The following is a 144,179-nucleotide window of genomic DNA, read 5'->3' as shown; positions in this document are numbered from 1 at the left end:
TGTTGATAATGTCATACTTGGAAAAGAACCAGTCGAACAAAAGACGGTTTAGGGTGGGCAAGAAGAAACACTTGCTTTAGCAAACATTTAAGAAGAAGAAAAACATTTATTCGAGCTGGGGGTGGGGAATATTCTTCAAAAAAATATGTGCACTACTAAGAGTCCTTAGAACAGATGGTTCAGCTCCCAGGTTGGGCTGCTTCCCTGTTATTGTAACAGAACTCACAGAAGTATAGGTAACTTAAACAATGTTTTAATTTACTGCAACCATCTCACTGATTTGCAACAGGTCTTTTGGCGGGCAGGAGAAGAGAGATGCTATACCAGATGCTGAGTATTAGCCACCAAACATATTTTACAGATTATTCAGTTATATGGTTAGATTATGATCAAGTTTGGATGCAATCACCTGCCTTGTTTGTGCAGTTAACATCCACTCAGGCAGGGATTGTGAGCTAGAAAATGAAGAAGGTTAGAAGGCAGATGAGCTCATGTTGAGGCTGGAGTTGGAAGATTCTTGAAAGATTCAGGGCAGACAAGAGGAAGTCCTTCTTCACACAGCGCATAGTTAAACTATGGAGCTCCTTCTCACAGGAGGCAGTGATGGCTACAAGCTTGGATGGCTTTAGAAGAGGATTAGACAATTTCATGGAGGAGGATAATGCTAACAATGGTTACTAGCCATGATGGCTATGCTCTGCCTCCACAGCAATGCTTCTGAGTCTCAGCTGCTGGAAACTGCAGGAGGGGAGAGTATTTTCTCCGGTGGCTGGCCAAATGCCTGTGGGAAACCAGCAGGCAGAACCCAAGCACAAGATCTGCTCTCCCCTCCTGCAGTTTCCAGCAATTGGTATTCAAAAGCTCACCAGCGGTATAGCTGGAGGGCAACAACAGCCACCCAGCAGCTCTTCCTACTATGATAAGGCAGCGTGGAAGGCAACAGAGTCTTTGGTTCAAAACCTCCCCTGGGTACCTTACAGCTGCAATAAATCTATTTCATACAGGGGCACCATCACCTAGGGACTGGGCCATTGTGGCCCCCCTGAATACTTTTGGGATCGGGCCAAGCCCGCACAATGTCCAAAAGTGGCAGAGGAGCCTAAGCGCAGAGCCAAGCAAAGCCCCAGGCTGGCTCCTACTCCTCCTTCTGCCACAGAAGGGAAGGAGACAGGAAACAGCCCCATGCCAGTGGTGGTGGCAGGAGGAGGAAGAGCCACAGCCATGTAGGCCCTGCCCCCTGCTTCTCCCAAGTCCTGAAGTCATGTGCACAATATCAGGACACCGCGCATACGACGTCACACACCTCGCACCACCAGCCCTCCATTTTTCTTTGAAAGCTGGTGCCTCTGCTTTCATATTATTATTATTTGCATAGAAATGTTTTTATAAAAATTGTGTCTCCTGTGCTCCAAATATTGTCATTTCCAATGTTTCTAGCAGGGTACAGCTAAGCTGATGTTTGATGCTACCATTTGGTTCTGATCCAGCCGGTCCCTTGATGAATGTGTGGCTGGTTCGTCCAGAAGCATGGAGCCACTTAACTGCCATCCCATCTTTCCTCTTCCCAGTGCCTCACTACAAGCGTATTTTTAAAGGTAAGGCTTGTGGAAATCCACTTCTAAATGCAAAGTGGGGCAGCAGCACAAGAATGTTAGTAAACAGTTGGTAAAATGTTAGTAACATGACCCATGTCTTATGGATCTTCTGTGTCCATAAGCAGTAGTAACATGACCCATGTCTTATGGATCTTCTGTGTCCATAAGCAGTAGTGTAGTTGCAAATTCAGAAGTGCTACACCTACATCTAAGATTATACAACCTTCCAAGATTATACATTAATCTTATAAATATACAATAATAATAATTATTGCATTCTTGAAAGATTCAGGGCAGACATTTGCATTGCAACAATCAATGCAAATATCCAGCTAGATCCACTGTTGGTTTGTTGTTGTTGTTGTTTGCACATATGTGGGCAAATGATTTGGTGTGCTCCAATATCTTATTTTGTGGTTACTTATGGTGAGGTTTCCTAAGAGTTCCATTGAACGTAACAGAACTTGCACATCATTATATTGAAAATGATGTACCTGGTGTTTCCAGTGTCCCTAAATGATTAGCTTTGGAGCATACAGACCACCTCTTCCTCAATGTTCTTCCTGTGGGCCATCTTCAGAGTGAACCTGGCTGCCAATCCTCTGTGGTTGACTCACCGCCTTTCAATCTGTTTGGATCCAGTCTGAAGGCTTCTCTATGGCTAGAAAGCTCCCCTTTCATGCTGGTTGGGCAGCTCTGGGATGCTGGAGACTGGAATCCTGCAGGAGAAATAATAACAGACTTTTGATTCCGTATTACTCCACTGTTCATAAGTCCCGCTTCCCTAAAACTGGTGCCCTCCAAATGTTTCAGACCACAGATCCCATCAGCCCCAGACAGCCCTGCTGACTGGAAGACACCATCTGGAGGGGAGGTTGGTCTCAAAACATTAGAGCACAGTGTATTAAACTTAAAAGAAGGACTGACTCTCAGTGGTGAAGCATCTGCTGATGGGAACTGCAGTCTAAAACATCTGGAGTGCACCAGGTTGGGGAAGGCTGTCATAAGTGATCAGGGAAATCAAGCAATAGATTAAGTGAATTCATCAGTAAATAAAAGCAGTTCACTGAATGATTGTAGGTAATTAGTTCCATATGAATCATTCACTTCTAGAGTTTCCAACTTTTGAACTTCCCCTACAGCCATACCACAAACTATTATTTGCTCTAGAGCAATTAAACTCTGTGGCATGAAAACAAACTTCAATATTACTTGCTAATTGCTGGAGATCAAGCTGCATTATTTCTGGTCTGTTACTTTCAGTACAAGCGCTTTTAAAAAAGCTCTTTGCTATTACTATTACTACAACTACTACTACTACTAGAAATAATAATATATTTTTACTTCAGCAGAAGAATATTCCATGGTCAAATGAATATTTAAAGTGGTGTTATAGACTGGGGGGACCCCCCCCCCATCCCTAGAAATTAATAAATGGTAGGATTTTGATGATTTGGGATGTGAAGGGAGAAATACAAATTGCAGAGGAATTCCTGGGCTAGCCTATGCAAAGCAACCTGGGCAAGATAGGGCCATTAAGAAACAACACAAGGCTATTGAGGGTCATTGGCAATGCAAGAGAACTGCCCTCTCCCCTGCCCTGAGATGTGAACAGAGACTTGGGGTTTGTCTCCTTGATCCTTGCCCATCCTGGCTAATAAAAGCAAGCCGGGAAGGGCTGGGCAATGGGCTCTGCGGGGTGGTGAATGCTTCCCTCTGTGAGGGAACATTCCCAGATCCGCTGAAAGAGGCGGTCATTAAACCGCTTCTTAAAAAACCATCTTTAGACCCGGCCAGTATTGCCAACTATCGCCCAGTCTCAAATCTTCCATTCTTGGGCAAAGTGATTGAGCGCGTGGTTGCAGAACAACTCCAGGAACGCCTGGAGGATGTGGACCATTTGGATCCCTTCCAATTGGGATTCAGGCCCTCATCATGGGACTGAAACTGCCTTGGTCGCGCTGGTTGATGATCTCCGGCGAGCTAGGGACAAAGGTGAGAGTTGTTTCCTAGTTCTGCTGGATCTCTCAGCGGCCTTTGATACAATTGACCATAACATCCTTCTGGACCGTCTAGAGGGGCTGGGAGCTGGGGGCACTGTTATACAGTGGTTTCGCTCCTTCCTCCTGGGCCGTGTTCAGAAAGTGGTGGGGGGGATGAGTGTTCAGACCCCTGGGCCCTCACTTGTGGGGTGCCTCAGGGTTCCGTCCTCTCCCCCATGCTTTTTAACATCTATATGAAGCCACTGGGAGAGATCATCAGGGGGTTTGGACTGGGTGTCCATCAATATGCAGATGATACCCAGCTCTACCTCTCTTTCAAATCAGAACCAGTGAAGGCGGTGAAGGTCCTGTGTGAGTGCCTGGAGGCGGTTGGAGGATGGATGGCGGCTAATGGATTGAAGTTGAATCCTGGCAAGACAGAAGTACTGTTTTGGGGGGACATGGGGTGGGCTGGTGTGGAGGATTCCCTGGTCCTGAATAGGGTAACGGTGCTCCTGAAGGACCAGGTGTGCAGCCTGGGAGTCATTTTGGACTCACAGCTGTCCATGGAGGCGCAGGTCAATTCTGTACCCAGGGCAGCTGTCTACCAACTGCATCTGGTATGCAGGCTGAGACCCTACCTGCCCGCGGACTGTCTCACCAGAGTGGTGCATGCTCTAGTTATCTCCCGCTTAGACTACTGCAATGTGCTCTACGTGGGGCTATCTTTGAAGGTGACTCGGAAACTACAACTAATCCAGAATGCAGCAGCTAGACTGGTGACTGGGGGCGGCCGCCAAGACCACATAACACCGGTCTTTAAAGACCTACATTGGCTCCCAGTACGTCTCCAAGCACAATTCAAAGTGCTGGTGTTGACCTTTAAAGCCCTAAACGGCCTTGGCCCAGCATACCTGAAGAAGCGTCTCCACCCCCACACATGATAAAAATATCATCTAATGTTTGAGAAAGTTAAAGGAGTGTGAGAAGTGACAGTTTAATAAACAAAACCACCCTCTGGTGGAAAATAAAGTGTTGTCATCAATACCTCTTTTTCATTGTCTTACAACAGGGACATTCTTAGGACCAAAGTGGCTTCAAAAAAAGACAGAGCTCTACCCTTGAATTTCAGCCCTGCTGATATAGGTTTTATCAGTTAAAATTTGATCCCACTGACTGAGCCCTCTCTGCCAATAAGAACCTTTTTAAAAGTTTGCATTTTTTATTGTTTTACTGAGAAAGAAAAAGAGCCTCAAGCAATCAGCTGCAATTCATCTGGAAAAAGCTCTTTTCGATTTACAAATCGTTTAAAGCTTCCAGTGACACTACTTCAAAAAGACAGCTGAAACTTTAAGTGCAAAAATCCTGTAAATTAAGTTAGATACACTAGGCCCAATTCCGATCTCAGTTGATACAGACATGGGTCAGTTCCACTCCAGCAGCTGGCATTAAATCAATAGTGTAGGTCAGTGTGAGACCTGTTATGTTAATAAAATGTCATGAATGCAGGACATGGTTCTGTAGTGCCAAATTTTAATAGCATTTCTTGGCAACTTGGTGAAACTGGAGACGTCTGATGTCTCAGCAGAGACACTGTAATGGTTTTAAGTGCTGTGCATATCTGATATCTTCAAGAGATACTGTGTCTGCCAAAGATATTCTTCTGACATAGTGTGCTACTCTGTGTAGATCTAATTACTGCAGATATAGTATATTGGAAGCCAGGAAACAATAGTACAGAATGAGTAGCCTGGGGGTTCCCAAGAAATATTTAGCTACTTTTTTATTTTATTCTTTACATACTATCCATACTGGGAATCATGTGCAGCAATTATATGAATATTTAACTAGTCCTTAATTATTGCACTATGTTCAGTTGTTTCTTGGCCATATTACTCCACACAAAAATTCAGATTATTTTTATCGCTGTTGCCTTTGTTTGTTATCAGGAATGTGGGAACTGGAGCTTCAAGAGAGTGTTGGAAACTCTCAGACAGCAACATCCAGCTAGCCTCTACATTAGTCTCCCCTAACTGGATTCCCCGACCATGTGTTTTGGACTACAACTCCCATCATTCCTAGCCAGAATGCTTAGAGAGCGCAATAGGTTGGGGAACGCTGCACTACATGGAACTGTAGTTCTGAGGTATGTTGGAGTGAAGCCATGACAGTGAAATAGGACTACACTTGCAGTGCAGACATGCTAGTGAGTTTTTTAGTGCATTACTCAAATGGATTTATAAGTAAAGTTTGCTGCATTTGTCCTCATTGACTTAAATTTGCTCTGAAGGCATGTTGAGAACCTCTTTGGATGTTGGTTTTCATTTTTCAGGATCTTGCAATGAAAGCATGGACACATATGCATACTTGTCAGCATTGAATGTGATGCACATATCTTGCATAGCAAAATGTCATTAGCTGGCAAATAATACAGGGTTTGCCAACAAGCTACCTACCCTGCGGCTGTTGTTGGACTACAACTCTGAACAACATAGACCATTTGCCACCCTTTTCCCTGCTGAGTTCTACATAGCGAAAGCTGAGAACCTCTACCCTTTTCTTTCTGAAGTCATGCAGTCACCAGTCTTGCATTGTCCATGTATCGTAACTACAAGATCTAGGAACAATGGGTTGTATATAACCAATGCTTTTTTCTGGGGGAAGCAGGGAGACACATACCCCTAAACATTTTGTGAATCTAAGTTTAGCCTCATTGAGGGACAGTATTTTAATATGAGTAAGAAAATGAGAGTACCCCCTAAAAAATTTTTTTAGGGGGGGAGCACTGTATACAGTATAACCAACTTCTACTCATTGAGATTAATGTGCCTAAGCTAATGGTATCTATTAATTTTGATGTGTGCCTACTCTCTCTCAGTAGGACTAGCATTGGATACATCCCAGAAAGAACAGCACAGTTTAGGAGGAAGCAAATACACACAAGCATTCATCATGGTGGCACATGTCACAAATGTTTGGAAGTCACAACTACCATTGCAGCTGTTATGTTTGGTACCTAGATGAAGGCTCTAGTATGGTGCTTTGTAAAGCATCTTAGATGAGCTAGACTCTGCAAAAGGCTATAATTTTTGTCATTAGCACAATCCTCTCTTTGTTCCTGTTCCTAATGAAGCAGAGGTCACTAATATGGTGACAACCGATGTTTTGGACTACAGCTTCCATCATCCTTGTCCATAGGCCATGTTGGCTGGGGCTGATGGGAATTGGAGTCCAAGAACATCTGGTGGGCAATACATTGTCTATTCCTGTGATAAAAGTGATGCTTTAAACACGTGATTTTCTTGATTGAAGCTTCTTTCATTTTGGTCAACGACAATGGAAATTACTGAATTCAACAGTAACCCATTCCATTCTGTTTGTGTTTTAAGCATTTAATAGGACATGAAGTGATCTACTATGTTCCAAAAAGTAAAGCCTCTTTTATTAGAGGCCGAGATGATATTTAATGGAGACAAAATACATGTAGAAAACAAATCCCTTTACCGCCTTTGCCTCTTTTTATTCCCCCTCCCCTTCCTGTGTAAAAAAGGGGGGAACTCTGAAGGGGAAAAAAAAACCTGTAATAACATTTGTTTCCAATATTTTATGTGGAAAACTTTGCATGTAACATAAAAATCTTCTGGCAGGAGAGACCACTTGTGGGAAAGTGATTTGATTATAATTTGATATTTGAGCTGAATCCTACCCAGTGAAGCCACTGAAAAAGGAGCGTAAGCGGCTCTGGCCTGGCTGGAGTTCCTCCTGACACCTGCTGATGAACCTTCTCAGCTTCTGCTAGCAGCCACAACAGGTGGCCCTTCCAGATCTGGTCTCTGACGCTCCTGTGGAGAAAACGCTGCATGACATTTGTACCATTCCTCCACAACTTGCACCTTTTATGTAAGAGGAAAAGAATTGCAGAACTGCTCCCCCACCACCACCACACTTTTAATACATAAGAATCTAAGATGAGCCCTGTTGGATCAGGCCAAAGGGGGCCTATCTTTTCCAACATCCTGTCCTCACAGTGGTCAGCTAGATGCTCCAAAGGGAAAGCCTCAAGCAGCACCTGAGCGCAAGAGCACTCTCCTCTCCTGAGGTTTCCAGCAACTGTTATTCAGAAGCTTTGCTGTCTCCAACCATGGAGGCAGAGCAGAACCATCATGGCTAATATGCATTGTTGTTGTTGTTGTTGTTTAGTCGTTCAGTCGTGACCAACTCTTCGTGACCCCATGGACCAGAGCACGCCAGGCACTTCTGTCTTCCACTGCCACCCGCAGTTTGGTAAGATTCATAACCCTCTTCTCCATGAACACCTGGGTCATACATTCCTCCAGGGAATGAAAATGGAAACACCTGTCACTCTCACATTCAAATAGGTGCATAATAAGTTTTCTTGATTGCCTTCCTGGAGAAGGCTTTCAAGGTCATCTGAGGAAGCTCTACTCCATCAGCCTTTTCAATAAGAGGTAAGGCTAACATCAGTAAGGTGGGGAAAAGCTTTTTTGTTAGTCATGCTCCATCTATGGGCTGAAGGCACAAGGCAAAAACATTTTTCAAAATCCCAAACATATTCATATGTTGTGTATTTTTATCTGTTGCTTTTTAGCAAATTGCTGTTTTATTACTTAGCTTAACAAACATGTGCATACATATGTACATGTAGTTCCTATATTTATTTAATACTTCCAGTCACAGAAAATAAACAAAGCAGCTACTCTTAAAGAATACAATTCATTTGAGAACCTTTGCCAACCTGGTGCCCTCAAGATGTTTTGGATTCCAACTCCGACCAGCCTGTCAGCTCAGCAGAAGCTGCAGTAGTGCAAAACACCTGGAGGGCACCATGTTGGCAAACACTGCGTTCAACCAATACAAACAATGAATATGTAAGCCGCTGAGAGGTGCTAAAGGAGTATTATTTCCTGAAGGTTCAATGGGTCTTGATGTGGTGGCTCCCAGCAGGCATGTCTTCCCTTCTAAGCATCAGAGATCGATTGAAAAGTTCAGAAGAGAGCAACCAAAACAAACAAGGGGATGAGGAGACTCCCCTGTGAGGAAAGGTTGCAGCGTTTTGGCCTTGTGAGATTAGAAAAAAGCAAGTAAGAGGTGACAAGATGTAGGCAGCAATGCATCTTCCACCAGTTGCTGGAAGATGCAGGAGGGGTGGGGGCTCTTGCACTCAAATCCTGCTTGTGGTTTTCCCAAAAGATGCATCTAGTTGGCCACTGTGCAAACAGGGTTCCAGACTAGATGGGCTGTGAAGCAGCACCCCACACTCTCCCAGAGGGCTGCAGGTAAGTTTAGGAGGTACACAGTGGGTTAACTTAGGGAGCTCAGTGGAAATGATGGGAGGGCTGCTGCAGTCACACCCAGCATCTCCCACATGAGGCAGTTGCTTCAGTCTGCCTAATGGTAGGGGCAGCCCTGGCAGAAGACAGCATTGTCTATATGTCCATTTTGTTGTAAGAAAAACAAAGAGCCTTCAGCCCCCATAATCTGTCCCTGTTCCTACAAGTTTTGTCCTAAGTCCCTTGCAGTGAGCAGAACTGTCCTTTAGCAGTTCTGACTGAGAAAAGGGAGTAATGCCCTCCCCACCCCCCTCAAGTTGGCTGACTGCTCCTGTAGACACTCATCTACTCCTAGTCTAAACAAAACCGCAGTAGCTGAACTTGGCTTGGAAGCCGTGTGTCTGATACCAATAATATTCAATAGATGGAATAATGATTCATCTCAAGAGCCAGGATAAAAAAAAAACCTTCCATATCTGAGCATTCCTGAATGTTGGGCAGGATGGACATTCTATCCAGTGATATGCCAATGATATGGAGTCAAGTTTCGACTTAACTTAGTCACTGCTGTGTGATACGATTGCAATGGATACAGTCCAGGCTTCCTGTTGTACTGTGCGCTCTGTAAGTTATGACATGCACACAGATCTTTCCATTAGGATTGATCTGGGATTAGAAATGAAACATTTGGTTCAGCTTTAGACTGAAACATTGAAAGCTACGCCTGCCAAATCTGCAAGTCAGACATCCTAGGCAGAAATATATGAAAGATAAGGAGATCTGATTGCTCAAGAGCTTACACATTTCACAGTGGGCAGGAGCATACACAATACAAACATTGTACATAGTAGCTGTATTCAGTTGTGAGATGCTGACGTCTCGACGAGAAACCTGTTGCAGCTTTTCAGAAGTGTTTTAAAATAAGTGTTTTTAAAGATTTAGCAAATCCAAATGTTGCTAAGTCATAGCTGCAAATCCAAATCCTAGATTTCTTTTGATGTTTCAGTATTTGTTGTTCTGGAAAAAAGAAAGCAAAACAAATTTAAATATATATTACACAACTCTTTTCCCACTACAGTAATACCTCGGGTTACAGCTGCTTCAGGTTGCGTTTTTTCAGTTTGTGGACCGCCGAAACCTGGAAGTACTGGAACGGGTTACTTCCAGGTTTCGGCAGTCGTGCATGCACAGCAGCGCTAAATCACGCTTTGTGCATGCGCAGAAGTGCCGAATTGCGTGCACAGACACAGGTTGTGAATGCTGCGGGTTGGGAACGTGCATCCCACATGGGTCACGTCCGCAACCCAATCGTCCACTGTAATTTTCCAGCCACCAGTAAACAATGTCTCCCCCTCCTTCCAATTCAAACATGTATAAAGCAGTCTGAACTTTGGAGAAATAGTAGCTCAGTGGTAGCTTTTGAAGACCCCTGATTCAATTGCAAGCATCTTTGCTTAAAGGGCGGTGTTTGCTTATGCCACTGGATAGCCACTAACAGTCACAGATGTATAAGCAATATTGAGCCAAACGTACAAGTTACAGTATTGGCTCTGTGATCTAGCTGGGATGTAATGGTTTAGGTGGCCCCTGAGGTACCCTGAACCTAAATTGTTAATGGCTTTGTATACAAGGACCTTGAACCTGGCTTAGACAGCCAATGCAGGTGCCCTAACAATTGTGTTACATGCTGTTGTCCATAGCTGCCCCCCCATCAGCAATCTGATTGCCACATTCTGCACCAGCTGCAGCTTCTGAACTGGACCCAAGGGCTGACCTTGTGATCTTCACCTTTCTATATTCAAGGCAAGAATATATTTCTAGTTCAGTGACATCTAAAATCTGAATGCACAAGTTAGAGTTCAAATGTTTCTTGAGTTCTACTCTGCTCCTCCTGAATATTCAAGGCAATTATGGGAAGTTGGGTGGCCACAAAATAGTCCTCGGGCCACACTCAAGCTTTCTCTTGGTCCTCCATCACAACCACAATCATCCAATTAATCACCATTGTTCTTTTGGACCAAGAAACAAAAAGAGAGAGATAGATCCACCCTCCCTTAGTTTGCCTGGCAGGGCTTCATATCCTTGTTTTCCAAGATTGGGGGGAGGGTTAGGGCGTATTTTGGAGACAGCTAAAAGGGATGTCAGATGATATTGGAGTCTTGCATCAGTTCCTGAAGTATTTGTGTGCCTGATTAATTATTGCTTATTTATAAACCCTGGGGATGGTGCTTTTTTCTGATTGGAGTAGAGGAGAAAGTCCTATAAGGTTTGCCAAAAATATATCAACTTTTCCCCATCAAAACTCTCCTTTAGAAAAGAAGAAGAAGAAAAAGCTCCAAGAATTGAAAGCTGTACTTCAGGAAGTTAGCATCTTTATCACTTATTCAAAACAGAGTTTGTGTACATTCCTCTCCTTGCGGAAGCAATGAGGAAGCCACAACATCCTCTTCCAGGAAGGCCTTGCTACTCCTTTTGATATAACCGCTTAGCAACTAAGCCATGTTCAAAGCCTTGTTATATTAACATTAAAAGCCTCAACAATCTGGAATCAGATTATGTGAAGGATCATTCCCCCACACCCAATATAGGCCCATTAAACAAAACGTATCAAAATTCAAAGAGTAACCATTAAAAACCCAATTAAAACCATTCAGTTTAATTATTTCAACAAGAGGGATGAGCTTGATCCAGTGACACCAGCTTTTCAAAGTCTAAAAGTCATTTACACACCCAGTGCCACCACCTGGTGCCCATTTGCCTCTTAGCAACACCCCCCTCCCCAAAGGTAATCCTACTGCCACTTTCGGAACCATTGCATTAAATGATTAAGATTGTTGGAAGACGCCTTCCTGGTTGTGTCATTGCCTGGAAATTGTTGTCCAACAGCAATGTGGAAATAGGCCTTGCCTGTTTTTGCCCCTACCCTCTGGAATGCTCCCACTCCCACCCCACCCCCACCCCCATTTATCGGGAAACTGACTTTGGGTGTCTGTTAAAAACCTAACACTTTGAACAGACATTTCCTTCTTTAAAAAAGCAAACAATTTTTATTTCTCTCTATATTTGTTGCATTTATATCCTACTTTTACTCCAAGGAGTTCATGGTGGCATGCATAGTTCTCCCCTTCCTCATTCAACCCAGCAACAACCCATGAAGTAGGTTGGGCTGAGAGGCAGTGACTGGCCCAAGGCTGCACCCAGTGAGCTTTAAGGCTGAGTGGCGATTTTGAACTCTGGTCTCCCAGATCCTAGTCAAACACTCTAACCCTGGCTCTAAAAAATTGAAGAGGGAAATTTGTTTTGAAGATTGCAATACAATAACAAAACAAATAGTTGCAGATCTCTCACACAGTCAGAATACAACCCAGGATTGTATTCTTTGGTATCCTAATATCTGTGAATACACAGATTCAGTGCCATAGGATGGGGGGGGGGCACAGGGTGGTTGCCCTGGGTGCAAAATTGTTAGGGGTTGCAAAATTTCAACACTCGGTGCTGCCTCAATGCAGCTGTGTACTTTCCTTGCTGGGCTCCATTGAAAACAGCTTCTGCATAACTATATAAAATAAATAATAGACACCACCAGCAGGCTTCATAGACGGACTTTGCTTGATCCAGATCTTGAGATTTCAAGACCCAAACCTGAGAACCTGAGCTGCATTCACAGTCCTCCTCCTCTTCTTTCACTCACCATCCACTTGGAGATTCAAGCTCTCACCCTGCCACCTGGAAGAGACCAGGCATACCTGTAGACTTCAGGTCAACCCTTGAGGTCTGGCAACCCAATCACCACAGTTATGGTCATTCCTAGAATAGGATAGCCTGGCTTCAGTAATCTGTGCCAATCCACTAAATCACTCTAGCATAATATTGTGGTCAATGGGATCAAAGGATGTCAAGGAGAATCAGCAGGGCCACCCTTCCATTGTCACACTCACAACAAAGGGTGCATGACTAACAGAGTCAGCATGACTAACAAAGCAGGCCCAAGACATTTTGCTGCTTGAGGCAAAGGATGAGATGGTGTCTCCCATTCCTGCATTGCAGAGGGCTGGACCAAATGACTCTTACAGTTCCTTCCAACTCTACAATTCTATGATTCCATGTTCAGAAGGTGACTGGACTGAGTGCTGACTCAAACTTAAATAGTGACAACTGGATAGCAGCATTCCCTCAGCCCTGAGGGCTACTAGCCAGTTTAAGGGGTGTGGGGCATGGCCACTACAGCTGTCGAGTGAAGGAGAACAGCCAAGGAGGTTGTGCTGCTGCCACCCCACAGCAACTGCCACCTGAAGTAGTTGCCTCTCTCTGCCCAATGGTTGCCCTGGCCTTTGTGATCAAGGCTGCTTTTGTGTCAAAACCAGGCCTTCAACAAGGTTAAAACAGGTCTCGCTTCATTTTCTTCCTGTTCTAACAATATTTTTTTCGGGTGGAGAACCTCATGTTTGAAACTGGATCAAAGAATCTCAAAGGTGTCACTACAAGTGTTTTGAGACTTGTGAAAACAGCATAATTTCCATGTCTTGACTTTAATCTTATTAGTGTTTTCCACTTGATGGAGCCAGATAATAGCTAACATCGATGGTCCATGGGTGTCCCAGCAACTGCAGAAAAGATCCTTGATTCACTCCCCCCCCCCCCACTTTAATTATTTTGGAAAAGGAGTAGCCAATACTTTTCTGTATCCATGGTGATAAAAACAAGTTTTGCCACTATAGCACAGGTGCTGCTGCTGGTGATTCTTTTTCCTCAAGGGCCAGATGGAAGGGAGCAGGCATCATCAGCCTTGCGTGTTTCGCCTCCCTGCTTTGGAACAAACAGACTGCCTTGCAGGATCATGGTTGATCTGGGCCAGTAAACTCTCCTCAGTAGTGGCCAGCTAGAAGCCTCTTCTGAGAAGTTAATGAGCAGAGTAGGAAGGTGGCACAGACATCCCATTGGGTTCTCCCAACACAGCCAAATTGCTTCTCGCCCACAAGAGGCCTGGCATTCTCTTTGCTAGCCTTTGACAACCTTGTGCCCTCTCTAGATATTTTGGACTGCAACTCCCATAAGCCCTAGCATCATATGGTCTGGAGCTTTTGTAGTCCTGTAATCTGCTGGCTGGAGCTTTTGTAGTTCAAAACATCTGGACAGTGTCAGGTTGGTGGACAGTGCTGTATGCATTTGGCCTGCTTTTTTATGTCAGTCAATGAGAATTGACTGCAATGTGTGCTTTAAAGTCTAAATTAAGGTTGGAGGCAGTCTTTGCTGCTGGAAGGATTTCCTTTTACAGTGCAAAGGATTTAAAAAACAATTCATTCTCAGATGAGTTCTGCACACAACGCTGATTAGGATGCAACAAGCCCAATGCAGTGATTTATGCAGAGATGTGGCTGCAGGCCTTTTCTGAGGGTGGGAAATAAACTTCTAATCAAACCCAACGAGGCATGGCAGAACGACCTGACCTCACTTGGAGGTGAGATTGCAGCAGTGAATCACGCAGAGATGCAGTAGCCAGCCTCCTCTGTGGGCAAGGGTTTTCTGGCACACGGGAACCTTTAATATTTAACTGATTCATTTTTCACAGCTCACAGCATGCCACATTTTTATGACTCGTTCTGTAGAGCCTCCTGCTCTTTCTCACACATTTTTCCCTACCCTGTTTTGCTGTGATAGATTCACAAATTTAAAATAAAGGAAAAAAGGATAGAGGATAGGTTTTTTTTAATGCAGTCAGCAATGCGCCCAGCTGCTGACCTTAAGACCATGGGTAGACAACCTAAGGCCTGGGGGCTGGATGCGGCCCAATCGCCTTCTCAATCCAGCCCGCGGACGGTCCAGGGATCAACGTGTTTTTACATGGGTAGAGTATGTCCTTTTATTTAAAATGCATCTCTGGGTCATTTGTGGGGCACAGGAATTTGTTCATTTTCCCCCTTCAAAATATAGTCTGTCCCCCCACAAGGTCTGAGGGACAGTGGCTGAAAAAATTTGCTGACCCCTGTTTAAGACTGATCTTGTCCTGCTGTTTTAAAGAACATAAGAGGAACTCTCCTGCATCAGACCCAGAGACCATCTAATTGAGGTCTCTTTCCCAAAGTGGCCAATCAGAGGCCTTTGGGAAGCTCATAGACTACAGGCCTTTCCTGGGGTCACTTTTCATACCAACTTCGGCATAGAGGGAAGACCCATACCAAAATAGCCTGGGAACTGTAGTTCAAGGGTGCTGGGAATTGTAGTTTAAGGATGCTAGAAATTGGATCTTGTTGAAGAGGAACTAAAGTTCCCAGCATTCCTTTGTCGGATTTATGTGCTTTAAATGAATGGAGTGAACCAGGCTTGGGCAAACCTAACAATTTTGCTTTTTCACTGCTCTACATTTTCCCCATTCTTTAGTCCTGTCCTCCACATTTCCACATCAGTCCTCATGAAAATTCACCAGCCCCTTAGTGCATCCCCACCCCCACAACACAGTGTACACTTTTTAATGCATTTGCCTAAATTATTTGCCTCATGTATACAGTGGTACCTCGGGTTACATACGCTTCAGGTTACAGACTTCGCTAACCCAGAAATATTACCTCGGGTTAAGAACTTTGCTTCAGGATGAGAACAGAAATTGCGCGGTGGCAGTGGGAGGCCCCATTAGCTAAAGTGGTGCTTCAGATTAAGAACAGTTTCAGGTTAAGAACGGACCTCCAGAACGAATTAAGTTCTTAACCCGAGGTACCACTGTACTCTCTTTGCATGCAGCGCCCCCTATCATTAAGCATTTGTGCATGTTATTTTCACTAATGTATTTTCATGCACGCTTAATACCATGGCATTTGCATTTTTGTATATGTTATTTGGCTGGGGAACCGCATTGCAAAATCTGGAAAAGCACAGATTCCAAAAGATACTCACCATTAAGTTGTTACAGTAAGTGCCACAATTTTTAACAACAAAAAGGAGGTGCCAGTACTCCATACACTTGAGTACCCACTAAAAAAAGCACTGCCTATTCTAAACCAGGACGTTGCCTAAATACACCTTCTTCCCCTCCCCTCTTTCCCACTTGAGTCTTTTCTTCTTCTTTTATAAATTTGCATTAAATATCAATATGGGGGGCGGGGAGAAGAGAAAGATGGCAGCCCATCTTCAGGCATACTTGGGGGGAAAGCAGTTATCTGGACCCATTCCAGTCTAGTTTCAGGGCTGAAACATAGGCCTGAAACCACCTTGGTTGCCCTGGTTGATGACCAGTGCTGCCATCTTGAATAAAATATTGCACAGGGGGGCGCAGACAAGGACAGTGATGTTGGAGGGAGGGTGGGGAGGATAAAAGGGACAGCAGAAAGGAGAGTTGAAAGTAAATGGCAAAGCTCTGGACAATGTATGTCTGAAGTGGCTGAAATTGCAAATGTAGGAGGCATTTAATTAAGTGGAGTCCTAGTTTAATTTTTAAAATTATAGGCAACCAGGAGCTCTGTGAACCCTCCCCGCAGAGCAAGCGGTTTGCATTCTCTATGCCTCTGCCTCTGCTCCAATCACAAGAGTTGTAAGAAACTATGTTGGAGGTCTTTGGCCAATTCCAGCTCTCTTGTCACCCAGCAACCCTCTTACAAGTTCTTTTACAGGGCTTGCTGGGAAATGAAGTACAAATGTGGGGTGGGGGGCAGGAAGGTAGCAATGCCCAACAACTGGGTTGGGGAACCTGGCCCCCTCCAATATTTTAATGGAGGGGGGCTGAAGAGACCTGGGCCTCTAGGAGTTGGTGCCTATATTGAGGGCATAGGAGAGAGATGGAGGGAGTGTGACAAAGTTTGTTCTCTTTCATCTCTCCGTAGCTTTTGGTACCTTTGGCCACATTATCTTTCTGGAGCAGCTAGGGAAAGTGGGCGCTGGGGGCACCAGATTACAATTGCTCCACTCCTGCCTTTGTGGTTGTTTCCAGAAAGTAGTTTATGCCTTGGGACCATGGGGGAGGGGGGGAGGTGTTGTTCAGTGCCATGGGAATTTCATTGAAGATCTTGCCTTACTGCCTGTGGGCTGAATTAGATATCTCTCAAGTGCATTCCAGCAGCATGGTTTCATGATGCTAAGAACAGCATAAAATATCCAACACGAGCTACGCAAGTGCTACAGCATCTGGAAAGGAATGGGTGGAAATAGCCAGCAGACCATATTATTCCAACTCAAATATTCATTTGCTCTTTGCCCTGGGTTGTAGTTCCAACCTCATATCTGGATGGGGAAAGCAAAGAGAAGAACAGAAGATAATAAGCAATATTTGGCTAGAGCAATTCAAAGTGGCCCTCTCATGGATAATCAATATGGTTTCATTTGTATCTGCTTCATTTGGCTCCTCCCAGCTGTATTAGTAGTACAGTGGTACCTCTGGATGCGAACGGGATCCATTCCAGAGCCTCGTTTGCATCCAGAAGCGAACACAACCCGCGTCTGCGCGTGCACAGGTCGTGATTTGCCGCTTCCACGCATGCACGTGACATCATTTTGACTATCTGCACATGCTTGAGTGGCGAAACTCGGAAGTAACGCACTCTAGTACTTCTGGGTCGCCGCAGCACACAACCCGAAAATACTTATCCTGAAGCTAGTTCAACCTGAGGTATGGTGGTGATAGTAGTAGTAGTAGTAGATTTATATTTAATTATATCCCATCTTTTCCCGAGACCAAGACTCAAGGTAGCTTACACAAATTCACAAAGGTGACTTTTTCATCTTCTTCCTAACTACCTCTGGAAACACCAGTGGGCCATCCTAAATATTGTTACATGGAGTGCTATTTTTCTCGAGAAAGAGGTGCTGGAACTCACCATGAACACCTCATTTGTTCTCTTATAATGGCAATGGTGCCAACTGAGTTCCTGTGAGTTCTGGCTGGGGGGCAAAGCCTCATTACATAGAATCATAGAATCATAGAGTTGGAAGGGACCTAAGAATCATTTAATCCAACCCCTGCAATGCAGGACTATGTCCTATATGGGGATTGAACCTGCAACCTTGATGTTATCAGCACCATGCTCTAACCAACTGAACTATCCAGGCTGCCACCCCAATCAGTGAGCAGTAGGTTCCAGGGTTCAGTTTCCTTGGAAGGAAGGTCAATGGAGACCGCAGTATCGTTTTATGTACACATATATACAACCTGAGCATAGGATGGAAGGGTTCACAGCACCAGCCCCCTAAGTCACAGTTTGGATGCAGCACAAAGCAAGCAGGTCTCTGTGTATCCTTCTTCCAGCTTGCTTCCAGCTCAGCTCACCCTCATCATGCTGGCCGCTGTTCTCCTACCTAGCAGCTAGGTGAGTGTGGGGCAGGGGGAGGCCCATTTGTTCTATGCTAGTACAATCTTACCTTGGTTTTCAAACAGCTTAATTCTCAAACGTTTTGGCTCCCAAATGCCGCAAACCTGGAAGTGACTGTCCCAGTTTGTGAACTATTTTTGAAAGCTGAATGTCCTATGGGGCTTCCATGGCTTCTGATTGGCTGCAGGAGCTTCCTGCAGCCATTCAGAAGTCGTGGTTTGGTTTTTGAACGTTTTGGAAGTTGAATGGGCTTCCGGAACAGATTCCGTTCGACTTCCAAGGTACGACTGTTTTTAGTTATGCTAATTGTGGTGCTTAAGAAGTTAGCCAAAGTCATTGCTTAGACAGAGGGACTGGATTGGCAAGCTTGCTCTCTCATACATTCAACCCCCACAAATACAGGATCCGAAGAATTGGAAGGGCTTCGGGGCAGCATCTAGACTGAGCCCCCAAACCCACCTCATCTATTGGTCAATAAATATTCTTGGTATAATATTAGGGCTACTATTGCTTTATTGCTTTTCTGCATATTTGCATAATGCATTTAGAAATTAAAAGAATCTGATGCCACCATTTGTGACTGCAGTTACATACACCCCCAGTTTCTTTTTCAAGGAGGAATTGCTGATAACCGTCAGTCCAGACTGAAGCACTGAAGAACATCCAAGCCATACTGAAGCCAATTCTCCATCCAGTCAGTTCATAACTCTTCACTGGATATCATTTTAATATTCGGGGTGGGGCTGGGAATTGATCTCTTACATATTGAAGCAAGTTCTTTTTCAATTTTAATGAGTTTTGATTTTATACACTGTGTGTGGAATTTGACCCAACACAGCACTTCAAAGCTGAAAAAGAATCAAGGGCAAGGATTTAGCACATAAATATGGGGCTTCATCCAATGTGTGACTGGTTGTTTCCAACCAGCCTGCTGTGCAGAAGGAGGGGGAAATGAGCCATTAACACCAAGGCATTTATATAGACAGTCTTCACAAACATGCTATCTCTGGTGATCTTGCTTAGAAAGGTGAAAAGGTTTAAATGGTGGGGGATCCAATTCACGTCAGTCCCAGCAAACATGCTCAGTGGCCAGGGCTAAGGGGAGTAGTTCAGAATCATATGCAGAGCCAAAAGTTAGCCAGCTGTAGATTAGGCTAATATGAAACCTGGGACCACCACATCTTTAATTATAGGCAACGGCCATTTTGCACACGTTCAAAGCACGCACAACCGTGCACACATGAACCACTGCAAACCTGGAAGTGGCAGGAAAAGGGGGCATAACAGGGTATAATGGGGTGGGCTTATACATGCTCCACCATTGCGCATGATGATGCAGAACACAATCCCCATGCAAATTGGGATTGCCTGCATTTGAGCAACACCCTTACATGTAATAGCTGAGTAATTCCCATAATGGGTGCTTTAAAAATATATATGAAAGGTTTCGAGGGCAATTGGGTTGGGGAAGGACTACATAACTCGATGGTAGTGCACACACTATGCACCCAGGAATTGCAGTTAGGGCTGGAAATACCTCCTGCCTGAAACCCTGGAGAGACACTGCTTTAGAGTTCAGAGGTCAGCAGTCAACATGATGTGACATGAAGGCTGGCAACATTAACGCCACCATGTGGGAATCCCTTGCAGATGAGCCCAGTGCCTGGAGACAGGCAGTCAGATTGTGTATCCACATCAGTCTCCAGAGGAGGAATGACCACTGGGAGGAGGAAAGAGTGAAGTAACGCCATGGTGCATGAGCAGAAACGTCCACCTGCAGCAGCCTTCATCTTCCCCAGCTGCAACAAAACATGCAATCCCCAGATCCAGTCTCTACAGCCACAGCAGGTGATGTAACCTTCCAACAATTTGATTTCACCCCAGAAGGTGCACCCCTCCATCGTCTCCTGAGACAGAAGGATGCCAACCAAGTATTTAAAAAATATTCTGTTTTTCTGCACACAGGCATGCCAGTCTACATCCCTCTCTCCCTGGTGGGATATCAACAGTTGTATGCATTCCAGTGAACTGAAGTCCTGAAATTCGACACAGACCCAGCCCAAGAGATACTGAATTGATACTGGAATAACAAAAAATGCCCCCCTCCAACATCTTAAATATTAGCAAACTAAAACTTATACCATAAGAAGTTTGTTAGTCATTAAGGTGTCACCAGACCCTTTGCTGTTTTGGCTGAATGACAGCAACCCCTCTGGAAAGAATTACTAGAAAAATCTGGGAATGGAGACATGTGCTTCTCTCTGCTTTCAAAACAGGAGACTCGACGTGCAATCCCAAATGGCTAATCTACTCCTACACTAGCTAGGATTCTGGCATGTGATACGCACATAGCCCCCACCCCCTCCCCAAATAGCCACCCGTGATTATTACACAAGTCTAGAAAGTCTAGAAAGAGTTTCCTAACCCTCTTCTTGTAAACAGGAGTCTCAGACCGTACCCCAAAATAGCCCAGATACGTCCAAGACTGCCAGAAAGCTGGCACATATATAGTCGAAGACACATGGATTGGAAGAAAAATATGAAAATGGGGCATTTTGCATAAAAGAGTCAAAACCTGGGGAGCGAAGTTTACATCGCAGCCAAGCCTAGCATTCCAGCATCAGAGCAAGCCAAGTTGCATGTGGAACGGAATGTCAGGCTGTCAGAGCTACTTCTGCCCACTGCTTGGGCCAATCTCAGATTTGGAGAAGAGAACATGTCTAGTACCAGCTCATATAAGATATACAGATACACAGAATCTATCATGGTTCACTGTGAATCAGATTTTAATTCTTTTGTATCCAGTGGCCATTTAAAATAGATGCAGGTCCCTCCATCCGGGGGCTTCAGCAGCACAGGATTTTATCTTAAGGTCAACGTAGGGTGGTGGTGGTGATGATTAGCAGTGGTAGTATCAGTTGCAGTAGCAGCAGTAGTGTTTTATTTTATTCCTAGCACAGCTTCAAACCTGTACCATTTTAAATGGCTATATTGTAAAATTAGGTGAGTGACAGGGAATAAACTTGGGATTTTTGTTTGTGCAGGTTTCTTTTGGCACAGCTTTAAGAGGGCAGGAGCAAAGTACTATGCAGCACCCTTTCCTGGGTGAAGCTCCCACATTAGCTGCCTGGAATTGAATGCACTGGGAACACTGAATAACACTGAATGCATGAATAGAAATGCCCCCCCCCCCGGCAGACATCCCTTGGGTCTAAGCCCCCAATGTCTCTCTGTTCGATTGCACCCGGGAAAAGGGTTGCCATTGCATGCATGCGAGAGCCCCTGACACATGTCTGAGTGTGTAAGGGTAATGGTCCAGAGGATGTGCTGTTGCAGAGGGCGGGGCTAACCAGCCTGGTTCCACTATCCATTTACTGAAAAGGTGATGAGCTTAAAGTCTGGACAATGTTGCAGCTTCCTCCAGGGCTGTTAATCAAGGCTGCAAATCTAAATACAGTACACGTAACTGGGAGTCTCATTAAATTCATAGGGACTTATTTATGAATAAACATGCATAGGATTGCACTATTGATTGGTTAACTTACTAGATTACTTGGGTTATAAACATTTAATCAACTAGAAGTGCTCCCTATTAACAGAACAACTGGTATTGGGGGGGGGGGGAGACCAGAACCATCATCACCATCAGTAAATGACAAGCACCATCCTAAAAGAGATATTTCCCCTTCTTTCTTGCTGTGTCTAAGACAGCACATACAGTGGTACCTCGGGTTAAGAACTTAATTCGTTCCGGAGGTCCGTTCTTAACCTGAAACTGTTCTTAATCTGAAGCACCACTTTAGCTAATGGGGCCTCCTGCTGCCACCGTGCCACCGCAGCACGATTTCTGTTCTCATCCTGAAGCAAAGTTTTTAACCTGAAACACTATTTCTGGGTTAGCGGAGTCTGTAACCTGAAGCGTATGTAACCTGAAGCGTATGTAACCCGAGGTGCCACTGTACATGTATCACTCTTTTTGCTTCAGAACAATTGTTTTAATCCATTAGAAAACTATCAATTATTTTTTAAAATGAATTAATCAGCTAAAATTTCATACAACTTTATGACTTTAGATTTATTTAATTGGGTGCAAGCCATAAAACCAACAGATCTCAGCATCTTAACCAAAGCAACAATTGCAAGAATTTTGTGCCTGAAAAGCTATACTATAGAAATGATGGAGATTCGCTTAAGCTTGGATGCAAAGTTTCTGGGTTGCTATCAATAACAACGTGATGGTCTAAACCTCCTTTTCTGTTCTCTCCTGCCTTCTAAATGTGACCATTGGTTGCATATACTTCATTATGTTAACTTCTGAAATGCTATGTTAAAGTTTATGTACTCTGGGATTGTAAAATATTAAAGCTTTAAAAGGGTGTGTGTAAGGAAAGCAGCTGGGGGAAATGATGGAGACGTTGTTTCCATTATCATGAGGGGTGGAACATTGAGGGTAGACCATCCACCCAATCACAGTCTGGAAGATTCCAAGTTGGGGAGGTGGTTGTTGCTGGTGATGCAGGGAGTGGCAGCTCTCTTCTGGGAATCTGAGCGGCAGCATTTTAACTTGAGCCAGGGTTCAGTTTCCAGAATCTGGTTTTCAAAGCCAGGACAGCCTCTGGGCACAGGAATTAATTAATAATGAAGGGACCCCTTCAAAGCATGCACAGAGAGAATCGTTCCTATCTAAGAGACAGAAGAGCATTCAAGAGAACAGGGCGGAACTCCTAGGAATCTATTTTAGAAGGAATGCTGGCACATCTCAATGCAGGTGAATCTTAGATGAATTTCACAAGTATCTAAAAACAAAGAAATGCTCCTCCACTTAGGTGTTGATGAACGCTGGTAAGTATAGGCATATATCTGAGTTTCCAGGGGGGGGGCGGGGCCAAGATGGCGACGAAGTAAGACGCGCTTGCCGGAGCTCCCCTTTCAGTTCATGCTGTAAGTTACTTTGCTCCTATTTTTCTCGAGAAGTTGGCACGATAATGGTTTGATGTTAACGCCAGGAACTCACTCTGTGGAAGCTTGCAATCTCAGCGCTATAAATCTCTTTAATGAGCTTCACTAACAACCTGATTAGCCGTAACTAGGGCAGCTTCCCTGGCCTTCCACCAGCTTTTGCTTGGCCTTTGAAGGACTCTTAGATAACCGAGCCGCTCTAGGGGTCCAGCATGACGAACCTAAAACGTGGCCGTACCTCTTCTGTGGAAGACCTTTCCTTTAATGCCTCGGAACCTATGTCTAAGATCTCGAAACCTACTGGGCTGGATTTACCACCTAAGACCGTAGAGCCTTCTATTTCATCGTTAGAAGAGTTTTTCTGCAATCTCGTGCCCCCTTCGCCTGTTGCCTTTAAGCAGTTAGATTGCCTACATGACCCTGCAATGACTTCAAACAACCTTTCAAACATTTCCAAGCAGGTTGACTGTCCGTATGACCTCGCAACGTCTGCAAATACTCCCTTGCCAGGAGACAAACCGCTGCTGGATATAACCTCAAGCCCAGTCGGCCTCTCTCCTCACTCCGACTCTCACTGTAAATCTTTATGCGATATAGTACATTCAGTGGAGCTGAGGACTTTGCAGAAATATTGCATGCACTTGGCTGACGAAATAAAGGTGCTATCAGCCTCCGTCAATAGGTTAGAGGGAAAACTAAATGCTCTCACCAAAACCCCTACCCCGATTTTGATTCCGCCATCAAATCACCAGGGACCTGATAATCATCAGGCACAGAGCCCAAGTAGGGGGCAGCAGCTAGTAAACCTCCAACTCACCCCTAACAATATATGCTTGAACATCGTTCACTCCCGCTTCCCCTACCATGCCTGGAGAAATTGTAAAGCTGCTGTGATCTCACTGCGAATGTTGACCAGGTCCTACTTGGCCCAGGGCGATCTCCTATCACTAGAATGGCTGCCAGAGACTCCAAAATTTAAGCGCTTGGTGCTCAAGTTCGATTCTCCCAGGCTTCCTACACTTTTGAGCAAACTTCAAAATCGCCTCAACTGGTATGGAATCTTCCCACAAAGATGCTTCTTTAACAACTGTAGGGGCATTATTGGGAAAATCCCAGACTCAGCAAATTTGGTTAGCCGACCTACAAGGAGGATTGAGGATCACGCCCGGAATTCGCAGCAACGGTCCCTCCCTATGAACCCCTCCCCACGATCTACTAGACGACCATCCCACCGGCAAGAAGGGACTGCCTTAAGGGGTAGAGCTTTGACGGATCCAGCTTTGGCCCCGCCAACCTCCCTACTGGCGGCCAAGGGGGAAGGGAGACCAGGAACAGAGGAACAAAATGATAGAGTGCACATGCAACAAAACCAACAAAACCAGAGCCTAGTGCATCAGCAGAAAAACAAAGCTCCTATTGAGACTCAACTTCATTCGAACGACAGAGAGGACTCTTTCTCCATAGAAGAACATGCCTTAATAAATCGGTTCTGGTCACTACAGACGTCAGCCCAAAGGGAAATCTTGGTTAGACTGGACACCCTGAGAAGCAGACTGACCAAAAAGGTGGCCCATGTTGAGACTACGGAAGGCTCATACACACGGCCTATATCCCCCAAGTGCCTAGTGGACAAGAGGACGGCGGGAGGCGCCTTTAAATGTGTAGATTCAGAAGACCAATCGCAGCCCCCGCTGGTGTATGGTAAGGCAAAACTAAAACAGACTGTCACATCTCCGAGTACCTGGTTCAACTATCTTAAACTCTCCCCAAATGAAATAGCTACTCCCCCAAGCCCATACCACCCCCTTAAGTCCCCGGGAGCTATGGATAATCACTCCCCTATGCAGCAGATGCCTATTGACAAACTTAATGGGAGTGTTTTTTTAGATGTAAAGGGGTCACTGGACTCTGTGGACCCAACAAATCTACACCATGGAGGGACAGAGAATTAAAGCTGCTGTCCTGGAACATTGCAGGATGGCGCGCCAAGAAAAACAATCAACAATTTGCGATGTTTCTTAAGCGATTTGATATCATCCTCCTGCAGGAGACCTGGTACAGCGACCCCATTTTGTTCAATGGGTATTCTTGCCACTCCCTACTTGCTACTCCATCTGTGAGGGGAGGTAGGCCTAGTGGAGGTTTAGCTAGTCTCATCTCCACAGAGCTTGAACATTCCTTAAAAGCCCTCCCAAACTGCAATTCACTAGCCACGGCAGTCCTACTCAAAATCAAGAGAGATGCACTGGTAGTGGTCAATGTCTACCTGCCCCCCTGCCAAAAAAAATCTATAGTGAAAGCTAACTGGGCAGAGTTAGAGGCATTCTTAGAGTCCATAGAAACTTCCTACCCTTCTACACCGATCATAATCGGGGGGGATTTCAACGCCCGTATGGGAACTGATGATGACAACCTTTACAGCCAATATAATCAGATGCAGGACCCTGAAAGCCCAACCGAAGAATGCGTCTCACGACTTTCCAAAGATAATAAATGTAATTTCTCGGGGCTATGCCTAGCCCAGGTCGCAAAAAGAAGGGAGCTGATGATATTAAACGGTAGTAGGGAAGAGGACTACCCAGGGGAGTATACCTATCTTTCAAAGATGGGAGGAAGTGTGATAGACTATATTCTGATATCAAGATTCGCCTATAATTCTGTATCGACGTTTCAAGTGGGACATAACACCGAAAGCGACCACCTCCCACTAACTTTAGCGCTCAATGGCCCATCGTTTAACAAACCCACGGCTAACCTTTACTACACCCCCATCGTTAACCTGGGATCATTGGCCCCCAGAAGCATTAAATGGTCCCCCATGCTTAATACAGAGTTAACTCACCTCCTCCATTCGGAAGACGTGAAGACCATCTACTCAGCCATTGTATTAGCCAATACCGGGGCAAAGGCCATGGACTCGTTCAACGAGCTATTAGCAAGACTAAAGACCTTCCTAACAACTGAGATACTTAACTCTGTTACAAAGCGGGCAAAGGATCAAGAGAGTTGGTTTGATTCGGAGTGTAGACAAGCAAGGAAACGTCTGAGATCAACCTATCGGAATTACAGAAACACCGGAGCACCCTCGCTATTTACGGCCTACATCTACTTAAGACGAAATTACAAACAGCTATTAAAGGTAAAAAAACAAAAAGCCGAGAGAATGGCCTGGTGTAGACTAGTGAAGGCCTCGAATGACAAAGACTCAACCTCCTTCTGGCGTACCATTAGGGGGATCCTGGGCCAAGAACAGATTGGTCCCACATGCACTGTAGAACCCCAGGAGTGGATGAAATATTTCCAAACCCTCTTCTATGATGACAAAGCTCAGCACAACGATCCAAGTGCCTACTCTGAGAATTTACCATATTGGCCTCCTGTCTCCATAGAGGAGGTGGGGAAACTAATTGCCCAACTGAAAAACAACAAAGCCCCGGGCATAGACTACATTCCAGCAGAGCTCCTGAAGAACAATACCAGTTGGTGGGCTCCCATAATGGCGTCAATATTTACATACATTGATTCAACAGGCATAATCCCTGGTTGCTGGACAGAGGCAGTAATCATCCCAATCTATAAAAAGGGTCCTATGGCAGATCCAGCGAGCTACAGACCCATCAGCCTCCTCCCCATTCCCAGCAAATTGTACGCCAAACACCTCCACATTAAACTAATCGACTGGATGGAAACTGAGGCAGTTCTGGCAGAGGAGCAAGCCGGCTTCAGACAGGGCAGAACAACAATAGACCATTGCTTCGTACTAGCACATCTCATTGACAAATATGTCAACAAAACACGTGGGATTCTATACGCAGCATTTATTGACCTAAAGGCGGCCTTTGACTCGATTTCACGAATCAAACTCTGGGCGAAACTCAATGCTACCAACATTGACAAAAGATTACTATTCCTGATAAAAAGCCTATACAAAGACTCCAAGTTATATGTAAGAGCCTCAGTAAATGGGCAACTAATTGGCCCTGTACCAGCCACCAAAGGAGTCAAGCAGGGTTGCATTCTAGCCCCAGCCTTATTTAACTTATATATCAATGACATGGTCAAACACCTAACATCCCCAGAGTTCCATGCCCCCAAACTGGCCGAAAAATCAATTTCAGTGCTCCTCTATGCGGACGATGCGGTTCTCTTATCACGAACTAAAGTAGGCCTCAAAAGGCTACTAAGAGAATTCTCAGCTTACTGCAGGAGAGATCAATTGGTAGTTAATCACCAAAAAACTAAAGTCATGGTCTTCGCTAGGAGACACAGACATCACAGATGGGAGATGGACAATCAGCCAATAGAACAGGTCAAAATTTTCAAATACCTCGGAGTAGTTTTCCAGTCAACAGGGGCCTGGGAGGCCCACCATAAATATGCTAGGGAAAAAGCATCTTAGAGCGTCAAAATACTGTCTCGCTTTTACTTTACGAAGGGGGGCAGACATATCCCAGCAGCTTTGGATGTCTTTCAAGCAAAACCCTTGGCACAACTACTCTACGGGGCCCAAATCTGGACAGGAAATCATTGCCGCACACTCGAAACGGTCCAGTCTAAATTCCTAAGACAGATTCTAGCCGTTCCATCATGCGTACCAAATGCGGCCCTACGGCTGGAGACCGGCCTCCTCTCCGTCGAGACCCGGACCTGGATAAGAACATTCAACTATTGGCTTCGTTTAAATTTAAACCCATCCGGACTATTACCTCTAGTAGCACGAGACGCTCATAGAAGTCGGTGGTCCAAAGCAGTGCATCAAAAACTACTTACATGTGGCCTACAAGCACAGCATCTCCTGAAAGTGGGTCTCCCCAAGGCAAAAACCATTATCGAACAGCGCTTGAAGGATATTGAGCAGCAGAATAATCTGGCCTACATTAAGAAATTTAGTGCCTGGTACGCTTATCTGCCCCCCTCCCATTTTGATTTTCGGGCACCTTATTTGTCTACCTTAACCATTCCAAAACTTAGGCGGGCCTTTACACTGGCCAGACTAAATATGTTACCGTCAGCTGTTCTCGAAGGTAGATATCAAAAAATCCCATTTGAGAATCGGCTCTGCCCCTGTGGAGCTGGCTACGTAGAGACGGCGTCACACGTTCTCTTGTCTTGCTCCCTATATAAAGATCTCAGGGACGAGACCATCACGCCGCTCCTATCGGCCATCCCCGGCCGCTCCTGCGAAGCCAAATTGTGCTCACTTCTAGCCGATCAGAACAGCTTGACAACAGAGAAGGTTGCCAATTTTATCGAGAGAGCAATGAGATTGAGAGCTGGTATCTGAATGATATCAGCGTGGTCACCCGGATTCCTCGCCTGGGTTTTTATGATTATTATCATTATGTTTTATTACTATTATTTTATTACTATTATTTTATTACTGCCAAGTTTTAAGTACTGAGATTATTAATTTACCTAGGGTTTTAATAGGTCACAAGATTTTAATTATATTTGTAATGTATTTCTGTTGGTGTTTGTCCTTTGATGCTATGGCCTGTTGGCTATGCAAATAAAGTTTATTCTGTTCTGTTCTGTTCTGAGTTTCCAGACATTCACAACATTTTATGTATTACATTACATCTATATCCCATCTTTCTTCCAGGAGATCACCCAGTGAGTTTCATGGCTGAGTGGGCACCAGATGCCAATTCTATGTGGTCTAAGTCCCAAGGCCAATGTACCACACAATGGTTCTTACTAAGAAGCGGGAACAATTCCTGTGAACCCTCAAAACAGGCTAGCAGGCATATATTTGGTAACCACATGTTTTTAGTAAGAACACAAGAAGAGCTGTGCTGGATCAGGCCAATGACCCATGCAGCCCAGCATCCTGTTCTCACAGTGGCCAAACAGATGCCACCATGGGAAGCCTACAAACAGGATTCAAGGACGAGAGCACTCTCCTGTCCTGTGGTTTCCAGCAACTGGTAATCAGAAGGATGCTATATTATTATTATTATTATTATTATTATTATTATTATTATTATTATTTTATTTATTTATTCATACATACATACATACCCCACCCATCTGGCTGGGTTTCCCAGCCACTCTGGGCAATTTCCAACCGAATATTAAAAACAATACAGCATCAAACATTAAAAACTTCCCTAAACAGGGCCGCCTTCAGTTGTCCTTTAATAGTAAAATAGTTGCTTATTGCCTTGACATCTGCTGGGAGGGTGTTCCACAGGGCAGGCGCCACTATTGAGAAGGCCCTCTGCCTGGTTCCCTGTAACCTCACTTCTTGCAGTGAGGGAACTGCCAGAAGGCCCTCGGTGCTGGACCTCAGTGTCCAGGCTGGATGATGGGGGTGGAGATGCTCCTTCAGGTATACAGGACAGAGGCTGTCTAGGGCTTTAAAGGTCAGCACCAACACTTTGAATTGTGCTCAGAAACGTACTGGGAGCCAATGAAGATATTTTCAAGACCGGTGGTCTCGGCAGCCTCTCCCAGTCACCAGTCTAGCTGCCGCATTCTGGATCAATTGCAGTTTCCGAGTCACCTTCAAAGGTATCCCCATGTAGAGTGCATTGCAGTAGTCCAAGCAGGAGATAACTAGAGCATGCACCACTTTCGCAAGACAGTCTGCGGGCAGGTAGGGTCTCAGCCTGCGTACCAGATGGAGCTGGTAAACAGCTGCCCCAGACACAGAATAAACCTGTGCCTCCATGGACAGCTGTGAATCCAAAATTATTCCCAGGCTGCACACCTGGTCCTTCAGGGGCACATTTACCCCATGCAGGACCAGGGAGTCCTCCACACCTGCCTGCCGCCTGTCCCCCCAAAACAGTACTTCTGTCTTGTCAGGATTCATTCTCAATCCATTAGCCGCCATCCATCCTCCAACTGCCTCCAGACACTCACACAGGACCTTCACCACCTTCACTGGTTCTGATTTAAAAGAGAGGTAGAGCTGAGTATCATCCGCATATTGATGAACACCCAACCCAAACCCAGCTGATCACTGACCAGCGTGACCAAGGCAGTTTCAGTCCCGTGGTGAGGCCTGAATCCTGATTGGAAGGGATCCAAATGGTCTGCATCCTCCAGGCATGCTTGGAGTTGTAAAGCAACCACCTGCTCAATCACCTTGCCCAAGAATGGAAGATTTGAGACTGGGCGATAGTTGGCCATATTGGCCGGGTCTAAAGATGTTTTTTTTAAGAAGCGGTTTAATGACCGCCTCTTTCAGCGGGTCTGGGAAGGCTCCCTCACAGAGAGAAGCATTCACCACCCCGCAGAGCCCATCGCCCAGCCCTTCCCAGCTTGCTTTTATCAGCCAGGATGGACAAGGATCAAGAAGACAGGTGGTTGGTTTCACTCGTCCAAGCAGCCTGTCCACATCCTCGGAGGTAACAGATTGAAATTGCTACCATATAACATGACTAGACAGGACTCCAGAACTCTCCCACCCTGGCCCTGCTCCCATGGTGGAGTCTACCTCCTTCTGAATCTGAGAAACTTTATCTGCAAAAAAACCTTTGCAAAAGCATTGCAGGAGATCTTGGGGTCCCTACCAGGCCCCGGTGATGAAGGTGGTTCCAATAGATTGCGAACCACCTGAAAGAGTCTCCAGCTGATGTTTTCTGCAGATGCAATAGAGGCAGTGAAGAAGGTCCTCTTCACCGTCACCATCACCACTTGGTAGGCTCGACATTGAGCTCTAACCCATATCTGGTCCAATTCAGAATGAGTTATCTGCCACCAGCGCTCTAGCAATCTCAGCGATTGTTTCATCACTCTCAGCTCCGGGGAAAACCACGGGGCTGTCTGGGCTCCATGCAGTCGGAGAGGACACTTCGGAGCCAGACAGTCAATAGCTCTGGTTAACTCCGTATTCCAATGGGTCACCAGGGAATCAGCTAAAAGGCCATCAACAGGGGATAAAACATCCTCTACCATTTGGATCCACTAAGTGGCAGGGGCAGACCATCCAAATCGGTCCCACCTCCCTGCAGAGGGGAAGGGTTGTGGAGTTTGTTTCACTTTTACTTAATGTCAGATCACCAACATCCATAGAGGTGAACACCAGGTCCAAGGTATGTCCGCGGCTGTGAATTGGACCAAACTTATTCAGGGACAGTCCCATGGAGGCCATTCTTTCCACGAAGTCCCGAGCAGCCTCTTGTAAGGTTGTGTCGGCATGGATGTTAAAATCCCCTAGGACAACCAAACTAGGTGTCTCCAGGAGAACATCCGCCATGACCTGAAGCAGTTCGGGCAGGGAATCCTTGGTGCAGTGGGGAGGTCGGTACACCAAAAGGAATCCTGAACTGCCCCTATTGCCCAACTTCCAGAATATGCACTCAGAGAACTGGGTCTTCCCAGTAGGACGCCTGATGCAAGCTAGTGACTTCCTAAAAATCACTGCAACACCCCCCCACACCCACATGACCTGGGTTGCTGTGCGTAAGAGAAACCTGGTGGACAAGCAGTGGCAAGGACAGGCCGATCTGCTTCATCCAACCAAGTCTCTGTCACACATGCCAGGTCAAGTCCTCCATCCACAATCAAGTCGTGGATGATAGCTGTCTTGTGAATCATTGACCTGGCATTGCACAGCAGCACCTTCAGGTCATTTGGGTATCCCTTGCTGATTCCAGTATCCTTCCGGTCAGGACCAGACCCAGAGGTAGGGATAGTCCTCAGACAACAACTAAGCCTGCCTCCTCGGTAATGACATGGTCTGGTCTTAGCGTAGCTCCTCCTCCTGTCTGTGATCACTGAGATCAGGTGTCCCAGTGCTTCTGCCCTGTGGAACCTGCCCCAGCCGTTCTGTTGGCTGAGGCCCACTCCCAAGCAGCCCTGACCCTTTCGCCTTAAAAAGCAAAATGCAAACTATACAATAGCCTAACAACACAGCAAAAAACAATTATACTAAAATATTACTAATCCCCACCCCAACTCAGCATTCCTACCCCAAACAAAAATAAAATAAAAATATATAAATAAAAACCACCATTCACAGTACAATAAGTAAAAACACTTTTAAGACATTTAAAAATATGTACTACTTCTGACTGAGGAGGCTAAGCATAGGCATCATGGCTAGTAGCCAAGGACAGCTTTTACCACCATGAATTTGCCCAGTCCTCTTTTAAAGCCATCCAAGTTGGTGGCCATTCCCGCTTCCTATAGTGAGCGACTGTGAGTGCTGTAGTTTTATGTCTTTTGGATACAGTGTGACTCTTGGAAGGACCATGGGGTAGATGCTCTTCCCAGTCTAGCATATGTTCTTGCTGCAACTACATCTGCCATTCTCACTCAAGGCAGGTAGTACCAATTCATTTCCCTTAATATTTGCTAGGGATAGCCAACCCGGTGCCATCCAAATGTTGCTGGTCTCCAACTCCAATCAGCCCCAGGCAACATGACCCCTAGTCAGGAGCTCAGGAGTGATGGAAACTGTAAATCCAACAGCTTCCAAAGCGGACCATGTTGACTACTCCTGGCATCTGCCCTTTCCTTTTCTTTGAACAAAAACTTTAATTGAGATTCCCCCCTTGATATTTCCTAAATCATTGAACTCAACAGATGGCATCTGAAGGGCTGGAGATAATTATATTTAGAGCTGCATGGAAAATAAGTGTCTTGTAAGTTTACTGCTGAGATCATTTAGACAAAGTAAGAATTATCACATTCATTTTATTGTTCCTATCACCCTTTTATAGATTAAAGAAACTGAATCAGTTGGGAATGAAGAAATTTGACTCAGGAAAAAGAAAGACAGCAGAATATCAGAACATAAATCTGGACCACCCAGCCATTCATGTTCTGCTCCAGAATTTGCCCCAAATTGCTCTTCATCTAATGCTAAGAAACTTTGATGGTCACATAAGTATTTTCCCTCCCCACTTTATTTGGATTAAAATGACAATAATGGCTCTTTCTTTTCTTCATGGATCAAGTTGAAACAACCAGTTACTTTTGTGCATAAGTGTGGGGGCGGGTACTGTCAGCATTTTTAAAATATTAAAATATCATCATCATTGCTTTGGCAAGGGAGGGAACCGTCCCCTCCTCCTCCCCCCTCTCAAAGCTAAAAGCTTGTATTTGAAAGTCTGATTTCCTTCAGACCAAATAAAAAACAAAGGTGAAGCCAAACTCTTACAAGGTTCTGTAACAAAATGAAAAGTTGAAAGACCATCTCTCCTTAGGAATCGTACATCTGGCCAGTCATACATGTGTTGGTGTGAGGCTGGTCACTGGGATTTCCAACCAGCAGGCTTTAATTCAGCTGGCTGGGGCTGATGGGAGATGTAGTCCAAAACATCTGCAGAGTGTCAGGTGTTTGCTTTGAAGTGAGACACTGTGATCCTCCATCAGCTCTTCTGACACCACTGAGGCTGGAACTGTACATCACTGATCAACTCCAGATATTTGGCCTAGATAGAAAAATGATATAGATGGATAGATAGATGATAGATAGATAGATGTTAGAGAGATAGATGATAGATAGATGATAGATGTTAGAGAGATAGATGTTAGAGAGATGATAGATAGATGATAGATGATAGATAGAGATAGATGATAGATAGATGATAGATAGATAGATAGATAGATAGATAGATAGATAGATAGATAGATGATAGATAGATGATAGATAGATAGATAGATAGATAGATGATAGATAGATAGATAGATGATAGATGATAGATATAGATAGATAGATAGATAGATAGAGATAGATAGATAGATAGATAGATAGATAGATAGATAGATAGATAGATGATATAGATAGATAGATAGATAGATAGATAGATAGATAGATAGATAGATGATAGATGATAGATAGATGATAGATAGATAGATATAGATATAGATAGATAGATGATAGATGATAGATGATAGATAGATAGATAGATAGATAGATAGATAGATAGATAGATATAGATAGATAGATAGATGATAGATAGATAGATAGATGATAGATAGATATTGCAGCAAAGGCGAGGAGGATTTGCAGGGGGAAAACATTGGGTGAGAAGAGAAGGGGTCAACCATTTCCCTGTTCCCAGACTCCCCCCCCCCTCAAGGAACCAGGCAAAATATAAGAAGAGTTGCACTGGTTCAGACCAAAGGGCTATTTGGTTTTCACAGTGGTAAATCAGATGGCTTTCCATCCCAGAAGCTGGACATGAACACAACAGCTTCTCCTACTCCTGATCCTCCAGCAGCTGATATTCAGAAACACCTTGCCTCTTAAACTGAAGGTAATGCTCTCATGACCAATAGGCATTTATAGCCTTATCTTTTATTAAGAACATAAGAATAGACTGCTGAATCAGACCCATCAGAGACCCATCTAGTCCAGCATCCTGTTGTCACAGTGGCCAACCAGATGCCTGTGGAAAGCTCCAAAGCAGGACTCAAGCACAAGTGCATTCTTCTCTCCTCCTGCAACTGGTTTTCAAAAGGATACCACCTTTAACTTTTTAGGTAGAAACCAGTCACCAGGGTGAATAGCCATTGATAGCCTTATTCTCCATGAATTTACCTAATCCTCTGTTAGTGGTCATTACTGCCTCCTGTGGGAATGAATTCTGCTGTTTAACTGTGCAATGCATGAAGGAATTGTTTCTTTTATCTGTACTGAATCTTCCAGCAGTTGGCTTCAGGATGTCCATGAGTTTCTCCATGCCATGAATAATTTTGTGTACTTCTGTGATGAGCCTGTGACATGGATGTCAGCCGCAGCTAGGATTTCAGTAGCCCAGCAATGGAAAACCTTGAAAAGTTTACATATGTCTATATAGTATAAGAACTTCTGGATTTTGGCTATTGCTGGAAAAAATTCACACAAAGTGTGTATTTCCAAGGGGATGGAAGATTCAGAATGCGGGAGAGTATGGGGCAGACATGTTTTGTTGCAGCTGGGGCAAATGAAGGCATCCAGGTTTGCTATTACAGACGCATCATGATGTTTCTTCCCTCTGCGTCCCTTCCAGCATTTTTCCTTTGGTCATGACTGTGGATACACGACCTGATTTTCTGTCTCCAGGCACTGTGGTTGTCCACAAGGGATTCACACACTGTGGGGTGTCATGTTTGCAGACATCTTTATAAGTAGTTGGTCTGCCAACAGGCCCATAGAGAAGATGTCTTGCCATCTTCCACTTGGCAGACATGACCAAGCCAGTGTAGACATCACTGAGAAAGAAGTGTGAACATGCCGGGAATGTGGGCTTGGAAGAGTACATCTTTGTTTAAGACTCTGTCCTGCCACGTGACTCCCAAAATATTCCTGATGCAGCACACATAAAAGGCATTCAGGTGTTGCTCCTGGTGGGCACAAGTTGCTGATGACTCACTTCCTTAAAGCAGCATGCTCAGCAAACAAGCCTGGTAGACCTTCATCTTGGTATTGGTCGTTAGCATCACATTCTCCCATACCCTTTTGGAGAGGAAAGCCATTGTCAATATGCTTGTCCAGCTCAGTGTCAATGGAGATGTTGCTGGTTATGGTGGAGCCCAGGTAGACAGGATTGTCTACCAGCTCAAGCATGTGGTCACCAGTGTTGGCAACGTCCTGTAATACTCTACTGTGACAATTTTGATTTGTTAGTAACAGCAATAAAGGATTAAAAAAACCCCAACAACTTGAAACTCAGACTCCAATGGAAGGTGGTGAGCATGAATCTTCCCTCCTCTAACCTACTATTTTTCACCCTGTAAACTGCCTCCTCTTGATGCTGCTTTGCAGTGGAGAAGAAGTGGTCAGATGCTTAGAAATCTAACATGTAGTTTTGGAGTCAGACTGACTTTCTAGCAGGGATAAGGAACATCTGGTCTAACTTTGGGAAACCCATGCCCACTCTTCCTGAGCATGACATCATGTATGACATCATATATGATGGTCAGGCACAGAAAAGTTGAAGACATGGCTAAACGAGGAATTGGGTATGCACCTGAAGTGTGTCCTTGATTCTTCCTCTGCAGCCAAAAGGTGCTTTTAAAGCAGGGTGCCTTTTTCTATCACATTGCAGAACAACAGGAAAAGCTATAAAATTCAAAAATTGCTGTATTGGCTGCAAACAGGGCTTCTGAACATACTTAACATGCACTTCTGATTCTTTCTTTGCAGCAGTACTGGCCCAAGACATCATGCTGCCTGAGGCAAAGGACACAATGGCATTTCCCACATCCCATCTACAAAAACTGACCAGGCTGAAAGTTGATTTCAACATCATTGCACCTGAAGGCAGGAGACTGACTTAGTGGGTGCAGGGCAGCCATGGTATGGATACACACAGCTTTGCTCACTCACTGCCCTTCATCATTTGCCGCCTGAAGCAGCTGCCTCCCTTTGTCTCATGGTAGGGCCAGCCTTGCCTTGCAGCCACATTTCAAGCTGCACCTGAAACAGAAGACTGCTCCTTTGTATTCAAGTCTGGCTGCAATAGCAACAACAACAACCCAAAGACCTCCTTTTGCAGGTCTTAAGATCAAGCAGTGCCTTCAACGGAAGAAAGGAATAATCAGGAATGTACTCTAAGTATGCTCACAACATTTTCCTTTGAAAGAATGTTGATGTCAGCTAATTGACAAGTGGGTGGAGCCATTCTCCTATTAAAGCCAGGGGTCCCCAAACTAAGGCCCACGGGCCGAATAAGGCCCGAGGGACTCATTTATCTGGCCCGCGGTGATCCCCGCCGCCCACTGCCGCCACCCGCTCTTACCGGTGCTGTGCTGCACGGCTGCCCACTTCTGGGTCGGAGGAGCACCAGAAGTAGCTTGTGCACATGCACAAGCGTTATTTCCGGTGCACATCCAGGTCGGAGGAGGCCCATGCACATTTGCACAAGATATTTCTGGTGCTCCTCCAACCCGGAAGTGCGCCAGAAAACAGCGTGTGCGCATGCGTATGGGCACACGCTCCCCCGCCCTCTGGCCCGCCACATGATCGGCGCTGGAGGCACCGGCCCGAGGCATGGTAAGTTTGCTGACCCCTGTATTAAAGCTGTCTGGTGGGAAGTCAAAATCTGGTCTGCCACCCGAATGCCACCCAGATGCTACCCTGCTGTTACTATAGAGCTTCATCACTGAAGAAGTGGACACCAGTATAGGAGTAGCGAGGTTTTTCAGTTTTGGTTGTGGGAGCCAGTGTGCTGTAGTGGTCAGAGCTTCAGACTCAAACCTGGGAAATGAGGGTTCAAATCCCACACAACAATGAACTGGGTGGCCATGGGTGGCTAGTCACTGCCCCTCAGCCTAACCTACCGCTCCCCTATACCCCCCCCCACAAAAACCCCAAGCACTCCCCACTCCTCCCAAAAAAAAGTCAAGGAAGAAGAACCACCTAGAAAAAACTAAGTATGCCTTTTTATACAAATTTTTATATCAATCAGAAACAGGACATAGGGGGGTTCACATTTTCATTTTCTATCATATGGCCAGACCTACATAATGTGGACTATGAATTAACCACAATCCATCTGGCAGGGAGAAAAATTAGCAACTAGGGACCCCTGCTGTACCAGCGATACTCTACACAGGGAAAATTGACGCACTTCCAACATTTGTTTGCCAAAACATGTTATGTTCTCACTTTTGTTTTGACGCCATGGCTGCTTTCATTTCTACTCTAATCTTAACGCCAAGGTCTCCGTGACCCTTATCAAAAGCAGCAAATATGTACACAAAGTTCCAAGCAGCTTCTACAGGAAACGCAGCCATGGCCTAGTCATCCATTTTGATCTATCATGGCTTCTCTTCTGTGTGCATAAAATATCATAAGTGCTGGGTATGATACTTGTTTGTTGTTGTTGTTGTTGCTGCTATATTTTTTCATTTCCTGCACTTCACATTAAGGACACAGGGTGGGTATACTCTCCAACTGTCCCAATTTTCCAGGGACAGTCCCAGAATTACAGAAGCCACCCCAGTTTCTGATTTGATCCTGGAATATCCTGGTTTTCCTTTTTCCTCCCCTCCTTCCATATCTCGGAGAACAATTACAAGTGGGGTGTGTGTGTGTCCAAGTGTGTGTAGGTGCAAGAATGGAGTCCTGTTTATCCTGAAAATAAAATACTGTAAATTCCAGTGTATTAGGCGAGTGGGCGTATAAGATGACCCCCAACTTTTGCTGTTCAGTTTTAGAGTTTTAGAGTTTGAGCACCTCCAGGGGCAGAGTGCGCACCCCACCGCTGCCCCTGCTGTCGCAGCCGCAGCCCGAGGCGAGGCGTTTGGCGGGCAGGCGGGTGAGTGCAGCGCTCAGAAGGACTTTCCGTGTCCCCTTCTGTGGGGAGGGAGGAGGAGCGATGGCAGAAGGGGCAGAGCGTGCACCCCTCCGCTGCTTCTGCTGTCACAGCAGCAGCAGCCTGAGGCGAGGCGTTTGGCGGGCAGGTGAGTGCTGTGCTCAGATGGACTTTCCACGTCCCCTTCTGCCCCTGTGATGGCAGAAGGGGCGCCTCTGCTCCCGGCTCCCTCTCCTCCTTCCCAATGCGTATACCCGGCGTATAAGATGACCCCCGACTTTTGGGGTGATTTTCCAGGGATAAAAAGTCATCTTACACGCCGGAACATATGGTACCTGTACCAAATGAAGGAAATGGTGAAGTTGGCATATGAAGCCTTTCTTATAATTTTGAAGGGAAAAGTCAACAATCTACTTTATATTATTTACTGTATTATTCGCCCAATAGGACACACTTTTTCCCCTCCAAAAATGAAGGGGAAATGTGTGTGCGTCCTATGGGGCGAATGCAGGCTTTTGCTGAAGCCTGGAGAGCGAGAGGGGTCTCCAGGCTTTGTGCAGCTCTCTGCAAGGTGCGGGAGCTTGGCGCTGGGCCCCCACCGCTTGCGGAGAGTTGCCTGCATGCCAAAGCCTGGGCGCGCTGAGCTCAGCACACCCAGGCTTCAAGCTTCGCGCAGCTCTCCGCAAGCCGTGGGAGCCCGGCGCCAGGCTCCCACGGCTTGCGGAGTGTTGCCTGTTCTGGGGGCTGGGGTTGGGGAAAACTCAGGCTTCCCCCGCCCCAGCCCCACACCTGGGGGGGAAATAAATTTTTTCCCTTTATCCCCCCCCCAAAAAAAACTAGGTGCGCCTTATGGGACGGTGCATCCTATAGGGCGAAAAATATGGTAGTTCCATGGAGTTTACGCCCAGGTAACTGGGTAAAGACTGGGCAGCCTATCTTTGAAATTTTATTTCATTCTTTTATCAGTGGAAGGTGTTGGATCCCTTCCCTCACACGTTTTCTCTTTACAACAATCCTGTGAGGTAGGTTTGGTGGAGAGGTAGCAATTGGCTCAAGATGACAGATGTAGCAGAAGAAGCTTCCTTATGTAGCATAGAATGTCCCTATTTTCATCAGACAAATGTTGGAGGGTATGGGGGAGTTACAGCATTAAAACACAATATTAACAACAATTTAAAACAACTTACAACCATAAAAATAAGGCAGGTCCTAAAAACATATACCCCAAGTGTGAAATGCCAGGGTAAAGAGTTATGTCTTCAGCATTCTCCAGAAACTGTACAATCAGGGCTTTTTCAGGCAGAACTCACATGAACTCAGTTCCTGCTCCTCTCCAAGAGAAAAAGGTAAGTGTTCGTGGTGAGGTCTGGCACCTCTTTTTCTATTAAAAAAAAATAATAAAAAATAGCACTGTTTACAATGCACCAGATGCACCTCTATAGAGAGGGGGTACCACAACTTAGGGGCTGCCATCAAAAAGGCCCTCTCCTGGGCTTCAGCCTGGGGGTCATTTTGGACTAACAGCTGTCTATGGAGCCAAAGGTTAATACTGTGTCCAGGACAGCTGTCTACCAGCTCCATCTGGTACTGGGCTGAGACTCCACCTGTCTGCACACTGGTACATGCACTGCAATGCCCTCTACATGAAGCTACATTTGAAGGTGATTCAAAAACTACAACTAATCTAGAATGTGACAGCTAGACTGGTGACTGGGAGAGGCTGCTGGGACCTAAAGCATCTACATTTGCTCCCAATATGTTTTCAAGCACAATTCAAAGTGCTGGTGCTGACCTTTGAACCCCTGTATACCTGAAGGAGCGTCTCCACCCCTATCGTTCAGCCTGGATGCTGGGGTCCAGCTCTGAGGGCCTTCTGGCAGTTCCCTCATTGTGGAAAGTGAAGTTATGGGGAACCAGGCAGAGGGATTTCTTGGTAGTGGTGCCCACCTTGTGTAATGCCTTTCCGTCAGATGTCAAGGAGATGAAGAACTACACAACATTTAGAAGACATCTGAAGGCAGCCTTGTACAGGGAAGCTTTTAATGGTTAATGTTTTATGGTGCTTTTATATTTTGTTGGAAGTCGCCCAGAGTGGCTGGGGCAACCCAGTCAGATGGGCTGCATATAGAGATAATTATCAAAATCATAATCACCTGAACTCCCACAAAGATCCACATTAATTGCTCTTTCTCACTAGAATCTCATACACTGCCTCTGAATTGCTAAGCCTTCTTTAGTTAGTTTTCCTCTAAAACAATCTCAGGTAGAAATGTTAATTTTAAAATGTATACTGAGATTATTATGACTTTAGCATTGTAGATTTAAAACTTATTATGTTGTCTTGTAAGAAAGTGGGGAACTTCAGTGCCTATGGGATGGCGGGGGCACGGTGCATTAATTCAAAGTATTGAACTAATTCAATTCAAAGTGCTGGTGCTGACCTTTAAAGCCCTAAACGACCTCAGCCCAGTATACCTGTAGGAGCGTCTCCACCCCCATTGTTCAGCCCAGACACTAAGGTCCAGCTCCGAGGGCCTTCTGGCGGTTCCCTTGCTGTGAGAAGTGAGGTTGCAGGGAACCAGGCAGAGGGCCTTCTTGGTAGTGGCACCCGCCCTGTGGAACGCTCCCCCCATCAGATGTCAAGGAAATAAACAACTATCTGACTTTTAGAAGACATCTGTTTAGGGAAGTTTTTAATGTTTGATGTTTTATCGTGTTTTTAATGTTCTGTTGGGAGCCACTCAGAGTGGCTGGAGAAACCCAACCAGATGGGCGGGGTATAAGTATAATGTTGTTGTTGATGATGATGATGATGACGTGAAATAAGAGGTAATGAACTTTTTTATTTAAAAAAATTGCCGATGGTACTAAATAGGTAAAGACCGGAAATAATTCAGAGGTCAGCACAGAGAGTCAAAATTATGTCAACAAATGTGAGAAATTGGTAGAAATGACAAGGATGAAATTTAATGAGACTTTGAGAGTGTGGGTTACATTATGTGCTGAGCTATCAGGGAAGCTTTGGATGTTTCTCTAGTGAATATCCCTTCAGGATGTCCGTCCACCCAGCTGTGTGGTGAGAATCATGGAAAACTGAAGATACGCCTATCTCTGTGCACTAGCAACAAGTGGACCCTGAAGGATTTGATGAACAAGGAGTGCTCAGGGCTGGAGACTCACATCTGAAATCCCACCAGTTGGGGAATAGAGTTGATCATTCAGTTACCATGCAACATAGGAAAATGGGAACCAAGAGGGAGGGTGTGTCTGCCTGGAGGACAATCTACAACGTGCTGTTTGGATGCACAGACGGACCGCAGCAAACTTCTCCTGCAGCCAAGAAAGCATAACAAAGAATTATTCCTTCCTGAAGCAGTGATTAATTAGGGGAAATATCTAAAAAGAAAGGAAACAATGCATCACTCTAGGCCATGAACGCCAAGGAAACAGAGCTATTTGCCATCCCTTCCGTTCCAATTTAGGGAAATACACTTGACCCTTCAGAGTACTTTAATGGCACCCTCAATTTATTACCCAACTGCTGGAATGACTATTGCACAGAGTCACAGGGCTTGGTCATACTTGACGGTTTTATAGGGCTACTTGCATCATACGAAGAGAAGCAGTGGTTCTTTCATATTTTCCACTGGGGGGTGGGTGGCGGCGGAGGGAACAATAGAAAGCTTGCAACACCAAATGCAAGAAATGGATGAGTTGGGTCATGTTGATGCCTCCATTCAAATGTTGTGCCATATCACAATGCACTTTGTGACCCCCTTTTAGATGTGGGCATCCCTATAGGTTGCTCCACAAAGCACTTTTTCAGAGAATCATTGGAGAACAACTTGGGTTTTATATGAGCTTTTTATTTAAAAAGGGGCATGGATCAACCCACTCACTCATGAGGCTCCAGCTCCACAATGTATATCAGCAGTAGTTCTAGAAAAAGTATTGTTGTGTGTTTGGGAGATTAGTCTGGGACCTTCCTGAGTCCTCCCAAGTTTTGGGGTCCTGTGCCCAGTGAGTGTTAGAATCTAATAGAGAAGGAGGTTGCTGAACTGCTCAGAAAATTTTCTTTGTAAGATAATGGCATTAGCAGGCCACTTAAAGGTCCTCCTCAGTATCCCAAAAGAATGAGTTGGGTTGCAAGAGCTACAACTAAGTGATGGTGCCCTCTGGGCTATTGGGTGGGCCTTCTGTGTGGTGAGTTCCCGACCCCCCCCCCCCCGGTGGAAATATTAAGCTTAATGGGCTAAAAAAAGTCCACAACTTTATTGGTTACAGGTGAAGAGTGGTATTGGCTTAGGCATTGGTCCTAACCGACTATATCCAACTCCAGCCTATATGCTTGAAGTCCGGAAAGGGTTAACTACCAGTAGGGGGAGTCCTGCTGATGCACATCAACTAGGAACTCCCCGGGGTCACTGCTAGGGGGCGTGCCTTGGGCCCTAACCTCCTTAGGCTTTGGACAGGGCCACGCCCCCCAGAATCCATTAACGAACTACCCTTCGATATGTGGGGCAGGTGATGGTGCTACCTCCCCTCTTCCATCTACAGAAAAATACCAATGCCTAACCACCAATACACAGAAAGTTGTGATGATTTGCTATGAGGTAGGCAAAAACCAAGTGGCTGGTGCCAATTTGCCAAGTGGAAAAATTCCTACCAGGCCCCTCAACTGCGATCAACGAAGGTCCATAGCAAGGTCAAGGAGTGAAAACTTTACAGGGCGGGAGGGTGGGAAAAAACAGGAGCAGCTGGTGGGCATCAAAGAGGGAGATCCCTTGCCGTGTCCTGCCTTAAATTGGCCGGCCAGGGGATGACGTGGCCGGGATTCCCACCCCCCGCCAATCGTGCGGTGCTGGCTCTGCCTGTTGCACATGTGGAGGGGCCGTGAAGCCCGCAACCCCTTAGGCGGAAGTGGCTTTCTCCCCCTCACCTAGCTGCTAGGTAGGAGAGCAAGAGTCTGAGCAGCGTGTGAGAGCTGGAAGCTGTCTAGATGCTAGAGACACGGGGGCCTGCTTGCTCTGGACTGGATCCTAAGCTGTGACTAAGGGAAAAGCAAGATCTGTTGAGGTGTTAATGCTGTGAGCCTCCCCCTCCCCCATCTTATGCTCAGGTTGTATATATGTGTGAATAAAATCTAAAGACTCTGTAGTCTCTGTGGCCTCAATTCCAAGGAAACTGAACCCTGGGTCGGTGTCTGGAATGGTTTTCTCACCTCTCAGAGACTGAATGGTTTTCTCACCTCTCAGAGATTGGAATGGCATGTAAGAAAGACGCCTGATGGCCCACTGGTGTTTCCAGAGGTTGATGAAGAAGCACCCCACCAATCAAGTTTAAAAATAAAAATATCTAAAAGTTGAAATAATCAGAATATTTTAAATTGAAATGCTCACTGAAGTCACATGGATGAGTGGCACATTCTAGTGATGCAACTGGCAACCTGACTAGGTGTTAGGCATGGCTTCTGTGAACTGACCAATCGCTACAGCTGCCATATGTTCGAATTCTACGGATATTACTGGAATTTCAAAAGCAGAATTGACATCCCATGTGAATTTCCAATAGGCAGAAATATGAAATATGGCAACCCCACCATTCGCATTGTAGGTAGCTTGGTTCTGGAAGCTTCTCATAGTTTCCCACAATTTTCTCCTGAGAGCACACACCTGCAGGGCCAGTCTAGAAACGACCGGAAGTTTCCCACAAGCTATTTATACCATAAAAAGCCCTCTCAGGCCTCGGTCAATGATATAGTTCAGTTTATTCAAGTTCACAATTCAGATCAGTGTGGGTTTGTAGCTAATGTTTGTTGTAAACCACTGTTCTATTTAAATACAGTGGTACCTCTGGTTGCAAACAGGATCCGTTCCGGAGGCCTGTTCACAACATGAAAAGAGTGCAACCCACAGTGGCGCGTCTGTGCATGCACAGGTTGCGATTTGCCACTTCTGCGCATGTGCATGATGTCATTTTGCGCTTCTGCACATGCGCGAGTAGCGAAACCCGGAAGTAACCCTTTCCAGTACTTCCGGGTTGCCACGGGACGTATCCTGAAAGAACGTTGTAGCGATATTGCGGAGTGGGGAGTGGGGTCCGGAGGGAGCACACTTCCCCACCAGCAGGCAGCCGCGTCTGCCTGCACACGTGACCTTGAGGTGCAGGGAAACCCCCCCCCCAGACAAGCCACGGCTGTCTGGTACATCGTTTCCTATGTCTGACCTTTTGCGGTCTCAGCAGTCAGCAGTGTCCTGTCTGTAACCTTTTGTCCCTGAGACCTTTTGTCTCCTTCGTCATACACTGTGCAAGGGGAAAGTGATGCTGTGGAAACAGGTGCCAAAATAGCTTTGTACCACCCCACGATCTCGGGACGGAAAATGTGTAAAGGTCACAGCCCAAAGTGTATTTGCCTGGCTTGCATATTTGTCTGAATAAAAGGAGGCTCCACAGGAATGGCAGTAGCTCGCTCGCTTCAGCCCACCTGTGTGCAGCTCACATGATGATCAACACCTGTCTTGGGCCTTCACTTCAAACGTAACATGAAGCGGACGTAACATGAGGTATGACTGTATGGTGTAGTTTGCTGGCTTAATTTAACTTCCTAGTTTTAAAATGACTGAAGATTTTGACAGATTTTTCTGAGCACTTTGGGTCAAAAGAAAGTAACTTAAAACAACTGTTGTTGGGACATTTCATTCTGAAACAGAGGATGGTGACAGGTGAGTGCCCCCCCCCCCCAGCATAAGATCCTGGCTATGCCCATGGTGGATGGGGAGAAACCATGTGGTGAAACAAGGGGGACAAAAAATTTTCCCCATTGCTCCACCACAGCATTTCTCACCCCCATTTCATGACATCTTCCTTTCTCTTCTTTTCTGCACCTCTATCAAACCACTAGGGACGCGGGTGGCGCTGTGGGTTAAACCACAGAGCCTAGAACTTGCCAATCAGAAGGTCGGCGGTTTGAATCCCTGCGACGGGGTGAGCTCCCGTTACTCGGTCCCTGCTCCTGCCAACCTAGCAGTTCAAAAGCACATCAAAGTACAAGTAGATAAATAGGAACTGCTCCAGCGGGAAGGTAAATGGCGTTTCCGTGTGCTGCTCTGGTTCGCCAGAAGCGGCTTAGTCATGCTGGCCACATGACCAGGAAGCTGTACGCCGGCTCCCTCAGCCAATAAAGCAAGATGAGCGCCGCAACCCCAGAGTCGGCCACGACTGGACCTAATGGTCAGGGGTCCCTTTACCTTTACTATCAAACCACTAACCCACAGAATTGTGCTACTTGTGCAGCTGCCTCGTGATGGGCTGGCTCCTAGCTTTGCAAAAGAGCAGCTGCAGTCTCCAACCAATGAGCGATGGTGCAAAGGCCACTCAGCAGAATGGAAAGGGGAGGAGTGTTATTGTGGGGTGGGGGGAGGAAAGAGGGAAAAGGAGAGGGGGGGGTGAGATGAGTATTCTCCCACCACAACATTACCTTTTCTCCATATAAAGGCACATTTGCAGTCAGTCCAAAACACTCAGAGAGGGTGCAAAGCAAGACTGGAGAGGGGCGGCCTGAGCCCCAACGAAAAGACTCGGAGGGCTGTATTTGGTCCCCGAGTCTGATATTCCCCATCCATACTCTAACCCAGCACCCTTAACAAACTACAATTCCCATGATGCTTGGTGGGGAACATTGTCTGGTTGACCTCAGGAGGCAAAATGTCTTGGGCTGACCCAGACCTCTACAACAAATATTTTATCTTATTGGCACAATGACATTTTCGCGCAGGTGGAAAAATTAACCTACAGACTCAAAGCACTAAGGCAGGGGTCAGCAACCTTTTTCAGCCGTGGACCGGTCCACTGTCCCTCAGACCATGTGGTGGGCCGGACTATATTTTGGAAAAAATAATGAACAAATTCCTATGCCCCACAAATAACCCAGAGATGCATTTTAAATAAAAGGACACATTCTACTCATGTAAAAACATGGGCCGGATTTAGAAGGCGATTTTGCCGCATCCAGCCCATGGGCCTTAGGTTGCCTACCCCTGCACTAAGGAGTCCTGACACTTTTCAGGGCACGTTGTATACCTTGATCACACATGCCATCCAAGAAGAAAAAACCTTTGCTCCTCAATCCACTTGTTGCAGTTTCTGGCTAAGCACCTTGGGCTGATGCTTAGGAAGAACCCAAACCTTTAATGAGCTTTGTTGTTTTATGATTTTAAACCTAGTTATATACTTTGATGAATTTTTCATCCATGGCTGATGTTATAGCTATCTATATTTTGAAACAATAAAAAATCTGTTAAAGAACAACATTTCAGCATATGGGAGCATGCTTTAAATCGCACTAACATTTATACCACTAGAAGCATGTACGTGGGGGGACAGATGTGAGGGGGGGGATTGGTGGCAGGCAGTGAAAAGGACACACCCACTATCAACCACTCTCTGCCTTCCCACTCCATCTCTGCACCAACCTTTGATCAAGCTTTTGCCCAGAGATGGCATCCAGGGCTGTTTCTTTTCCCCCTTTGCATCTTCTTACTCGTGTCAATTTAAAGGTGTTAATATAATCACTACTGTAAGCAATATGACTTTTGACCTCCCAGCCCTCTTAAAGTAGGGGGAAAGGGATCCCAGCCAAGAGCCTCTTACTAGTACAAACACTCAAGCCCTTTTTACTAGTCAGGTAAAGGGCTAAATTATGTTGCTAATTAATTTTATATTTCCTCTGGCTACCCCCCAAAAAATCTGGAGCTGCTCAACATTCCCCGAATGAGACCTTTTTGCCAAGAATTCAGGTATGCTATTAAAGAACAAGGCCAGCAAAATAGCTGAGCTCATGCTTCCTGTGAAGCACATACACACACAAACACACAACACAACACAACACAACACAACAAACACACACACACACAAGGATGAGAAAGAGGGCAGGAAGCAAATAAATAAATTGTCATATCAAATTCAAAACAGACACATATTTGAGATTAAGCAGGGGGAGCAAAAGTCTATGTCCATAGCAACCTAACAGAAGGGATTCAACAAAGGGAAAAATAATATATTTGCCAGTATAAGCATCGGCTGCGGGGGGAGAGACCAAGAGAAAGATAAAATGTTAGTGAAGACAGCTAAAGAAGTGAGTACCTCTCATTAGTCTCTCCAGAAGAAAAAGAAAGGGGGGGGGGAACACGTTGTTTTAGAGAATAGAAACAAAGATATAATTGTGGTGGTTTTGTGTGTCTAAGCAAGCAATTGCTGCCATAGTTTTGTCCTTTGCAAATACCAAAGCAGCAGCTCACATGTGATTTTCATTTATTTCCCATGATTAAAAACAAGTGAAAAGGCCAGAGAGTCTCAAACAGATCTGTGAGTACGAAGCTGTCATGTTTTGGACTGAGTGGAAAACACAATGGAAGGAGCAGGGTGGGGGTGGCAGAATTAGACATATGCATAGTCCTCAGTTTGGGCCAGAGCTCCACTTATATTCAGTGGTGGTGGTGGGCTTGTTTGTTTTGGAATACATGAAGGCAGGATAAATGAAAGTGCCCCTGAGCCGCTACAGGCTGCAGAGTCAATATTTAATTTCATTTCTGTCATGACTTTCCTCACCACTGCATTTTATCCTTAAGCAGGGCTGGCCCAAGACATTTTGGCACCTGAGGCATCCCACGGGGGCATCTGGTTGGCAACTGTGATTCCAGGATCCTGGACTAGATGGGCCATATTGGCCTGATCCAGCCAGACTCTTCTTATGTTCCTAAGCAGATTCTCTACCTATGAACTTTCGCTATCCCTGCTTTTCCCCCAAGGAGCTTGGTTGGGGGGGGGGGGTATAAACAGCTCTCCATCCATGGATTTTAACCTCAAACCCACCCTATGAGATAATTTAGGCTGAGATATAGCAACTGCCTAAGGTGTGTTTCATAGCTGATCAGGGATTTGAATCTCAATTTTCCCATCTTAGTCCCTCATGCTACATACCCTCTGACAGTCCCAGAACTACAGAAGCTGCCCCAGTTTCTGATCTGATCCCGTAATGTCCCAGTTTTCCTTTTTCCTCCCCTCCCCATCTCGGAGTACAATTAAAAGTTGTGTGGCTGTTTGTGTAGGTTCAAGAACGGAGATCTGTGTATCCTGAAAATAAAATACCAACCCCAAATGAAGGAAATGATGATACTGGCATATGAAGTCCTCCCTATGATTTTGAAGGAAAAGGTCACCAATCCAGTGCATTCTTCAATTGTGTTGCTTCAACAGCCAGCCATTTCTTAGGAAACGCAGTGTTGATTCCTTTATTGTAAATAGAGCCTTACGCTGTCTACTCATAAGTAAGTCCCACAGCATTCAATGGAGCTTACTCTCAGATAATTGGGTAAAGACTGGGCAGCCTTACACTGCAACCCAGATCATTTTTACTCAGATGTAAGCCCCGCTGAGTTAATAGAATTTACTCTCGATATGTTCCTGTGCATTTTGAGTTTCCATTATCCTGCCATTTTCCCTTACAGGGACTCAAGCCAGCTTACAGCTAAAATTTAATTTCATTCTGTTTATCTGTGGAAGGTGTTGTACACGATCCCTTCCCTCACACATTTTTTCTTTGCAACAATCCTGTGAGGTAGGTTCAGTGGAGAGGTGGTAATTGGCTCAAGGTGACCAAGGTAGGATGTGTATATGATGTCTACGGACTTGGCTACATTTGTAAAGATAAAGGGCTTTATATGTGTTAAAGCATTATGACACCAGATGGCGCTATTGAGTTCCATTTTTGCCAGCGGAACTTCCCTTTATGAATTTCATAATGCATTTAAGTGAATCGCTTCTTTGATGTGTCGAGATCCAGTCTCTCTGTTTGGCAAGATCAAATATGGGAGAGGCTTCCTGCGGTAGAACAGGATATTCCTTTTTTCATTGGAGAAATGTTGGAGGGTATGATGCTATACCTCTCTATATGAGGTATGATGCTAGCTTAAAGGTAAAGGTACCCCTGCCCGTACGGGCCAGTCGTGTCCAACTCTAGGGTTGTGCGCCCATCTCATTTAAGAGGCCGGGGGCCAGCGCTGTCTGGAGACACTTCCGGGTCACGTGGCCAGCGTGACAAACTGCATCTGGCGAGCCAGCGCAGCACACGGAAACGCCGTTTACGTTCCCGCTAGTAAGCGGTCCCTATTTATCTACTTGCACCCGGGGGTGCTTTCGAACAGCTAGGTTGGCAGGCGCTGGGACCGAGCAACAGGAGCACACCCCGCCGCGGGGATTCGAACCGCCAACCTGACGATCGGCAAGTCCTAGGCTCTGAGGTTTTACCCACAGCGCCACCCGCGTCCCATCATGATGCTAGCTTACCTCTCTTTAATTTCAGCTGACAGGCAGAGGGAAATCCCTGAAGCATTTCCATTGTCTGTAAAGGACATTCCCATCCCTAACTGACTGTGCAAAAGTTTGAGCAGGTTGCTGAATGATACATAGCTTGGTTGGTCTACGGAGGGGGAAAAACCCACTTGGCCCTGCTGTGAATATTATCTATTCCATCCCTCAGTTGCAAGGAAGATTGTTTTCCACTGCTCTAGCAGCAGACAGAGAAATTAACCTTGCATTTTTCTGACTGTTGGAGTGAAGTGTGCCCCTGGTATTATTCTAGAAAAGAAATGTGCCTCTTGCATAAAAAAAACAAACCTGGGGAATTCTGCAATGCACTCTTCATGCTGTGCCTGGAAGCATTTACAGTTTGCCAGCCGAAGACAAAAATTAACCCACAGATTAACATGTTAAATTTCACTTTATGGTCCCCCAAGAAATGGAACCAAATGTGCTAGTGCATAGCACATTTGCATTGATTTCCTGTCCCATGATCTGTTACATTGCAATGTACGTCTGGGGTTGGAGGCAAATACATTCCAGTGCCAAAACTGTACGGAATGTGCAAAGAGGTCAAGCCTGGGAATTTGTATGTTTCACAGCTATTTTGGAATTACGGGAAAGGAACTTGGCTCTTTGTGGCATGAAGTCAAGCACAGCGGTCACACAGGTGTAATAAACCAACAGGGCTCAGTGGCATTCAGCCTTGCAGTCACAATCCTACATTATTAGAAGTTTTTTTGGGGGGATGTCTAAATAATTGAAACGAACTGCTGAGAGATGAACTGGTATTGGGGAAGGAAAGGTGGGGAAAGAGGCGAAGTCAAATAACATTCTTCCAATCCTTTTAATATTGAACTATGCAAAGGCTTAGGGGTGCGGGTGGCGCTGTGGGTTAAACCACAGAGCCTAGGACTTGCTGATCAGAAGGTTGGCGGTTCGAATCCTTGCCACGGGGTTAGCTCCCATTGCTCGGTCCCAGCTCCTGCCAACCTAGCAGATCGAAAGCATGTCAAAGTGCAAGTAGATAAATAGGTACCACTCCAGCGGGAAGGTAAATGGCATTTCCCTGTGCTGCTCTGGTTTGCCAGAAGTGGCTTAGTCATACTGGCCATATGACCCGGAAGCTGTACGCCGGCTCCCTTGGCCAATAAAGCGAGATGAGTGCCACAACCCCAGAGTCGGTCATGACTGGACCTAATGGTCAAGGGTACCTTTACCTTTCTGCAAAGGCTTAGAATCATAGAACTATAGAATTGAAAAGGATCCGAAGGGTAATCTAGTCCAAGCTCCCTCAATGCAAGAATCACAGCTAAGGAACTCCATCAGATGGTCATCTAAGCTCTGTTTCAAAACCTCCAATAAAGGAGAGTCCACCACCTTCTGAGGGAGTCTGTGCCACTGTCAGAAAGTTCTTCCTAACGCTTAATAGGAATCTCCTATTCTTGTAACTTGAAGCCACTGGTTTGGGTCCTACCCTCTGGAGCAGTAGAAAACAAGCTGGCTCTACTGTCCATGTGACAGCCCACCAAATATTTTAAGATGGCTTTTCTATCATCCCTCTTCTCCGTGTTTCCAGACCCACCCTCCTCTGCACACATTCCAGTTTGCCAATATCCTTCTTAAATTGTTGAGCCTCATAATCCAGCTATGCAAGAGGATTGACCCACATGAGCAGATTTCAATAAGATTCAGGTTCCTCTCAGAATTGGTGAACAATTCTGAAATTGACGACAATAGTAGTAAATATTGTATTGCAAAGATGATGTTGGCCACAAATTAGTAAACAAGTGTTATCAGTTAAAATAATAATTGCACCTTGGGAAAGAAGAAAGAAAACACGCCATCTAAATGCAATATGCAAAAATTCTCCAACTTATTGGTGAGCCACACCTAATTGATGTGTTCCCCAATATTACCAGTGCACTTAAGCTTTACAGTGGTACCTCTGGTTACGAACTTAATTCCTTCTGGAGGTCCATTCTCAACCCAAAACCATTCTTAACCTGAGGTGCACTTTCACTAATAGGGCCTCCCGCTGCTGCCGCACCACCAGCACGCGATTTCCATTCTTATCCTGGGGCAAAGTTCTCAACCCAAGGTCCTGCTTCCAGGTTAGCGGAGTTTGTAACCCAAAGTATTTGTAACTCGAAGAGTTTGTAACCCGAGGTACCACTGTACTTGACAATGCCTGTCTTGAGCTGTGAAGCAGAAAGGAAGTTCCAATGCTATCCTTTATAAAGAACAAAAATTTAGGTCACCAATAACAGGAAGAGCGCTGAGCGTCCAACATGGCTTCCACTTGAGTGCAGGAAGCTCCTGCAGTCAATTGGAAACTGCACCTTGGTTTTCAAACAGTTTTGGGAGTCAAATGTACTCCCAGAACGGATTAAGTTTGACAACCAAGGTACCACTGTAATCCCTTGCTATACATCAAAGGGTGTGTCTAGCAGTATCATGAATCAGAAGGAAGGGGGTATTGGTCAGTGGGCTTTATAATATTTGGCAAGTTCTCTGTCACATTGTGAATTTTTGCACCTGGAAGATAGCACACCTCCCAGGACATATTGTTACTTTCGCACTTTGCTGCCTCTATCCCCCTCAACAGAGAGTCACCTACCACCACCATATGTCTCTTCCTCCTCTGGGGTGTTTCAGAAATTGTTCTGTACACTGCACCTTCTACAACTACTTTGGTCTGTTCTGAGGTCTGCAACTGCTGCTCTTGCTCCTCTGACCCAGTACTGGTGTCTGAATTGAGACACCAGTTCTAGGCCAGAGAATAGGAATTGATTTTGCAGCTCTAGTGACGTAGCATGGCTCTTGACAGTCCTGCTTCTGTGTATCATGTCCCTCCAGGGGTTTGTTTCCTGCATTGGGTGATCTTCCTCCCACCTGTGTTAATGTTGCAAGACAGTCCACTGTGCTCCATCAAGAAATTCCTCATCTTCTCTGATAACATGAATTGTGGATGGGTGGGTCTCGAGTTGCTGTATGTTCTCTTCCAGCAAGGCTACCAGCTTGCACTTGCTGCAGGTGTAGTTTCATGAATTCTCAGGCAGGAAGACAAGCATGGCACAGAGGCATCAAAGGAACAATAACTTTCTAAATGCCCTGACTATAAGCTGGTTCACAGATAATGCTACACTCAAACTGCCGTCAATAGCCAAGATTTGTTCCTGGGTTTATAGCTCTTGGTTTGCCTGGAAGAGACAAACCACAAGCCCAGGTTTTGACAACACCATGGCTTTGCATATAGCAGAGCAGAAGCGGAAGGACCAGGGGAAAGGTGCAGCAGCTGTGATCTTGTCTCGAGGAACCCTCATGCTTGCTGGCACCAAGCCACGGTTTGGCTTAGCATTACAGTATGATCACATCTTGCATGTATTTATCTTGTGCAATTTCAACCATACGTGGTTGAAGGCCAGCTGACTGAAGTTCCACAAGTTAAATCCAAGCAAGGCTGAGAGTTGAAAAGCACTTTTTGTGCTTTGTGTGTGTGCCAGGTCTACTTTTGTGCCAGGTCTGCTTGGGGTTGCCTTGTGCATAAAGAGCTTTAAGGCTCTCTGCTTTGCTGGGTGGGTGGCAAGTTCTGCTCAGCAAGCTGCTCTAGGATGCTTTCGTGAGATCTCATGGGGCCATACCAGCTCCTGTGAGACCTGCATTGGGCATCCCTAGGCTACCAGAGCTAGTGCACTGGGCCTTACTTGCTGCATGAGGCCCACTCAGCTCACCAGCTCAGGATGCTTTCTCTCTCTCCCCAACAAATGTTCCAGTTTGTTCACTGGGGGGAATGGCTGAGCTTCTTCATACAGCCATGTGCTAGGTAAAGGTAAAGGGACCCCTGACCATTAGGTCCAGTCGCGGCTGACTCTGGGGTTGTGGTGCTCATCTCACTTTATTGGCCAAGGGAGCCAGCGTACAGCTTCTGGGTCATGTGGCCAGCATGACTAAGCTGCTTCTGGCGAACCAGAGCAGCACACGGAAACGCTGTTTACCTTCCCGCCTATTTATCTATTTGTACTTTGACGTGCTTTCGAACTGCTAGGTTGGCAGGAGCAGGGACCGAGCAACGGAGCTCACCCCGTCACGGTGATTCGAACCACTGACCTTCTGATCAGCAAGTCCTAGGCTCTGTGGTTTAACCCACAGCGCCACCCGCGTCCTTATAGCCATGTGCTAAATACCCATTATTCAAGAACCTGAAGTCCCTATCAGCTGTATGTCTTCAAAGACACAGAGTCCTTGCTGAATTAGGCTAGACATTTGCCCAAAGTCCCAACAGTAGCGGGGAGGGTTTCGTAAACAGCACAGGGATGATTTCACACAGTCCAAAGGCATAGAGGGGCACAGATCTCTGGAGGAATGGAGTGCAAGCCTCCACAGATACATTCTTCAGCTCAGATGCCCCTTGCCTTTTCACCCCCATGTGTGGGAACCCTGACACCTCTACCCCAGTCAGGGAGATGGAGAAAGGCTTCTCATGTAGCACTGCTGAGCTTTTTGTCTGCTCCAGAACCCCAGTTGGCAATACGCAATGCTGCAATGAGATAGGCTGCCCCTTCCCCCATTTCCAGACCCAGTTTATGATGACATGTGCAAAGTGTAGGATAACCAGCCTAATATAACCAACATACTTAGAATCACAGAATTGCATTTCAGGGGGTTGGACTTGGGGTTCCTTCCAACTCTACAATTCTATGCTTAAGTCTAATTAATGCACGAAGGGGTTAATACTGGAGAGTAAGGTGTCCTGCCAGGCATAGCTAGGTCACTTCCCCTTACCTTGGGAGGAAATAGTCTTTGTCCCGCCACCTCCACCCCCCACTCCCAGTCTACCTGTGAATTCAGCATGTGAAGAAGTGTGAGCTGGTTGCTCCAGTTCAGCCGCATGGCTTTCATCTGCCTCTTTGCTGGAAAGTGGTGGTGCCCCTTAGTTCTTTCTCCTGAATCCCCAACCAAATTCTTCTGTTGAAGAAGAAAGATGTGTGTCATGTACCTTGCTCTCCTCCTTTATAACTACCCTGCCAATCTCCCTCAGTGGAAGGCAGTGCCTGGCTGAAATGGGATACACAACTACCATATTTTTCACTCCATAAGGCGTACCGGACCATAAGGCGCACCTAGTTTTTAGGGGGGGGGGGAATAAAGAAAAAAAATCTTATTTCCCCCTCCCAGCCCCAAAGAGCCCCCAGCGTCAAAGAGCAAAGAAGCAAAGACAGTAAGTGGGATGGATCCCGCTCGCTGTCTTGGCTTCCTTTTTAGCCTGAGCTTCCCCCAACCCCAGCCTCCAGAACAGGTCGGGGAGCGGCGGCAAGGTTGCGCGCAGCCTTGCCTCTGCTCCCGGACCTGACGGGGGAAGCCTGGGGGCCCCAGGGACCACACATTCGCTCCATAAGACATTTCCCCTTAGTTTTTAAGAGGAAAAAAGTGTCTTATGGAGCAAAAAATATGGTATATATGGAATGGGGGCATGTTTGTATCATTTTGTCCTTTGCCTCTAGCAGTGAAATATCTTGGACCAGCCTTGCCCTGGGTCCTCCTCTGTCTAGGACTCCCCCAGCTGAGAGCTGACATGGAGCTAGACAATCACACACATGAAAGAATGTGTGTTAGTGCAATTTCCCCATATCTTTTGGAACAGAGAGGGACCATGTGGTTAGAGAGAATAAAGTGCACATAACTACCCAGCATCATGACACATGCTGTGTGTGTACACTCCAGCCTCCAGCCTCCACACAGCCTAATGTCTGAACTGGGTTTCTTTTTCCTAAACAGCTATATGTTTGAAACATGTAAGCTTTAATTGCTTCAAGACTCTACTGATTACAGTCTTTTTTTTTCTTTTTTTTTAAAAGAAAGGAATCACATGTATTAAAAATTTAATGCCACTGTGAGTTTCAGTGTGTGAATTTCTCTTGCTGTAGAGACCAGCTCAAAAATCCTGCTGCCTTTGGGCGTTGCGTGAGTTTGTGCCACCCTATAACTTAATATTACTGCTGTAAATATGAGGGAAATGAAACCCGTATGCTCTCCCTGCGGTAAAACAGTCCCCATCTAGTTAAGTTAAGCTCCTGATTTTCATAAACCACTTTTTTTCTTGTTAAAGTAATACCACATTTAAGTTTAGGGTTTGTTTTTAAGTAGAATAAAGAGTTAAGGTAATCTTTACCTTAGGGCCTCCAGATACAAAACAGTTACAAATTTGGAAAATGAAAAGGTTGAAACAGGTAAGCATTGCTGTTGATATTCATTATGAATATATTTTGTTTTGAAGATGAATATACTTTGTTTTGAAGATGAAACACCATAGCCCATAATACAGTATCACATAGCCCAGCCCATAAGGACGGTCCTGCTTAATCAAACCAAAGGCTCAGTCAGCCCAGCATTTTCCTGTCTCCAAAAGGAAGCCTAAAAGCTGGGCACATTCAATGCCCCTAGAAACTGGGTAGCCAAAGGTATACTGCCCCTGAATATTGAGGCTCCATTTAGTTGTTATGGCTTACAGTGGCAGAGAGCCTATACTGCATTTTTTAATTTTCTTGTTTATTTAGAGCATTTGTACCCTGCTCTGTAGAAAGGCTTACACACAATCAGTGCTTTTTTTTCTTAAAAAAAAAAACTGTTTGGGGTACTCTCATTTTGACTCAATAAAATCACCATTTTATAGTTCAAATCAGGGAAAATAAATACAGTAAATGGACAAAAGTATAAAGATTCACAAAATGTTTAGAGGTATGCGTACCCCTGTGTTCCCCCCAGAAAAAAGCACTGCACACAATCAAAACAAAATCAGTCCCCTACCTATATACTTATGATCTAAACACACACACACACACACACACACACACACACAAGGAATATGTACAGGGAGGGAAGAGGAAAACAAAAACAAAAACTTGGGCACAAATTTCTAAAATGTTGTTTCTATATTGATCAGCTGGCATAGTTCTTGGGCAGGAAGTGCTGGATGGAACTGTGCCTCCAGCGAAGATGATGAAGGGAGCCTTCTTCTTCCTGTCTCTCCCACTGAGGCAGACCAATGGAATGGCTGCTCCCAGTTGATGGCTGGGACAAGGGGAGGGGTGGTCTGATGGAGCTAATTGAGTCAACTCTGCTCCCCAGCTCTCCCACATGAATTTGTATAAGTTGGTTTCTGTCTCCTACTGTATATAGTGGTACCTCGGGTTACAGACGCTTCAGGTTACAGACTCCGCTAACCCAGAAATAGTACTTAAGAACTTTGCTTCAGGATGAGAACAGAAATCGTGCTTCAGTGGCGTGGCAGCAGCGGGAGGCCCCATTAGCTAAAGTGGTGCTTCAAGTTAAGAAAGCGTGTTCTCCTTCATGGAGAGCACGTGTTGCGGTGGGGGCTAGCAAGACACCCACTGTTGCTGGGCGGGGAAGGAGTTGGCCACCATTACTATTGAGCTTACTGTTGCTGGGGAGATTTAAATGTTGCCTTTTCGTGATTGACAGCCATAGCTTTTAAATACCCTGTGCACAGCTTTGAGCTTTCTCTTTTCGCTGTGCACATCGGATCACACGCCCTCCCTCCCTATTTTCAAGTTGTTCGCTTGACCTTGCTATGCCTGTCATGGGATCGTCTGCTCTTGAGGCAGGGGCCCAGTAGGAATTTTGTCCATTTAGCTGATTGGTTGGTGCCATTTGGTTTTTGCCTACTGCGTAGCAAATCGTCACAACTTGTAAGGTTGCGATTAGGCATTGGTTTTGGAATTGGTTGGTGGAGGGGTATGGATTGGCTGTGCCTACCCCTCTAATGCTGCTGCTGCAAGGGTTTTCTGTTAAAGGAACCCCGGAGCTCGCCATGCTTTTGTCCGAACCCTGTCAAGGGGCTAGTGCCACGCAAGAGCCCCTGGGAGCATTTGGGGATAAGTGAGGCATGGTTCCCAGTCCCGTCTCTCTCCCCTTTCTGACTTTGCGGGCATGCAAATGTCAGTCTGTCCCCATGCGGGGTCAGATAGTCACAACCAATGCCTAAGCAACCACTCACGTCACTTATAATTTTAATAAAGTTGTGGCCAAAATTATGCCAAAAACCTTAAAACTAAAATCTTGTGTCAACTGTGTTTTATTGGGGGGGGGGGTGTTGGGGACCTCGACACGCAACAGTTTCAGGTTAAGAACGGACTTCCGGAACAAATTAAGTTCTTAACCCGAGTTACCACTGTATACAGAAATGTTGGTTGGTTGTTTTTATTCCTTTGGCAATTTGTCTGCCAAATCCACACACACACCCCAGTCTCTTTGGCTTGCTTTTTATCAAACATACTTTTAGCAAGGCTTGCATTTTATTTTTTTTAAGGCTTCTTGCCTTTTATAGCTTCCTTGACACTGCTATTTAACCTTGCTGGCATCCACTTGGACATGTTCACCATATTTCTATTTTATGGTATGCATTTTTAGCCTTCTCCTCCTTCATGAATTTGTCCAATCCTCATTGAAAGCCAGCAAAGCTGGTGACCATCACTGCCTCCTGTGGGAGGGAGTTCCATAGTTTAACCATGGACTGAATGAATAAGTACTTCATTTTGCCTGTCCTGAATCTTCCAACATTGATCTTCATTGGATGTCCATAAGTTGAGGTGCTATGAGAGAAGGGGGAGAAGGGGGACTTTATACAGTGGTACCTCAGGTTAAGTACTTAATTCGTTCCGGAGGTCTGTTCTTAACCTGAAACTGTTCTTAACCTGAAGCACCACTTTAGCTAATGAGGCTTCCTGCTGCTGCCGCGCCGCCGAAGCACGATTTCTGTTCTCATCCTGAAGCAAAGTTTTTAACGCGAGGTAATATTTCTGAGTTAGCGGAGTCTGTAACCTGAAGCGTATGTAACCTGAAGCATATGTAACCCGAGGTACCACTGTACACTTTCTCCTTGTCATGCATAATTTTATAAACTTATTTTCATGTGGTCTCTTGTTCACCAAACTACGTTACAACAGGGCAAGGGAAACGAGATTTATGTGAAGAGTTTTAGATACTTAAGGTGTGGGAATCCCCCATCGATACATGAATGATGATGATATACTGTTTCACCATCTAATTTATTTTGGGTTATGTCATATTGAGACATTACATAAAGGACACTGTGCCACAAATAAGGTCTCTGAATGTTCAAACTCCCCCCCCCCCCAAAAAAAAAGGGTCAGCGTGTCAAAGATCTTAGTGCAGCAACCCAGCTCCTCGCCCAAGGTGGGTATGTAGGGGGAAGGGTGGTTGAAGGGGGAGCACAAACACAGGAAAGGCATCCTACTGAGAGATGGTTTTGAACCAGAGCTTGCATCATTAGTCTACCTCATTACCCTGTCTTTACTGCCAAAGGCAAAACAGGTGCAAGTTTGCCAAACGGGAAGAAATTGCAGCCTTGTTATGGGAATCCATACTTCAGGGAAATCTTTTTTTAAAAAATCCCTCCTAACATATTGAAAAACTGCCTAGTTATGCAGACAGGAAAAGCATAAGAATTCAGAATTCAATATGGTATGTTGTTAACCACTGACACTGTCTGGGGGTCAACCCCTTTTCAGCAGCATTTGCTCTCCCCTCCCCAGCACTGACACATGGAATGTGTGGCCTAGCCTTGAAATCTGCCAGAAAAGCCTCTGGTCCACTGGGCCAGTCGTGTCCCATGATCCTCGTTATGACTTCGCAATAGATTCTGACTGCGCTGTGGTGATCAAAGATGACTTGGCAGAGACTGTATACAGTATATGTTCACATGCCTGCGTTATTCACTCATGAAGTGGGGTGGGGTGGGGGGGTGAAAGGAGTCATTTTTACATCAAGAGAGGGATGTGAGTGAGGGGAATTAAGCAATCCACACACATTCCTAGGGATAGGGGAGAAATCTGATTCAGTTCATCATTTAAGGACAACCTGTTTATTTTGCACTTGCTGAAAAAAGACGAAAAACCAAAACACAACCATTCTTTGAAATTTGCACTTCACTGAATTTTGCAAAGCAGTTTTTCAGCGAAGTCATATGTGCAAAAATGCATTTAATGGGGCAAAGGATTTGTAAAGTGCATATGTTATTGAAAACAATATACTAGGAGAAACAGTGTTGCCCAAAAAAAAAGGCAAAATGGCAGACCAAAACTTGTTTTATTTTATTTATTTGGAGCCAAAGCAGTTCTAAAAGCAACTTACATACAATCAAAACATGATACTTAATACCCACAGGTATACAATATAAAATAAAACATGACACACAAGAGAAAAGTGACAGGGAGGTAAGAGGAACATCATAATCAAATCCAAGCACTGATTTCTAAACAGTTATTCCTACAATGCCCATCTGGCACAGCTGAGTGCCAAGAGGTCCCGGGTACAGATGGGCCTCCAGCAGTGGTAGACCTTGAGGTCTCAAATTTCAACAGTACCCCTTCCATCTCTTGCCTTCCATTCTACAACATAATTGTGGCACCCCCTTGGCTCCACGCCCAGTGCAACCAAACTGGCCGCACTCCCTTAAATCTACCTCCAACAAAGCTGACAGAGCGAGCCTCCTGCTTTCTATCTCTCCCACTGAGGCAGCCTGATGGAAAGGCTGCCCCCAGGTGGCAGTTTAGGGGAGAGGAGGTCTGATGGAGCTGGCCTGTCAGAGAGGAGCTGATGGAGTGAGCCCTGCTTCCCAGCTCTGCCCCTAGGAGATAGTTTATTTGATACATTTATTTCATAAAACTCAATACACTACTTGACTGCAAAAATTTCAAAGCAGTTTACAAAAAGACAAAGCAATTGAATCAAGGGGAAATTACAGCACATTACAACACACAATAAACACACACACACACAATAAACACACAATAAACACACACACAATTAACAAACACACACAAGAAACACACACAAGAAACACACAATAAAAAGTTACAATACTAAAATGAATTCACACCAGCATTTCTAAGCATCTACGTAGGCTTGCCTAAACAAGGATGTTTTTAGCAGGTGTTAAGAATACAACATCAGAGCCTGCTGGATATCAAGTTTCCAAAGGTGCTGAGTTACTAAATGATTGAGTTAAGGGCTTTGTATACTAATAGTAACACCTTGAACCAGCATGGCTGTGAGTCCTAGAAGACCCGCTCCCTGCTTTGCAAGCCTTTTCCCACGTTGTCTGGGAGGCTGCTGAACAGACTCTTGCGCTCAGGTATTGTTTAGCAGGGGGTTGTTGGGGTTGTTAATGCTGTTATTTATGTTTTTTGTATTTTATTTTAGATGTTATTATTTATGTGGAAACTGTTTCAATTTGACTGTTTATTTTTATTTTTTCATTGTTTATGACTAGTTTTGTTATACTTTTAATTATGCATTTTTTCCCCAAGTAGTAAGCTGCCTTGAGCATGGTTTTAAACTGTGGAAGGGCAGCATACAAACCTGTATGTGTGTATCTTGGCACTGTAGCAGATTGGCAACCAGTGCAGATCTCTGAGCACTGAGTGTTATATGCTAACAAGGCATATAGATGAGTTATTTTGTCATTTTTTACCTTTATAGATTTACCCTTGTTCTGAACTAATAATTGCTCACTGTCTACACAAGGTATTGCTGCATGTATGCGTTCTCTTCACATTATATTTACCTTATATGGAAATAGATGTTGACTGGAATCTTGTTTTATTTAATTTTGTTAGCTCAGTGATGAAGCCCCCCTGGGGGAGGAAATGTGATGTATACTGGAACTATGTCCGAATGTTTACCAACTGTTGATTATGGGTGGATTCTTCTTCTATCAAGATTCAAATATATGTATGTTCATTAAGAAAAAGATCGCGCCTGTTATTTTCATGGTTGTTTAGATTTCTAACTGTATAATGGTTACACTGCATTTCGCTATTTTATCACCACCCTCCTTGTTGTGTTGACAGGGCCTCCTGTCAGCAATCATGTTGCAGCATTCTGCACTAAGTGCAGCTTCCGGCTCAAGTGCGAGGGAATCCAGGTGGAAATTGCTGAAATGCTCAGCAACTTTTGTGTCTGGATTTTCACTTTTTGAAATATTGCAATCATACCTTAGGGAACAGGCTGGTTGTGGGGTCTCAATATGCAACAACCACCACAAGACAAATAATAAAAATAAAAGAAAAGAAAGAAAGCAAATGACAAAATTAAACGTCATCAGTTGAAACAGCAGAGTGAAAATTTCATTTCCAATGTGCAGCACCCCCCACCACCACCACCACTCAAGGCTCATCCACACTACCACTTGTCCCATGTTTTCTTCTGTTTATCCCACCATTTTCCCCCAGGAAAACCACTAAATCGGAACAAACATCTTTTAGGTTTTCTGTGGTCTGGCATTTGTTCCAATTCAGTGTTAAACAGTGGGTTTTCCCAGTGGAAATAGCAGGGCAAAAGGAAAACCTCTTGGACCAGTGAATAGAAAGCACTGGATAAGCAGAAGTGTGGACAAACCCTTATATTGCAAATTATTAAAGCATCTAAGAGAAACAAACTAAGGCTTGGCACAGGCCCCCAGCTCCTCCTCTTTTGGTGGATCTTTCTTGTCAGTGGAGAAGGGGGGGAGGTATGGATCTGGCTTTTCTTCTTCTTCCTCTTCCTCTTCGTATTCCTCTTCCTCTTCGTATTCCTCTTCCTCTTCATATTCATCTTCGTATTCATCTTCGTATTCGTCTTCGTCTTTGTATTCGTCTTCATATTCGTCTTCGTCTTCGTATTCGTCTTCCTCTTCTATCCCTTCAGAAACAAACAAACAAACAAAATTTCATTAAAAGTAAAAGTCTCTTTCAGAGGCTAAGAAACTCTGTCGCCTGTTTGGTTCTTTGAAAACTGGGCCAGATTGATTTCTCTGGAAATGCCACTATGTGATCAAGTAGCATTTGCTAATCCAGTATGCTGGGTGTTGGCTTGGAATCAGGCCATTTCTATAATGACATCTTGATTCTCTCCACCGGAGACGCAGAATGCCCCGAATTTGATATGATTCTAGCACCAGGTTAAACCTCTCTCTTCTCCCAGGCGTTTGGTGAATGAAATGTAAGCTATTCAGAGTCTGCAGATTTGCTGAAATGCTGCTGTTGTCTGTAATAGTTTTATAATTGATTGATAACATCATATCTACATCTGTATAGGAGCTGCCCTATACATGTGACTGCAATTCATTTTAAAGTGTTTTTAATATTGAAATTTTTAAGTTGTAGTAACACACCTTGGGACTTTATGGTGGGTGCAAAGGTAAGAAATTAAATTAATAGTATTAATTTGTTTATATTAATTAATATTACTATTAATATTATATACTAATATAATAATATTATATAACTAATATACTAATATTACTACTGGTGGTCTCTATCTGAGACCAGGCAGCCCTTCTTACAAGAGCCATTTCCTTTCTGAATAAGCCTGGCATGTCAGATTAAAGAACAGTGATGCTTGATTCCATATGAAATATCTCTGTGCATTTCACACCACCAACCTCACAGCTAATTGCCAGGCTACTATTATTACAGTCTAATTACCCAGATTTGGGCACACACTGCGAGACTTCCTTTATTCCCTCCAAGCTTTGCCCATTCGGCTTGCTGGCACCCCATTTTCCAACACCGGTTCATTCATCATCTTTTGGCACTTGTGAACCTCTCGCATGACTTCCCTTGGCAAGATAGCAGTTCTCTTTTTGCGGCCAATTTTGTTACAGTGCCAGCACCTCAATGGCACATTATCCCTCAACCCTTTGCCATTGCCAATTACCTGGGGTTTTCAACCAAGTTTAGGAACTCCTCTAACCAATCTAAAACATTAGCTGCACAGTCAGGCTGTCCCACATTCCCATTTGCAGTAGAAAAGGATGTGTACTTACCCCCCAAGACTTCCTGCAAGAAAGCTTCTCCTCTTCCTTTTCTGGTCTCAGCAAGAAATGTTTCTATCTCTTTGGTGAATTCTATGGCTTTCTGCAGTTTCTTTGGGCGCGGCACCTTCCAGGTGGCCTCCATATCACTCTGCCCTTCCTTTGCCAGTGCATCCTCTGTTTCCTTTTTGCCCTCCTGGTATGCTATTTCTGCAAGAGTCTTCAAGTCCTCAGCAAAGTCTGGAGGGATCACTAGTTTCTTCTTCCTGTTACTCCTGAAATGGGCCCTGGCTAGCTCAGCACGGTGCCCTGGTCTAAATTGCCGACTTAAGGCTTTCACCAGATCAGGATAGCTCTGCCTTTTCTCTGATGGGAGATGCTGCAGGATTTCCTGAGCTGACCCACTAAGACTGGCTGCTAGGAGTTCCCCCTTTTGTTTTTCATCCCAGCCATTTACTTGGGAGATTGTTTCAAACTCTGAAAGATAAGCTTCCAAAGGAGTCTTGCCATCATACATAGAGAGCTTCTTGAATTCATCAGCTACACCTGCCTGCCCCTTAGGGGGGGTCTTCTTGCGCACACTTGCTGGTTGCTGGTTTCTCACCAAGTCACTTGCTCCACGGGTGTGTTGGCACTCTTCCTTCGCAATTTGCAGTTTCATTTCCAGTGCCTGTAATTCTTTATAAATATCTTCATTTTCATATCTGTTGGCTACTTCCAAGTCAGCCAAAGCATTTTGGGTTCTGGATATTGCCTTAAACGCCTTATGGTCCAGGTTGATCAGTTTGTCATCTACTTCCTCAATTCTCTTCCTGGAGTCCTCTGCCTGGGCTTTTAGGTCACTTTTCACCACCTGCAGCTGTTTATCCATGAAGTCTTTGATACCCTGATAAGAGGCATCCACTTTCTCTTCAATACTGTTTTTAAGCTGCCTCAGCATTTGTTGCTGGTCTTCCATTTGCTGCTGCTTCTGCTGGAATAGCAACTTCATTTGATCCTGGAGTGTTGCTATTTCTCCCTCCATTTCGACTCAGGCGCAACTCACTCACAGTGGTTCCTGCAGGATAAAAACCAGTGCTGCACACCAGCCCAGTCTCCCAGCAGTGAGAGAGTACAGGGGTTCCAGGCACTTGTCCGGAGTTCAGTTTCCTTGGAATGATGGTCGGCAGAGAACGCGGTGTCTTTAGGCTATATGGTTTTATTTACACATATAAACAACATGAGCATAGGATAGAATGGCTCACAACATTAACAGCCCTAAAGATCCTGCTTCTCCTATAGTTATGGACTGAGCATAAAGCAAGTATGTCTCTGTCTTTAGTTTGCTTCCAGCTCAGCTCTCTCTACCTCTCTCTCTCTCTGTCTGTCTCTCACACACGCACTGGCTTTTGCTCTCCTATCCAGCAGCTAGAAAAGGGATGGAGGAAAGGCCCACCCAGTGGCCTTGAAGTTACCATTGCCTAATTGTAGCAACCTAGCTAATATTTTTGAGATGCTGCTGAGGACATTTAATCCACCAGCCAAGGTCGCTGTTTTGCAAAGAAGATTGTCTGATTAGTTCAGCAACCACCTCCCTTAATGACAACATCAACATCTCTTAGAACCAGATATCCATCTGCTGGCAACACCGGAGGCATTGGGTAGCTTAGATGCTGCATCACCTGAGTACCAAGGTTGAGCGTGGGAGGGTGGATAAACGGGACTTTCCAAAGGGCAGAAAAGCTAACCTTGTAAAAATAATAACTTTCCACTTTGCCTTATTGTTTCTTTTTGGACAGTGCTGGAAAAGAAGTGAACAATTGATCTTCTGGGGGCCCCTTTTAATTTTAGTGGAACTTATGGAAGAGAATTATTCAGTGGATTGGGTCTTCTGTTCCTTAATGCAGAATGGCTCAGTATTCAAATCTAGAGTCCCATGCTCTGCCAGTGAAAAAAACAGTTGGGTGATCAAAGGGCAGGGGGAGGTGGGAGATCTTGTTCATCATGGCAAGGAACAAAAAATTAAAGTTACAAAAACAAATAAACTTCAAAGCTGCAGGTGATGTCAAGTGCCTCTTTTCAATAAATGCACATTTATGGTCAAATATATTTGTAAAAGGGAAATAAAGGGAACACCCTAATAATGTAGACTATGAAAAGCTGTAAATGCCCTCATGTTATTAAAGAAACTATTTGACATCATGGGAGACTATTTTGAGTATTTTTCTCACCCTGAGGAGCTCAACAGATGTCTGGGTTAAAACAGGAGGCATGTTCCAATGTTGCCCTGCAAAAAAGATTCACTTTTAGAAAGGGGAAAAGTAGGAATGGCTTATTCTTATGGGATGCCCCCCCAATGTCTTTGTATGACTCACTGTTCTAGGTTCTTTCTCAAAATTAAATGGAGACCTGATCAGAGCAGTGACTCATACCAAGATACATCAGACACACTCCTCTGAGGGCAACTCATTCTCCCTTATCACTGCCATAGGAGGCAACTCTTAGGGGCCGAGGGGTCATCGGCCCTCCCAATAAAACATTTAAGCATGACACACACACACACCCCGCAAGGTGATGGGGATTGCCATTCAAATGGTGTGCGTGCACAACATTATGTACTCAATTATATGAGGCGAACCTTACCTGGGCATCCCGAATATTTTATTCAAGTTGGCATCCCTGATCACTGCATTGGGATTGATCAAAGGAATACATTCCACTCCATGAATATATTTGACATAATTTATCCTGTCCCACCAAGTTAGGCAGTGAGGAGAGAACTGTGAGTCATTCAGAGAGATAGCAGGCAGTAGTTGGTGGCAGACAGGAGTCATTATCCATAGAATCATAGAACTGTTGAGTTGGAAGGGACCACAAGGGTCATCTAGTCTAACTCCTGCAATGCAGAAATCACAGCACTTCCAGGAGCAGCTGAGGGTGCCCTGCATCTCACCATGAAAGGAAGTGACTCATGTTCTTTGAAAGGATTACGGATGAAGACAAGCATTCCCAACAGAGAGGAAGATATTGTTGTATGGACAGTTGGTTTCCTTAGTCCCATCATCAGTTCTAGCCATGCAGTTAGCACAGGCATAGGCAAACTCGGCCCTCCATATGCTTTGGGACTACAACTCCCATGATCCCTAGCTAACAGGACCAGTGGTCAGGTTTGCCTATGCCTGGGTTAACACCTTTGCCAGTTAAGAGTGCTGACCCTTTTGTGTGGTGAAGGAGATGGTGAATGCAGCTACACTTACCACCTGAAACAACATGTGGTATGCCACATGGGGAAATGTCCACACAATGGCCAAAGGATTATGATTCCGATTCTCTCAAAAAAGAGGGAAAGAGAGATATCAGATGACTCGGGTCACCACCTCTCCCACCTCTCTGATTGCAAAGGAAAGAGCAGATTGAGTGGCTGTTCCGTTAACACAGCACTTAGCATCTTAAATCATGGTTTCACTTTGTGATCTTAGTAGAGTTGTACTGGTCTGGGTTCCCCGGGGTTGAAGGTCCACTACTATTTCTACAACAAGGTCCATGTTTCCAAAATCCTTGAACTGCCCAGTCATCAAGGAAGTTTTAGCCACTGATAGGTCTTCTCAGCCTTGGTACTGATGGGGGTCAATCAGAGCAAAATGAAGTAAGGCACCACCACGGAGGATTGGCTCCTAATGTCCCTTTAGAGAAGGCACATGGAAAGAGCACTGGGAAGTTGTTGTTTTGTGTGCTCCAAAGCTAAGCATCTTGGGACACTGAAAACACAAGGTGCTTCTATTTCAGGAGTAAGCTGTGCAAGATAATAATAATAATAATAATAATAATAATAATAATAATAATAATAATAATTTTATTTATACCCCGCCCTCCCCAGCCAGAGCTGGGCTCAGGGCGGCTAACAACAATAAAAACAATCCAACATTCTAAAAACTTTTCACCATAAAATCAATCAGAAACAAATTGATGGCAACCAGCAAGCAGGACCCTGTGCAGATTGCCAGAGGAGGGGGTCAGGCTGCGCCCTGACCAAAGGCCTGGTGGAACAGCTCTGTCTTACAGGCCCTGCGGAAAGATGTCAAGTCCCGCAGGGCCCTAGTCTCTTGTGACAGAGCGTTCCACCAGATTGGTGCCACAGCCGAGAAAGCTCTGGCTCCAGTTGAGGCCAGCCTAACCTCTCTGAGGCCTGGGACCTTCAGGATGGGACCTTCAGTTCCCCTGGGAATATCCCAGTGCCAAGGGACAAATTGATGATATCACCCAGGGGGACACGCTCTGGACACGCTCTAATCAGCCAAGACGGGCACGGGTCAAGAGGACAGGTGGTGGGCTTTCCAGCTCGGAGGAGTCTGTCCACATCGGCTGGGGATATCTGGTCAAAGTGGTCCAATACTGGACCCGAGGACAGTCGAGGGGCCTCCAGTTCCCTTATTGTGTCCAAATTGGCAGGGAGGTCATGGCGGAGCAACAGGACCTTCTCCGCAAAAAAGCTCGCAAATGCCTCACAGCTGTGTGTCGAATTGTTATTTAAATTTGGCTGTCCTTCAAGGGACGTTAAAGACCTAATTATACTAAATAATTGCGCCGGGCGAGAGCTAGCGGATGCAATGGAGGCCGAGAAGTAGGACTTCTTAGCGGCCTTCACTGCCATCTCATAGGTTTTCATAAAAACCCTATAAGATGTTCTTGAGGCTCCGTCACGGGCACCCCGCCATACTCGCTCTAGCCGTCTGAGGTCCCGCTTCATTTTCCGAAGCTCCTCGGTAAACCAGGGAGCCCGGTTTCTGCGGGGTCGCAGAGGGCGCTTAGGTGCGATCTCATCGATGGCTGCTAGGAGCTGGGTATTCCAGCCCTCAACAAGCTCAGTCAATGAGTCGCCAGGGGGAGCAAGGTCCCGCAAGGCCTGACGGAATCTATCAGGGTCCATCAGCCTCTGCGGGCGAGCCCAAATCGGCTCGCCACCTAAGCAGGGTGGGGGTGGAACGTCAATCCTGGCTTTCAGAGCGTAGTGATCGGACCATGGCACCTTCACTGAGGGAAACATGATCACATCTATACCAACACCAAAGATCAAATCCAGCGTGTGGCCTGCTTGATGTGTGGGGCCCGAAACAAACTGGGAGAGCCCTAGTGTCGCCATGGAAGACACCAGGTCCAGAGCCTGTGAGGAGGGAGCGGCATCAGCATGGATGTTGAAGTCCCCCAATACCAATAGGTTAGGGAACTCCAAGGCCCAGCCGGCCACAGCCTCCAGCAGGCCTGACAGGGTGGCTGCTGGTGCGCTAGGTGGCCGGTACACCAGCCAGACAGCCAAGCTAACCTCGGAGCCCCACACTAGGCCAACGCATTCAATGCCGGGGATCGATGGCGATGGTAGAGAGCCCTGAAAGAACAATCTTCCCGGATTAATAGTGCCACCCCTCCCCCCCGGCCCACAGTCCGTGACTGGTGGAGGACGGAGAAACCTGGGGGCGCCATCTCTCGTAGGGTAACAGTATCCCCTTCGCGCACCCAGGTCTCCGTCACACAAGCCAGGTCGACCCCCTGCGAGATGAAGAAATCTCGCAGGGTGGCGGTTTTGTTGCCTATAGACCTGGCATTGCACAACACCAGTGACGGAGGTGAGTTATCCTTGCTCACCCTACCCTCGTCCCTTGGGATGGGGCGCAGATTGGAAGGGGTACGAGCATATCCGTATCTCGATCCCCTTCGCCTATGACATCTGCCCCCATCGCCATACCTCCCTCGCCCCACCACGGTAGCAATCCCAAGCCTCATACCAACCTCCATTTACAAGTAGAAAGCAAACAAAACAAAAAACAATTGTACAAAACAAAACCAGTCCCCACCCCACTCAATATTCAACCCCAAAACAAAATAAAACGGAGCAAAATAAACATACATCCATAAAAACCACCGTACATGGTGGTACAACAAAATAAAAAGTAAAAACCCCTTTAAAATACTTTAAAATATATAAAACATTTTTTAACATTTGCTGCAGCAGCACCAGCCTGAGGGGGGAGCGGCCTTCCCAACTCACAGTGCAGCAGCAGCAGCAATGTCCCTGTGCCTCCTGAGGCCTCTTAAGCTCTGGCGATGGTGAGTCAGTCTGGGCCCCGCCCCCTGGGCCAGGTGGAATCAGCCTGAGGGGATACTGCAGCACTCCAAATGGTTTGCCCATGTACAGTCATACCTCGGGTTACAGATGCTTCAGGTTGTGCGATTTTGGGTTGCACACTGTTCCAAACCCGGAAGTACCAGAGTTGGTTACTTCTGGGTTTTGGTGCTTGCGCATGTGCAGAAGTGCTAAATCGAGCTTTGTGCATGCGCAGAGGCACCGAATCACGACCCGCACGTGCGCACACATGGTGCTGTGGGTTGCGAACATGCTTCCCACATGGATCACGTTCGCAACCCGAGCGTCCACTGTATTTGCACAGAGAATAGTAGCTCTAGCTGAAAAGCAACACATGGAGATCTGAACTACTCATTGCAATGCACCTATTATTATTATTATTAATAATAATAATAATAATTACAAGATTATTGAGTTAACTTAGAAGGTTGAATAGAGATCTCAGGTGGCACAATGGGTCAGTATGTCTGGCTGTCAACCAAAAGGTTGGTGGTTCAAGCCCACCCAGGGAAAGCTGAGGACAGGATTCCTGCATTCAGGGCTGGTGACTCTCAGGGTCCCTTCGAGCTCTACAATTCTATTATTCTATGAATAATCTTAGAAGGCTTGAGGAGGCATGGCTGTGACAATCATGAAAGGACCCTGCACTTCTGAGTTTGTAACCATGATTAAGGCCACAAATGCTAGCTAGTGCTAACCATTGGTATTGTTTGTTTCTGAACCAGACCATTTGTGGCATTGCTAGTGCAGTACAGTGGTACCTCGGGTTAAGAACTTAATTCGTTCTGGAGGTCTGTTCTTAACCTGAAACTGTTCTTAACCTGAAGCACCACTTTAGCTAATGGGGCCTCCTGCTGCTGCTGCTGCGCTGCACGATTTCTGTTCTCATCCTGAAGCAAAGTTCTTAACCCGAGGTACTATTTCTGGGTTAGTGGAGTCTGTAACCTGATGCATATGTAACCTGAAGCGTATGTAACCCAAGGTACCACTGTACATCCTTCACTATAACCACACAAATGGGCAGTGTGTATATTATACCAGCAATGCCCATGGCAATAGTCATTGGATCACAGCAACTATCCAAACCAATGGATTCAAATTCCAAAAAAGGAGCTTCTGATTAAACATTAGGAAGAACTTTCTTACAGTAAGAGCTGTTTGACAGTGGAATGGTCTCCCTCGGAAGGTGGTGGACTCTCCTTCATTGGAAGTTTTTAAACAGAAATTGGATGCTCATCTGTCAGAGCTGTGATTCCTGCATTGCAGGGGTTGGACTAGATGACCCTTGGGTTCCTTCCAGCTCTACAATTCTATGATTCTAAGTATTTTAGCAGAGGTTGGATGGCCATCTCTAAGGGATTATTGAGCTGTGATTCCTGCATTGCAGGGGGTTGGACTAGATGACCCTTGGTGTTCCTTTCAACTCTACAATTCTATGGTTCTGTGTGAAGCTGTCCTGATCCTGTGGTATGTGTTTTTTTCTCATTAAGAGAGATGCAAGTGGACTTTGCCAGTTTCCTCCTCTGCTCATAGTTCAGTTTGAAAATAAAGAACAATGATTTGTGACTTCGAATGATTTGCAAGGTGACCTTATGGAAAATCTTAGAGAAAGGCCTTCAGAATCTTTCTTTCTTTCTTTTTTCTTTCTGGCTGGAAAAGCCTATTCACAATCAACACATACTTACAGCATGCCAAAGGGCTTGGCGTTCACTTTGTGCATATCCAGATTGACACGACAGACTTTCCTCCAACTCGTAAGCAAACCAGGTCATCTATGGAGTTCAGTCATTTGCTTAGCAATATATATTATGCAGAAGAAAGCTGCCAAAAATTTGTCTAAAAGTAGGAATGTACTTTTCAGCTTTTGGGGCAAGGGGCAGAGCAGGGGAATCCACGTGAGAGGGTGGATCAAATGCTGGTCAGCAGTTTTTGACCTTCAACCTTCACTTTGCTTTATCCTGAGCCAAAGGCAGTCAATACACGCAAGCAGGATTGCATGATAGGCTGCTTGCCTGATGGCTGAAATTGTCTGAATCACAGCCTCCCATTGCTAAAAAAGCAAATGTTATTTTAAGAGAAGGCTGCAGATCTGCCCTAGAACAGGAAAGTGCAGTGAAAGATACCACAGCATCACTTTGCTCTGTCAAGAGCAGGATCTTGGCTGGTGAATGTCAGACCCCAGTGGGGTCTAGAGCTGCCTGGCCACATGATTTTGGTGCTTCTGCCTTCTAAGAAAAGCCTGGAACACAAGGCATGTTCAGGCGTTTGAGCCTGAATGCATGAACTATGTATCTGTCAGGGCTGGCCCACTCATAAGGCAAGGTGAGTCAACCGCCTCAGGTAGCAGGACCTACAGGGGCAGCAAATGCCGATCTAGACCTTTATTCTCTCCCCCCCCCCCTTACTCCTCATATAGAGCTTCACTCACCCCTTCTTCCCTGGTGGGGAGGGGGTACCATTTTGTGGGTGATCTCAGGTGCCAAAATGTCTTGGGCCAGCCCCGGTACGCATGGATGGAGAGCAAGGGTATGCACACAAGCAGGCAACCATGTCCCAAATCACACTGTATGCTCAGGCCCCAACCACCCCCAGGTTGAGTGGGAAATGCCTGTAGGTTTGCTTAAATCTGAGTAGAATTCTGCACATGATCAGGAGCCCTGACAAAGCAGTGGAAGACATTTCACTAGCATTCAAGCAAATGTGAGTAGAAGCCTCCTGTGAGTCTTCTCTGCTCCACACAGAGGTGGTTCATGAGATGTATAACGGGCATATGTGAGGACATGGGGGTGGGCCTTGAATACGTGCCCCCACCCCCACCCCATCCACACTTTGAGCATTTGCACATTCAGGTGAATTTCTGAACGGGCCTACAGTGCTCTACAGAGTTGTGGTGGAGGGTTGTTCTTAGGAGAATCCTGCCTCTGATCCCATTGGTCAGTTTTTGCAGGAATATAGCAGACTGCCTTGTAGAGTCAGCCCATTGGTCCATCTAGCCCAGTATTGTCTTCAATGGGTAGCAGTAACTCTTCAGGATTTCAGGCAGGGGTCAGATGCCAAGAATTGAACTTGGGAGCGTTTGCATGCAAAGAAGATTCTATGCTGCTGAGCTACAGGCCTTCCCCATGCATAGGGAGCTGCCTTTTATTGGATCAGATCAGGCCATGGTCCAGTGTTGCCTAGACTGCCTGGGAGCAGCTTTTCAGGGTTTCAAGCAGCATTCCCTCCTAGCCCTACCTCAAGATGCCAGGGACTGTACCAGATACCTTCTGCATGCAGAGGAAATGCTTTGCCACTGTGCATCCCTGTAGGAAATTGCACAAGAGACCTGAAGATGGCTGAGGACCTTGTCAGGTCAATGACAGTTTTCCTCTGTTGTTCCTGGCATGCAGACTAGCTCTGATCCTGACTAGTGGCTTGACCCTCAGGCCAACTCTGACCCACACTCATAGAAGTCAACATCTAGGGGCTGAGGTCCCTTCTGGGCCCCCCCAAAATAAAATTTGAGCCCCCCCCCAGTTGATGAGCATTGTCATTCAAATGGTGTGCATGCACCACGTCTTATGATTGATTGTCCACCCCCACAATATTTTATTCAAGTTGGCAGCCCTGCCCCCACTTCTCCCTTGCAATTCTCTTCAGTTCTCAAGGACTTCCAGCTTCATCCTTGGATTGCTCCACTGCATGCTTTCTGCCTGCTTCTCCTGGTAGTGTGGGGTAGTGGTTAGAATGCCAAACCAGGACCTAGGAGACCACAGTGAAAATCCCCATTAAGCTCACCAGGTGACTTGGGGCCAATTAATGCCCCTCATGCCTAAGCAATGGTCTCTTCTTCCTCAGTCATGACCAAGGACTATTGCTTCATGGTAGGTGAGATGGTTATAGGAGTGCCACATTCCCTCATAACAAGCATAGCACATGGACACAGAGGGTGATTATTAAGGCTGAACTTTCCTCACCATTTACCCAGCAATGTTATGAAATGATACCCTGGCTTAGCAGATCCCCTGAGAGGTCTCAGGACGTTGTTGTTGTTGTTGCTGTTGTTGTTGTTGTTTTAAAAAAGTTATAATGTGGATTTTGAGCACTTATTAAAATGTAGACGCAAGCAAACTTGGAAGCTATAAAGTAAAAATAAGTGCAAAAGTAAAACTGATAAAATTTAAACATGAAATGTATCAAAAAATCAAGTCATGATATGAGAATCAGACCTCTTAAAAACAGAAAGAGCTAGAAAACAGAATTGACTCAGAAGTGTCCATAGGAAGCAAGGCATGATCTCCAGGAGTCTCAAGTTTGCGCCAAACTAAAAGTGATTAAGGAAATTATGACATATTTTCCTTTTTCAAAAAACAGCTTTAGAGCCCCCCAGTTTGGATCAGGTTTATAGCATAGGGGAGGGGGGTTAACACTTTTGCTCTGGCACTGATTCCTCTCTATCAGCAACTACACCATCATCAGCAATTTGTTATTGGCCACTAAGGTGGAAACGTACTCATGTCTCTAGGTTTGGCCCTAACCAATAAGTAACTACATTAAATTAATGTTTTAGATCCACATTCTATGGAAGGGCCACTGAGATGAAGTCTTCTCTAGAACCCACATGATCCCAAATTTGATTTATCATTCAGTCATATTAATTTTGATTTCAGCAACAAGCAAGCAGGATCCAAATGCTATAAATCATGGAGAGAGAAGTTATACCAGCATTTATCTGCTAAATAAAATACCAAGATTAATAAATCACATGTTGTTGTTTTAATTTCTGGGAGGGGGGAAGGGGACTGCTTCTAATACAAAACGCAATTCCACTGGGACTGTCCCTGCCAAATCAAATATGTGTATGAAGCTGGGAAATATTCTGCCTGCCAGACCCCCAGTCCAAAAGAGCTTTATAGAAGTAGAAATACGAAGGAGGAGGAAGAACAGTTGCCCTCTCTCCCCAGCTCCCCAAACTAGGGGATGTTAGGCATCAGAAAACAAGATGTTCTCTGCCCAATGATCTTCACCACAAAAATGAGAAATAACAGTATTGAATAATGAGAACTGACTTGATGTATTCCACAGAGAGCAGAGGGGGGGAAAGTCAATGAGCTCAATGTCCTGCACTTGCAGAGAAGTTACCGTGCACTCTGCACTAGCTCAGTGGACCAACTGCTTTAGAAAGTCAAAACCCACATCTGGACCAGTTGCCAGCATTTTTCATGCAAAAAGCAGAATGGGGATTGGTTGTCACAATTTAATTCTCCCCTCTCCAAGGATTTGATTTCTTTTAAGTAAAATATATGTTATTATTTAATAACAGCAGCAGCAACTGAGAAGGGAACCAAAGGCCATCTGCCCCCTTTGCAGCATTAACTGGAATTGATATGTTATGTCGGAGGTGCATATTATAGTGGCGGAAATATATATGCACCAAGTATGGTATGTATCAGAGGATTGCCAAAGCATGTGCCATCAGGACGCAACATCATCCAAGCTGGAAGTCAGGCCATTCGTTATTCAGTCTAGAAATCCCCAACATTACTTTCTCATGCATGCACTCTTGGGTTGGGGCAATTGGTTAAAATGTTTTGAAATGTTTTAAACTGTACTACTTTTGGTTCCTTTGTTTTGTTTTTGTCAGGTTGATGTTGGTTAAATGTTTAGTTGGGGTTGGTGGTTATTTTAATTTGTGTATACAGTGGTACCTCGGATTAAGTACGTAATTCGTTCTGGAGGTCCGTACTTAACCTGAAACTGTTCTTAACCTGAAGCACCACTTTAGCTAATGGGGCCTCCTGCTGCTGCCGCGCTGCTGGAGCACGATTTCTGTTCTCATCCTGAAGCAAAGTTCTTAACCTGAAGCTCTATTTCTGGGTTAGCAGAGTCTGTAACCTGAAGCATATGTAACCTGAAGCGTATGTAACCCGAGGTACCACTGTAACTGTAAACTGTTTATTATTGTTATCGTTGTTGTTGGTTTCTATTGATTTATTGGTTGGTTTGTTGCTCATATAGGATATTTTGTTTTTTAATGTTTGATGCTTTGTTGTGTTTTTATATACAGTCGTAGCTTGGAAGTTGAATGGAATCCGTTCCGGAAGTCTGTTCAACTTCCAAAACGTTCGGAAACCATAGCGCGGCTTCCGATTGGCTGCAGGAAGCTCCTGCAGCCAATTGGAAGCTGCAGAAGTCCCATCGGTCGTTCGGGTTCCAAAGAACGTTCGCAAACCAGAACACTCACTTCCGGGTTTGCGCGTTAGGGAGCCAAAATGTCTAAGTACCAAGGCGTTCAGGATCCAAGGTATGACTGTATGTTGTAAGCCGCCCAGAGTGGCTGGGGAAACCCAGCAAGATGGACAGGATATAATTTTTAAAATAATATTATTATTATGTTCACTCATGGGACACTATTGAAAAATGCAGTGCATGTGTGTGAACCAAGTAGGAGCCAGATGACATGTTCAGCTTATTGTCTACTAAGATTCCTAGATCCTCTGAAAAATGTTGAGCTCTGGCCTACATGCTTGTTGTTTCCTTCTTAGGGTTTCTAGGTGACAAGGACCCAGAGTCAAAGGGGAATCTTCAGCTTGACTTGAGAGTGTCTGCTGTTCGTTCCATCACCACTCTGTCCATCAGGCTCTTCTTTGATGAATTAGGTATAGCCAAGCTCTTTCTTGACCTGACAGGGCTTCATCCCAGTCCTATCAGACTTCACTCCTTAGTTCCTGGGCTTCACCTCCTCAGCTTCAAGGCCTCACCCACAACACACCATCACAGTAGCTACAGCACAGGGTGGGTCTAGGTGTCTGAGGTATATTTTATACGTAGTTACAAGATGTTTTGTTTGTTTGTTTGTTTGTTTGTTTGTTTTGGCTGTTTACAGTTGGCTCTGGACAGATTAAAATGAAAGCACATCTAAGTACACTTTGATCTTTCTGGGTCGGATCATGTTGGCCATGATTCCAAAGCAAAAGAACAGTTGCCTGTTTGGATTCAAACCAGGAGTCTGACTCACCTGGGGTAATTCATCCAGGTACAGATCCAAAGCTAGCATTACAAGAAGGGAAGAAAGGGAGATGCCATACTAATAAAGGGTTGGTTGTGGTAGAACACCAAGGTGTTTTAAATGTGTTGCAGGAGAGCATAGCAGGTGGGGGAGTTAATTGGTTTGTGTGTTTTTGTGTTCTTGTTTTTATTAAGTGTTTTGTGTTTTAATTTGTATTTTTCTGTTATGAACCACCCTGAGATCTATGGATGAAGGGTGGTATACAAATTTAATTTAACAAGAAGAAGAAGAAGAATAGAGCAGTGAGAAGGCCAGAAAACATGCTCAGCCTTTCGACATTACTTTATGGCTGTGCACTGGAAGGAAAAGTCAGCTGGGATGAGAAAGCTGCCTTCCTTAGAAGCTTTTCTCCCATTCCTGATCTTCTCATTCAATAATCTCTGAAAAGTCTCCAAAGATCCCTCGGGGTTTCCTGAACAGTGTGAAAGTTAACCTGGCGCCCTCCAGATGTTTTGGAATGCAGCTGCTATCACACTCAGCTGGCACCGATAAATACAATGTAGCATTATCTTTATCAGGAATGCAGTGGTACCTCAGGTTACAGACGCTTCAGGTTACAGACTCCGCTAACCCAGAAATAATACCTCAGGTTAAGAATTTTGCTTCAGGATGAGAACAGAAATTGCACGGCAGCAGCGGGAGGCCCCATTAGCTAAAGTGGTACCTCAGGTTAAGAAAAGTTTCAGGTTAAGAACGGACCTCCAGAAAAAATTAAGTTCTTAACCCGAGGTACCACTGTACTCCAGAACTCTTGATGAGGCTGGACGCTGAACAATATGGGATGAGACATAGTGTTGTATCTCCAAAAGGTTGGCATATTGCACTTTTAAAAATAAAAAATAAAAATGATAACTGACTATTCTGTGAAGGGCAGGCTATTTATGTTTGCATAAATAAATTAAATTAAATGCCCTGATTTTTCCTACTCTAGGCCACATCCACACTGTGCATTTAAAGTGCTACGATAACTTTCAACAGCCATGGCTTCCCCCAAAGGATTCTGGGAAATGAGAGTTTACTAAGAGAGCTCTTTTCCTCCTTCAGAGCTACAGTTTGCAGAGTTGCCTGTGAAGAGTGATTGACTGCTAAACCACTCTGTAGCTCTGTGAGGGGAACACAGGACTCTTAGTACCCTTAACAAACTACATTTCCCAGCATTCTTTGAGAAGAGCCATGACAGTTTAAAGTGGTATCAGAGTGCTTTAAATGTATGATATGAATGTGGCCTTACTCAGCATCCAGCCTGATGAAGTGTTTGGGGTCCTCAGAAGCTTGCTCACAACTTTGTAACACTTTGGTCCGTCCTAATAAAGGTGTTTAAAAAACAAATAAATACACCCAGCTGCTGCTACCCTTGACTGCAACTAGAGATGGCTTTGATAGTGCAATGAATCAAATAGTAGCCCCACACACACATGCACCCTACAGGCCCACACACCTTTCCACATGGCTGCTCTCTCACCCACACAGATTAGTCAAAAGACGCCGGCCCTTGCCAAGCCTAACAGATTAGAACAAATCTGACATTTTTAGGCTAAACCATTTAGAAGATATGACAGGCCAGAAAACATTCAATGCAAGAAGAGGGAAATGCTCAGAAGGTGAGATCATTTCTGTCTCCTCAAAGACTCCTCTGATTTGCCTCAAACTTTCTATCGGGTAGAATTGGTACTGTTCAGGCCACATTTAAAAACACAGGCATACAACCATTGTCAAGCTGACAAATGGAGATAGATCTCAGATGTAGCTGCAGAGACACAATTCTCTCTTGTTTTATATTATAAACCAAAATAGGCAATACAGTGGTGCCTCGCAAGACAAAAAGAATCCGTTCCGTGAGTCTCTTCGTCTAGCGGTTTTTTCGTCTTGCGAAGCAAGCCCATTAGCGGATTAGCGCTATTAGCGGTTTAGCGGCTATTAGCGGCTATTAAAGGCTTAAGGGATTAGCGGATTAGCTGCTAAAAGGCTATTAGCAGCTTAGTGCCTTAGAAAAAGGGGGTGAGGAGTGGGGGAAAAAACCCAGGAATCGCAAGACATTTTCGTCTTGCAAAGCAAGCCCATAGCAAATTTGTTTTGCGAAGCACCTCCAAAACGGAAAACCCTTTCATCTAGCGGGTTTTCCATCTTGCGAGGCATTCGTCTTGCGGGGCACCACTGTACTGAGTTACAAAGCCCCCCCCCCCCAGCCTTTCCATCAGTTTTGGGTTTTGCTGCACTTTTGCCCACTGGGTGGAACCTAATGATCTCCCTATCACCTTTATCTTCAAAGCACACCTTGAGAAAGAGAAAAATCTAGAACTGCCCATTAGTCTTTATGGGATCCAACCAGTGATGCAAGTTGCGAAAGATTTCCTGTTTACCAAATTTATGAACTAAAACTCCACAGCTTTATCACATGCCCCTGGAGTGAAATTAATGCCCCGCTGCTTTCCCAGGAAAAACCACCCTTGAACGCTCAATTGGAGCAAACAGAAATCTGTGTTTTCCCCAGAGTGCCCAATTTATCTTGAAATAGTGGGTTTTCCATTGGGAAGGAGCTACACAAGGAGGAAACCACTCAGATCAGTGCCTAGGAAGCATGGGTTAAGCAGGCACAGTGCAAGCTGAAATGTGGGCGAGCCCTCAGTTACTGTTGTATTTATTTCAACCAGGGGAGAGGAGTGGAACTTGTGAGATTTTTTGCCCCGTGTGCCAGAATAACATGGCAGTAAAATTTGTATGGTATAGTTTACATATATGCATTGTTTCATAATCTGTATCTATGTTTGCCTTATCATACTCTCAACCTAACTTTTGGGATGCTTTAAAACTGTTTTTAATAGGTTTATTATTATTATTAGTAGTAGTAGTAGTAGTAGTAGTATTTGTTATGTTGTGGGTTGACATAGCAGACGACACAGCGATTTCTCCAAAGCAGCTCTTTATTTTGTAACCTGGAACAGAACTAACTGAGGAGCTCAGTCAGCCTGCTTATATAGAGCTACAGAACAATTGTAACTGTTGCAACATTCTAAAACTATCCAATCACTGTGTCACTTTTCGATCCTTCATTTGCATAACTATCTACAGTATCCCCCTGCTGGCCCAGGGTGAGAACTTCAGTACATAACACCCCTCCCCACCGAGATAAGGCGTTAGTTACAATCGTAATGGTTTCCTTATATACAGCACTACACGTAATGGTTCAATTAGGCACAAAAGCATATCAGTTACATTTCCCATACTTAGACCAACAGTGATACATGTCCAACAACATAGTCCTTTAAATAAGTTGGGTGCTTGGAAACTGCCAGACCACCGGGGACTGGTAGCCAAGTCCGGGGGGCCACACAATTCTTGCTGAGGCTGTGGTGCGACCCTAGGTGGCGTTGAAACCAAACCCCCTGGATCCGCTGCTGTGGGTGGAGCCTCCGCAAGTGGAGTGGTCTGAGCCTGTGGTAAGTCTGGCAGACCCTCTGAAGCGGCTTGGTTCGGCTCCATGCTGGCAGTTTGCGTGGGAGGTGTAGGTGGAGCCTCGCCATCTGTAAGTGTCTCTTCTGGAGCCACGAGCGCAGTTGGAGGCACCACGTTAGTGTCCAAGTCCCCAACCCTGCGCCTAAGCTGGTCTATGTCCTGGCGCCACAAGCGTCCGTCTTCGAGTGCCACCTGGTACGAGCGAGGTCCAGTGACTCCCACTACTGTGGCTGGCACCCAAGGAATGTCCCCCACATAGTTCCGGGCAAAGACCTGGTTTCCTGGAACAAATGACCGTGGCGCGTTGGCACAGCCTGGGGGTTCAGCCACGGCAAAGTCTGGGTGTAGCCGGTCAAGCGGTGACCTGAGGCAGTGGCCCATAAGCAGGACTCCGCCCTGTGGCCACATGAGGGGTGATGTTTTTGCACGAACAAGTATTCAGCGACCCGCTCGTGCCAGTCTCCCCGGTCCAGGCGCGCCAGTGCCTCTTTTGCCGAGCGCACCATTCTTTCCGCTTGCCCGTTCCTGGATGGATGAAATGGTGCCGTCAGGGCATGGCGGATGCCCAGTCCCAAAAGATACCGCTCAAAAGTGCCTGACATGAACTGTGGTCCGTTGTCGGAGACAAGGACATCAGGACACCCATGCGTCGCAAACAGGCCTCGCAGCACCCAGATGACGGCCTCGGTAGTGGTGGAGGGCATCAGGGCCACCTCCAGCCATTTGGAATAGGCATCTACCACTACCATAAAGGTCCGGCCGTGAAAAGGGGCCAGCCAGATCAATGTGCACCCTCAACCAGGGTGTCTTTGGCATCTCCCAGGAGTGTCCCTTAGCTGCCGGTAGTGCAGGCCTTGATTCTTGGCACGCTTGACAGGCGGACACCCAGGCAGTGATGGCATCGTCCATGTTAGGCCACCAGACATAACACCGAGCCAACGCCTTCATTTTGACAATTCCCGGGTGGCCAACATGCAGAGCCTCCAGGACGCGTTGACGGAGTCTTTGGTGAATCACGACGCGGTCTCCCCACAGCAGACAGCCGCGATGAGTCGAGAGTTCATGTTGTCTGGTTGCGAAGGGCTGGAACTCCGATGCAAAAGGCCCTTGTGGCCACACCCTCCACACCCAGTTGAGCACACGGCTGGTGGTGCGATCCTGGGCAGATGCGGAGCCCACAGTGGCAGTCGATACAGTCGCTGCCGGAAGATCCTCAATCAAGAGGAGCGATGAAGCTGGAGCCGGGTCTTCCACAAAGGCTCCACCCCCATCGTTCTGCCCGGACGCTGAGGTCCAGTGCCGAGGGCCTTCTGGCGGTTCCCTCATTGCGAGAAGCAAAGCTACAGGGAACCAGGCAGAACGCCCTCCCATCAGATGTCAAAGTGATCAATAACTACCTGACATTCAGAAGACATCTTAAGGCAGCCCTGTTCAGGGAAGTTTTTAATGTGTGATATTTTAGTGTATTTTTGGTTTCTGTGGAAGCTGCCCAGAGTGGCTGGGGAAACCCAGCCAGATGGGCGGGGTACAAATTATTATTATTATTAGGCTGCTAGTGATATCTCAACATTCACGATAGCCACTAACTTAGGTGGTTTTAAAAGAGGCTTAGAACATTAATGGCAAGGGCCAAAGCTCAGTGTTAAGCACTACTGTGTATTCAGGTTCAGTCTCCAGCATTTCCAGGTAGGCTACTGAATGTCCCCTGCTTGAAACTCTGGAGAGCTGCTGCCAATCAGTGTAGACAATACTGAGCTAGATGGAGCAAAGGTCTAGCTCAGTATAAGGCAGGTTCCTATATTCCTAGTCATGATAGCTATATGGAACTGCTAGGATCAGAAACTGTCACTTTATATCAGTTGCTGGGCAGCAACAGCAGAAAAGTGATATGGCCTTCAAGGGCTGCTGATGAGTTTTCCAGAGGAATCTTCTGGCCCATTTGGGAAGTGGACTGGTTGCATCTTTTGACTGATCCAGCAAGGCTCTTTGTAGAGCTTGCTTCCAAATAAGTATTTTGGAATGAAATTCTGAACCACTTGTCAAACCAATTCCAAAGTGGGCCAGACTGAAACAGTATAACCTGCTCAGATCTCCAGTTGTCATGTTTTGACCTAACACATCCAAAAGATGCCTAGTATAAAATGGGAAGTGAAATTGTTCCACAGAGCTTAAGATCTATTTTGATGCAGCACATTGATTCCAAACCTTTCATAAGGGTACCCCACAAAAAGATTTTCTTCTTCAAGATGTGTCACTCTTACAGCTGTGTTCCATTGTCCTCACAGTTAGTAGCTGCCAACTCATTGCTGTTTGGAGGAATAGTAACTAGGAAGGGGTCCTAGACTGGGAGCAAATAACCAATAAGAATATGTGACCTGCTGGTCATGCATAGAAAAGGTGGGCTGGGGGCAGGAATCAGTAACCTCTGTTTGGGGGGAGGGGGAATGTTATAAGGTGCATGCAGAAAAGCAGGAAACACCTAATGGGTCCTTCCCGCGCATCTTGATAAGAAGCAAGAACTGTCCAAATGCTCTCTTCAAATCCAGTGAAGACCACCACTGTTACTCAAGCTCCCATTGCCTTCAACAGCTGGTGGATGAAAATATTCACATTAATTTTACAGTGAGTGCACAAAGATCAAACTAAGATAGTGAGAATGAGGAAGCTGCTTCTGTATTTTAATTGGCAGAGCCAAAGAAATAATTTTTAGAATATTCAGTTCAAAGTATGCATATCCTTGTAAACAAGAAACCACATCTTCCCAATGCCAGAAATGTAAGCATTTATTTAGCAGCTGCTTACTATCTCTCCCCCACACCCCGCATTTTTTGGAAGATGGACATTCATAACCCTTACAATGAACAATGAATAATATTCTGCAGAGCAGTAAGATATCAGATAACTGGACGGAGGCCAACATTACTCTTATACCTAAAGAGGGCCAATATTTTACCTTAGTAAAAAAATGCCATCTGATCTCATTATTGAATAACTATAAGGTATTTACAATGGTTTTGTCAGAAAGATTTAAAAAAATTCTACAGTACTTTCTTCATTATGGCCACAGTGGATTGTTACCTAAAAAAAAGTTAAGTGACAATGTCAGAAATGTGTTAAATATCTTGGAATATTTGAACTGTGACAATGAGAAGTGTGCTGCACTGATTTCTCTTGATGCAGAAAAAAGGTTTTGACAAATATGAACTGGGTATTTTTCTTGAGAGTTTCACAAGAAATGAATTTGGATATAATACTTTTAAAAGGATAAAATCACCACAGACAGCTCATATAATTGTTAATGGAGAACTAACAAAACCCTGTGGGATACAGAAGGGACCAGGCAAGGGTATCCGTTGTCCCCATTGCTTTTCATCTTGGCTCTGGAAGTTTGGCTTAGAGAATTAAGAGGATAAAGATAAAAGAGGAAGATTATAAGTTACAGGCATTCCCTGATGATCTCATCAGGGAATAGTGCCCACCTAGGCTCCTCCGCCAATTGTGCACCACTAGGACTGGTAGAATCTAAATATTTGAGATCAGCCCTACAAGTGCCTAAACATGTCTCCAATGCTACCTTGAAACTGGATTCACAAGAATTGAGGCCAGAGTGTGGCTTGCCACACTTAATTACTGGCTGAGACTATCCTCCTTCCCACATGGCCTTGCTCCCCTAACTATTAAGGTTGATTTCCAAACAACATGGCAACAGGCAGTGATAAACATAACAACTCTAGGCCTCACCCCACAGATTCTACTCAACATGGGGTATGAACAAGCTAAAAAAATAATTAAACAGTGTGTGGAAGAGACAGAACGCCAAGCAGATCTAGCCAGGACCCTGAAAATCCTAATTAGTGAAACCAGGAGATACCTCATCTCCCAAATGCCATATATTCCAAAACAGTGAATGGCTTTCACTATGGCCCATTGCCAGGTCCTCCCTTCAGCTATCCAGAAGGCCATTTTAGGAAGACACCGTAGGAGGAGAGGAAATGCCCGTGTGGCTCTGGGCAATGGGAAACAACGGAACATGCACATTTCACTGCCAATACTGTACAGACATACGAGCTAAGTTCATCCTGCCTATACTACACAAATTCCCAGCACGTACAGAACAACTCTGTATCTCCCTACTACTCCAAGGTGTCACATTCTCAGTTGCTAGATTTTGCAGTGCCATGATGGGCATCTGTTGAAGAATGGTTTGTGGCACAAACCATGCCTAAACTGAAGACCCATAATGCAAGACCTGTGCTGCTTCATGTTTCCTCCCTTACAGTCGCCTTTAACTGCTTGTCTTTTGTTTCTATTTGTTTTAAGTTTATGCGAGTTACAGTCACTTTTAACTATTAGCTTTTATCCCTTTCTTCTTTAAGTCTTATGTGCTTTATTTTATTCACATGTTTTTATCTTATGCTGGTCTGCGACCGTAATAAAGTTTGATGATGATTTCATGATATTCATTTACAGGGGGTGGAGACTCTTACGAATAAATTAAATGAATTTGGCATGCTAGCAGGTTTTAAGGGTAATTATCAGAAGATGAAAATGACATTTTCAAAATGACAACAGAAGATCAAAAGCCCTTAACAGAGAAAACTGGATTTCAAACTGAAAAGAAAGTAGAGTATTTAGGTATCTCCATGACAAATATGAATTGTATGTTGTTTCAAACGTAAGGTTGCCAGAAAACCTAACTTTTGAACAACACACTTTATTCCTTTCCACAATGTGTTAATCCTATAGAACACAGTGTATGTTTCACATTTTTATTTATTGTTTCCATGCACATAATGGTTGCCAATACCTTTGTCTGAGGAGGTGCCTATGTCTTTAACACCTGCAGGGGCAGAAGAACCTGCTCAATCTTAGGGGAAGGAAATGCTTTTGCAAGCAAAGGGTACCTGGCTCATCTCATTTTCAGTGGGGACTGAAAAAGATTCCTGCCTGAAAAGGTGCAGAGTTGCTGCTAGACCATGTAGACATGTTAGATGGAACGATGGTCTGACTCAGTAAAAGGCAATTTCCTATGCTCCCAATGCCAGATAAGCATATTGAAATTTACGGCACCATACGTTAATCTTGCTACAAATATAGAAGTTTTTCTAAATCAATTATTTCTTCCAAATATTTCAAACAGGCTTAAAAACAGTCAGCCAGTATAACTCAGGTCCATGACTTAAGCTTGCAAGGATCAAGCTTGCTAAGAAAAATGTTTTATCAGATGAATTTCTGCCTAATGGGTATCCAAGGCTAAAGGCAGGGACAGCTGTTCTTAGGAAAAGAAAAGCTGCCAACCCTATGAAGCTTTTTAACACCAGTGCGGTATAGTGGCTAGAGTGTCAGACCATACCAGGGTTCTAGTCCCCATTTAGCCATGAAGCTCACTGCGATTTTAAAGTTAATTTCCGCATTGCACAGGGTTGGACTAGATGACTGTGCTGCCATAGGTCAGTGTGTCTGGCTGTTAACCAGAAGGTTGGTGGTTCGAGGCCACCCAGGGATGCCTGTGGACGGGCATACCCTCCAACATTTCTCATATGAAAATGTCCCTGTTTTCATCCGAGGAATGTTGGAGAGTATGCTACTTTAAACAGTCATGGCTTCTCTCAAAAAACTGGGAGCTACAGTTTGTCAAGGGTGCTAAGAGCTGAGAGGAGATCCCTAATTCCCTCACAGAGCAATGGTCCTCAGAGTGGTTTAAACTGTCACAGGAAACTCTGGAAATTGCAGCTCTGTGAGGGGAATAGGAGGCATCTGCACAGCTCTCAGCAGTCTTAACAAAATGCAGCTCAGTTGATTTAAATTAGTTTGATACTTCTTTAAATGTACCGTGGGAATGTGGCCTGAGTCATTTATGTGGAACACATTACAGGATGGTAGCTCTGTGAACTCCACAAAAGTATTCTTCAAAGCTTCCACATGGCACTTTATCTTGCTTTAATGTGAACTGTGATCGTGTTGCTTGCCTGCCTATGTGAAGGACAGTGAGGAGATGTATGTCTGTGTGAGAGAGAAAGTTGCACCTGTAGCTCTTATCACCTGTGCCTATTGCTCACTCCCCAGAATTGTCCATATTATCCCTGTTTAATGGCTCAAACAAGGATTTACATTCTAAGGAACTTTTGACTTTCTTTACTGATTGCTTCAATGCGAACAGTAGTATAGCATTGCAAACTTTAGTACAATCTATTCCTTGCAAACACACTGTAAGAACAATTGGAACACTGCGGTTTTAGAAAAGATTACCCATATCCTAGGTTTGCTGCAGGGTAAATAGCAGTCATAATATTTTTGTATGTTATGGTGGGAGATGGGGATGATGATGATTAATTGAATTTGTTAATTGCTTTCTTTTTCCCAGGGAAAACCAAAGTGACGTAAAGCCAAACAGACAGACAGACAATCCCCCACCATAGAAACATTAAAACCAAAAAGAAAAAGAAATACATCAAAAACATCCACTTCTAAAAGGTCATAGATAGTTAAAGACCAAAGGCCCAGTTACAGAGGAAAGTGTTTGCCTGACACCCAAATATATGTAATGAAGGCACCAGGCAAGCAGCCTTGGGGAGAGCACTCCACAAATGGGCAGCTGCTGCAGAAGGCCCGTTCTCATGTTGCCACCCTTCAGACCTCTTGTGGAGGAGGCACACAAAGAAGGATGATTGCGGGGTCCAGGTAAGTACATACTGTATGCGGAAAGGCAGTCCTTGAGGTATTGCAGTCCTGAGCCATGTGGGGCTTTATAGGTCAAAACCAGCACTTTGAACTAGGCCTGGAAATTAATTGGCAGCCAATTAAGTCAGATCAGGATTTGAGTTATATGCTCAAACTGTCTTACATTAATAGGGAACCTGGCCACTGAATTCTGCACCAGATGAAGTTTCCAAACTATCTTCAGAGGCAGCCCATGTCTAATGCATTTGCAAACAGGAACATTTGTTGAAAACTGGTAATTTGATCTGCATGATTTTCTCCCTGTCTTCTGTCAAGGTCCAGCTTTTATTCCTGTACCTTGTACTTATTTTTGCCTCTCTTTGATGTGTGGTTCTCTTATATATGGTGCTAATGTTCCTGCTCTCCTGTTTTGTTCCAGGGGAGGATCAGTGCTTTATGTTGACTTTACTGTATATCTCTTATTTGTTCTCTATACAACTGAAAATCCAAGAAAAGCTATTTGTGCCTTTGGCTTCTGGGCATAGCCCCCATGGGAGCTGCACTGCCTGGAAAGGCAGCGCCATTCCTCATGCTAGGAAAAAGTCCTGCAACCCCCTTTTCACCTTATTTACTTCCATGTTGCCCAATTTTGTCATCTTTTCTGATGAATAGCACTATATATATAAATAAGATAAAATGAGGCATTTTAAAACTATTAAAAGTGCCAAAATATGCAAACAGGAAGAAAATACCAACAGCAGACAGTTTAGATTAAAAGTGGGTTTGTCTTTAATGAAACCTGGAGGAAGAAGGCCGCATCCAAACAGCTGGTTGTCTCTTGGAAGTCCTGTGGCAGAAGGCATGCAGTTAATGGGAGTTCAGGGCACAGCAAAGATTTGTGCTTTTCATTTTGGTGGGAAACCAAGCATTCTTTCTGTGGCTACAAAAGAAAACCAAGCCTTCCTGCTGTGATTAGGGCAAATGTCAGTCCTTCAAGACTCTGTTTATGAAGACAAGCCAATTGCATTTGAAAAGAACTCCATGTCTTTCTTGGGAACTAATCAATAAGATATTCTACCAACATATGGAGCTTAACAGTGTTTATAGGGATGACAAAGTTGTCAAAACCTGGTTAATATGAAACCACAACAAGTAGATTTGCAAGGGGGGGTGGAGCAAAGGAAAAGCAGTATTGGTGGTCAAAAGCCTCCAACATGCTAACTTTTGTTCCAGGGAGACACGGCCCTAGGAATATACGGTAAGTTCTGAACAGGCTCAAGCCTTTTACAGGCCCAGGTCCTTGCAGACCCCAGACCCATATAGTGGTACCCCGCAAGACGAATGCCTCGGAAGACGAAAAACCCGCTAGACGGAAGGGTTTTTCATTTTCTTAGGTGCTTCGCAAGACGGATTTTTCTAAGGGCTTGCTTCGCTAGACGAAACAGCCCTGCCTCTCCTGTCATGGCGACGGTCACTGCACGCACGCACGCTCGCTTCCCCGCTCCTCCGGCTCCCTCCCACCTTCCTGCTGATGGCTCCTCCGGCTCCCTCCCACCTTCCGGTCGACCTTCCGACCGTCCGGCTGCCTTGCACCGCTGCCCACCCCCCTCGCGCGCTCCCCTCAGGAGCCGTTGCCGCCAGCAGCCAGCGCTGCAGCTGGAGTCGCGCTCCTGAGCCCCGCCGCCCTCCAGCAGCCGCATCGCGCGGTGTCCACAAGGAGTCCAAGGACCGGCTGCGGCAGCTGCCCTGCTTCTCCCCACCCCTCCCCACCGTGGTGCTTCGCAAGACGAAAAAACTCGCTCTACGAAAAACTTGCAGAACGAATTAATTTCGTCTTGCGAGGCACCACTATATACTGCTTCCACAGTGACAAACTCACTTAGTGAAGGGGGGAGCGGGATGTGATCGAGAAAGGTGTTTTTTAACCTTGGTGACTTCCTGCCTATGATACCTGAGACGCCAAGGATTTTTCATGTGTCACAGAGTATAATGTAGCTCTGCATCAAGGAGTTTTGACTTAGGGGTTCCTATGACAACTTATTCCCTGTACTAGGGATAGATTAAAGCTTAAGGTTATTGGAAAGGCTGATGTGTTTTAAAGCAATGGAGGATAAAGCTTGGAGGTTTCAGTTTTGAAAAGCACAATACTTCAATGCCTTCTACATGCACTGCATCAGGAAGATTTTGGGCATCACATGGCAGGACAGAGTCTCAAGCAAAGATGCACCCTCCCATGCCCACATTGCCAGCATGTTCACACTCCTGCCTCAGCGATGTCTATGGTCATGTCCACAGAATGGAAGATGGCAGGATCCCTAAGGATATGCTCTACAGCAGGGGCCAGCAACCTTTGCATCCGTGGGCCGGTCCACCGTCCCTCAGACCACTTGGTGGGCCGGACTATATTTTGGGAAGAAAAGGAACGAATTCCTATGACCCACAAATAACCCAGAGATGCATTTTAAATAAAAGCACACATTCTACTCATGTAAAATAATAATAATAATAATAATAATAATAATAATAATAATAATAATAATTTATTATTTGTACCCCGCCCATCTGGCTGGGTTTCCCGAGCCACTCTGGGCGGCTTCCATAGAAACAAAAAATACAGTAAAAGAAACAAAAAATACAGTAAAAAAACACCAGGCAGGCCCCACAAATAACCCAGAGATGCACTCTGCTTGAGTGCCTGAGGGCCCCGTTCCTGCCACTCATCACCAGGCCCAGGGCGGGGCCTGACAGGCTTCACAAGGACAGTTGCCACCGCTGCTGCTGCTGCTGCCCAGGAGGACTCCCCTGCTTGAGTGCCTGATGGCCTCATTCCTGCCACTCACCACTCAGAACAGCACAGAGTTCTTTTAAAAATGTTTTTAAAATTTCTTTTTTCCATTAAAAAATTTTTTTGGGGGTGTGGGGGGGTGAGATGGATGTTTATTTGGGTTTAGTAATTTGTTTAATTTTGGTATGTTTGTAATTTTTACTGTTTTTGGTTTGTATGGTTTTATTGTGTTGGGGGGGGTGTTTTTATATAGGTTTTATTTTGTTCTTAAGGGGAGGGGTCAGGGCTGCCTGGGAGTGAGTTCCAGCCAAAAAAATGGCTGGGGCAGGTTCCACAGAGGGGGATGCACAGGGACAACCGATCTCAGTGATCACAGGTAGGAGGATGAGTTACGCTAAGACCAGACCATGTCATTACTGAGGAGGCAGGTTTAGTCGTTGTTGTACCACTGTACTAAAATATGCAGCAAGAGGAAAGCAACAGTAACAGCAGTCAGTCAAAATTAAAATTTGTTTCATTTTTAATGAAACATGGAGTGGTTTTAACGCAGGTGCAACTGTACAGTGGTACCTCAGGTTAAGTACTTAATTCGTTCCGGAGGTCCGTACTTAACCTGAAACTGTTCTTAACCTGAAGCACCACTTTAGCTAATGGGGCCTCCTGCTGCTGCCGCACTGCTGGAGCACGATTTCTGTTCTCATCCTGAAGAAAGTTCTTAACCTGAAGCACTATTTCTGAGTTAGAGGAGTCTGTAACCTGAAGCGTACGTAACCTGAGGTACCACTGTACTCATTGCAAGTGCCTGTTTTATAGTTTTGTTTTTCATCTTTTTAATTTTCATCTTGTTATTATAATGGTTCTCTCAGTTTCATATATATTATAAAACGAAATAAAAGAACTTTACCAAAAAAAGAAACCTGGAGGAGAGCCCCATCCAAAGAGTTGGTTGCCAGTTGTGGGACTTATGGGAGAAAGCATGCAGTCAATGGGCTTGTGCTTTTGATTTCAATGGGAACCAGCTATTCCTTCTGTGATAGAATCAGTAATTTTAGTGGTGACTCCTGCATTGTGCGGGGGGGGGGGGGGCAGGTTGGAATAGATGGTCCTTGAGGTGCCTTCCAGCTCTACAGTTGATTCTAAATTGGGTGCTGAGCAACAAGATGCAATCTGGTGTTTTTTGACCTTGCTCTTTACCTGCCTGCGACACCTGAGAATTCAAGGATTCTTTATACGTCAGATCCGCAGCAAGGACTCGTGGCACCTGGGTTCCTATGACAACTTATTCCCTGGACTAAGTGTAGATTAATTATGAGGCACAATGGAGTGGGGGCGAGAGTATTTTTATTAACAAAAATGCAATGAGGAATAAAGCTTGAAACTTTCACTATTACAGGCAAATTTTCTGTCAGAAATGATGTTTCAAGTTTTAATAATAATAATAATAATAATAATAATAATAATAATAATTTATTATTTGTACCCCGCCCATCTGGCTGGGTTTCCCAAGCCACTCTGGGCGGCTTCCAACAAAGATGAAAAATACACTAAAATGTCACATATTAAAAACTTCCCTGAACAGGGCTGCCTTCAGATGTCTTCTGAATGTCAGGTAGTTGTTTATCGCTTTGACATCTGACGGGAGGGCGTTCCACAAGGCGGGCGCCACTACCGAGAAGGCCCTCTGTCTGGTTCCCTGTAACTTGGCTTCTCGCAATGAGGGAACTGCCAGAAGGCCCTCGGAGTTGGACCTCAGTGTCCGGGCAGAACGATGGGGGTGGAGACGCTCCTTCAGATATACTGGACCGAGGCCGTTTAGGGCTTTAAAGGTCAGCACCAACACTTTGAATTGTGCTCGGAAACGTACTGGGAGCCAATGTAGGTCTTTCAAGACCGGTGTTATATGGTCTCGGCGGCCGCTCCAAGTCACCAGTCTAGCTGCCGCATTCTGGATTAGTTGTAGTTTCCAAGTCACCTTCAAAGGTAGCCCCACGTAGAGTGCATTGCAGTAGTCCAAGCGGGAGATAACCAGAGCATGCACCACTCTGACGAGACAGTCTGCAAGCAGATAGGGTCTCAGCCTACGTACCAGATGGAGCTGGTAAACAGCTGCCCTGGACCCAGATTTGACCTGTGCCTCCATGGACAGCTGTGAGTCCAAAATGACTCCCACGCTGCGCACCTGGTCCTTCAGGGGCACAGCTACCCCATTCAGGACCCGGGAATCCTCCACACCTGCCCGCCTCCTGTCCCCCCAAAACAGTACTTCTGTCTTGTCAGGATTCAACCTCAATCTGTTAGCTGCCATCCATCCTCCAACCGCCTCCAGACACTCACACAGGACCTTCACCGCCTTCGCTGGTTCTGATTTAAAAGAGAGGTAGAGCTGGGTATCATCCGCATACTGATGAACACCCAGCCCAAACCTACTGATGATCTCTCCCAGTGGCTGCATGTAAATGTTGAAAAGCATGGGGGAGAGGACAGAACCCTGAGGCACCCCACAAGTGAGAGCCCAGGGGTCTGAACACTCATCCCCCAACACCACTTTCTGAACACGGCCCAGGAGGAAGGAGCGGAACCACTGTATGACAGTGCCCCCAGCTCCCAGCCCCTCAAGATGGTCCAGAAGGATGTTATGGTCGATGGTATCAAACGCCGCTGAGAGATCCAGCAGAACTAGGAAACAGCTCTCACCTTTGTCCCTAGCCCGCCGGAGATCATCAACCAGTGCAACCAAGGCAGTTTCAGTCCCATGATGAGGCCTGAATCCCGACTGGAAGGGATCCAAATGGTCCGCTTCTTCCAGGCATGCCTGGAGTTGTTCAGCAACCACTCGCTCAATCACCTTGCCCAAGAATGGAAGATTTGAGACTGGGCGATAATTGGCCATCGTGACCGCATCTAAAGATGGTTTTTTAAGAAGCGGTTTAATAACCGCCTCTTTCAGCGGGTCTGGGAAGGTTCCTTCATGGAGGGAAGCATTCACCACCCCATGGTGCTAGCTTTTATAAGCCGGGATGGGCAAGGATCCAGGAGACAGGTGGTTGGCTTCACTCGTCCAAGCAGCCTGTCCACATCCTCGGAGGTAACAGGTTGGAATTGATCCCACGCAACTTGACTAGACAGGACTCTAGCACTCTCCCGCCCTGGCCCTGCTCCCACGGTGGAGTCTACTTCTTCCCGAATCTGAGTGATTTTATCTGCAAAAAAACTTTGCAAAATCATTGCAGGAGATCATGTGGCCTGTACTGGGCCCAGATGTCGCAGGTGGTTCCGCTAAATTGTGAACCACCTGAAAAAGTCTTCTGCTGCTGTTTTCTGCAGATGCAATAGAGGCGGCGAAGAAGGTCTTCTTCGCCGTCGCTGTCGTCACTTGGTAGGCTCGATGTTGAGCTCTAACCTGTGTCCCGTCAGATTCGGAATGAGTTATCCGCCACCGGCACTCTAGCCGTCTCAACAATTGTTTCATTGCCCTCAGATCCATGGAAAACCATGGGGCTGTCCGGGCTCCATGCAATCGGAGAGGGCGCTTTGGAGCCAAACAGTCAATAGCCCTGGTTAACTCCACATTCCAGCGGGCCACCAGGGAATCTGCTGAAAGGCCATCAACATGGGATAAAGCATCCCCTACCACTCTCTGGAAACCATTTGGATCCATTAAGTTGTGGGGGCGGACCATCCGAATTGGTCCCACCTCCCTGCAGAGGGGAAGGGTCGCAGAGAAGTCCAGTTGCACCAGGAAGTGATCTGACCATGGCACTTCTTTCGTTTCGCTTTTACTTAGTGTCAGATCACCAACATCCATAGAGGTAAACACCAGGTCCAAGGCATGTCCGTGGCTATGGGTTGGGCCAGACTTATTCAGGGACAGCCCCATGGAGGCCATGCTTTCCACGAAGTCCCGAGCGGCCCCTTGTAAGGTCGTGTCGGCATGGATGTTAAAATCCCCTAGGACAACCAAGCTAGGTGTCTCCAGGAGAACATCCGCCACAACCTGAAGCAGCTCGGGCAGGGAATCCTTGGTGCAGCGGGGAGGTCGGTACACCAAAAGGAATCCTGTACTGCCCCCTATTGCCCAACTTCCAGAACATGCACTCGGAAAACTGGGTCTTCCCAATAGGACGCCTTTTGCAAACTAATGACTTCCTAAAAATCACTGCAACCCCCCTCCCCGCCCACATGACCTGGGTTGCTGTGCGTAAGAGAAACCTGGTGGACAAGCAGCGGCAAGGACAGGTCCATCTGCTTCATCCAACCAAGTCTGTGTCACACATGCCAGGTCAAGTCCTTCATCCATGATCAAGTCATGGATGGCAGTGGTCTTATGAATCATCAACCTGGCATTGCACAGCAGCACCTTCAGGTCATGTGGGTATCCCCACATGACTGTATTTCATTGAATCATAGAACTGTAGAGTTGGGAGGAACCATGAGGGTCCAATCCACTGTAATGCAGTAATCTTTTGCCCAATGTGGGCCTCAAACCCATAATCCTGAAATCAAGAATCTCATGCTCTACTGACTGAGTTATTATAATGCCCTACAACAAGAGTCCTTCTGTTGAATTCATGGTCTCTGAAATACTGGTTAGAATTGGGGGATGGAAGAGCATGGCTAGATCAGGCCAACAGTCCAACTAGGTCTGGGAAACTCTGAAGTTGGACCCGAGTGCAAGATTCCTCTCCCTTCCTGTGGTTTCCAGGAACTGCTATTCAAAAGCATTACCACCTCAAACAGTGGAGGCAGAGCTAGTAGTCATTGATATCCTTAACCTCAGTGGGTTTGTCCCATCCTCCAATTTGGTGCTTTCACATATTCTTGCTGGGATAAGGCATTGGGGATCTGTTATGGAAAACGGGTCACTATGTTCATACTCCTAAAGTGGCAAATAAAAGGTAAAGGGACCCCTGACCATTAGGTCCAGTCGTGACTGACTCTGGGGTTGCGGCACTCATCTCGCTTTATTGGCCGAGGGAGCTGGCATACAGCTTTCGGGTCATGTGGCCAGCATGACTAAGCTGCTTCTGGTGAACCAGAGCAGCGCACGGAAATGCCATTTAGTTTCCCGCCGGAGCGGTACCTATTTATCCACTTGCACTTTGACATGATTTCGAACTGCTAGGTTGGCAGGAGCAGGGACCGAGCAACAGGAGTTCACCCCGTCACAGGGAATCGAACCACCGACCTTCTGATTTGCAAGTCCTAGGCTCTGTGGTTTAACCCACAGCGCCACCCACGTCCCAAAAAGTGGCAAATGCATCATCTCAAATTCATGAAATGTTGTCTTGTTGCTTGGGATATGTGGAAATGTGAACAGTCTCCTCTTAACATAGCAAGTGTTTATGAACAAAGCTTCCTAATGATCAACATTTATGGATGGGTGGCAGTCTTTGTAAAAGAGAGTGCAAAAAAACATTTGGCTGGTCTCAGTGTAGTATGCGCCTCCGCGCTGCTTGCTACCTTTAGAGTTTTATGCTCAAAAATCATCCACAACATTTTTGGAGCCATTTGGTAGCAGCTGTGTCCTGGCTTTCACCTAGGTTTGACTAGAAATGGGAAAACATTCAATAAAGATTACCATCAGGGCCAAGGAAATAATTCCATTCCCAAAAATACTTATATGATTTCAGAGTTTCCCTCTTTTTCTTGTCTTTTCTTTTTCACCACTTCACTTTATTCTGGACCCGCAGATTAGAAAGACAAAAGTGTTTTCTGGAGAGCACCAAGCTGTAAGCTGCAAGGGATAGAGCAAAACTTTCCATGAATTCCTGTTGATCCTGGATTCCTACTTGCACAGCAATATTGATTCAGGACAAATATAGACCACTGGCTACACTCCGTAGCTTTCCACAGATAGCTTCTCACCAACCAGCCAAAGCAAACCGTACTCATCTTGAGAACAGGGGGCAGGACGCCATTCTACACAGGGAGACAGCACAAAGCGTTAGAAACTGGGGTGGGGTGAATACTTTACACCTAAGACCAAATGCCTGGAATGCAATAACTAGGGGACCTTCAACACATCCGTTTTACTGGGTATTCATAATTGTTTTCATGATGCTATCATGGTGGTTATGTGTCATCCTGCTATCAATACTGTTTGTGCCTGCAAAGGTTTCAGGGCAGTCACACTGTTTTGCTTCCAATCAGTGACTGTCCCATAACTTCCTGCTGAAAATCTGAAACATTTCATTCTCCGTGTTTGTTTGTTTGTTTGTTTGTTTTGGTCCTACCTTTGTTGTGCCAGAATGCAAAAATGTGATAAGTTCACTTACCACCCTGGTGCAGCTGCATTGCATACTCTCCAACATTTCTCTGATGAAAATAGGGACATCCCATTCTATAATGATAAATTTACTGTTTATACACCACACATCTTACTGGGTTGCCCCACCCACTCTGGGCAGCTTCCAACATATATAAAAATATAATAAAACGTTTAAAAAGTCTTCCCTATACAGTGGTACCTCGCAAGACAAATGCCTCTCAAGACGAAAAACTCGCAAGACGAAAGAGTTTTTTGTTTTCTGAGTTGCTTCGCAAGACAGATTTCCCTATGGGCTTGCTTCGCAAGACAAAAACGTATTGCGCCTTTTTTAAAAACCGCCAATGCATTCCTATGGGAAACATTCAATACACAGTGGTGCTTCGCAAGACGAAAAAATTCACAAGATGAAAAAACTTGCAGAATGAATTAATTTCGTCTTGCGAGGCACCACTGTACATGATTGCCTTCAGACGGCTCAGGGGTCGGATAACTCCATACCCTCCAACATTTCTCCAATGAAAATAGGGACATCCTATGAAAAGTGGGACATTCCAGGATCAAATCAGAAACTGGGACGGCTTCTCTAAATCAGGGACGTCTCTGGAAAATAGGGACACTTGGAGGGTCTAGCATTGAAGGCCAGCACTGCCATCTCCCAAGCACGGCTTTCCAGGTGCAGGCACTTCCCGGCCAGTGGGGATGCATAGATTGTTGCCTTGCTGACTGGAGACATAAATCCACTGCTTTTGTTCTGGGGGGACGCAGGAGTACGCATACCGCTAAACATTTTGTGAATCTTTGTACTTTGGTCCATTCACTGTATTTATTTTTCCTGATTTGAACTATAAAATTGTGGTTTTTCTTGAGTCAAAATGAGAGTACCCCTAAACATTTTTTTAAGAAAAAAAGCACTGCATAGATCCAAGCATGCCTGCAAATTGGCCAGTGGCAGGCAGGCCTGGTGGCGGGCCTCTCTCAAGTGCAATGCATTCCTAATTATTATTATTGTGTAATTATAAGATTGTTATATGATAGTAGAAGGTTTTATAATCTTGGAAGAGGGTGTGGCTGTGAGAGGGCGCGGCTGAGAGTATCATGGAGAGAAATTCTCAGTTTGCCATTGCTCTGCTATTCCCATGACTGCCTCAATATGCTGGTTGATTGAACTTATAGCCTTCTGGATGCAAAGGATGCACTTTCCCACTCAGCCTTCAGGGGATACGCATCAGAGAACTGGGATGCAGTGGTGTTTTACACTAAAAAGTGCCCTTGGCCCACACAGAGGTATTTGCGTGTTCAGACCCAGAAAACTCCCCCCTAAATAAATTCACACTTGACTCAAAATTTTTGGTTTTGGTTTTTGGCAGAATTTAGGCCACAACTTTATTGATTACAGAAAGTGAATGGTTGCATAGGCTCTGGTTCTCCTAGCTCCCTGCACCCTTGTAGGTAGCGCTGACCCAGGGTTCCAGCATAGGTCAGCCAAGGGTGAACACCTGGATAAGCAGAAAGCCAGGAACAAGCTATCTCTGCCACCCAAATGCCCCAGGCACAACCCCCTCTCAGGGGTTGACCAAAGCATCGAGTCCCTGGATTCCTTTAATGGAATACCCTTCACATAGGGATGGCAAGAGCGTTCTCCCATCCCTATCACCTGAACCAGAGCCTATCCTCAACCTTACAAGTTGTGACGATTTGCTACGCAGCAGGCGAAACCCAAATGGCAACAGTCAATCAGCCAAGTGGGGAACATTCCTGCCGTGCCCCTGTCCTAATGACAGATGACACACAACAGCATAGCAAGGTCAAGCACAAAGCCCTAAAAGTAGGGAGAGGTGGGTGGGTGTTCTGAATGCACACGTCGAAAGAGGAAGCTCTGGGTCACCTGCATGAGCATAAATAGGTCCCTCCATCCATTTGGACTGCATCCTGTTGGCCAGAATGCACCCAGCTTCGAGGGACCTACCAACTGGGTGTTGTGGCTGACCAATCGTACCCACCCACAAGACAGCGTGTTGGTTTCCAGGTCTCACCGCAATACGAGCCCTCTTTAAAGGAGGACCCGATTTCTGTCACATTGTGTATTTGTGGAGAATGTGCAGGATGCTGAAATGTTTTATACAAGCTGACAGAGGTTTTAAGACTGCATTACACAAAGTGGTCATGGTGTAACAGGTGCGTCTTCTGGTTGAGTCTGCCATGTGCAAAGCAGTCTCGAGGCTGCACACACCTTGTTTCTGTTAGTCAAAGCAGAGGGGATGAGGAATGAAGTGTGGGAAGGTGTATTGAAGCAGGAACCTACTCCTGATTTCCATAGAGGGTTATATCAGAAACACAGAATAAATGAAGGGATATCTTTCACAAATCAAAGCAGGATGTATGGGCCTGGGGTCTGCAAGGGCCTTGGACTATAAAAGGTCTGAACCTGTTTCTATCTGAAGGACATCTATCTCTCTTAAGAGTGGAAAGAGAGGGATAGAGGAAGTCATCATGAAGTTAGGGGAAAGGGTGAAGGTAGTATGGAACGTTTGAGGTTTTGAGCAGCTATTCCATTTTCCTGCAAAGCTAGTTTCTTCGGGTCTATTATCAACCAAGTTGTGACAACTTGGTCATCCATATAAAAGCTATTAAGCTCCGTATGCAAGCCATAGAAGCCAACTCCTAGAGGCCATGGGGGCTTCAGCCCCCACAATAAAAGATTAGAGGGGGCTGAGCCCCCACAAAGTTGATTGGCATCCCCATTCAAATGGTGTGTGCCCTGCTTCATGTGATCAGTTATGTAGGGAGGGGCTTATCTGGGCCCCCACAATATTTTATTTTGTTGAAATTGGCACCCCTGATGCAAGCAGAGCACCTTATTGATCACCCCAGAAGAAAGTATGGATGATTACAGGGTGGTCTTCTCCAACACAACAGCCTTGTCTTAATAAACAGAGTCTTGAACAGACTTTTACCTTAATCACAATGGGAAGGCTTGATTTTTATTCCACACACAGGAATCATTTTTAAAAAGGTATTGCTATAACATGACATATGGAAGAGCTGCATATTCCTGCATTGCAGAGAGTTGGACTAGGTGATCCTCAGGGTCCCTTACAACTCTACAATTCTATGATGCTATGACATAGTCAGCTCCCTGTCCTGGTCTTTAAACCCCCTTATGGTTTTGCCCCTGCTTTTCTCTTCATTCATACATCCCTGCATATGGGGATAGATGAATCTATTCATTTGGGTCTCTCTCTGTTCCTCATTTCTCCAGTCCTTTTTTTTTTTTAAAGAATTCATCACCATTTTTGTGTGCACACCTTCTAGTATACTCATTTTTTAATGCAATTTCTTCTAATATATATTTACAATTTCTCTTAATGATGCAATTTCATGTATTTTGAGTGGCTACCCATGAGCACCTGATCAGCCTCTTTGAGAACAGGATGCTGACCTAGATGGGCTTTTGGTCTCCTCCAACGTCAGGGCTCTTCCAGTGTGCTTCTGTTTGTATGCTTTTTTTCCTCTGGAGAGATGAGAATTTTTAAAGATAGCTACATTTCATTCTGCATGTTGGTTTGGAAAGGTGGATCCAATATGTGACCCAAATTAAAATGTTACCCAAATTGATTTTTCTCCCATGCCTACAGCTGCATGTGATCTTTGTCCCTCCGTTTTCATCACCCTCGCCTGACCAAATGTCTTCTTGAAATGACTCCACCCTTTACACTTTGTGCTCAGAGCCACCTCCCAGAACCCCTGCAAACTATTCCTCCTGACCTGGGAAGTCTCCAAATATTTTGGACAATAATTCCTATCAGCCGTCTGACCATTGACAGCACTGATGAGGGCTGAGCTGCTGTTCAAAACATTTAAGAAGAGCCTGCTGGATCAGACCAATGGTCCATTTAGTCCAGCAACACCTTCTCACAGTGGCCAACCAGATGCCTGTGGGAAAGCCGGAAGCAGGATTCGAGCACTCTGCTTTCCTGTGGCTTCTAGCAACTGGATTTCAAAACATTTAATACCTCCAACTGAGCATAGCCATCATAACTAGTAGTCAGTGATAGCCTTATTCTCCATGAATTTGTCAAATCTTCTTTTAAAGCTATCCAGGTTGGTGGCCATCACTGCTTCCTGTGGGAGCAAGTTTCATAGTTTAACTATGCATTGTACTATCTTTTATCTGTCCTGAATTGGAATTTGGAGAACATAGGTTCAGGAGGTTGGGGGAAGCTGACATAAATGAGTGGAGTTGAAACAAATGTAGATTTTCCACCCCCCACCCCCCGTTTAGCCCATGTCATCTTTCCTCCCATTTTTCTCTTATCATCCCTGTGTTAAGTTAGAGAGGATGCTCAAATAAGGCATCTTTGGTTTCTATTTTGTTTTTCAAGACATTCTTATGATAAAGAAAGAAAAAACAAGCTTACACAGTGTTTAGTGGTTCAGGTTTGGAAAAATGGTTGCATGGAACTCTTGTGACTATATGTTTTCAACAAGCCTGCTCAGTCACTGCCTTTTGTTTGAAGGGGTTTTTAACACTTTGCCACTCAAGGAAAATGATACCAGAAAGGAAGAACCCACCCCTTCTGTGAAAATGTGCATATCTCCTGTAGATATTCGATCACTGTTTAATAGAATGGCAGCCCTCAGAAGATTCAGTTTTGGATGGAGGCTACCATTTTGTATGTAAAAAAGCACTTTTAAAAATTAAACCCCCCCCTCAAAATATGGTTTTCTTAGGAAACAAAATGATAGCCATTCCAATTCTCTTCCCTTGTTTCATATTGCCCCAAAAATATACCTGAAACAAAACAGCTGATTTTGAGGTGGATGAAATATCTGAGTAATGGTCCTTGTCAATCTGATCCCGTTTCATATCCCACCAGACTGCCATTAAGATTCTACCTCTTGCTGATGTGTTCACACAAAGTGAATGATGAGAAAGGATAAACTAGCCAAGCTAGATACAGCACCCTGAGCTTAAGGAATTCGAGATCAGGGTGCATGGAAGCAATGAAGCTGTCCCAATGGGTTGCCACCTACTTGCCAAGTTTTTAAAGGTGTGGTGAGCTTACTTGTGAGGCTCTTGTGACTTGCAGGAATGTGGAGTGTGTGCATGCACACTGCATCTGAGAGGATGGGTCTGTTCCCAGTAGTGGAATTGGTATCTGGTCATGGCTGTGCCTTCTACTGACTCTGGTTCTTCCATTCCCAGTCAATACCTTCCCTGGAGGCCACTGATTTTTTTTTTCTCCTTGGGAGGGGATGGGAGAGGTGGGATTCCTGCCTCCCCATCCAGAGCTGCCAAATTCTGGAAAAGGGGAGTACCTACCTCCTCCAACCTCTGTTCCCAAATTCTGGAAAAGGGGAGTACCTACCTCCTCCAACCTCTGTTCCCAAATTCTGGAAAAGGGGAGTACCTACCTCCTCCAACCTCTGTTCCCTGATCTCAACAACCCCATATCATTCTGTTCCATCCTCTTTCCCCCATTCCTCACACCTACCAATCTAAGCCTGAGCTTGACAGTGCCTTGGAACTCATCACACAACAGAGCAACGCCAAGATACGAATCATCGAAGGAGTCTGGATTTCTGGCGCAGAGCTGAATTCACAGACTGCTCAGGTGCAGACCCAGATTTACTGGGCTTGCCACTCCATCAGCAGCCTCTGCTCGTGTGAAGAAGACGCAGCACAGCAGCAAAGAAGGTGGTGTCCGCTGAGAAGGCCTGGTGGTGACCGACAACCCAGTTCACCAAAGCCATCTCAGCTCCCCCTGCTCTCATCATTGGTTCAAGTCAGGCCAGGGAGGATTATGAAATAGCATTACATGGCAGGCCTGAAAGCCAAAGTGTCTCATAACTGGATGTGTGATTTTTGGAATTGCGCCTCCGACGCTACAGCAAGTCACACACAAACGCTCCTTTCCTTCGCAGAGGCCAGGCCTGTTCTGACAGATGAGAAACCTAATCTTAGCAGTGGCCGCCCAGCCAGCACATGCCTCTCAAAGGTCACCCACTCAAGTCCAAGAACTTGTGTGTTGGAACTATCACCATGTGCAATAGATTTCTATGCTCCTCTCTCTCTCTCTCTCTCTCTCTCTCTCTCTCTCTCTCTCTGCCTGTTTCTCTCACTCACTCTCACATGCAGAGTTTTAAAACAGAGAACAAGTCTATGGCATTTATTCTATACTAGAATTATTACTATTAGGAATATAAAAGAGCCTGCTGGGTCAGGCCAGCGACCAGGCCAGCGACCCATCTAGTCTAGCATCCTGTTCTCACAGTGGCCAAACAGATGCCTGTGGTAAACTCGCAAGCAGGACCAGAGCACAAGAGCATACAGTGATACCTCGGGTTACGAACTTAATTCGTTCTGGAGGTCCATTCTTAACCTGAAACTGTTCTTAACCTGAAGCACCACTTTAGCTAATGGGGCCTCCTGCTGCTGGGCCGCCGCCACACGATTTCTGTTCTTATCCTGAGGTAAAGTTATTAAGCCGAGGTACTATTTCTGGGTTAGCGGTAACCTGAAGCGTCGCGTCTGTAACCCGAGGTACCACTGTAGTCTCTCTTCCATAGTTTGCCAGTAAATGGTATTACAGTGGTACCTCGGGTTAAGAACTTAATTCGTTCCAGAAGTCCCTTTCTTAACCTGAAACTGTTCTTAACCTGAAGCACCACTTTAGCTAATGGGGCCTCCTGCTGCTGCCACGCAGCCAGAGCACGATTTCTGTTCTCATCCTGAAGCAAAGTTCTTAACCCGAGGTACTATTTCTGGGTTAGCAGAGTCTGTAACATGAAGCGTCTTTAACCTGAAGCGTATGTAACCCAAGGTACCACTGTATTCAGAAGCATTGCTGCCGCTGACCATGGAGACGCAGCATAGATATCATGGTTACTACCTTATTCTCCATGAATTTGTCCACTTCTTTCTTTGAAGCCATCCTGCGGCAGTGAATTCCATAGTTTACCTATGCACTGTGTGAAAATAAGTCTTTCCTTTTATCTGCTCTGAAGCTTCCAAAGTCCAGCTTCATTGGATACCCATAAGTTCTAGTGTTTCCTACCAGTACCTTTTTCCCTGTGGGAGAAAAGCAAATGGGAGGGGTGATTTTGAGCAGGAAAAATGGACTGAAGGGGGAAACAACCTCCTTGGACTGAAACGGACTGAAGGGCTAAACAACCGCCTTCCTCAGCCATTCTCCCACTTAAATTTGTAGCCTGTTGCTTGGTTTTGGTTCAAAAAACCATTGCTAATACCACAGCCATTTCCTTACGTCCCATGAAGGGTGGAGATGAGGTCACGGTTGCTATCCCTCCTCCTAACTTCCAGATGGTCAGCCAAAAGTCTGAATAGTTGTAGGCCCACAGCCAGAAAACATGCCTAGACATGATGTGTTAAGGTGCTTGGCTGAATGTGTGGGGATGTCACCTCAATAGGGACTTTCTGATTTGGGCAAAAAATAGGGCTGTGTTTGAAAATGGAGTTGTAACAATAAAAATTACCACTAGATGGAGCCCTTACATATAGCTGCTAATTAGCGGGGGGGGGGCAGGCGAGGAGGCACCCCCCCCCCCATCATTTTGTTGTTCAGCTTTCCCCCATTGATTGACATATATAAAGCTGATGTAGTGATATTATGGATTTGGTATTGGTTTCCATACCCATTTTAAACCTTAACTTTTATCCGCTTCGTTTAACAATGTTGTTGAAAGATCATAGTTAAACATAAAATTACATTAAATCACTCAATCATTATTCCATATTCCACTTTTACTAAAAAAAGAAAGAAAAAGAAAACGCTCAGTACATACTGATTTTGTTTGTCATATTTGTGAGTGGGAAGAAAAGGAATATTAAATCAGCATTTCCACTTTATCCTCCTTCAGTTGCTATTACGATACCTACAAATAAAAATTTTATTTCTGAAAAACTAATTGATTGTTGTTGCTGTTGTTAGCATTTCATGAATTTTATAATATACACTGCTATTTTTCTAGAAAAAGAGGTGCCAGAACTTACCATGAATGCCTCCCTTGTTCTCTTAGAATGGCAATGGCACCCACCTGAGAGGTGCCGAGCTGAGTTCAGGGGAGTTCCACCTGAAAAAACCCATGATTACATAGCGCCACCTGTTGCACATGAACAGGTTTGGCAGCTCCTTGCCACAAGGTGCTGCATCTCAATCAGGGCAAGGAACCTTTCTGATTCCACTGAGTCAGTTCCTTATCAAGATCTTCCAAGCAGGCCAAATTTGATGGGCAGGCAGGTCAATCATCAATGTCACTGATGTTACAAATGATGTCAGGCACTTTGGCTTGACCTCTCAGGCACAAGGCACTGGTAAAAGGAAGTTGCTTTAAGAATCTAGACATAAGACACAGAGGAAACTCTAGAGGGAAGTGGAGGCAGGAAGAGTAATCAAGGGAAGAATATGCCATTGTCGCAACTATATCATAGAATCATGGGACTGTAGAGTTGGAAGGGACCACGGGGGTCATCTAGTCCAACCCCCTGCAATGCAGGAATCTTTTGCCCAACGTGGTGCTTGAACCCATGACCCTGAGATTAAGAGTCTCATGTTCTACTGACTGACCCATCCATCATGAGCTATATGTTCTTCAGCTTACTTACAGCAGGGCAGGCTGGTCCAAATACCCAAGAATCCTGGGAGCAGCAGTTGGTTATGGGTGCTGAGAATTGTCAGGAACCTCCTCTCCCAGAGCGACAGTTCCCAGAGTTTCCTGTGAAGAGGGATTGGTTTTTAAACCACTCTGAGAACTGTAGCTCTGGAAGGGTAATGAGGGTCTCCTAATAAATCTTGGTACCCTTAACAAACTACTTCTCCCAGGATTCTTTTGGGGGGAGCCATGACTATTTAAAGTGATATCACAGTGCTTTAAACATATGGTATGGATGTGGCCTGTGGGACGCAGGTGGCGCTGTGGGTTAAACCACAGAGCCTAGGACTTGCCAATCAGAAGGTTGGCAGTTCGAACCCCCGCGGCAGGGTGAGCTCCCGTTGCTCAGTCCCTGCTCCTGCCAACCTAGCAGTTCAAAAGCACGTCACAGTGCAAGTAGATAAATAGGTATCGCTCTGGCAGGAAGGTAAACAGCGTTTCCGTGTGCTGCTCTGGTTCGCCAGAAGCGGCTTAGTGATGCTGGCCACATGACCCGGAAGCTGTACGCCGGCTCCCTTGGCCAATAAAGCGAGATGAGTGCCGCAACCCCAGAGTCGGTAACGACTGGACCTAATGGTCAAGGGTCCCTTTGCCTTTACCTATGGATGTGGCCAGAGACAGTAAAGGCTGAGTACCTCCACCGGCATCAGTGATGGACTTTCGGCTGCACCCTATACAACGCCTAAACTCTGTGCCCCACCCTCCACCTTCTATTGTTCGTCACTGTTGCAGCACCCTCTTTGGTGCCCTCTTGGCCTGGTGCCCATTGCAGGAGACCCAGTCTCACCTCCCTAAAATCCGCCTCTGCCGACATGCTGTCTCTGACAGATTCCCCACCACCACCAACAAGGGAATGCAGTCCTTGCCATAAAGAAAGGTCTTTCCATTCCCCTGCAGCAAGCAGGATATGGAGCCTGGACTAGATGATCTTCCCAAAGGCTTCATAGAAAAAAGTGGGTTTTGAGGAAGGACTTGAGGGGAGGATGAGAGCTGGTCTTGCAGCAGGCTTCTGGAAGGCAGAGGAAGCAGGACAGCAAATGCAGAGAAATATTTGGCAAGAGCAGGGCTCTTCATACTTTTGGCGGGGGGGGGGGTGGAACTAGATGAACAAAGATCACAGGAAGGGATGCTTCAGGATATGAGTGGAGAGATAAGGAGGCAAGTCCGTGGAGGCTTTCAGGATAAGGATGTCTGGACCTGTGGCGTTCCAGATGTTGCTGGAATGCATCTCCCTCGGTCACTCTGACCACTGGCCTAGTTGGCCAGGGCTGCTGGGAGGATATGTCCAGCAAAATCCTCACATCTCCTCTGCCCCAGTTGATCCTGTTTCTCATTTTATCATGGAGTGAGTTTCCTAGATTAAATCACCTCTACAGTTAGTTGGCTTCACTGAAATCACAGGAGAGCTGGATCTTAACGGCTTCCCACCACTTCCCACCGCTGCAAAGGTGCAAAGGTGCAAATGCTGTGTTATCATTTATGCATTTACATATGCTAATTTCCAGCTGCAAAGCTCAATCTGCTTGAAAACAGGCCAGTTGATAGAGGTGTCTATGCAATTCGAGAACTGAAAGCCATCAATAATACGGCTTCACAATCTGCAGGGAATGAACGAATGAGTCTTAACTGACTGGAATTACAGAAAACAGGAGGGAAAGTTGGTGCCAGCAACAACAGAAAAACTAGATAGCTGAAGCAGCAGCAGCAGTTGTTCTAAAACCTTAGCAAAGTTATTATTTCTTCTCTTCTGAACAGAAATTCCTTTCTAGAATAATTTTACTTTCACGCCAAGGTAATAATAGTGTCCAAAATAGTTCTTATTTTCATTTTAAGACTTACCAAACCATGCTGGAAAGTGCATGTCTTAAAAACTCACAAATCTCTGTGTGATAATATAGAATTGCCCAGAAATTGAGCCCACCAGAATTTCCTGGTCAGGTACCACCTTCTGGTTGTTTGTTAGAGTATTGGACTAGGACCTAGAAGACCAGGGTTCAAATCCCCACTTAGCCATGGCGCCCCTTGGGACCGTCAATGCCTCTCAGCCTAACATACCTCATAGGGTTGTTGTGGGGATTAACTGAGGAAAGGGGAAGAATAATTTACACCACCTTGAGGAACTTGGAGAAAAAAGGTGGACTATAAATTAAATAAATAAGAGCAGCCTACCTGCGGGACACTAGTACAGCATCTTCATGAGACTAAGTGAGTCAGTTCTGATGACAGCTTTGTGGTGGCCAATGAGAGGTTAACTTTCCAAATTAATACCTTACTGCCCAGATCCCACCCTTTAAGGGAGGGAAAGGAAGGCTAACAGCAGAGGACTCTACATCTGTGGAGACTGCACTGCTCTTCCGCTCTTCTGAAGAAAGCTGGACTTTCTGTGCCCTGAGAAAAGACAGAAGAACCACAGAAAAATACAGGATGACCACAGTTGGCTGAGGGCATCACATGCTCTGTAAGAAGCAAGCGAAAAAATATGGCAATTCCACCCTAAAACGCCTCGCATGGAATGATGCACTCTCACTCTGACAGGACAAATGAGCAATTCAGGCACAATGCGTTGATTCCTTAAACATCTGGGGAAATGGGTGAGTATCCCACACTGGAAACCAGCTAGGAGAGGCTTACAATCTTCATTCTGTAGTCCCCAACTGCCCTTAGTACTGTCTGCTGTTCCAAGAGGCTCTCTGACCCCTGGGATCCATTCAAGAATTTGAGGCTCAGGAGTTTGGGAAGCCCTAAGTCAAAGACAGTTCGATTGTTCAACACAGTAACAAAACATGCTCCTGAAGCACCAGTGGGAGCTTAGCTTCTGTGACTAATAGCCATACTGGGGGGCCCAATTTTGGTCCGACCATGGGAGAGAAACAGAGGTTTACCTGCCCCACTTTGCATCCCAAAGTCCTGTCAAAAATCACACCCACTTAACAATCATTAAGAATAAAGCAACAGCCACCTCAGCGCATCAAGGGGCATTTCCAGGTGACTGTTTATTGAGCATTCATTCTGATTTGTTTGCAGGGGGATTTGACCCTATTGGCTACTTAGTAAGTACCCATTCCCATTCGTTTGTGGAGAGGTTAGGGTGTTGCATCAAAGTAAGTGTTATCCCACACTTCCCAGTCCGCTGCAAAACTCTGGTCTTTTGGGGGACTTCCAGCGAGGCAAGATGGCGAGCGCCACGGCCACGCTGAACTTCTAGGGTCCACCAGCACCAACCAAGCTGCCCGGCCGGTCCCTGCACCGCCATCACTGCCACCACCATGATCAAAGGGGAGCCTGGAGAACCCCAAATGACAAGCGAAGAGGCTGCATGGAGACCACCACCCCCCCCCCGATGATCTGGATCCCAAAGATGCTCCGGGGCCCACAAGTCTCGGGAGGTAAACAAATAACAAAGCAGAGTGGCCCCCCCCCGTGCACCAGCTTAATTTAGTATCTACTTCTTCATCCCCTCCTTCCTCCCTTTTTTCTATTTACCTACTATTATGGTTTTTCTTCTCTTCTTTTCTGAAATAATAATAATAATAATAATAATAATAATAATAATATCTATAGGCATATACAGTGGTACCTCGGGTTAAGAACTTAATTCGTTCTGGAGGTCCGTTCTGAAACTGTTCTTAACCTGAAGCACCACTTTAGCTAATGGGGCCTCCTGCTGCCGCCGCACAACCACTGTGTGATTTCTGTTCTCATCCTGAAGCAAAGTTCTTAACCCGAGGTACTATTTCTGGGTTAGCGGAGTCTGTAACCTGAAGCATATGTAACCTGAGGTACCACTGTACTACATTGCCAACCAAGTGTGCCGCATGATCCCATACATCCTAGAAGATGAGACATAACAATGGGTGTACTTGGAGAGAGACATAATCGAAAACACTCCCACCACAGCATTCCCTTTCCTCCAAAACAAACTAAGGAAAACTAAGGTTCACAAAGACCATGCTTAAAGCAAGGAAGGAAGAAGTAGGCAAACTGTCCCCAACCCCAACCCCTCATCCCCCTGGCTCACCACCCACTATTCCACCATGCAGCACAAGATCTCCAGGTAATCTCACTCTAGCATGGCTCCCCTTTATCACATACACAGCCCAACATTACAACAACATGAACCCACCAACAGCATGTGATTCAATATAGCTACCTTAATCCAACAACAACTCCCTCACACACGAACAAACGAATCCCACTGCAGCCAACCAAAGAAATCAACCACACCTTAGGCCACCCCAGCCTCTCTCACCACCAGGTAAACATAACAAGCGACTAGAAAAAGAACCTACCCAAGTGATGCTGAACTGAAAACCCACACATATACACTAAGTAAAAGAACATAAGTTTTACCGCCCCATCCCCTCTTTCTTGCTCCCTCCTCTTTTCTTCTCAACCCTATACAGTGGTACCTCGGGTTACATACGCTTCACGTTACAGATGCTTCAGGTTACAGACTCCGCTAACCCAGAAATAGTACCTCGGGTTAAGAACTTTGCTTCAGGATGAGAACAGAAATCGTGTGATGGCAGCAGAAGGCCCCATTAGCTAAAGTGGTACCTCAGGTTAAGAACAGTTTCAGGTTAAGAACGGACCTCCAGAACGAATTAAGTTCTTAACCCAAGGTACCACTGTACTGCATATAACACCAATGTCTCACGACAAATGTAACCAATCTGTAGAAAACGCAGCCTGAAGAAAGAGACAATGCATGTGCTTTTGTAAACAAGGAAAATCTTTAATAAAAATTATTTCTTAAAAAAAAAACCCTCTGATCTTTTGGAGAAGTGGATTTGTTGCACAACCTGAATTTGCTGGTATGTAATCAAATCCCACCTGAAGATAGTGACCATCTGGAAAGGCCCTCATTTAGTCTTACACTCTTGGGGGACCCATTTCATAAGACACAAGTCTTAATTGTCTTTTATCTGGACTAAGAAGTCCCATGTGCTGCAACCTTTCCTCACAGGGGAGTCACTCCATCCTCTTGTCATTTGGGTTGTCCTTTTCTGAACCTTTTCCAACTCTACTGTATCCTTTTTGAGGTGAGGCAGTACACAGTACTCCAAACACACTGGTGTGTAGTAGAATGGGTTTCCCACTTCAGGTGCCAAAATATATTGGACAGGTCTGCCCCTGTGGAGAAAAGCTACAAACCCTTCTTTCTACAGCACATAATACAGTACTTCTGAATTGCTTGGCATGCGTGAACTGTAAAGATGGGCCCATTTGAAGCATGAGATAACAGATACAGTGCATTTCCTTCCTACCTACCCACACCCACACACCCTGACCCCATAGAATGAATGCTCCAGTTATAGCTAAAGTTAATTGACCAGAAACCAGGCAAGCCAAGATGTGAGGCTGTGTTGTTTATCATGCCGGGAAATAATCAAAGCAGGGAAAGGGGCTGTTCTGACAGCGCCCACCTTGTAACAGACGTTGCTTTGGTGGAGGATGGTGGCAGGAGGTGAAACATTCCCTTCCTGTGCCTTTGGCAGGTGGATGTTAAATCTGAGCACAATGGGAGAGGCACCTGTTGGGAGCTGAAAGCCCCCTTGAGGGTTTGGCACTAATTGTCCTTTCACAGCTGGGAAGATTATATGTAATTTGAGCACTCTGTGCTGGAGCTCTTGCCGCAGCCCCTGAGAAGCATTTTAAGGAGGCAGGGGGTTGCCTCCCCCACCCCCAGGTAGCACCACAATATGATCTTTCATGAAGTTTTCATTTCATCTTGCCCTGCTGTGGCCTGCTTTCTGGAAGTGGGGCCATGAAAGGGGGAAGGAAAGAGGGAAACATTGCAAGAGGGAAACTTATTCCCCACTCCACCCCACAGGATAACATAATCTTGAATAAATTGCACAAGTGTCCTCCCTCCTCTAACTCCATTTGAATTTGCTTTGGGAGAAAGAACTTCGGGGAAACCTTGAAAGGAACTTTACAGGCAATGCACAAGATGGTTTTCAGATCCTTGCAAATATGGATGAGAAGATTTTCCCAACTCTGCTCCTTTTCTTCATGGTCCCTCTGGCTCATTCTGACTCGCATTTGACTTTGGGCTGAGATAAAACACCCCTCCCTCCTCAGTCCATTGCTGCACTCAGGAGGCAGCAAATAGTTCCAGCAGAGGAGGGGATTTCAGCAATTTTGGGGAGAAGTGGGCAACATTTCTCAAAAGGTTCAAGAGGGCTTATTATTATTGGTGGCAGCAACATTTGTGGTTCATTTTTGCTATTTCATAGCTGCTGCCTGTTTGTGGAGAGGGGCTACTATAGGGGGGAAGTCCCTTCCACTGACAGCCATGGTTCCCCCCAGAATGAGATGAAATCTTGGGAATAGGGTGTCATCACCAGGCAGCCAAAGGGAATACAGTGGTACCTCGGGTTACATGCGCTTCAGGTTACATACGCTTCAGGTTACAGACTCCGCTAACCCAGAAATAGTGCCTCGGGTTAAGAACTTTGCTTCAGGATAAGAACAGAAATCGGGCTCTGGTGGCGCGGCACCAGCTGGAGGCCTCATTAGCTAAAGTGGTGCTTCAGGTTAAGAACAGTTTCCGGTTAAGAACAGACCTCCAGAACGAATTAAGTACTTAACCCGAGGTACCACTGTAGTTCTTTTGCTGCCACTGTCAATGGCAAAAGGGGGAGAGTAAAAAACAAAAGCCCTGTGTCTGTGGCCACAGCTGCCACTAGCAGTAAAAGTCTCTGCCCCACCCCTCAAAAAACATTTTGAGACATGTTGCTGCCTCCGCTGGCTAACTGTAGAAATGACCGCCCCCCCCCCCCCCCACTAAGCATGAGAATGGCATAAGGCTCAGTGAGGGAGTTGGTGATAATTCTTACTCTTAACACAGTCTTAAACCTTTTGGAGTGTGTGAGTGAACTTTGCTGCTAGTGTTAATTTATATTAAGGATGTACTTTTGCTATCAGAGGTTACAGAACTCGCCTCCATGCCCTCTTTAGTTTCACATATTTGAAACTAACCAGAGCCGAAAGCCAATCTATCTAGAAAAGATTTTCCTGTTAACCTTTCTTTTTATTCTTTTCTTTTCTTTCATTCTTTCTTTCTTCTGCACCTTTTCTGATTCTCTTCCTCCTCCCTTGATTTTTCATCTTAGTCTCAGCAGGGGGCAAAATCCACATCAGTGCCCCAAAACCTAATTAGGCTTTCACACCAATTAAGCTTATTGACACCAGATTTGATACATTCCTTCAGGATGACGGCAAAGGGTTTCTTAATGCAAACAGCCCCCTTAAACTAGGTGCTTAGAGAAAACAATTCTCAGAAAGAGAGAGAGAAAGAAATTAAGGTTAACAAGCAGCTAAAATGTGTGAGGAGAAATGCTGATCCCAAAGGTCCCTTCTGAAGAGAGTCAAACCATTAGCAGAACAAGGCTTTAAAAATACTCTGCAATTCGTTTTTGTAAAGTTTTGTTGAGATTGTTTGTGAAAGAGTGTAACTGATGAGACAGGACTTGCCCTTCGTCTCCCGCTCCAGCCCCTTTCCCTCAACCCACCAATCTGTTCTAGATGGTCTTCAACCCCCTGAAGCAGTTTTATTTGGGGGGGGGGACTGCAGGGGCTGCTGAGGGGGAGGAAGGGGAAGCCCCATTTGCACAAACGGAAGTTTGTTGCACAGATGAGCAGCTGATGAGCAGCTACAGTTGGGTATTGCTCTAAATAAATCGGAACATAAGAGCATAAAAAGAGCCCTTTGGGGTAACAGAGCCCAGCATCCTGATCTCACAGCAGCCAAACAGATCTCCCTGTGAGAACCCTGCAAGAAGGGTCTGAGCACAAGATGCACAGAAAAAGAAAATCCAAAGAAGTGAAGAATATATACAGACAGCAATATAGAAAGCCAATGACACCTTATTTCTATGATTCCAGGTTGTTTAAAACTTTTCATGTTGTAACCAGATCTTAGGGTGAAGGATGGGTGGTGGTAGTAGTAGCAGTAAAGGTAAAGGTAAAGAGACCCCTGACCATTAGGTCCAGTCGTAGCCAACTCTGGGGTTGCAGCGCTCATCTCGCTTTATTGGCCAAGGGAGCCAGTGTACAGCTTCTGGGTCATGTGGCCAGCATGACTAAGCCACTTCTGGCGAACCAGAGCAGCGCATGGAAACGCCGTTTACCTTCCTGCCAGAGCAGTACCTATTTATCTACTTGCACTGTGACGTGCTTTCGAACTGCTAGGTTGGCAGGAGCAGAGATCGAGCAACGGGAGCTCACCCCGTCGCGGGGATTCGAACCGCCGACCTTCTGATCGGCAAGTCCTAGGCTCTGTGGTTTAACCCACAGCGCCACCCGCATCCCTAGTAGTAGTAGTAAAAATACATACATACATACATACATACATACATACATACAACAATGCTATACCTTCTAGGGTTGGGCGATATCTGGTTTTCTGCATCAGGATACATCACCAGCTACACATCATGATATACCAATGTATCATGATGTCTGTAATAAGGATGGAGCTATATAGAGGCATTGGCTGGCTTCATGGTTTTCCCCACACCATGATTTTTGCATAGCGCACACATGATTTTCAATATATTGCTAGGTGAAAAATTATGAAACCAATACCATGATATGGACTTCAAACCAGTTTTGGAAGACATATTGCCCAGCCCTAATACCTACTATAATAAGAGCCAAGGGAAGAAGATAAAACCAATACTCATAACCAATTTAAATTCATAAAACCAGTAAATGGAGTGGACAGTTCCATAGAATCTCAACACTTAAAAGCAGATGAAAAGACAATAGTTATGTCATTGCTCAACATGGTGTACTTCTAGATAGGCTCTCTGGACTGGAGATCAGAGGCCCATTGCTTCAGAGGCTCTTGGAGGTCCAATTCCAGCAGGCCTTGCTGAGGCCTATCATTCAGCCAAGTGGCATTTATGCTGCAGAGTTCCTCAAGTTTCAATACTACTTTTCTGTGATATTCATGATTATAAAAAGGCGGGGGGGAGAATAATTGGTTTTTCTTTTAACTTTACAATGTGAAGGAATATCCTACTCCTACTGCTGTCTCTTACATAGCCATGTGTCCCTGATGAGTTGCTGCTGCTTTGCAATAACATTTGCAGCTTCACTGATTGGATCATAAACTTTCAGTCCAACATGCTGGGGGCTATGTTGGCTGGCACAATGAAAACCAGCAGTGTCTCTTATTGAGGGACAGTATTTCAAAATGAGTAGGAAGATGAGAGTACCCCTAAACATGTTTTTTGAAGAAAAAAAGCACTGTCTGACGCCATAAAAAAGTAAATGTAAAGGACCTGTGATAGTTAAGTTCAGTCACAGACGACTCTGGGGTTGCGGCGCTCATCTCACTTTACAGGCCGAGGGAGCCGGCATTTGTCCACAGACAGTTTTTCCAGGTCATGTGGCCAGCATGACTAAGGCACTTCTGGTGAAACCAAAGCAGCGCATGGAAACACCGTTTACCTTCCCACTGGAGCGGTACCCATTTATCTACTTGCACTTTTTGGCATGCTTTCGAACTGCTAGGTTGGCAGGAGCTGGGACTGAGCAATGGGAGCTTACCCCGTTGCAGGGATTTGAACCGCTGACTTTCTGATCAGCAAGCCCAAAAGGCTCACTGGGTTCGACCACAGCACCACCCATGTATCCAGGTGACCCTGAGCACCTGTTATTGCTTGATTCAATTGGTGCATGCTCTTTCACATATTTACTTGGGGGGGGGGGCGGTCAATCCTCCTGGAAGTTGTATTTATTTTACAATGCATTATGCCTTGAAAACAACAATGAATCTAGTGGCACCTTAAATCCGCCTAGAAAACCTCTTAAGGACAAACTTTTGTGGATTCTTCTTATGTGAGGTGGGAATACTGCATGCCATCCAGAGAAAAGACAGAGCTACTGAGGCTCTGGACCCTTTGAGATGCCAGCCTTTGAACATTATTTTGCTGCCCTGGTTAGCACATGCACCTAATTCTATGTACTCTAGTCGACAAATGTTTGTGTCACCTTACCCCACAAATACTCACTTGACTCACTGGAACTGGAACTACATAATACCCATTCTGCATCCATCTGTAAGAAATTAATCCTTTAGTGTGACCTACATTGTGGAACTCCTTGTCTATTGACAGCAGGCAGGTGCCTTCACTGTACAGTGGACGCTTGGGCTGCAAACATGATCCATGCGGGAGACACGTTCGCAACCCACAGCATTCACAACCTGCAGCGCCGCGTCTGCGCACACGTCGGTTGCGATTCAGTGTTTCTGGCGACCACCGAAATCTGGAAGTAACCTGTTCTGGTACTTCCAGTTTCCGGTGCATCCGTAACCTGAAAAAACGCAACCTGAAGCGTCTGTAACCCGAGGTATGACTGTACTATTTTCAGTGCCTGCTAAAAATAAATAAATAAATAAATAAATAAGACAAGTCTACCCAGACATGTAGACAACCCTGTTAGGTAAATTAAGCTAAGAGCCAGTATGGTGTAATGCTGAGAGTAAAGGACTAGGGGCTTGGGTTCAAATCCCCACTTGGCCACATTAGCTCACTGGCTGACCTTGGCCAGTCACCGTCTCTCAGCCTAGATGCTTAGAATGAGGAACAACCCTTGAGGGGTTGTTGTAAGGATAAAAAGAGGAGTGAGGAAAGCTGTACACCTTTAGTTGCCACCTAGGGACAGTCATTCCATCAAACTGCTTCAGTGGGAGAGCTGAGAAGCAGGGCTCCATCCATTGGCTCTGTTGTGGCAGATGAGCCCCATCGGACCTCCTCTCGCCTCAGCTGGCACCTGGGGGGCAGCCGTTCCCTCAGGCTGCCTCAGTGGCAGAAACAGGAAGCAGGAGGCTCGCTCTTGGCGGGTTTACTGAGAGACCAGCTAAACCAGGCATCTCCTGGCCCTCAGCTGTGCTAGCTGGGCATTCTGTGGGTCTCAATTTTATTTTTTCCTCTTCCCTCCCTGTCCCTTTTCCCTTGTGAGTCTCTTTAAAAAAAAAAAGATTGTAAGCCTGCAGACAGGGACTGTCTTGTTTTAATTGATTGTAAGTGAGCCACTCTGGGAAGCTTTTTGGCTGAAGAGTAGGGTACAAATGATCTAAATGAATAAATAATCCCTAGTTTAGCCACTAGTGTCACACAGACACTTTTTCTAATATTCAGCTTTGTGTCTCTCTCCGATACACACTCATGGTGAATATAGATTAATGTAGAAAGGATATTCCTCAGTTTATTTTCACCTCCCTGGCGCATGATCTGCGTTCAGCATCTCTTCCACGAGACTAGCAAGAGAGAAACTGGCTCCTGTAATACATTTTCCAAAAGATCACATCCCCAAATCCCAATATCGCATCTTGTGAGGTAACTGATATAATACAAAACCATTTTTTTCCGTCCATAAAGACATCAACACCCCTTCCTGCCAAAACATCGACCTTCTCAACAGAGGAATGTTTAATGATGCATGCTTGTAATTGAATACCCAAGATCCATGGAATAAAGCTGTAATGTTTTTTAAGTCTTATCGAGGGAAAATGATAGTAAGTCTGATGGGGAAACACCAGCTGCTTCACTCATAAACAACAATATGAAGCTAACAGCCCACAAGGGGAAGTAAGAGGGCTTAGAGCTGCTTCTCCACTTCAGGGTGATTTTCAGGGGGGAAGGTGGTGATTTGAGTCATTTTCTAACCTACCAAAATGGCCCATATGAAATGAAAGCATGTGTCACTTTCGAGCCACTGGTCAAGCACATCTCACCAGCTATAAATTAAGAGACAGCAAAACCAGGAAGTTTGCTGAGACCCCAGTACTGTTTCACTTGGTGGGTGACACTGTATACATACCCTCCAACACGCTGCGGACCAAATCTGGGACACTGTCTTCTGGATCCAAAATCCCACATGAGTCAATGGTACCCGCATGAGATAGTGGGCCTAAAAGGGGGCTTTTTCAGACACAGCACCCCCAAAATATGCTGTCAGGGAACTGCCATCAGTGCCGGAGGGAGAGAGCAAAATCCAGAGGGATTCCGGAGAGCGTCCCGGGATTGGGAGAGGCAGCCCATCTTCTGGGGAAGAGAATCAGCATAGCACCAGTGGAGAAGGGGGGCAGATGGGGGAAGCGATGAGTCCCATGACTCCTTGCTGGGGACCAGCAGGGAGAGTAGAGGTCCTCCGCTGCCTATGCCCTCCTTGCGCAGAAGGCTTTCGCGCAGAGAGAGTAGGAGAAGACTAGGCGTCAAAGAGCTTCTTTGCTGGAAGAAGTTTAAGAAACGCCCACTGACGGATTCTGCCAGCGATTAAGTCAGCCACAGGTGAGTGACTGTCCAGACAGAAAAGGTTCACTTAGGCAACCCAGCCAGGTTGGTCATTGGAATCGCTGGCAGAATCCGTCAGTGGGCGTTTCTCTTCCCCAGAAGATGGGCTGCTCCTCCCAATCCCGGGACGCTTTCTGGAATCCCTCTGGCTTTTGCTCTCTCCCTCCGGCATTGATGGCAGTTCCCTGACATTTTCAGTCCCTAGTTTGGGGGCGGGGCTCTAATGCTGTGTCCGCAGAGATGCACCCTTAAACGGGAGCCCCAGATTCTTTAAAAAAGAGGGAAAGGAAGAAGTTTCTAGAAAGAAAGTTATGAGGCAAAATGTGCAGGTGTCCTTCTAAGTGATTTCTGAAACATGCCAGGCTGACTGCTCCTGACTGCCAATATCTTTAGCTAGTGAGTGAAGTCAGAGCCACAATTAATAAATGAGTTGTTTAGACACCAGGCAATGGAAATCCCTGGGGTCCTAAATAGCTGCTGTTTTCCCCTCCCCATTAGTGCACTTTTCCTGCTTCAGACTCACTTTCTAATGGTCATTGGAATCTCTGTGGTTTCCGCTTCCTTTTTCCCTAGCATCCGGAAACTTTCTTCCGGTGGGTTCATCTGAGACCAGGTATTCCCTAGAATACTACTACACAATAAGTGTATGTTAAGTGTTAATATTTTTTTAAAAAATAATAATAAAACCCTCCCCAAAAGGGAAAACTGCAAACAGGCTTAGGAATGTCTTTTGCTATGCAGAGCCTACAGCTAGGCACTCATATAAGAATTAATTACAGTGGTACCTCGGGTTAAGTACTTAATTCGTTCCGGAGGTCCGTACTTAACCTGAAACTGTTCTTAACCTGAAGCACCACTTTAGCTAATGGGGCCTCCTGCTGCTGCCGCGCCGCTGAAGCCCAATTTCTGTTATCATCCTGAAGCAAAGTTCTTAACCTGAAACACTATTTCTGGGTTAGCGGAGTCTGTAACCTGAAGCGTATGTAACCTGAAGTGTATGTAACCCGAGGTACCACTGTATACAGTTATCTTATAGCATACCAGCCAAGTGCCCCAGAAAAAAAATACATGTCATTCTGTTATTTCACGCAAAATTATGATGGCCATTTGGGGTGCCATGATCTTGTACACTCTCACACTGGACTCTCAGGCCGAAAAAACCTCGTTTTTTGGGGGGGGGGCTGCGATTTCGTAGCACAAGATCTCAGCACAAAAAAGCACTTTTTCAGGGCGAGAGCAAGGTGTGGATCATGTGATTCGCCCAGGAGCATGTCCTAGAAGACACACATCCCAGTTTTGGGTCTCCAAAAGTTGGACAGTACATTATAGTACATGTCTACTCAGAAGTCTGTTTGTGTTCAATGGGGGTCCAAGGTTTGAATCCTTGCTCTGCCTTGAAGCTCACTGGCATTGGGACCAGTCACTGCCTCTCAACCTAACCTACTTTCCAGGGTTGTTGTGGGGATTAAATGAGGAGGGGAAGCTACATATGTCACCTTGAGAAGATATGTTCCTTGGAGAAGATGGTGGGATATAAATGCATGAAATAAATTAAAACAAATAAGGCAAAAGTGGAAGCATATAAGTCTTGTCAGATGTCTGTCAATGGCTACTTGCCACAATAACCATATACTACCTCTAATGTCAAGAGAAAGTATGCATCTAAATACCAATTGCTTGGAATCACTAGTTGAGAGAGGTTTTTTGTGCTCAGGTTCTGTTTGCAGGTTTCTCAGTGGAGCATCTGTGAGAACAGGATGCCAGACTAGGTTGGCCTTTGGCCTGATTCTTAAGTCAAACAGAAACAGAGCAGAGAAACACTGAAACAGAAAAGGGAAATCCTTAAAGTTTCCTGAGCATATGAACAACTTAGAGCCTATTTGCACTAAGCCTTTAGCCAGAGCTCCAATGAAACAGCTACTTAGAAAGAACATGTGTCTTTAAGGAGGGGCCTCAAAACTTGCATTCATTTTCCCCCAGATTCTGCAGGTCTGTTTTTTGGTTTATTTCACTATGCATATCATGCAGACGTGCCACTTACCCAAACAGGGAATTCTGAGTCTGCATAGGCAAGGGAGGGCACAACCATTTCCCACACTGATCGATCTTCCCTTTGCATTCTTGTCAAATGATTACTTCGTGTCATGCAGTTCTCAAAGAACATCTGGCCTTCAACTTACCCTTCTCTCTCAACCCCCACCCGGTTTGTTGCCTATTTTTCCTCTTATTCGTCATGAAAAAGAAATCCTAAATCCCATCATGACAGGACCACACCAGGTGCCTGATATAGCTTCAAGACATTGCTTTGCAAAACACTCCATTGCTTATTTTTGACTCATTAATTTCCCTCCCAGAAGCAGAACTGACCTTTTATTTCCTCAGTTCCTCATTCACGCAATCATATTTTCTTCTTTTAAAAAAACACAAAACTGTAGAATTTAGTAATATTTCTTTTCAGGATGGGAAACCCAGCTGGTGGCAAAGGAAATTGGTCTTCTCCTTCCCAGGGTTGTGTAATTTATTTACTTTATAAAATTTATACACCACCTGAGTATAAAGAAAAAGACCCCTCAAAGCGGTTTACAAAACAGACGTCAAAAAAACACACCCAAGAACAATAATTTAAGATATTTGAAAAGTTCAAATAACAATAGTCTAAGAACAGATTTAAACTCACATGAACTTTCTAAATGTCATCTGGGCAGACTTTTCTAAACAAGATTCTTTTTAGCAGGCACCAAAAAGAGTACAGTGAAGGCGCCCACCTGATATTAAAAGGTAGGGAGTTTCAAAGTGTAGGTGTTGCCACACCTGTTGCACCTCTAACAGCTCCAGTTCTGGGTAAGGCAAACATTTCTTACAGGGACATGAAACCTTCATGCCTGGGTATTTCCAGAAGAACTGCAATGTGCTGAGGGTGGTGCTTTTTTTCCTTAAAAAATGTTTAGGGGTGCTCTCATTTTGATTCAAGAAAATCACCATTTTATAGTTCAAATCAGGAAAGATAAAAACAGTAAATGGACAAAAGTACAAAGATTCACAAAATGTTTAGCGGTATGTGTAACCCCCCCCCCCCCGAAAAAAGCATGGGCTGAGGGCTAGGGTGGTCTCAAATCAGGATGCCCAGCAGGCAGGCACCTTTCTTCCTGCATCCCCGCTTCCCTGTTTCCACTGTGAGCCCAGCAGAATGAGGGCTTGTCTACACTTTTGCTTGTCCCATGCCTAGAAAGCATGGGTTTTCTGCTTGTTTCATGCTTTCTAGGCAAGAGTCCAAGCTGTTCTTCATTTGTCCCACCACTTTTTCTGGTGGAAAACACCTCTGCTTAATGCTGAATCAGAACAAACATAGACAGCAGGTTTTCCCCCAGGGAAAGCAGCAGAACAAGCGGAAGTGTGGGCAAGCCCTGAGCTGTGTGCTTCAAGGGCAGCATTTAGCATTTGACATTTGATTTATATTTAATTTATATTTATATTAGCCTGCATGAGCACTTCAGCTAGCTGGCCCCTCATGAACAACTGGTGAGGTTTTCAATGTTGTTAATCATTTTAAAGAAGGGGGTATTTTATCCTACTTTTCATTCAGAGACTTCAAAGTGGGTTACATGGCTCTCCCCCTGCCTGTTTTAGCCTCAAAACTTCTCTGTGAGGTAGGTTTGGCTGACAGACGATGACTGGCCCAACATCATGGCTGAGTGGGAATTTGAACTCTGTCCTCCTAAGTTGCAGTACAACTCTCTAACCACTACACCACACGGGGTCTTAGGTTACCCTGGAGCAGACCCAGCTGCTAGCCTGGGTCAGTGAAGTGTGCATTCAGCACCTGTTTGCGTGCATGATCCCAGAGTCTGTTTGCACTTGGGCAACAAGGTCATGTTTGCTGAACATATGTCTCTTATGTTATCTATCCAACCCAGTACTGTCCACTCTGACTGGCAGCAGCTCTCCTTAGACTGAAAATACTGGGATTTCACTTAGGCCCTCTTCTGCATTCAGAGCATGAATTCTGCCATTGAGTTTATCCTCTCTTCTCTCCACCCGAAAGTTCAGTGCTTTTCTAGACTTGAGTGTGTACGTCTCCATCTTTGAAATCCCTCTGTATGAATTAACACTTGCTTTCTTGTTGTGATGTAAATGGAATTCTCCCTCCAACCTAGAATTTTATTTCCTGTGTGTGACTGTTGTCCCCCCCCACCTACCCACGCCGCCACCCATGGGAACACTGGGAGTACTGATCCTTGGTACCTGTTATTGCAGCCAAAGAAAAAATCTTCAAAAAATGAATCCCCCAACATGAAATGAAAGCCACCAAGTTTCCTGTATGTTCACAAAATTTTAAGGGCAACAAGATTATAAGAGTAGTAAAAATTCAAAAGGTAGCAAAACTAATAATAATAATAATAATAATAATAATAATTTATTTATACCCCGCCCTCCCCAGCCAAGGCCGGGCTCAGAGCGGCTTACAAGCAATAATAAAAACAAGATGAATGATTACAACTTAAAAACAAAAGTAAAATACAACATTAAAATAATGGAACATTAAAATGTAGCCTCATCGCAGGAGGAGAAGGAAAAGAAAAAAGAAAGAGAGGGAGGGAGGGAATCAAATTGGCTCCAATCCAAAGGCCAGGCCCTGTCTTACAGGCCCTGCGGAAAGAAATCAGATCCTGCAGGGCCCTGGTCTCATGAGGCAGAGCGTTCCACCAGGCCGGGGCCAGAGTTGAAAAGGTCCTGGCTCTGGTTGATGCCAATCTAACTTCCTTAGGGCCTGGGACCACTAGGGTGTTGTTATTTATGGACCTTGAGGCTCTCCGTAGTAAGTGCAAGGCAGATCTACCACCACTCTATGAATAATGAATGTAAAATTTTATTCACTTGCTTGTGAGATAACAGTTTGTGGATGAGGGAAGTTGGGGCACATGTGCACCGATCAGCTCACCTTGGTGCTTGCTGTTGCCCTACCACACTGTCATTTGGGCATCAGCTATCATATAAGCTTGCTGAACACTTTGTTTTATTTAATAAATGCTTTATAAAAAAACTGAGAAATCAACAAACAAATCTAACAAAATGCAACTTGACAGTTATTACATCAATACTGAAAACAGCTCCAGTGAGTTCCAAAGGAGCCTTCAGGGATATACCATAGCAAATGGACTATAAGTCTCTACAAAGATTTTCATGCAGTTGCAGTGGTCTTCAAGTTTTGTCGTTCCTGTGTATATATAGGACTAAAGGTTGCCAGACCGCACAGAACAATAATGGGTCCAACTTCCCTTGGGCAGCATGCAGGTGACCAGTCCATTTTTCTGCTAACCCACAGTCTATGGAATAGTTTGCAGAACAGAAAAGAAAAACCAAATGCAGTTCTTCAGGAAACCAAAGGAACCTGAAAATTCCACAATGTCTACAAATTCTCACTTGAACTTTATCCTAGTACACGGTCTAATTTTGTGAACACCTATGATGATCATGTGCAGCAAATTTTGGTGGAATAAATTCAACAATTTTGAATTTCCCCAAAGTAACCATCAAAGAAAATTATGCATCTATCATTATGCATGGAAAGTTGCCAGCAAAGAAATAATTAACCACCAGTGGGATCATCTGCATTTCCACTTGCACCTAGAAAACACAGGCTGGAACAGTTTTCCGCCTGGCCCATGCTTTCTAGGCACAGGTCCAAGCACTTTGCCCTTCACCTCCCTCCTTTCCAAGGAAAAATACACTCTTTAGTGAAAGATCAGAACAAATGGCAATCTGGGGAAAACCCGAATTGTTGTTTGCTCCAACTGAATCCTAAAGATCAATTTTCCACAGCAAAAAGCAGAGGGAAAAGAGGAAGTGTGAATGAACCCTCGGTGTTCTGTTTTTGTTCCAAGCTGTTCCTTTATGCATTACTGTAATATCATCATATTTTTGTGATAAAGGAACAATTGATTGGAAAAGCATATCTGCTAGTTTAGAAAGACATGAGAGAAGTAGTGAACATCTGGAAAAAAGTCAAAAGTGGAAAGAACTTGGATTTAAAAAGAAGACAACTGATGAAGGAAACATGCACCTTACTAAACTAGAGGAGAAATATTGGCAGCAAATGTTAGAACTAACTACTTGTAAAATATTTAGCTTTGTTTAACCCAGTTGTGAATGAACACCTTTGTAGAATAAGGGAAAATGAGAAACGTACTCACCATCTTGGAAAAGACATACAGAATCAATATGACAGTGAAACCACTGAGTGAAACCAGAGGAGAAAGTCTGTAGGTGGTACAATGCCTACATATATAACAAAGTTGATGTCTTAAAATCATTGCATACCCTCCAACATGACAAAGCGGAAATCCAGAAATTGTGTTTTCTGGGGCTCACTCTTGCATGAGTCACGTTACCGGCACAAGATTGTGGCCCCGAAAGACATGTTTTCAGGAGAGCATGGTGCTCAAAACCACGTTTTGGGGTGTTACATGTGGTTGTGCCCCCCCCAATCACTTTCTTCAGGGCGAGATCACAGCATAAGATTGTGGCACCCAAAATGGGTGCGATGCTCTCATGTGAAAAAAGGGATACTCCAGTTTTACTGGGACAGTTGAGGGATATGCCACTGCGCTGTTAGTTAGATGACATATATGATGCATTAACTAAAATATCTTATGATGCTGAGTTAACAGAGTTTTCTGGAAAAGCCTTACAAGGAGATGCACTAGGCCTTATCAAAGGCATTTCTAATTTCATTCCTGTGGTTTCTATTGTGTGGAGCAAACTTCAAGATCAATGTCACTAGCAAAATTCTTCAAGCAAAAATACATGATGCCATTAACCATATATGAGAAACAAAAGTTTATTGTAAACTGTAGGATTGAGGAAGGATTCAAAAAAGTACTGGTAGATGCACATGAACCTGCTGAAGAAGTAGAATTCCCAGCATTTTTTTAACTAGATGAGCTCTATCTGAGAAAAAAGAAGTAGCAGTTTGCAGAAGAAATGGACAATGAATCTATCCAAAATCTTAAAGAAAAATTCAGAGAAAACTTTTATTTTGTAGTTCTTGACACTGCAGTACAATCTCTTGATGAAAGAGATGCTTCACACAGATGCTTAAGTTCATTTCTGTATTTGGCTTCTTCTGCAATATTCACCTTTTACTGTATAGTGATGTAAAGGACTTCTGACAGCCCAAGAAACAGCTCAGCTCTTTGTACATCATGCATTCAAGTTGCACAGATTCCCACAACAGATTGTGTCCAATAGGGGAACACAGTTCACCTTGCAGTTCTCGAAAAAGCTCATGCAGCTTCTCAAGGTAGAGTACTGAGGAGTCAGGGACTGGGCAAAGGAGGAGGAGGGGTGGTGGGGACCACCTCCATATCCTGGCCCTTCGAGGAAGAGGATGACAGTATAGATTTGAAACACTGGTGTGCTCAGAGGTAGATGAGGGGGGAAGTTGGAAAATAATGGGAGAGAAGGAGCAGGCAGAGTCAGGGCAGCAGCTGGCTGACACATTGTCACCAGAAAGCATTCCAGACCCACCATCTCCCAGAACCCGGCAAGCCTTAAAAGCAGGAGAGCAAAGAGCTCAAAGACAGAGGGCACTTAGTGGCACCCATAGACGAGATGATGATAATGATGGCGAATGAGGAAGTAGGAGAGAAGGGGGATGGAGATTCACTTGGGACAACACTATTATCCAAAAGGCTGGGTTCTATAGGCTCTCTCTGTAAAGTTTGAAATAAAAAAGGAGTGTAAGAAACTTTGCCTTGTCTTTATACTTCCCTGGGCAATCAGCCAGGAGCTGCTGTCAGCACCCTGGCAAGTGATCCCCCATTGCTCTGTCCCAGCTCCGGCCAACCTAGCAGTTCAAAAACATGCCAGTGTGAGTAGATAAATAGGTACTGCTGTTGTGGGAAGGTAAACGGTATTTCTGTGCGCTCTGGCACTTGTCACAGAGTCACGTGCACCAGAGGTGGTTTAGTCATGACCTGGAAAGCAGTCTGCAGACAAATGATGTCTCCCTTGGCCTGAAAGCAGAGACAAGCACCATGCCCAATAGTCAAATTCGACTGGACTTAACCGTCCAGGGGTCTTTTAGCTTCTTCTTTTTTTTTACACCAACCCAAATTATAGAACACTATGTAAATTTAGAGCAAGTTTTACATAAGAACTCTATAGGCAGTCCAGCTGCCGAATTATGTAATGAATTAAAAGTTATTGGAAGATGACTTTGGAACCATGCACCGCCACAATAGCCCCGTTTCCAGATGCAGCAGCAAGATGGTGCATATTGTAATCTTCTTTTGGTTAGTTTCCCAGAGGCCCTATTAATCCTCTTCTTTCCATTCAAAGTGCTGCAGCAAATATCATTTTCTCAGTGCATCAGTCAGACCATGTCTCTCCTCTTCTGCAGTCACTTCAAGACTACTTCATAAACTTATTTTACTTTTAAATAGGCTTGTCATATGTCCGGAAAATTCCAGACATGTACAGAAATCGGATGCCTAAAATGGTGGTGCAGCTGCCATGAGCCTAGCTGTTTTCGGTTCTTCCGGGGGGGGGGGATTCAGCTTTTTAAAATACTTTTTAAAAATATATTTTTTTCCTATCAGAGCTGGGCAGAGTGGCCATCCAGATGTGCTGGGCAGTGATAGCCCCGCGGTGTCATGGTCCTGCGATGGGAAAGCCGGTGGGTCTCCTCCGCCAGGGGTGGTGGTTATTCATAAACCCCTGCTAAGTGTGCCTCGCCTGCAGTTCGGGGCAGAAAAAACTTCCACATTTTCTGTTTTCCTCCTTGAAATCCACAGCCAATGGGGAGGGACCAGAGATGCTTCTGCTGCTGGCAGTTGCCTTCCCAGCCGAAGGCAGCCAGTGCCTTTGAGGGTCCCCCTCCCACAATGGAATGAGCACAGCCAGACAGAGCATGTGGAACTGGAGGGGCTAATGGTGGGAGGCTGCACCACATTCTTACTCCTCCCCAAAAAAATTTAAAAAACAAACCAGGTAAAAGGAATCCCATCTGAGTGAAGCTCAACAACTTTTGGGGTGTCAGGAATTTTACTTTTTGAAATATGGCGAGCCTAATTTTAAACCTCTTTATGGTCAGTCTCCTTTCCAACTCTTGTCCTTGGTACTCCGCTCTAGGCCTGGTTGCTGTCTTCATTCTTCTAACTCTGCTCTTGTTGTTCAAGAATTCCTGGCTCTTCTTGTGAGATGATGAGGAGCTAAAAGGATTGCTCAAAGTCTTAATAAGACCAGCAATAACAACTGAATTAAATACATCAGAAGTGGAAAGCTAGCAAGGAAGTGGTTGGGAGACAAGGGGTCAGTGAAGGAATATGGGGAGATTGCAGAAAACGTGAATAAATTATTGGGGTTGGTCTTCACTGCAGAGGTTGTTGGGCAGATACCAAAAGACAAACCACTTTTATTTTTGAAATGCTCCTGAAGAATCATCTCAGATAAAGCTGGAAAGACTTGAAGTTTTAGGGCAAACTGACAAATTAAAAATAAGTCACTAGACCTAGATGGCATACAGAAGAGAGGTGTTATATAATTCAAATATGAAATTGCTGTTCTTTTTTCATTTTCATTTTTAATTGAACTTTTCACTAAAAACAAAGGTCTGGAAAACAGTTAATATGATGCCAATTTTTTAAAAGGGATCTAGAACAGGAAACTGCCAAAAAAACAAGGGGGCTGTTAAGCTGACATCTGTCCCAGATAGGTTTCTCCTACAAGTTTCTCCTACAAGGAGACAACTTAAACTTATTTGAGAGTATCAACAAGCAAAATCCTTGGCAAAGTCTCACACCAAAGGCTTTTGAGTAAACCTAGCTGTCATTTGGGTTAGGATGATGGGAACTGTTCTGGATTAGAAACTACTTTTAATAGTGAAGCATGAAGCAAAGGGAATTTGCATATTTTGGTTTTAAAAGTGCAGTATTAGCAGCAATAGTTGCAGAACTACTTCTATTAGTAAAAGTACAGTTCTCACAGAGGATAGTTCTCACAGTTAGGGGATGATTCTCACAATTAGTGCCGCTATTTAAATTACTCGTAAAATATCTAGAGTCAGAGTTGAAGACTGAAGTTTGAAAACAATACCAAACGAATGAGTTTCCTGCTTTCTACAACTGGGGTACTCCACATGATCTTTCACTTATCCACATCTCTAATGTGTAAGTCTCTATTTTATAAGCAAAAAGTACGAACATACAAACCATCTAGCTAGTAACAGCCATGAACCATGGTTACCATTGGATGTAAATGAACAGAACAGCCTAGGTGGTAACCTGTTTTGTCTATTACCCACCCTTGTGTTATATAAGAGGCATTACCTAATAAGGATTATATCATCTTCCATGAGAGCATACTCCAAGGCAGCTAGTAACAAAGGCAGGGCACTAGTCAGACATGACTGATATTTGGCAGCAGAGGGCAAGTTGGGACCAAAGATCTCCCTCCAGTACAGAGCCACCAATTGAGTGTGAGCATTGGCACTGCCGCGCCCTCCATACCACTAATTAATTCACCTTCTGGGATTTGTCTTTTGGCTCAGCCATCTGGCTTTGGGGTCTAAGCCAAGTACACCTGCAACTTCCATTGACCTTCAATCCGCAGGAGCTATCCAGATGTTGGGTCTTTTGCTCCGTCAACAAAGAACACACCTTAGGCTTCACATGTTTTATGGTAGCAGATGCCAATTTTTGCTATTTTTTAAGGAACCGCCCCACAATCATTTTTAGCACCACTACCACAGAAGTGAAAAGATGAAGGAAGTCTGCAGTGTTGGCAGTTTCAGAGACTGAAAGCTACTTTCAGCAGTTTATACTGAATGTTTTCCTTTTGAACTTTACTATGCACAGGCAGATTTTCCAACACTTTGTACTCCTTGTTTTTTCTCTTCGATTCATCAGGACATGGTAAAATACAGGTATCCATATGTGTAGCATTGTATTCTTAAGAGGAAAACTACATGAAAGCAAAGCTTTGTACAGGACTGTATCTTCCTATATGCATAACAATGTCATGCAGTCATTGTACAGCCTCACTGAAGAATTTGTAGTGCTGCATCACGTTCCTTGATTGGCATGAAATCAAATATTCCATAGCACCTTCCCACAATGTGTTTCTCTCCTGGTGCTATGTCTTCATCATGAAGTTCCATGTTCAGTGCAGTAATGGAGAAGAGTTAATTTATTAATTTAATTTCTACAGACACCCATGTAAATACTACTAAATTAAACCTCTACCCTGCTAACAGTAAAGCACACAAATACATATCAGAGAAATGCAATACATAATAATCAAGACAGCAAATTTATTGAGAGGTGGGCTTTGTTTTTACATTTTTGAAATGAAAATGTAAAAGACGGTATTTTTCCCTTTAATTTAATCATGGTACTATAGAGTTGTGGGCTTTCTTTTGCAATGTTATACCTTTCCCCATTCACATGTCCTTCTCTTATATTTTCTTATATTTGGTGTATATAGTTACTCTCCCTTTTGAAAATAGACATAATTTTAGAAAAATCATCTCAGAGTATATTAGGGAAAACACCTATAAACTTATACATAGATGATACAGAACCCCCATACAGCTTTCCCACATAACCTCCAGGACATTCACATGCTGGAGAAGACATTCACTAAAAGGAATATATGTCCACCCTTGCTGAGACTGCCCAGTGGTTAAAGCATTTGAGGATGTAGTATTGGAAGAAATATCAAATATTTGGGGAGATTGCTTTTGCCCTAGAACTGGCCCTTCTTACAAGAGTGACATTATACAGCTTAAGCATAAATAATTGCTAACATTTCACCCAGCAGCTGCACATCTGGCAATAGCTCCAACTTGGAGAGATTTACAGGACCTTACCCTTGGACTATGGTACAGGAATGTAGGAAGGCCCGCAATGGCAGAGAAGACAACCCACAACATCAAAGTTTCTCATGGGAAAGAAAAAACAGATTCATTCTTTGGAAGCTTTCTGCATCAAAAATTATGGACTTACAGATAAACTTCCAAAGACAAAAATGTGAATATGGATGTTATGTCTAAACACAAGATCGCCCACTGATGAAGCTTTTCCTTTATGATAACGCCTCCCATGCCTCAACATCTGGATCTCAAACTTCCCCCTACTTACGATTTCAGAATCCAACAATTGGACGTGGCTTGCCATGAAGCCAAATGGTGGCCTGATTTTGAGTTTCCACTATCCTTGGGATTAAAATGGCTCTGGACATCTGCAAAAACACTGTTTCCTGCCTTCTGAGCACTCTCTCTGTAATCACAACATTTTCTAAGTGCTCGCAGACTGGCCATTTAATTATCTGGTATCGATGTCAAGCTGACTGGTCAATAGTTACCTGGGTTTTCTCCCCAGTCCCTTTTGAAGATGAGGGCAACACTGTTTGCCTCTGTGTCATTTATTAAATATTTTTAATTTTATTGAGATTATTATAATAACAACAACCATAATAATGTATTATATGTAAAAAGAAAACAGAAAGAAGAGAAAAGGGAGAAGAAAATGTGTTAAAACATTTTTAAAAGCAGAGGAAAACAGCAGTAACAAATTAACCATAACATATAGTTAAGGCTAGGGACGCGGGTGGCGCTGTGGGTAAAAGCCTCAGCACCTAGGGCTTGCCGATCGAAAGGTCGGCGGTTCGAATCCCTGCGGCGGGGTGCGCTCCCGTTGTTCGGTCCCAGCGCCTGCCAACCTAGCAGTTCGAAAGCACTCCCGGGTGCAAGTAGATAAATAGGGACCGCTTACTAGCAGGAAGGTAAACGGCGTTTCCATGTGCGGCTCTGGCTCGCCAGAGCAGCGATGTCACGCTGGCCACATGACCCGGAAGTGTCTTCGGACAGCGCTGGCCCTCGGCCTCTTTGAGTGAGATGGGCGCACAACCCTAGAGTCGGACACGACTGGCCCATACGGGCAGGGGTACCTTTACCTTTACCTTTATAGTTAAGGCTACAAAACTATATAGTATATATGTAGATGTATCAGCTATGTAGACAATATTTATATATAAAATGTAGACAATGTAGACATATCAACTTATTGTTTCCCTGAAGTATATGTTAATCCATACATCGCTATGGTCTTGAAATACATTCCAAATATCATTAAATTTATCAATGCATAATCTTCATCTGAAGGCAATGCATTCATGGGTTGCAACTCTTGCTTCTGTATCATGAAACCCAAGAGGAAATGATCACTTCCTCCGAAGATTCCCAGCACTTCCACTTCATCAACCAGTTCCTTCTTGCTGGTGAGGACCAGGTCCAAGATTGATGATCCCCTTGTTGCTTCTTCCACCTTCTGGGAAATGAAATTGTCAGCAAGGCAATTGGGGAATTTTTTGAACCTTAAATTATTGGCAGAGTTTGAGTTCCAACAGATATTGGGGTACTTGAAGTCTCCCATGGCTATTGTATCCATTCTTTTTGGAAGTTTGGTAATCTGTTAAAAAGGCATTATCCAAATCTTCAATCTGGCTTGGTGGTCTACAGCAGACAACCATAGTAAGGTCACTGTTGTTTCTCTCTCCTACAATATTTACCCATATACTCTTAATCTTCATTGTATACTCCAGGTCATGTTATCTTCACATCCTTTGCATACAGTGCTGCTACTCCTACCTTCCTCTTTGGTCTATTCCTTTTGAACAGTTATGCCACTTAGTTTCTGCATTCCTGTCAAGAGTCTCATCCCACCAGATTTCAGTAATGCCATCCCATATTAAAAGCTACAATTCATCTTGTTTAATTCCCATACTCTGTGCATTATTATAGAGACAAGTGAAGTCATGAATAATTCCCTCCAGGTGCTTCCTTCTTATAGTTTCCTGCCCTTTAGCAGGTTTCTGTAGCACCACTTAAGTTTCCTGTGTATCAATGAAGCTATTATCCTTAGCACCAAGTGTTCCCCTGTCATGTAGTGTAATCCCCCACCCCCATCCTCAGGATTTAGAATAAAACTCTCCTATTGAGGTTTGTGCAACCCATCTCTTGCCAGAAGTCCTTCCTCAAGGAAGCAGAGACCATGGTCCTAGATGCCAATCTCTTCCTGACATCACCTGCACAGGTTTACTTCCATTATTTTCCTCTCTATTTCTAGGCCACAACCTTCAACAGGAAGGAGTGATGGGGGGAAATCTCTGCCCCAAGGCCCTTCAGTTTCCTATATAGTCCCTTGCTATAAGTTGAAGCCTGTGTCTGACAGTATTGTTTGTACCCACATGAATCAGAAGGAAGGGATGGTGGTCAGTGGACTTTATATGACTTTGCAACTTATCTGTCACATCATGAAACTGTGCACCTGGAAAGCAGCACAGATGTCAGGACGTCATGTTAACTCTGCAAACTGCTGCCTCTGGTTCCCTCAGTAGGGAGTCGTCTACTGCTGCCACCTGTCTCCTCCTCCTCTGGGAAGTGGCAGGGCAGTTTATTTAGTTGTTTATTTCCTTGACATCTGACGGGAGGGTGTTCCACAGGGCAGTCACAACTAATGCCTTACCTTTCCTGAAAGCTTCATGGGCTTGCATTAGCAAAATAAGTAATCGGCTTCTACAACTGACCTTCTGAATATGGCATAAATGGCAATCACATTTGGCTTCTTTGTTGCTGCCTTTAACTCTTATCTTAGATCACCAAGTCTTTTGCTGTAATGATAAATAGCACCAGTTCCTATTGTGGAGAAAAAGGGGGAATCTATTCAGTTAAATATATATTTGCCCAAAGGCAAATTTTGAAAAAAAACTCACTTATGGACAAACTAAAAAATGTTCCATATAAGTGGCACCATTAATACCAGACCTTGGTTGCAAGCCTGAGGTCTGCAGTGCCTCAGTGAGCTGGGAGAAGGGGGAAATAGTCCCCCTTTCCAGGCTACTTCCTCAGCCAGTCACCATGGTATTGATGGTCCAGCTTCCTGGGCGTAGCCAAGGGGGGCAGGAAAGGGCAACTGCCCCCCTAAATCGATAAAAAAATTTTTAAAATACATAGATAACTAACGTTCTGCCCCCCCCCCCAACAAATGACCTGCCTCCCCAACAAAAACCCTGGCTGTGCCCATGTCCAATGTCCAGCTGGCAGTTAGATTAGGAGTGGAGTGGCTCATAGTCACTCATGAGCCTTGTAGCTAAGTGCAGACTTGAATCCATGTCTTTCCCACTTGAATGCTTTGACTTGGATGAAGAGAAAGAGCAAAATCTTACGTATTTCTACTCAGAAATGTCCCTTAGACTACAATCTATGATAACAACACACAGCTTTTTTTTTTTTTACAACATTCATATATAACAGACCAAAGAATATTTGAGCAAACAATGCACAGAGTAGCAGCTTCAATCAATGCAATACAGTACTAAAGAAGAAATTAAAACATCAAACATAACTGGGGCAGCTCTGATTAATATGGTTTTTCTAGCATCTTAATAAATCATATTCAAGTAGAAGAGCTTCTCCAAGACAGGCAAGTAATAATAATAGTTTGTGGCTTCATTATATTGCTATTTTATATACTTTATACATACAGAACAATTTCATTCACACAGAACTCTTATTCACACACAGTCCAATGGCGACCAATAGTTTGATAGGGCTGCCCAGTTGCTTCTCTATTATTGGATGCTGACGGCTTGCTTTTTTAGAAATGTCTGGGCAACTGGAATGTTCATGAACATTCCATGATGCCTCAGCATCTGAAGCAGTTTCCAACAACTCAAGCCAGAGTTCTCACAGCCAATAAGTATGGAGATTTAACTGCAGCTTGTGGTTTTCTTGATTGCCACCTCCAGTTCATCTGATTTAGGAGGCATATTGGATTTCTGCAAACCACTAATCTCCTGCAAATCTCTGTGTTCTGTGTTCCAATATGATATCTCATCCTTCTCACTGATGATAGTGAAATGCCTAAAAGATTTCTGAAAGCTATCCTTGACTCTGCAAATATGTACAGATATTTTTACATTTAGAAAATTGTGGCTGAGGCAAAACTATCCACCTAAGACCTCCCGGAAAAGTCACAGCTGAGCAGCTTTTCAACTCAACATTCGTTCATAGGCCAAGCCAGATACTGTCTGTCACACTTCATTGTCTTACAGTAAAACTTGGTAATTGCCTGTTAATCACCCTTTTTATCTTCCCTAACAAGAGTAATTAACAAGACAAATCCTTCCAGAGAACCAGACTTTCATTTTTCTCACCCAACACTTAAGCAGAGAGTGTTGTTTGCATCCATTAAAATGCTCCAGAACCACACAACCAATTCACACCAACAGCGTATAATAATTTTGGTTAACAGTTAAAGAGTTTAGTTTCAATTAACAAACTTCCTTGAGTGTTCTTTAAGTGTTATGGCAGCAGAGTTATAGGTGTAATAAGCAGCAAAGAAGCTTATAGCAGCACTCTGTGTGGTAAATTCAATCCTAGCACCAGTTCTATTATGGGACTACATTTGGACTAGGGTGTGCCCGACTGATCACCTCACCTCAGAAAGGATATTGTAGACTTGGAAAAGGTTCAGAAAAGGGCAACCAAAATGGTCAATGGGATGCAGCGGTTCCCCTATGAGGAAATGTTGCAGCACTTGGGACATTTCAGTCTAGAGAAAAGGCAAATAAGAGGTGCTGTAATCATAGCTGTCAACTTTTCCCTTTTCTTGCGAGGAATCCTATTCGGAATAAGGGAATTTCCCTTAAAAAAAGGGAAACGTTGACAGCTATGGCTGTAATAGATGTTTATAAAATAATGCATGGCATGGAGAATGTTGGTAGAGAAAAGTTTTCCTCCTTCTCATATAACACCAGAACTCTTGGACATGCAATGAAGATGAATGTTGGGAGATGCAGGATGGATAAAAGAAGGTACCGGTACTTCTTCATGCAGTGCAGAATTGAACTATGGAACTTGCTCCCACAAGACGCCATGAGGGCTACCAACCTGGATGGCTTTAAAAGAGAATTAGACAAAATCGTGGAGGTGAAAGCTTTTAGTGACTACTAGGCACAGTTGCTATGCTCTGCAGAGGAAGTTTTAGGGTAGCACGACTAGTTAGGAACACAAGAGACTGAGGGTGCCAATTTTTTGTATCACACAGGGCAAAATTTGCTGAAATTTGAGAGCCCAGAGTCTACCACTGTGCTCTGCCTCTGTGGGAAGAGGCAGCAATGGTTCTGAATACCAGTTTCTGGAAACCACAGAGTGGGGAGGAGGCAAGAGAGTTCTCTTGCGCTTGGGTCCTCTTTTGTGGCTTTGGGGCATTATGTTGGTCATTCTGAGAACAAGATACTGGGCTAAAAGGGCGATTTGCTTTGCCCAGCAGGGCTCTTCTTATGTTCTGATGCAATATTTTAAAAGCCAATTATGCCATCCCTCTTCACTGCTTTTTCTTCACTCCCATTCAAGCTAGTCAACAAGTGCATTAGAAAGGTCTGTGTGGCCCCCACCTTCAGGTATAGCATGTGCCACCTGGGGAATGGGCCTTTTTGGTAGTGGCTTTCTGATATGGAATGCTTTTTAGTGCCAAGTGTATGTATTTTTGGCACCAGGCAAAGATAACTTTTTATTTTCAAAGGCATTTCACTTATGTTCTTTAAAATGACTGGTCAGCTTTTTCTGGTTTCTAAGAATTATGTTTTAATTATTTTAATCCCCAAACAAAATATTATATTCACGTTCCAGAAGGCCAAGCTGTGCTCTTCAAGGATAAGGTGGTGGTGGTGGTGTAGAAAAAAATTACATGAGGATGATTGCTTTAGATATGGGGGAAAAACAAACACACCCAGAATATACTATCTTTGGTCTTAAAAAAAAGATACCTAGGTAACAAAACAAAGGTGACTCTGTCTGCTAAACTTACATTTTTGCTTATTTCTTCTGCATGGTGAAAGTTGGGAAGGACCCTGAGGGTTATCTAGTTGAACCACCTGCAATGCAAGATTTTGTTACTTTTGACCTAGTTCTCCTATCTGTTACAGTCATCTTGTATCATGATTCTGTCTTCTGCAGCATTAGCTACCCCTCTCAGATTGGGGTGATCTGCGAATTTGGTGAGCATCCCCTCAGTTCCTTCATCCAAGTCATTTATAAAGACGTTGAACAACAACAGGCCCAGGACAGAACCCAGCAGCACCCCACTTGTCCCTTTTTTCCAGGATGATGAGGAACCATTAGTGAGCATCCTTTGGGTTTGGCCAATCAACCAGCTACAAACCCACCCAACAGTAACCTCATCCAACCCAACATTTAGCAGCTTCCCTGCAGGAATATCACGAGAGACTTGTCAAAAGCCCTGCTGAAGTCAAGATACACTGCATCCACAGGAGTCCCTTGATCCACCAAACCTGTAGCTATATCAAAAAACGAAATGAGATTTGTCTGGCATGGCTTGCTTTTGAGAAATCCATGCTGGGTCTTAGTAATCAAAGCATTCTGTGTAATTCATTTCCTGTTGGTTATAATGCCCAGGGCTTTTTTCAGCTGGAAATCACTGGCACTCTCTGGCATGTTCTGGCACCTCTCAGGTGGGCACCATTGCCATTCTAATGTGTTCATGGTGGGTTCGGGCTCCTCTTTTTCTAGAAAAATTGCACTGATAAGACCCCTTGTAGTAACAATAAAATTATACGCAAGACTGATCTAAAGAACACAGACTGAAGCACACAAGCTAGCCAGATTCAGCAGGAAATTAGCCAAGCTTCTGGCAGGCTCGTTAGTATGTGCTTTGTATATAAAGATTGAATACATCTTAGTGACTCCTGCAATTCATAGACTTTGGCATCGTATAGTGTTTTGTCTTCCTGAGATGCAGCCGCTGCTCCTCCAGCTTTTTCCATGTCTTCGTTGGTAGCAATTGACCCTAGAACCACTTGCAAACATAAGTCAATGTTTTCTTAACCTGAAAGTGCCCTACTGTAAGGAACACTCACTATGCAGCTGCACTCTTAGTCAAAGCCTCCTGGGAGGTTGCAGTAATTACTAAACCTTTTCACTAGTGGAACTTTACCAATGTTAGTACAGTGCTCTCTGGTGGATTGATGTGAGAATCCCATTTAACTCAGCCCATCATTGCTGGTCTTAACAGGCAACACAGGGGGACAATAGAGGGGCTTTCAGCAATGATTCATTTGTTTTTGTCATAAAAACTTGTACACCGCTTGATTGTAAAAACAAACAAACCTCAAGGCAGTTTACAAGAAAGGTAAAACAATAAAATTGCAAATGATTAAATGTAACAATAATTTAAAACTTTTCAGAAAGTTAAAATAACAATAGGTTAAAAACAGATGCGAACTCTCCACCAAGTTTCTAAGCATGTGGGCAGAAATGTCTTAACAAAAAGGCTTTTAGCAGCTGACAGAAAGATAATAGTGAAGGCAGGGAGTTCCAAAGTGTAGGTAAAAGGTAAAGGGACCCCTGACCGTTAAGTCCAGTCGCAGACGACTCTGGGGTTGCAGCGCTCATCTCACTTTACTGGCCAAAGGAGCCGGTGTACAACTTCCGGGTCATGTGGCCAGCATCACTAAGCTGCTTCTGGTGAACCAGAGGAGCGCATGGAAACGCCGTTTACCTTCCCGCCAGAGCGGTACCTATTTATCTACTTGCACTTTGACGTGCTTTCGAACTGCTAGGTGGGCAGGAGCAGGGACCGAGCAACGGGAGCTCACTCCGTCATGGGGATTCGAACCGCCGACCTTCTGATCGACAAGCCCTAAGCTCAGTGGTTTAGACCACAGCGCCACTCACTAAAATATCAAGTTTTAACAAATACAGAATAGGTGTCATAATGTAACATCTGTAGTGGTGCCAGTTCCACTGATCAAAGCAGTCAAGTGGGCATTTATGGGGTAAGATGATCTCGCAGGTAAACTGGTCCCAAGTTTACATACCAATAGTAACACATTGAACTTCATCTGGCAGCCAGTTCAGATATCTGAGCCCAGGTGTTGTATACTGACAAGGCCTCAGCATTCTGCACTCACTGCAGCTTCTGGATCAATAAGGACTAGTGGGCTTAATAAAACAAGGCATAAGCATTTACTCTTACACAATCATGGCTAGCCTTCTATTTGGCCCATAATGGTGACAGGAGGATAGGGGACAATAAATAACTTTCCAGAGCACCATCCACATAAGTTACCTTGTTTCTCTCTTTCTCTCTCTCTTCATTTCCTTCAGCAGGAATAAAACTCTGTTTGAAATACATCACTTGCTTCTTAAGAGGAAAGTCTCGTTTAGGTTGCAAGGAAGAGTCATTGAATCGAATGAAAACATGCGCGAAAGAATCTGATTTATTCCCCCATGCTTATTTGACCTCCACAGTATTTAGTTACTCCTGATTTTAGTGAAGTCAGAATTAGTTTTCCAGCTATACGAGTAACTTTTCACTATACAAATGTGACAATTTGGTGATAAGGTGAAATGTTGCAAAGTGCTGCTTTTCACTTATACCTTGTTGGCCTTGTTAGGAATAAACACGGGCATGACTGTCAGGACTTCTCTAGCTGTGATTTCTGCAATGCAGGGAGTTGAATTAGATGACACTTTGGTATAAATCATATAATTCTACTATTCTATGACCCAACGAAAGATGCACACTTTTAAAGACTAGTTCACCTAGAAGCCTATAAACAAGCTCCAGGTGCACGGGAGCCTCCAGCTGGCTGTTGCGGCTATTTGTCCTGTCAGCTGCTACAGGCATCTGGACAGCCTCATTCCATTCTTCTAAGATCATTGCTGCTGCTACCGCCCACATGCTCAGCCTCCTTTAGTAGTACCTGGCTTCTTTAGCTAGAAAACCAGCCACAAAACTGGAAAAACACCAACAGCAGGCAAAAAAAGGGGGGCACAGGTGCTTGAAATGAAATTTAACTCAGGCCCAACGCGCCTCAGAAGAAATCTTTCCCCTGGGGCACCTTAAACATACAAATAATATATATAAGAAATGAGATAGTCAGTACAAAGTATAACACATTCTCATAGTCTCATGTTGAAAGAATGAGAAACAAAATTATAAGGCTGCTTTTCCCTTTAAAAAATTATTAAAAGAATGTATAAAATGTTTAAACATATTTATGAATAAAAATAAATCTAGCAAAAACTGGATACCTAAGAATTACAGCTCATCCACACTTCCACTTGTTCCGTGCCTAGAAATCAGGGGTCCGAGAGGTTTTCCACTTGCTCTGTATTTTCTAGGCACAGGTCCAAGTGGTTGTCCCCTTGTCCTGCTCTTTTCCCGGGGGGGGGGGGGAATGATATTTAGCTCTAAATCAGAGCAAAAAGCAGTCGGGAGAAAACCCAAATTTCTCCGATTGAGTGCTAAAGAATGGTTTCCCTATGGGAAAAGCAGTGGGAGAAGAGGACGTGTGGAAAAGCCCTGGGACAAACAACCTCTACAAACTGAGAATTACCACAACAAAACAAAACTGGTTATAAGGCTCAAAGTATAGCCTTAAAAACTCTTTAAAATGCAGTCATGCAAAGATACATAAGAAAATTTGTAAAGCAATTGCTTACGTGTTTTCTTAAAATCAAGCAGCATATAAATTTTGTCAAAATAAGCTAACATTTTTTTAAGCAGCAATCCTCACCAAATGTAATGATATTGGAGTGGTTTCTGCTGCAAGTACAGTGGTACCTCGGGTTAAGAATTTAATTCGTTCCAGAGGTCTGTTCTTAACCTGAAACTGTTTTTAATCTGAGGTATCACTTTAGCTAACGGGGCTTCCCGCTGCCGCTGCACGATTTGTGTTCTCATCCTGAAGCAAAGTTCTTAACCCGAGGTACTATTTCTGGGTTAGCAGAGTCTGTAACCTGAAGTGTCTGTAACCTGAAGCATCTGTAACCCAATGCCACTGTAGTATCCAAAATGAAATATTTTTGATTCATAGGGCCAATTATCTATACAGTGACCCTCCAGGTTGGCAGACCCCCAGCCACCCATCTAGCCAACCATGCTGAATAAAAAACAAGGAGCGTGAGCCAGGTCAGGCCTGAAGAGAAGGCAGTGGCTGGGGGAGGAGACTCTGGGCAGTTGCTGCCCCTGGGGAAGGGGGGAGAGGTTGTGGGGAAGGGTGTAGCTGACAAAACCTAGTGCAGCTTGTTTTGAAAATGCTCAAGAGGGAAGGATGTTGCTTCAGTAAGAAGCTAAGGAAGGAAGGAGATGTGGCTTCAGCATGGAGCTAGGCACATATTTTGCCTTCTTTATCTGGAGGATGGGACTTTCATAGAATTACAGAGTTGGAAGGGACCCCAAGTGTCATCTAGTCCAACCCCCTGCAATGCAGGAATCTCAGCTAAAGCATCCACGACAGATGGCCATCCAACCTCTGTATAAAAACCTCCAAGGAAGGAGAGTCCACCACCTCTCATGGGAGTCTGTTCCACTGCCAAACTGCTCTTACTGTTAGAAAGCTTTTCCTAATGCTTAGTTGGAATCTCCTTTCTTGTAACTTGGTTCAAGTTTGGGCAGTAGGAGGCAACACAGATGTTTGTTTGTTTGTTTGTTTGTTATTTAACTTTATACTTTGCCATTCCAGACTAAGCCACCACCCTTCGGAAATCAGCTAATAATAATAAAGAATACAAATCCAGAAAAATGCAAGAAAAATGCAATAATTAACAAGCAGATAGAAACAGGGATGTTTTTTTTAAAAAAAATATCTTGGCCTCCTTCCCTGCACACCTTTGAGCAGGTACTGAAAACTGACTCCTTCATTGCTGCTGATTAAGGATTTTAATTGGGCTGCTACATATTTGGTGCTCTGTTTATTTTTAAGTACAGTCATACCTCGGGTTACAGACACTTTGGGTTTGCGCAATTTCAGGTTGCGCACCACACCAAACCCGGAAGTATCGGAACGGTTACTTCTGGGTTTTGGCACTTGTGCATGCACAGAAGAGCTAAATTGCACTTTGTGCATGCGCAGAAGCACCGAATCATGACCCGCGCATGCGTAGACGCGTGGGTCACGGGTTGTGAACGCTGCGGGTTGCGAACGTGCCTCCCACATGGATCACGTTCGCAACCTGAGCGTCCACTGTATTATTGTGATATTATGGCTCTACTGGGCTGTGCACTGTTTTAATATTATTGCCAGGTACTTTTATTCATTAATCATCATGATTTGCTGATTTTGTATTCATTGAGTTTTACATCTTGTTATATTGTCAGGCACTGCCTTCAGGAAAGGTTTGCACACAGGTTGGCTTTATAAATATCTTAAGTAAATTTTAAAAACAGCCATCAAAACCATGAGATCATACTTAGCTCAGCAAGGATTCTCTGCACAACATGTACAGCCAGAGGCTTCTGGGAAGCCTAAAAGATACCCCATGAGGAGAACACCACTGTCCTGCTTGTGATCCCCAGCAACTAACTCTGATACTGGAGGTAATATATAACCATCATGATTGGTAGCTACTGGTAGTATTATCCTCCAGAGCCTTTGTCAGAGGACCTTGCTCTGAAAAATGTCATATTGTCTGCCACAGAAAGAACCCCACAGTTTGGGGTCTGTGATAACCTTGAGGAAGAGGACCACTGAGGACCCCTATGCCTCCAGATCACTCTCTGAGGCAACTGGCAATTGGGATATGACAAACAGAATTGCAGAGTTGAAAGGGACCCTGAGGATCATCTAGTTCAACCCCCTGGAATGCAGGAATATGCAGCTGGTCCATACAGGAATCGAACCTGCAACCTTGGCATTATTAGCAGCACATTCCAACCAACTGAGCTGTCCTGGGAAGTGGCATATTTGCTTGACATTTGTGTTCATATGCTGACAGCCATTGTATCAAAGTTACCATAGCCCCCTACATTGCACAGCAAATTATGATACTAACAAGGGAGGCTTCCTATATCCTCCGTGTTAAGGACCGGCTTCCCTGCTCACATAAATCCCTTGGATTGCACCTTAAGTTTGAAACATGGCAACCTGTTCATGTACATCTGTACTCAAGGACCCATATCTAATTTGTGTGAATCACAGAGCAAATTTACAACCCTACATAAATAATGGTTTGTTTTGTTTAATAACAATTACGTTGCAGGAGTGCAATACCCCTGGGGCTTCCTGTCTTTAATTTCTTTCAAATGCAACCTTGGTCTCTTAAGCCTTCCTTCCTAAATGGCTTCTGTCTTTAATTATATTTTTAAACCAAATTAGAACTTAACAAGCCCACAATTTCATAAGAAGGGTCTTTTAATTCATGAATTAACAGTCTGAATTTCACAGCATTTCAGTAGGTCAGAATATAATTGCCAGCTCATGATTGCCAAGATCACATAAATGAAAAGCTGTCACTTGTTTTGGTGCATACCTTAAAAGTTATGTAAACCTGAGCACAAATTACGAATCCATGCAATGTTAAGGAACATTTCTAGAGGAGATGCTTAATTTTAAAGGGGATACTCTTGTGCATGACCGGTGCAGAAATGAGACCAAGCTGGCTAGACTATGTACAATTAATCATATTTGCCAGAAGTAGCTCTCATCTCACTGGTATAGCAGAGAATCTAGAAGACTGAACTTTGAATTATTAAGTCGCCGGTTTGAATTTCACCTCTCCTATGAAGTCACTTACCATGTGGTCTTAGGTTTATTTATTTCATAAAATTGTATCTACTACTTGATTGTTAAAAAAAACAAACCCTCAAAGCAGTTTACAAAAGAATAATATAATAAAATAATCAGTTAAAAACAGCTATTTCAAATATTCAAAAAAAGAATTAAAATAACAATAAGCTAAAAATGGCCTAAAACGTATGTCAGCATCCTGTATGTCTGGATACGGTTGTTGAAACAAACATGTTTTAACAAGTGTCAAAAAGAGTACAGTGAAAGTGTCTGCCTGAATTTCTGATGTCAATGGGCAGGGAGTTCCAATGTGCAGGTGATGCCACACTAAAAGATTAATTTCTTGCAAGTATTGAATGAGTATTATGTGGCACCTGTAATGGTGCCAGTCATAGGAGCCAACTTCTAGGGGCTGTGAGGGCTTTGGCCCCCACAGCAAAATATTTGAGGGGGCTGAGCCCCACTCCCAAGTTGATGGGCATTCCCATTGAAATGGGGTGTGTGCACTGTCCATGTGATCAATTATGCAGGGCGGGGCTTACCTGGGCTCCCACAATAGTTTATTCAAGTTGGCACCCCTGGTGCCAGTTTCACAGATCAGAGTACAGTGGTACCTCGGTTTAAGAACAGCCTTGTTTACGAACTATTCGGTTTACGAACTCCGCAAAACTGGAGGTAGTGTCCCAGTTTGCAAACTTTACCTCAGTCTAAGAACAGAACCCGAATGGTGGGAGGGCACCAGCGGCGGGAGGCCTCATTGGGGAAAGCACACCTCGGTTTAAGAACAGTTTCGGTTTAAGAACGTCCTTCCGGAACAGATTAAGTTCATAAACCGTGGTACCACTGTAGTTGAATGGGCATATTAAGGGTAAGGTGATCTTGCAAGTAAGCTGATCGCAAGTTTTTAAGGACTTTATATACTAATGATAACACCTTGAATGTGGCCTAGTAGCAAACTGGCAACCAGTGCAGGTGTCTGTGAACAGATGCTATATGCTGGGAGGTTCTTACTCCTGTCAGCAATCATGCTGCAGCATTCTACACTAACTGCAGCTTTTGGGAAGCCTCACATGAGGGAAGCCCCACACAGAACACATTGCAGCGCACACTCATCTTCACAAGATACATTAATAATTCACATGGACCAATGAATTGCTTGCTTGTTGCATATCTGTCCCAGCTTTATCAAGGTTTGGTATCTCCGGGTCCTTCCACAGACTTGGGGCAGATAAAAGAAAGTATGTCTTAACACAGCACAGAACTGAATTATGGAACTCACTTTCTCAGGAGATGGTGATGGCCACCAGCATGGATGTTTTTAAAAGAGGACTGGACCAATTCATGGATAAGGCTATCAATGGCTACTAGCCACAGTGGGAGGCAGTAAAACCTATAAATGCCAGTTGCTGGAAACCACCAGACAGGAGAGGAGAGCGAGCTCTTGTGTTTTGGGTCCTGCTTGCAGGTTTCCCATTGGGGCATCTGGTTGGCCGCTGTGAGAATAGGATACTGCCGAGATGGACCATTGGCCCAATCCAACAGGGCTCTTCTTATGTTAACATCTTGGCCGATGAACAGTTCTGGAGAACTCAGAAGCTTGCCACACTTTGGCACCAGGGGTCCCTATAAAGGTATTGCCCAACTGTGGATTGGTGTGTGTGTGTGTGTGTGTGTGTGTGTGTGTGTGTGTGTTTCCCTTATGGAGCAGCATAGCTACCTTTGCTTTCATGGAACTGGGTGAGAATTACTCAGTGCTATTTTTCTAGAAAAAGAGGTGCCACAGTTCACCATGAACACCTCCCTCATTCTCTTAGAATGGCAGTGATGCTCACCTGAGAGGTGCAGAAGCTGAGATGTGGTGAGCTCCGTCTGGGGGAAAACCCCCTGGAATTATTGCATATGTAAAAAATGAGTATTTAAACACACTGACAAAGAAATTGTTGTTGTTGTTGTTGTTTAAGAACCCCACAGTAGTGATGTGAACCGTCTTGTGCATGCAAGCCTGGTCCTTGGAATCTCCCTGAAGTCAGTTTTGGCTGAAACGGTCCCCAAGTCAGTAAATGACCATGGAGCCATAAATTTTTCTCTGCTTTTATTCCTGCCTGCACAGATACAGGAGGAAAGAACCATTATCGCTAATAAATTGTCTCTCCCAAAGGGTGTTGACTGAGGGACTTTTCAGATTTCCACAGGCTAATTTTCAAAGCAGTAGTCAAGAGGTCACATCCAAAATAAATCCTGTTATTTGCTAAAATGATTTGTGTCCCAGGCTCCTCCAATCCCTGCTTTGAAATGGACCCCCTTAGAGTCTAGAGGGGATACGAGGTCTGAGGGCCTTCTAAGATTTCAGGACGAAAAAGAAAGGGCCTGACCCGCAATAAAGTTAATTTCTACAAAAATAGGATGCCTCACTCAGGCGCATCATCATTTATAAAATATGCCTGACCAAAGGTGCTATGTTGTGACCTAAACCAATTTGCTTTATGGGTTGAAAAGAAAGAAGTAGGAGCAAAAAGTAGTGAGGACAGAAAAGATTCAGAATCACATGTCCCCAGTTAAATCAGAGCTAGCATTATGTCAATCATTATGACACTAGAGAGACAGGACCACTTCCTAGCGTTCTGGTGGTGAGCGGTTTGTTGCAGTTTGTTGTGACTGTGTACATGTCAGGGACAGATTTCCAGTCCCTTCTTCCTTCGCCGGCCATGCGAGTTGCTGGTGGTTGCTGGGAGTTCACCTCTGGCTGGACCAATGACA

The 144,179-nt window shown here is 44.9% G+C and overlaps 2 protein-coding genes and 1 long non-coding RNA gene across 3 annotated transcripts; 1 reads left to right on the top strand and 2 right to left on the bottom strand.

The window, feature by feature from the left end:
• Positions 1–44,716: 44,716 nt before the first annotated feature.
• Positions 44,717–61,671, top strand: LOC310669794. The gene is made up of 2 exons (XR_014507396.1): positions 44,717–44,883; positions 61,570–61,671. It is a non-coding gene; the product is annotated as an uncharacterized lncRNA (long non-coding RNA).
• On the bottom strand, positions 61,667–106,785 carry LOC310669558 (uncharacterized protein). Its single transcript, XM_083423886.1, has 4 exons — positions 106,687–106,785; positions 65,723–65,778; positions 63,525–65,432; positions 61,667–62,398 (listed from the first exon to the last, which is right to left on the bottom strand). The coding sequence occupies exons 3-4, from the start codon at positions 64,534–64,536 to the stop codon at positions 62,157–62,159; spliced, it is 1,254 nt and encodes a 417-aa protein (XP_083280012.1). The 5' UTR covers positions 64,537–65,432; positions 65,723–65,778; positions 106,687–106,785; the 3' UTR covers positions 61,667–62,156.
• LOC310669143 (uncharacterized protein) lies at positions 92,598–93,921 on the bottom strand. The gene is made up of 2 exons (XM_083422734.1): positions 93,756–93,921; positions 92,598–93,644 (listed from the first exon to the last, which is right to left on the bottom strand). Exons 1-2 carry the CDS (start codon positions 93,907–93,909, stop codon positions 92,773–92,775), a joined length of 1,026 nt encoding a protein of 341 aa, XP_083278860.1. The 5' UTR covers positions 93,910–93,921; the 3' UTR covers positions 92,598–92,772.
• Positions 106,786–144,179: the final 37,394 nt, after the last annotated feature.

The sequence above is a fragment of the Podarcis tiliguerta genome (genome assembly GCF_965153285.1).
Source record: "Podarcis tiliguerta genome assembly, chromosome: Z".
Taxonomy (NCBI): domain Eukaryota; kingdom Metazoa; phylum Chordata; class Lepidosauria; order Squamata; family Lacertidae; genus Podarcis; species Podarcis tiliguerta.
The sequence above is the reverse complement of the archived record's forward strand: the minus strand, read 5'-3'. Positions and strand labels throughout refer to the sequence as shown.

What these genes read in the sequence shown, in the direction of transcription:
- LOC310669143 (XM_083422734.1), bottom strand. Translation starts at nt 93,909, where the DNA reads ATGATTCATAAGACCACTGCCATCCATGACTTGATCATGGATGAAGGA. An exon ending in CGCACAGCAACCCAGGTCAT is followed by an intron (nt 93,645 to 93,755) that starts GTGGGCGGGGAG and finishes GTTGGGCAATAG; the next exon opens with GGGGCAGTACAGGATTCCTT.
- LOC310669558 (XM_083423886.1), bottom strand. Translation starts at nt 64,536, where the DNA reads ATGGAGGGAGAAATAGCAACACTCCAGGATCAAATGAAGTTGCTATTC. An exon ending in CTTGCAGGAAGTCTTGGGGG is followed by an intron (nt 62,399 to 63,524) that starts GTAAGTACACAT and finishes TTGTTTCTGAAG; the next exon opens with GGATAGAAGAGGAAGACGAA.